Below are 138,133 nucleotides of genomic sequence, written 5' to 3'. Positions count from 1 at the left end.
TCTATACTGAATTTTCCTAGATTCGAACTGCTGACCTTTGGGGTGGAAAGCGCTTGCTCTACCACAAAACCATCGGGACACACATGGTATGAGTAAATATAAGTTGTAGAGTATTCATCAAATTGGTATCCGTTCATTTCTTTTCAAAGCCACAGAGTTCACTCTGCTAGGGTAACGGTACCAATATTGGAAGTATTATTGAATCAATGAAAGAAAATATATTTGATAAAATCAATAGTGGTTCTAAATTGATAGTTTTAATGCATTAACTGATAAACAAACTTTGAATTTGCTAGAAATAAAATTGGATTCATTTCGTCTTGCTAATCAATCTAATTTTCTAGGAGGTAAAATGAGCTCCACTATACTGCCGTCGCAAGCATAATCGTCCAATATTGATTTTGCATGGAAGAAAATATGGAACAGTTACGCTTGCGGCGGCAGTATATAGGTAGGAAAGCCAATTTGTTGGGGAAATTATTGTTTTCAATTAGTATTCATAATGGCATAACTACAACGTGTCGCTTCAAGTAAAGCAAACGTTAAGAAATGCAATGATGAACAATATTATTAAGAACCCATTGTCTTCACTGAAGGCATGATCGCCCTATAAGTATTTATTTGGGTAACCTCTAACGAAGAGAAAACTGTTCAATAATTAATAACGTTTCTCTTTACTAAACGTAATCAGGCCCATTTTTTCTATTATTTTGCTATCATGCGCTCGCATACCCTATATACGAGTGAACTTCTCACGTGGCAGCTATTTTTGTGGCGTTCAATCAGCGTATGGGAGCGCAGCTGGTGTACGTGAGGACGCTATGCAAGCACATTTCGGCGGGAGCGAACGGCACTGCATTCGCTTCAGTCGCTTGCCGTCGGATGAATATCGCAGAAGGAAGCATCACCAACACACTTTGGCCCTGACGGAAGCGAGTAAACAAAATGGGGGCCGGGTGATGCTTTTTTATTTCACCCGGTAAGGGATATAAGGCGTCAATTTTAAAATAATTGTTAAAACGTTAAAACACATTTTAGCCGAAAATAGTTAGATTTTTCGGGTTCGAAATTTAATTTACTTTTAGATTGGCAACATGAAAGTCTAATTATTTCGATTAAAAACATGTGTAAATATGTAGCCTAACATATAGGTGAAGATTTCGGCCATCTGTTGCTGGTGTTGGACTGCGTGGGAGTGCTCTCGGCTCTCAGATTTGACAAATCGATGTTTTAATCTTTAACGCAGAGAAGTCGTTTTAAAAATTTGGTATTGAGTTATAGAAAATAAAAATTGTTTATAAATATGTTTTCGAAAACAAAAGCGGACCGAACGAGCGTCGAACATAGACTCTCTGAGTGAGAGGCTAGAACGATACCCCTCAGCTATCTTTACTTCTTGGATGAGTGGTGATCGAAGTATAACAGGTTATACGCAATTTGCACTGATCATCGGCTGCTTGTGCATTCGTGCGGCAACGCACCGGATGCTGTGTTTAGGTTCCGTGGCATATTTAAATCATCTGCCGTTGAAAAACATATACGATTGAGTCTACGTCATGTCATGTGCTTTTGTGTCAATTCATTCAGATATGTCACCTAATATTCATAGTGTTTTGATGTGCAGGGAAGCAACATCAATTTCAACGTTTAATTTGAAACCTCTGTAATGCATTCTTCCTGGCTTTACAGCAAATAATCTTTATTGGCACAGTATATGTAGAACATGGCTATTCTAACAATTAGTTAGTAAATAAACCAATTTATTTTAGTAAATGGTTTTGATTTTCTACAAACATTAACTTGCTATATTCGTACCTTTTCGCTTGCATATCTTCTGTGTGGTTTTGATAGTTAATTATTTCATGCTATACATAAGTCCTAAATCTTGGACTTCGCAAGACCAATTAATTGGAACCCCATTCATAGTGATTAACATATATGTTTGAAGTTTTCAAATATCACTCGGATTATGTGGGAGATGCTGAGTTTCGGAAGGATTCGGAGAAAATGTTCCATTCTTGCAAGTCAACGGAAAATGTATCCAAACTTTTCTACAATCCAAGCATGTTTTGGATCATGTAGTAATCTCAGTTCGATCATTTAGTTTGTCGATGACTCATCCCGGAGGTTAAATTTCAAAACGTGTTTTATGGTGGACTTCTGGTGCGACAATTTTTCGACAGCTCTGCCCTACAGTTTGTTGTTTAAATTTAACTAATAATCGATTTAAAGCACTAGTTTGTAATAACTTATACTGAATGATAACAAAAAAAATTTTTTTTTATTAGTTATTATTAGTCAGTATAAGTTACTGCAACTAGCGCTTTCATTTTGTTATTATTGCAAAAGAAACAACAATAAGGCAGTGTTGTATAAATCTTCGCACAAGAAATGGTGGGTGATGTTTGAAATTCAACCTTTGGAATGAGTTATTGACAAACTACTAAATGTATAGGTTTGATAATTAATAAATTTATTAAGTATAATATTAGGTATGCAATCAGTATGATATAAAGTATTACACATTATTGGCCCAAGTATGCTGATTTAGGTAACACCAGCTCTGTCACGACTCACGAGTAATCTATCAGATTGTGTACATGGATAGTTTACCTGTATGGAGTGAACTGATAAATAATTTTGGATCTTTTGGATTTTGGATACAAAAGCAAATTAAAATTAATTAGGTTAAAAGACTATTATTCTTCCATTTACTTCCACTATTAATAGTGGAAGTAAATGGAAGAATAATAGTCTTTTAACCTTGTAGCATTTCCCCTAAGACGCTCTAAAATAATTAATCATAAAATTAATTAGTTCTAATTCAACCTTCGTACCATCACTATGAAATGCTCTCCATATGAAAAAAAAGCAACCATAGTAGAATTATCTTCAGATTTTATAAGGTCGGATCTAATTCGTTAATTTTAGTTGAAAAGTGGTTGAATGGTCAATGACAAAAACGAAGCTGCTATCAGCAAAAAATGAATTCTTACCAATATGAAGAATCATACTATTCAAAACAATAATTTTAAAAAGGCTAGCTTATTGATTGGGTGACAGAAGCCTAAGCTGGATTCTGACTTCAAACTGAGAAGCACTCGAATGTTTTCCAACTGGAAACATTTTTTGTTCTATATCCCTGGATTTTTTTGTTATACTAAAATTAATGCTAATACTAAAATAAAACGTCACTGCATTCGCTTCAGTCGCTTGCCATCGGATGAATATTGCAGAAGGAAGCATCACCAACACGCCCCATTGGCCCATCACCCCGGCAAGGGTGAAGGGCGTCAATTTTAAAATGATTGTTAAAATGTTAAAACACATTTTAGCCGAATATAGTTAGATTTTTCGGCTTTGAAATTTATTTTTCTTTTAGATTGGCAACATGAAAGTCTAATTATTTCGATTAAAAGACATGTGTAGAGTAGCCTAACATATATATGTTATACTTCGGCTACCTGTTGGTGGTGTTGGATTGCGTGGGAGTGCTCTCGCCTCTCAGATTTGACGAATCGATGTTTTAATCTTTGTTTACAGAGAAGTCGTTTTAAAAATGTGGTATTGAGTTATGGAAAATAAGAATTGTTTATAAAAATATGTTTTTGAAAAAAAAATGAAACCGAATGAGCGTCGAACACAGATTCTCTGAGTGAGAGGCTAGAACGTTACCCCTCAGCTACCGTTACTTCTTGGATGAGTGGTGATCGAAGAATAACAGGTTATATGCAATTTGCACTTATCATCGGCTGCTTGTGCATTAGTGCGGCAACGCACCTGGTGCTGTGTTTTTAGGTTCCGTGGCATATTTAAATCATCTGACGTTGAAAAACATATACGATTGAGTTTACGTCATGTGCTTTTGTGTCAATTCATTCAAATATGTCACCTAATATTCATAATGTTTTGGTGTGCAGGGAAGCAACTTCAGAATCAATTTCAACATTTATTTTGAATCCTCTTTAATGCATTCTTCCTGGCGTTTCAGCAAATGATTCATATTGGCACAGTATATGTAAAACATGGCTGGTCTAACAATTAGTTTGTAAATACAACAATTTATTTTAGTAAATGGTTTTGATTTTCTATAACTACTTACTATATTCGTACCTTTTCGCTTGCATACCTTCGGTGTGGTTTTTGATAGTTAATTAATTCATGCTATACATAAGTCCTAAATCTTGGACTTCACTAGACCAATTGGAACCCCATATTCGTAGTGACAACACATCTGTTTGAAGATTTCAAATAGCACTCGGATTATGTGGGAGAAGCTGAGATTCGGTAGGATTTGAAGAAAAAATTTCTTTTTGGCAAGTCAATGGAAAATGTATCCAAACTTTTCTACAATCCAAGCATGTTTTGGATCATGTAGTAATTTAAGTTCGATCATTTAGTTTGTCGATTACGTGTTACGTGTTTAAACGTGTTTTATGGTGGACTTCTGGTGCGAATATTTTTCGACATTTATCCTCTGGAATGAGTTATTGGCAAACTACTAAATTATCCATAACAAATTACTCTAAGGCAATTAACGATTTTTGATTTCCTGATAGAATAATATCAGGTATGCAATCAGTATAATATAAAGTATTACACATTATTGGCCCAAGTATGCTGATTTCGGTAACACCAACTCTGTCACGAATAATCTATCAGATTTTGTACAGTGATAGTTTACCTGTACAGAGTGATCTGATAAATAATTTTAGATCAGTTCATTATAATATATACAAAAACAAATTAATATGAATCAATTTTAATTCGGTTAATTCATTATTCGGTTAATCACTCCGAAATGCTCTCCATATGAAGAAAAGCGACTATAGTAGAATTCCCTTCAAATTTTATTAAGTCGGATCAAATTCGTTAATCTTAGTTAAAAGTGGTTGAATGTGAATGACAAAAACGGAACTGCTATCAGCAAAAAATGAATTCTTATCTATATGAAGAATCATACTATTCAAAACAATAATTTTGAAAAGGCTAACTTACTGATGGGTGCCAGAAGCCTAAGCTGGATTCTGACTTCAAAACAAGAAACACTCGAAAGTTTGTCAAATGACCAACATTATGGACCATATATCCAAAACTATGGATCATATTACCGAAGTTTTGGATCATAATCACGATAAAAATTGCGCAAAATTGTATTTTTATGGATCAAAATGTAGTTTTCTATGGATCATTTTCCAAATGGATGATGGGAAAATAGCAGGAATGATATTGTTTTTCTTGATCATGTTAAAAGGTACATACTTATTTTCCAATTATTTGGTTTATTTTTTTAGCTTAGTTATGCTTAGTTATGGATCTTAAATTTAATCTTTTATGGAACATTCAGATGTTATTTATGGATCGTTTTTCATTTTTTATGGATCGTTTTTGAGCATTTAACGGTACAAAGTAAGGCTGCCATAAACAAATGTGAAAAATATGTTGTTTGAACGAGCGAGAAAGGCATCATCACCGCTAGGTGGATTAATCAGGGTTTTTTTTCGTAATTCTCACTTTTTTTTTGCTTAGGTAATGTGAATGTTCAACCTTTTTTTTTTTTTTTGGGCAAGCAATTATTGTCGTCGTTTTGCCTTTCAAAAGCCAAAAAATACCCAATTTTTTCAGGTTACGTCTTCTACACCTTAGGTTGATCTGCTTTTTCAAGTTTGGAAGTAAAAATTAAAGATTGCCTTTTTTTAATCTTGGCCTTACGCAAGCTAATAAGATTCCTCAGACTTGGCCCTATCGCAAGTGGGAAATTTACTATTTCTTTTTTCAAGCTTGACCTCAGGCAAGCTAATAAAGTGCCTCAGACTTGGCCTTATCGCAAGTGGGAAATATGCACTCCAAATGGTTAGTATAGGAGCCATTTAATTTTTTTTCGAAATAAAGCCTGTCCACGTTAAATTTCGGACACCCATATTTCAACGCGATTTTCAAACTTTTTTACAAACTACGGAGACAATCCATTTACATGTCAGCTAAATCTTTCCGGTCTATGTGCTGCTTTCAGCATATTTTCGCTCACTCCAAATTGATGGAATGGTGACAAATCGATTGTACATAATCGAACTGTCCGAAATCTAACGTGGACAGGCTTTACTTACCATTCTGCTGCGCCAATGTGGTCTTTCCGCCCATCCATTTTCAGCTGGTTGGTTTTCTTAAAATTCGCAGAACTGTATGTTTCAGAACCTTCTGGCTGACATAGTGCTGCTGTCGAAACCAGGGAAACCGTCGGGGAATCCAGTATCGTATAGGTCCATATGCCTGCTGGATACACTGGGGAAGCTTCTGGAAAGGATTATCCTTAATCGGCTGACGCTGTTCACGGAGGGCAAGACCGTCTTATCGGAAAATCAGTTCGGATTCCGAAAAGGCAGATCGACAGTGAATGCAATCAAGATGGTCATAGACGTTTCAGAGAGAGTAGCCAAGAAGAAGAGGCACGGTAATCGATTCTGCGCTGTAGTAACGATTGACGCCAAAAGCGGTTTTAACAGTGCCAGCTGGGAGGCCATCGCCGCAGCGTTGCACGGTATGTGGGTCCCTGACTATTTGTGTAGAATCCTCAAGAGTTACTTCCAGAATCGAATTCTGGTTTACGAAACGAATTCGGGGCAGAAGTCGATTAGGGTTACGGCGGGTGTTCCGCAAGGTTCCATATAGGCCCAACTCTGTGGAACATTATGTACAACGGAGTTCTAAAACTGATGTTGCCCAAAGGCGGGAAGATCTTCGGATCGCGTCGTCCTTAAGATAACCGGAGAGTCGTTGGAAGAAGTAGAAATGCTGATGGCGGAAACGACCGACGCAGTTGAAAACTAAATGAATGGAATTAAGCTGCAGCTTGCTCACCCAAAAAAAAATATGCCGGTTAGCAACTGCCGAAGGATCCAGCAGATGCAGATTACCGTAGGAGGGCACAACATACCATCCATGCGGGCTTTGAGGCATCTAGGAGTGATAATCGACGACTGGTTGAATTTCAAAACCCATATCGACTATTCCTGCAAAAGGCGGCTAAAATGGTCAGTGTGTTTGCAAGGATCATGCCGAACGTTTTCTGACGTCTTCAGAAGACGTCTTCTGACAGCAGTATCATCCTCGATACTGAGGTACGGAGTTCCAGCCTGGGGAGCCGCGTTCAAGACGAAACGTAACAACGTAAACGTTGAACAGCGTATTTCACCTGATGGCCGTTCGAGTCGCGAGTCCGTACCGAACCATTTCGTCGGAGGCATTTTGCGTTATCGCAGGGATGATGCCAATCTGCATAACCCTAGCAGAGGATATCGAGTGTCACCAACGGAGAGATACCAGAAATGTGAGGAAAACGGTGAGACTGGACTCTATCCAGCTTTTTACGCTAGCCATAAATTAACAAGGGGTGAATCGGATTTGTCGTTTGCTGTGTACAAAATTAAAAACAAATCTTAGTAGCCATGAACTAGACTCTACTCACAGAACTGTCATATTTTTTCACTTCGGATAAACACCCCGTAAATATATTGTAATATAGTTTTCTCCTCAGGTTTTCAGTATTGATGAGATTTATTTTGAATAATATACCAACTAATGTTCTTGTTCATTTTCTAGGATATTGCAAATGCAACGCAGATCAAATAACATGATGAAAAATAATTTTAAATAAAAAAAAGGTGCATCCAAACTATTTTACTAAACCGAAGAAAAATCTTTTTATGTTGACTGCTTGCCATGTCCTTAAAGCTTATAGTTCAAAATAATCGAACGAAAAGATGCATTTTTTTACTGATACTTAGACGCTATTTATCTATTAATAATACATCCGCTGGGTGGCTGTTTATAACATGAAAATAGGTCGTAGTTGGGCTTGTTCTAGTTGTGTAAAGTCATGAGGTTGCCCCAATGAGGTAAGGATATTTACATGCTCCCGTTTGGACTTCTTAGTTGATTCCTGTGATAATGAGCGGATCTTCACTGTGCTAGTGAAATAATCCCAAGTAAATATCAACAGTAAACCATGCTTCGCTTTTTACCATCTAAAAAGTGAGCTCCCACCTTGGCTCCCACCCTCTGCAGCTATATAAAACAACCAAGAGCACTGAATTCTGAGTTTCATTTTGGGAATATGGAAATGCTTTAGATGATTTTTATTTAATTACTGTATCAAAATGTAAGTTACTTGTTACGCTGATTTTGTTTAGAGGAATATCATATTTATGCTTAAAGACGATAAAGAATAACGATTCTCTATACAGCGGGAACTTGGGAACACTATTGTTTTCGATTTGATCGGATTCGGAAAGATATATTTGTATGATATTGAATATGATTATAGACACATTGTTTATATCACCATCATCCTTGCGAGCTTGGGAACTAGAACTGAGACTCGGGTCATCGGAACATAAGGAGAAATGATAACACGGTATCCCTTTTTAATCTTAAATGATTCTAAGCAGGTTTTATAAATGAATTAAAAGAAAATATATCGAATAATAAAGCTGCTTTAAATCTCGGAATCAAACTGACGGAAAGGTGATGAAGAATGACTCCCAGATGTCTTGAATAAGAAATCGAATACCTAAATATTACTCACGATGCCATCGCTTACATTTTTACTTGATATCTAAAAAGAAAAATTAGTTGAAAAGTTATATGTAAGAATAACAAACTACACGAGAATTAAACCACGTTTCAGGAGCAAGTTTGTAATTCTAGAAAAAAAAATAAGACAGTGTAATGTTTTCAAAATGTTCAACTAATCATAGATTGCTAAGATTCATTCTCAGAACTCACTATAAAAACATTTGTACACATCATGTGTCAAGAGGGGTGATTCAAAGCATTATGGCACCGTGGCGTAAAAAGCTGGATGGTGAAGTGGCAGCAGGAGTGGGACAATGCGGATAATGGAAGGTAGACTCACCGGCACATCCCCAATGTGCCGACGTGGGTGAATAGCCGCCACTATTGGCATCGGTGTGGCCATGCGTCATCGCCATTCTGCCCGGCGTGTATCAACATAGAGGAGACACCAGAGCACGTGGTATTCGATTGCCCACGGTTTGCGGAAGTACGTAGAGGAATGCCTGCTCTACGGGCGGACAACATCACAGAGTGAATGCGTAGCGAAGAAGACACGTGGAATGCGGTAAGCTGAGTCGTGACGCAAATACTGTCAGAACTACAGAGTAGATGGAGAAGGGACCAGCAAATGAGCGTCAGTTCGGAGGAAAATCCAGCGCAGTGAGCAGTGTTTGGCCTCGGGTCGTCGGTACGCCAGCGAACTGGAAGTCTTCTGCCAACCGGAATCATCGGACCGATTTCGGAGTTTAGTAGTAAGCCAAGTAGTAGTCTTCTTCTTCTTCTTCTTCATTATTGGCATTACATCCCCCACTGGGATATTGCCGCCTCGCAGCTTAGTATTCATTAAGCACTTCCACAATTATTAACTGCGAGGTTTCTAAGCCAGGTTACCATTTTTGCATTCGTATATCATGAGGCTAACTCGATGGCACTTTTACACCCAGGAAAGTCGAGACAATTTCCAACCCGAAAAACTGTCTAGACCGGCACCGGGAATCGAGGTCAGCCACCCTCAGCATGGTCTTGCTTTGTAGCCGCACATCTTACCGCACGGCAAAATATTAGAAAAAATGTTGGTCAATCGCTTCATTAGTTTTTTTGACCGTTATAATTTGATTTATTGTCAGCAATACGGATTTCGAAGCGGTAGCAGTACAACTATTGCCATCACAGAGCTCGTTGACAACTTATTGGATGAAACGGATTCGAAGAGGTATGTTGGAGTCTTATTCTTAGATCTGAAGAAAGCCTTTGATACTCTAAATCATAACATTTTACTACAAAAACTAGAATATTATGGAATCAGATTAATCGCAAACAATATTATTCGAAGTTACTTGGAGCATAGAAAACAGTTTGTCTCTTATAAAGAGAAGAGAAGTTCTTTGAGGCCTATTCACACTGGCGTGCCCCAAGGGAGTAATATTGGGCCTCTTCTTTTCCTTATGTACATCAACGATATAAACAAAATAGGACTCACTGGAACTCCAAAATTATTTGCTGACGATACTGCCATATTCTACCCATATACTGATGTTCTATTTTGCTCATATACATTCACATTTGAATTATTTGATTATAGTGTGGGGAAGAGCATGTAAATCAAAACTGAAGAAACTTCAAACCTTACAGAACCGTTGCATAAAAAATATTTTTAACTTGCCTTTACTATGTCCAACATCACAGATATACTCAGATTTTCCACATAAATTATTGCCATTACAAGGAATGTGTGAAGAACAAACATTACTTATGATTCATAATATTTTACATAATCCCAGAATGATCCATAATTTAACTATAAATTTAACGCCACGTTTGCATAATACAAGACAAATTAATCATCTATCTAGATCTCGCGTCTAGCTTTGGTCAGAAACGGTTCACTTTTGTCGGCCCAGCAAAATAAATTTACTTAGAAGTCTACAAATAATATCTAATCGTTTAGAATATAAATCCAACATAAAATCTTTTTTGAGAAGTCAAATAACACAATTATTAATTTGATTTATGTCATAATTCTTTTATGTTATCTGTTTCATGTGTATGTAACCGCCATAGAGAAATTAAATTAAATTTAAAAAAAATAGTCACTTTTTTCTAATCCTTATATACGTTTGCTTATTATGTCTACACTTCGTGCTTCTTTAAAAGGATGCTCAATTCACTAGAAGTACCTAATTTGTATTTATAGTATTTCATCTCAAATTTTTTTTCCATTGAATTTTTAAATTATTCTCAGCCAATTTTCAAGTTTTTCTTTTTTATTTTTCGTGTTGCTGTGGCTGAGAATTGAGTGTCCACTACCAGAATGGTCATTTCGAGCATTTCGGTGTAGGGGAGAGAGGAGGGTCACTCAAAAAACAAAAAAAAAAGGAGGGCCGACCAAGTAGTAGCAGTGGAAATTTAAAAATATACTGCCATAGAGCCCTGAGGAAGATCCCATTCTCTGATCGAAACGTCGGCGATGAAGAAAAATTGTCAACTCTATTACTCGTGACTGAAAGCCAATCCAAAAATTTAATGACATGATTAAAACAGGCCTCATTTTCTATGAGAGATGTCAAGCGATGTTTACATATCTGCCCCTTCCAATATCTAGAAACGCGAAGGATAAATGACATGCTACGAAAATCGAAACAGGCCTGTAGACCATTGGTTACGTATGTAGATCTGAAGGCCTTCAATGCAGAAATTTCTTGGATAATCGCGATCCTTTTCCAAACATAAGCATATTATTTTATATGTACCACAATTGGCACATAGCATATTCAAAACAGGTTTGTAAATCATTGGATAACCACGAACATCTTTCATACGCATATTTTATTAAATGCACCACAATAGGTACATTACATATTCAAAACAGGCCTGTTGATCATTAGTTACGCGTGTAGATCTGAAGGCCTTCACTTCAGAGATTTCTTGGATAACCGCGATCATCTTCCATAAACATATTCTATTGTATGAACCACAATGGACACTGGACACATAACATATTTTAAAATAGGCAAAATATCTTTGATTATGCGTGTAGATCTGAACCAAGTCTCCCGAGGGAGCAAAATACATTAACTTTTCCCGTATAATATTAATAATTTAGGTGTTTGTACATTTACTTGATGCACCCGGTAAATTTTGTTTCAAAATTTGGGTGTGCTCTACCCGTTAAAAATTTTACAAATGTTTTATTTTTATTTTATCGCACCTATCAGTTTGAATTAATGTCTGTCTTTTGAAATTCAGAACTATCCCCCTCTGGCAGTCACCACTTTCCCTCCCAAGGTGAGCCGGCTTCCCATTAGCGCCTCGCAACATTCCCGGCGCAACAACAACAATCTGACCGACTGTTAACGGTCCATTTACTTGACGAATGAACTATCATTACCAGCTGGTCGGCCGGCGCGGCGTCGAATGTGTATCTAAACACATACTGACTGACTGGCTTCTACATGAATGAACCCACCCACTAACGCTAGATTCCGCGCGCGCGTTTCGTAGTGACCGGTCTGGTGCACTGCTTGCTTGTGATGTTGTTCAACAGATGAAAAGTCGTTCCATTCGAATCAGTCGTATAGCAATCGTGGCTTTGATCGGTCAAATCTCGGTGCGGTGCCGGTTTTCAATGGTTTGATTTTTACCTAAACGAAAAGTGGAAGTTTTCCGTAAAGCTGTTTTATTTTGCAGAACAGCTGGCTATAAAAGCCAGAAAGGTGTCCACAGTGATTGTGTTTGAAAATATTCATAAAACGGTTTGGTGCACAATCCCGTGGGAATATACAAGCTCCAAAGATAAATAAGCTCCAGGCAAATAATGAGATGAAATCCGTAAGTCATAGGCAAATGTCTAGTAAAGATAAGTTCTTGACACATATATTTATCATCAGAGATACGGCCAGATAGAGGCAGATGAGTTTGTAAATACATATCAGTTGAAGCACGTTTGAGAACTCAAACGGGTGACAGACAGACGGTGAGTTTCCTTGCGCAAACATGCGACTACTGTGTTCACCGATTTCAAATGTGTCAAATCAGAACAAGAAGAAAGTTTTCCACCGGAATCCTCGAAAACACGTGTGGGACATCCACTTGGAAGACAGACCTAAAGTCTATTAAAAACCGGTTTTTCATCAGTGCAGTTTCATCCACGTCGTTGAATCAACGCCGGCGGCTCAAGTGGCGTGCACGTTTGCGTAATCATCAAAATCGGCTCAACCGGCTCCATTTATCCATACGTTTGTTTTGTTTGCCTCATTCGCGACGTTCAACAAACTTTAAATTTAACTTCACCGGACATGACAACGTGTTAACTGGTTGATTCAGCAAAATGATCTTTCTGTCTGCAACGAGTCCCTTTTTTATGGAGTGGAATCTCATCGTGTTCCAGCCAACAGAAGAAAAGTAATTTGAATTGTTGGCGAATTGCTTGATTCAAGAGTGCACTTTATTACAGGAACAAAGATCTTGTTGAAATTAAATTAGTGAATCAATTTTTGTGACACTCTGGCCCTTTCCCTGCAAGCATATCTGCCCCATGTAGATTGAAACTCGAGCAAATATGTAGGGAACAATAAATTAGGGTCTAATGTCAGCCTTTTGCTTATTTAATTTTTCTGTGCAGTACTTAAAAGCTATCTTTGTTCTTTTAAGTTGGCTTAAGTTGGCCGGAGCGAAATCCGAAGACAGCAGCTCTTCGTGGGTGCATATCCGACATTCTGGCTACTTGTCCTGGCAATAGCCATCATTATGTACCCTCAAAAAATGGTACCCTCCGAAGTACGCATTCATCCTTTGCGAGAAATGTCTAGATCTCGTTAGCGTAGAGTTTTACCGATCCTATGAACTTTTTGCAGTTTTGTACGACAACGAACACTATTCGATCGGAAAGGCAAACAGTTCAAAGTAAGCACGATAACCTACCAGAACACGTCTCTGAACTTCTTGTGACATGTAATTCTTCTTCGACGTGTTTAGGGTCAATTCGATCTACTAAGGCATCTGTAGTCTAATATATGTGGGATTATCCAGCGAACACCCAGCAGGTAGCGAAGTGGACAGGCCAACACCGGAAGCGGACGGAACTAACCCGAGGAACTCGCGATAACGTGCAAATAAAAAATACACAGCTCTATGGGCGTAGCCAGAGGGGGGCAGGGGGGAGCCGTCGCCCCCCCCCCCCTAAATGGTGGAAAGATTGAACGGGTACTGAAATGAATTCGCTTAAACATGTGCACTTTACGATCCAATCATATTCAGAAAAAGGTTTTTGAAATTCAAAAGATTCCCAAAAAACTTATAAGGGTATCCAGGATCCATACTATAACAAATTTCAAAACAACTCGAAACATTCCGGCTCACGAATTCTCCTAGAAATCCTTCTAGAAGCTCCCCTGGGAACTTCTAAATTACACAAGAAGCTTCTTCACTAATAATCCTCCGATTTCGCTCCATAATTTCATCTGCTAATCTATAAGAAACTGCTCCGGGCATTCCTCCAGGAACTCTTCCTAAAATTCCTCCGGGATAACTTCCAGGACTTTTTCCGGGAATACCTCTATGAATTCAATAGCGAAATCCTCTAGAATAACATTTTGGAATTCTTTTCGCAATTATTTCAGAATATCCTTCAAGAATTCCTCTAGAAATTTCTTTAGAAATTTCTCCAAGAATTCGTCCAAGTATTTCCCCGGAAATTCTTCTCTTCCTTTAGGAATTTCTCCGGGATTTTTTCCGCGAAATTGTCCTAGAATTCTTTCCGGACTTCACTCGGAATTTACTCCAGAATTTCATTCGGAAATTAATGTTAGAGTTCCTCCAGGATATCTTCCAAGAGTTCTTCCAGGAATTTCTTCAGAACAAACAAAGAACAGCAATTCATCTGGGAATACTTTCTGGATTTCATCTGGTAATTTCTGCATTAATTTCTCCTGGTATTTTTTCGGGAGTTCCTTCTGATATTTCTCCAGAAATTCCTTCATGAATTTCTCCAATAATTATTTCAATACTACCTGTGAGAATTCCTCTGGAAGTGCTTGTGGGAGTTTCTCTGGGAGCTCCCCCAGGATTTTTTCCTAAAGTTCCTCTAGTAATCTCTCCAGGAACTTCACAGGGGATTCTTTGAGGATATTTGGCAGGAATTTCAAGGGAAATGGGATTTCGGAAGTTCCTCTAGAAATTCAACTCCGGGTATTCCATCGGCTGTTCCTCTGAAAATTTCTCCGGGAGTTCCACTACTAGTTCCTCCGGAAATTCATTCAGACTTTCTTTCAGGAGTTCATTAAGGCTTTCTTTGGGAATTTATCTACAAATTTCTTCAGAAGTTCCTCGGAAAATTTCTCTGGGAGCTCCTCCGGGAGGTCCTTTAAGAATTCTTCCAGGAGTTTGTCCTGGAATTCATCCAGAAGTTCTTACGAGAGTTCCTCCAGGATTTCCTCCGGAAATTCTTCCTGTAGTTCTGCAATAAATTCATCTAGAAGTTCCTCTGGCAGTTCTTCCGAAAATTCCTCTGAAATTCCTCTCCGGGAATTCCTACAGAAATTCCTCTGGAAGTTCCTCCGGAAATTACTCCGGGAGTTCCTTCTCAAAGGAACTGCCGGTGAAACTCCCGGAGAAATGCTCATAAAAACTTCTGGTGGATCTCTCGGAGGAATTCACGTAGGAACTGCCGGAGGAGCTCCCGTAAGAACTCCCGGAGGAATTTCAGGAGAAACTCCTAGAAGAATTCCTAGAGAACCTCCCGGAGGAGCTCCCAGAAAAACTATCGGAAGAACTTCGGGAGGAATTTCCAGTTAATTTCCTGAAAAAAAAACCCAGATTAATCCACCTAGCGGTGATGGTGCCTTTCCCGCTCGTTCAAAAGGTTTGGGAAAATCTAAAATAACACTAATATGTGGATTGGTCTCATTTTTCATATTTGTTTATATGCATAAAAAAAAATTCTCGCCAAACGCAATTTGTTGCAAACAAATCGGATGAGCATAAGAGCAAAAAATGGCATTTTATTTTGTAGTTTTAAAATTAGTATTTTTGCCATAACTTTTGACACAATTGTACGATCCGGCCAAGTTTCTATAGGAAACAATGGGACAAGATTCTGCGTAGAATGCAATCTGTCGCGATCGATATGAGAAGCACACATATTGCACATCTATCACAGTAACTTATATATGACCGGATTCAGTAACAATATGGTTACTGCAACCAGATTTGTTGAACTTGTGTTGCTTGGGGAATAGATGAAGTCTAAGTGCTAAAAAGTGAGCTAGACTTTTTTGAACTCTTTTTCACAATAAATAGTAATTTTACCATAACTTCTAAGTCCGATATGGCCAATTTTCAATAGGAAACAACGGGACAGGATTCTGCGTCGAATGCAGCTTGTTGTGAGCAAATCGGTTGAAGATAAGTGCCCGAAAAATGAGTGACATTTTTTACGCGATTTTTTCGTATGAATTTGTATTTTGGCCATAACTTCCCAAGTAGCACACGCAACATCTTCCAAAAAGCATATTGTTTCTATTCGGTTTCATTAAAGACATTGGAAAAACATCAAAGCACGAAAAAGTTGCATTAAGAATCTATTTGTTTGTTTAAATTAAGTTGCAGGTAAGTTGAGTGTTTCTTCGTGTTTAATTTAGCATCGTTCAGCGTTTTGACAACTCACAATTTTTTCCGGTGATGGTGCAATCAAGTAACAGAAAACCCGAGTACAAAACTTCATAATCGTATGTTTTTTATGATGAGTCAACATGCAGTCCCTTCGAAGTGTTGAATGGTGCTGTGGTAGAGTGAAGGACTATCAATCACATAATCCATAAATCGAATCCAGTTTTTATATTTTATTTTATTTTTATCCGCTGTAGTATTCTGCAACATTATTGCAATTTTACTGCAATCGAAGGATGTTTACGTAAGCTCCACCTCTTGCGCTTTTTATATTGCAAGAGAGCTATGTTTGATGGCACATACGCAAAGATTGTTTCTTTCCAAATAGTTGCAACACAGTGGAATGTTCAGTAGTGAAACAAGTTGTGCTGCTTGGGTTTCGATCCCATAGTCCGAACTGGCCAACTTCAAATAGGAAACAATGGTACAGGATTCAACGTCGAAAGCAACTTGTTGCGAGCAAATCGGTTGAAGATAAAAGCCTGAAAAAAAATGAGTTACATTTTTACGCGATTTTTTCGTATGAATTTGTATTTTCATTCCACGTCAAGCAACCGTGCGAGACGGTTGATAAGTCCGCGTGCGCTCATTCTTTTCGGGTTTTCCCAAAGTGGTTTTTACCGAAAATTATATTGGAAGAGGTGCTTTGGACTTCCTTTAAGTGGCCTTCAGCAAGGTTTTTTTTTCTCGGAGCTCAAGGAAAGTGACGCATCCAGAATATCGACGTTATTTTGGTGGCATCGTCACCCAACAAGCTTCATCGCCCCACGCCGGCATTACAACGAGACCCGATCGTCAAATACCATCGCCAACGATCGGGTTCATCCAACACATACGACCGCCCCTCGTGACTCGTACCATCCAGCTGCAGTGAGAGGTCGTTCAGCGTGATTGGCTTCGATCATACCACGGGTGAGTGGTCGCCCGTCCCGTGTGTGCGGCAACCGGTAGCAGCCGCAACGTAGAAGTGTGAAAGCTAGGTACATACTCACGTCTCTGCTTATCGTTTCCCCCCTTTTTTCAGTCTGGTTGATTAGTTAGAATAGTTCGTTTTTTTTTCTCCATTTTCCATCATTATATCATTATTTTGTGTTTGTGTTTTTTGTCCCTGTAGTAAGTGCTAAACTTCAAATTGTGCGCGTTTCGCTGCTGCGGACCACTTCGTGTCCGCAATGCGCGAAGGCGAGGATGGCGGGGGTACATCGAACTCCATGTCTCATGAAGTTTTGTTGCATTCTGGTGTACCGATGCAACAGAGAATGGACACTAGCAACATTGCCTCTCATACGACCCCCCGCCCCAAGGCCTACCCTCCCGACTCTAGTGGGCCGCATGTTGTTTTCTTTCGACCCAAATATAAGTTGAATATAAGTCAGATCAGCAAAGATCTGGAGAAGCGATTCTCGTCTGTCACAACCATTGAAATGGTTGGGTCTAGTAAGCTGCGCGTCACGGTCAGTGACCGCAAACAGGCCAACGAGATTGCCACCTGTGAGCTTTTCACTTTCGAATATAAGGTCTATTTGCCGTCAGCAGAATGCGAGATCGCGGGGGTGGTGACGGCAGGGAGTGGGACATGCGACGATCTGAAACAAGGTTTGGGTCGTTTCAAGAACGTTTCTTTGCCTCCTGTTGCAATACTGGAGTGCAAGCAAATGCATTCCGTGTCGCAGGAGGGAGAGAAGCGAGTTTATTCTCCGTCTGAGTCTTTCTGCGTCACCTTCTCCGGGTCCGCGCTGCCTGACTACGTAGTGATTGGAAAACTTCGTCTACCTGTGCGGCTGTATGTACCGAAGGTGATGAATTGTGTTAATTGCAAGCAGCTGGGCCACACCGCCCAGTACTGCTGCAATAAACCTCGCTGTGCATCATGCGGAGAGAAGCATGTGGATGGCGCGTGCAAGACGGCACCAAAATGTGTCTATTGCAATGAAAGCCCTCCACATGCTCTCGAAGTTTGTCCGAAGTACATACAGTGGCGAATTCACCAGAAACGGTCTCTTCAACAGCGTTCTCGACGAAGCTACGCCGATATGTTGAGGAAGACCGTTTCACCGGTAGTTTCAGACACCATCTACTCCACTCTTCCTTTGGAAATTGGAAATGGAGTTCCCTTTGTTTTCAAAGGCTCAACGAGGAAACGAGTAAAACAGAGCCAGCGACCCTCGAAAAAGCCTAGGAAGCAGCCTGAAAGTGAGCCCCTATCCAACATGGTCAAATCCAAAGTAGGTGGAAATGCTCAAAAACGTTCAACTTTTGTGGTTTCACATCAGGATGAACGAGACTTTCCACCGCTTCCGGGGACATCTAAAACCCCAGATGCCCCATTTTTTGCGATTTCTCAGCCAGAAAGAGAGCATAGAGAGCGAGCAGAAGAACCTCTGAGCGCTCCAATGTTCACACTTTCTGGCATCGTGGAGCTCATCCTCAACTTCTTCGATGCTTCCGACCCCGTGAAGAACATGGTCAAAACTGTTCTTCCTATTCTGACTCCTCTCCTGAAGCAGCTGGCTTCAAAAATGCCCCTCCTCGAGTCATTCGTATCCTTCGATGACTAATTTCGTCGATAAGGCTCATATGATTTCGATTCTACAGTGGAACTGTCGAAGTATTCTTCCAAAATTAGATATTTTCAAATTTTTAGTTAACAAATTACAATGCGATGTTTTTGCTTTATGTGAAACATGGCTAACATCAGATGTAAACCTTCATTTTCCAGATTTTAACATCATTCGCCGCGATCGGGCAAATGCATATGGAGGGGGAGGGGATCAAAAAACAGCACTCCTTCTATAGGGTCGATTTTGCTCCGATGTCAGGCACCGAAGCTGTCGCATGTCAGGTGACTATTCGAGGAAAAGACCTCAGTATCGCCTCGATATATCTTCCTCCAAACACTGCGATATCTCGTAGAGATCTCTCGCACATCTGCTCGGTTATGCCCGAGCCACGGTTGCTCTTGGGAGATTTTAACTCCCACGGAACAGGCTGGGGGGAACTGTACGACGACAACCGTTCATCAATGATATACGACCTCTGCGACGACTTCAACATGTCAATTTTGAATACAGGAGAAGTTACACGAGTGGCTCCTCCAGCAAAAGATAGCCGTCTAGATCTTTCCATTTGTTCGAGCTCATTATCGTTGGACTGTACTTGGAAGGTGGTCCAAGATCCCCATGGTAGTGATCATTTGCCGATCGAAGTTTTAATTTCCAATGGGCGTAATCAATCCGCTTCTATCGACCTCTCATATGACCTCACGAGGCACATCGATTGGGTGAAATATGGGGAGGCCATCATCAATGGCATACAGTCGATAGAAACACTTCCACCGCGGGAAGAGTACCAGTTTCTATCTCAGTTGGTTATTGACAGCGCTCTCCATGCACAACGCCGGCCGGTGCCAGGAGCTTCGGTTCGTAGGAAACCACATAGTCCGTGGTGGGACACCGCGTGCACACAGTTCTATCGCGAGAAATCCAACGCGTTTAAGGAATTTCGGAAACACGGATCGATCGTTCTTCACAAACGGTACATCGCGCTCGAAGTCCAGTTCAAGAAGCTGGTCAAGGTGAAGAAACGCGAGTATTGGCGCACTTTCGTTGAAGGGTTGTCGCGCGAGACTTCAATGAAATCTCTTTGGACCGTCGGAAGGAGAATGCGAAACGCGTCGTCCGTTAACGAAGATCGTGAAAGCTCGTCGCGGTGGATACTCGACTTTGCAAAGAAAGTTTGTCCGGATTCGGTACCAGTGGAGCAAGTATCACGTGATACTTTTGCTGACAGGGATGATATGGATCACCCCTTTTTGATGATTGAATTCTCGCTCGCTCTCCTTTCATGCAACAATTCTGCTCCGGGGATGGATGGAATCAGGTTCAATTTGCTCAAAAACCTCCCAGACGCCGCGAAGAAGCGCCTATTGAATTTGTTCAATCAGTTACTGGAGTGCAACATTGTTCCGGATGATTGGAGAGAAGTGAGGGTGATAGCCATCCAGAAGCCCGGAAAACCCGCGTCGGATTATAATTCGTATCGCCCTATCGCGATGCTATCATGCCTTCGGAAGGTGTTGGAGAAGATGATCCTCTTCCGGCTGGACAAATGGGTTGAATCTAATGGTTTGTTGTCAGATACACAATTTGGTTTTTGTAGGGAAAGGGGACGAATGACTGTCTTGCGTTGCCTTCTTCAGAAATCCAGTTAACTTTCGCTAAAAAGAGCAAATGGGCTCAGTATTTTTGGACATTAAGGGGCTTTTGATTCAGTTTGCGTCGATGTCTTATCCGACAAGCTTCACGCCTGTGGACTTTCTCCAATTATAAACAACTATATGTACAATTTGTTGTCAGAGAAGCGTATGAGTTTTTCTCATGGTGACTTGGCAACTTCACGAATTAGCTACATGGGTATCCCCAGGGCTCATGTTTGAGCCCCTTCTTTAATTTTACGTCAGAGACATTGATGAATGTCTCATGCCAAATTGCTCGCTGAGACAGCTTGCAGATGATTGTGTTGTATCCGTTTCTGGGGCCAACAGCGGTTGATCTGCAAGGACCATTGCAAGATACTTTGGACAATTTGTCTACTTGGGCTTTAAAGCTGGGTATCGAATTCTCCCCGGAGAAAACTGAGATGGTTGTCTTTTCAAAAAAACATAAGCCGGCTAAGTTCTCGCTTCAACTGATGGGTAAGATAATCACTCATAGCATGTCTTCTAAATACCTCGGGGTCTGGTTCGACTCGAAATGCACCTTCAGGAAGCACATTGTGTATCTGACACAAAATGCCAGAAAAGAATCAACTTCATGCGAACAATAACCGGAACATGGTGGGGAGCGCACCCCGAAGATCTCATCACGTTGTATCGAACAACAATTCTGTCGGTTCTCGAATATGGTAGCTTCTGCTTCCAGTCCGCGGCGAAAACACACATGCTGAAGCTCCAACGAATTCAGTACCGCTGTCTCCGTATCGCATTGGGTTGTAAGAATTCGACTCATACGATGAGTCTGGAAGTACTTGCGGGAGTTCTTCCTCTGACAGATCGTTTCACGGAATTATCGCTCCGGTTCCTCCTCCGTTGTGAGGTTCTCAATCCATTGGTCATTAACAACTTCGAGAAGCTGCTTGAACAAAACCCTCAATCTCGTTTCATGAGTATTTACCACTGGTATATGACGCTGGAGGTATGCCCATCTTCGGTTGACACCAATCGTGCTAACTCCTTAGACTCCTACAGTTCCTCTGTATCATTTGATCTGTCCATGAAGCAGGAGGTTCATGGAATACCAGACTCTCTTCGTGCGGAGGTATTACCTCAATTATTTGTAAGCAAATACGGGCACGCCAGCCAGGAGAGAAGCTTCTACACAGATGGGTCAAAAACGGATGACTCCACTGGTTTCGGTGTTTTTAATGTTTTTCATAGCTCCTACTTTAAGCTCAAAGAGCCTTGCTCTGTGTATACTGCTGAACTAGCAGCTATACACTATTCACTTGAGCAAATCGCGTCCCTACCCCCTGACCACTTTTTCATCTTCACCGACAGTGTAAGTTCAGTCTAACCGGTTAAGCACTCCGCGTATTTTCTGAACGGGATTCGGAAAGCTTTGAGTGCTTTATCAAAACGGTCTTACACAATCACCATGGCTTGGGTCGCTTCTCATTGCTCAATTTCGGGAAATGAGAAAGCGGACTAATTGGCTAAGGTGGGCGCTATGGAAGGTGATATACGATCGACAAATCACCTTCGATGAATTTTCAAATTAGCGCGTTAGGAAACCTTGAACAGCTGTCTACAGAAATGAACAAATGGGGAGTTGGGTAGATGGCTGCATTCAATTCGCCCGCAGATGTCGAAGCGTCCATGGAAGCGTTCATGGTTGAATATGGGACGAAACCTCATTCGAACCATGTGTCGTCTAATGTCCAATCACTACACTTTAAACGCACATCTTTTCCGAGGGGGACTCACAGAAGGCAATCTCTGTGTTTGCGGCGCAGATTATCAGGACATTGACCATGTCGTGTGGGCATGCGAGGAGCATCGTGGCCCCAGATCTACGCTAAATGAACATCTCCGGGTCTGAGGAAAACATTGAAAACCTATTAGGGAAGTGCTGGAGGGTCTTGACCTCGAGTACATGTCCCTTGTCCACCAACTTTTGAAAGTAGCAGATGTTAGGCGGTAACCATTGTCCCCTTGTCGTACTCCATCACGAATGTCTTCTTCTTGTTGCTCATCAATGTCTGTCGTTATTCCCTCTCGTATTTCTTCCTCGTGTTGTCTCCCAAGAAAATATTTGTTTGTTCCGTTACAGATGAAACATCGTTAAGCATCTAAACCATGTAATTATTAGAATCGTAATTAGTAAATACCTTAAATCCTTTTCCTTTCCCTTTGTATTATTGTATTCCCTAACCTCGACCAAACCGCGAGTTTTTCGGTTCCCCAAAACTAACATTAGTTATAAGAATCAAGATTAAAATTGTACTAGAAACATGATTTTGGCTCCGTAGCGCTTTACGGCAAATGAGCCTTTCAAATAAACAAAAGATTAAAAAAAAAAAAAAATTTGTATTTTGACCATAACTTTTGATCCAATAGTCCGATCTGGCCAATTTCAAATAGGAAATAATGGGACAGGATTCTACGTCGAATGCAACTTGTTACGAGCAAATCGGTTAAGGATAAGTGCCCGAAAAATGAGTGACATTTTTTACGCGATTTTTTCGTATGAATTTGTATTTTGACCATAACTTTCGATCCCATAGTCCGATCTGGCCAATTTCAAATAGGAAACAATGGGACAGGATTCTACGTCGAATGCAACTTGTTGCAAGCAAATCGGTTGAAGATAAGTGCCCGAAAAATGAGTGACATTTTTTACGCGATTTTTTCGTATGAATTTGTATTTTGGCCATAACTTCCGATCCCATAGTCCGATCTGGCCAATTTCAAATAGGAAACAATGGGACAGGATTCTACGTGGAATGCAATTTGTTGCGAGCAAATCGGTTGAGGATAAGTGCCCGAAAAATGAGTGACATTTTTTACGTGATTTTTTCGTATGAATTTGTATTTTGGCCATAACTTCCGATCCCATAGTCCGATCTGGCCAATTTCAAATAGGAAACAATGGGACAGAATTCTGCGTCGAATGCAACTTATTGCGAGCAAATCGGTTAAGGATAAGTTCCCGAAAAATGAGTGACATTTTTTGAGTAGTTTTGCGCGCACACACACACACACACACACACACACACACACACACACACACACACACACACACACACAGGGGGCAGCAGGGACTTTGTCCAAGGGCTTGACGACCCCTCCCCATGGCCACTGCGAGTTAGGGGGCCTGTCTAGAACGTGGTGGGGTTTGACAGTGGGCTCTGTTGAACCTCTATAAAAAGCTGCATGTGTCTGCAAGCAGGCCCTATCACAGCGACCGTGCGCCGCTCAAAGCACACAAGCCCAACAGGTGTGCCAACCGGCACATCAGGATTCATGCCAGTAAGATCCTGATTATGGTATACTGGTCACGGCAAACGACATTGGACGATTCTCGGTTTTGGATAGGATTAGGCGTATATGGGCTGACAGTCGAGCTATTCTGTTTCCTGAGTAAAAAGAGTGACATCTTTTGAAATGGCAAGCAGGCTAATGGTTCGTCTGCCTCCGTCCCGGTAAACAACCTGGCAGGCCTCCGGTAACGCTCAACACTTGTCACCTATACCGGTGGGTAGTAGGTTCAGATGCACCATTCCTGATTTACGCCGATCCGGCTCTGAACACGGTGTTATAAGGCACCGAGTCAACCCTTGCATGGACCTCACTGTTACAAAGGCACCCATGGGATAACAAGAGGCGTCTATCTACGACAGGAAGGGATAGCGGCGCGGAGAAGGACCCTTTTACATGGAAACAAATTCTACAATCAACGAAGGAGCAGGCGGTGCGAATGTTTTCGCAAAGAGTGGGAGGCTGCAGCGATCTCCAGTGATGGCGCAGGCAGCAGTAGCAAGTACCAGCAGTATGGCCAAGGCTGCTGAGAACCAGGCAGGCCAACAGGAGCTAGGATCCGGAAATAGGGTGTCCACCCCAAAATCGGAAAGTAGTGCTATTCAGGAGGATCTACAATTTGGGAGGTCCAACCTGATGGAGGTGCTCTATGACTTCGTGAAGGACAAGCACAATGTTCACACGAAGATCAAGCTTCTAGTGACGAGCATCAAGTCCGCCGTTAAATCTGCTGAGCACGAACAGAACGCGCTCAAAAGAAGAGCGGAAGCAGCTGAAAAAGCACTGAAAGATGCAGCGGAGCATACAACAGTCGAGGCACTGCAAACACCAATGAGCTCCCGAAATACTCGCACGGAGAAGCGAAGCAGGGACTCTTCAGGAGAGCAGGAAATCCCGAAGAAGCAGCGGAACGTGCAAGATAGTGCTAGCGTACTGAAGGAAGGCGTCAAGAACGGTGATTGGCAAACCGTGGAAAGTCAGCGAGAGAAGAGAAAGAAGCAGAAGGAGTACGTGGAAAAGAAGAAGGAGCAGAAGAAGAAAGAAAAACATCGCTCTTCTCGTGAGCGGGTCAAGGGGGACGCCTTGATAGTCGAAGTGAGCGACAAGACGACATACGCAGCGATATTACGGAAGGTGAGAGAAGACCCGGGGGGAATTGCTGTTCGAGCTGAAGAAGGATCCCACGGTCAAGAGCTCGGCCTTCCGGGAGCTCATTGCCAATTCCTTAGGTAGTGAAGGAAACGTAAGGGCTTTAACGCAGGAGGCCGTGGTCGAATGCAGAGACCTGGACGAGATCACCACGATAGACGAACTGAGGGATGCACTGATCTCACAATGCATGCTGGGCGAAGTTCAGATGACCATTCGGTTGAGGAAAGCGTACGGTGGTACACAAATAGCAGCGATACGACTACCGGTAGATGCCGCCAACAAAATGGTGGAGGTGGCCAAGGTGAAGGTCGGATGGTCTATGTGTCCGTTGAGACTCACCCTCGAATCACCAAACAGATGGAGCGATGCTTCAAATGTATGGCATTTGGACACCAGGCGCGAAACTGCAGTGGCCCAGACAGATCCGGTCTTTGTAGGAAATGTGGTGGAGAAGGACACGTTGCTAGGGACTGCACGAAGCAACCAAGATGCCTGCTCTGCAAACCGGAGGATGGAAACGACCACATGACGGGTGGCTTTCAATGCCCTGCCTACAAGAAGGCGATGGCGGGCCGAGATTAATGGAGATCATCCAGTTGAATCTCAACCATTGCGACACCGCACAGCAGCTGTTGTGGCAGTCGACAACAGAAGCAATGTGCGACGTGGCAATTATTGCTGAGCCGTACCGGATTCCTTCTGACAACGGCAACTGGGTGGCGGATGCTACGGGGATTGCGGCTATCCAAGTGATGGGCAGATTTCCTATCCAAGAGGTGGTAGACAGTTCAAGCGAGGGTTTCGTAATCGCCAAAATTAACGGGATCTTTGTGTGTAGCTGTTACGCACCCCCAAGGTGGACTTTGGAGCAGTATAACCGGATGCTGGACTCACTCACGGAGAAGCTGATCGGCCGAAATTCAGTGATCATCGGAGGCGATTTCAATGCTTGGGCAGTGGATTGGGGAAGCAGACTGACTAACGCCAGAGGTTACAGTTTGCTGGAGGCGCTGGCTAAGCTGGAAGTAAGATTGTGCAACGAAGGTACCGTTAGTACATTCCGCAGAGATGGCAGGGAGTCCATCATCGATGCCACGTTCTGCAGTCCGTCGATGGCGAGGAACATGAACTGGAGAGTTTGTGAAGAATATACCCATAGCGATCACCAGGCGATCCGATATAGTGTTGGAACGCGAACGCCGACGGTACGACGGGAGACAAGGTCTAGTTGGCGAAGATGGAAGACGAAGGACTTCGATAAGGATCTTTTATCGAAGCACTTCGAGTGAACAGCGACGCTACAAACCTTGACGCAGACCAACTGACGGAAACGCTAGCGAGGGCTTGCGATGCGACGATGCCGAGGAAATTGGAGCCAACGAATAGCCGACGGCCAAGTTACTGGTGGAACGAAAATCTTGCTAACCTTCGCGCTGCCTGTCTCAGAGCTAGGAGACACGTTCAGAGGGCACGGTCTGAAATGGTCAGAGAGGAGCGAAAGATAGTTTTCCGTGAAGCTAGAGCGGCATTCAAACGGGCGATCCAAATCAGCAAGTCTAACTGCTTCAAGGAGTTGTGCCAGGAAGCTGACGCTGATCCTTGGGGTAACGCTTATCGAGTTGTGACAAAGAAGTTCGGGGGCCAGCGACGCCAGCCGAAATGTGTCCAGACAAGCTGAAGATCATCGTGGACGGTCTTTTCCCGCAGCATGGTTCTACGACGTGGCCGCGTACGCCGTACGAAGATGAAGACCGAGTAACCGCTGCAGGTATGCAAGTCACCAATGACGAGCTATTATCAGTGGCGAAAGGTTTGAAGTTGAAAAAGCTCCGGGTCCGGATGGAATTCCAAATGTGGCTCTAAAATCCGCGATTTTGGCGTTCCCGGATCTGTTCAGGATGGTGCTGCAGAAGTGTTTAGTAGACGGTAATTTTCCGGACACGTGGAAGATCCAGAAACTGGTGCTGCTGCCGAAACCAGGAAAACCGCCGGGGAATCCAGCATCGTATAGGCCCATATGTCTGCTGGATACACTGGGGAAGCTTCTGGAAAGGGTTATCCTTAATAGGATCGAGACTGGCTTATCGGAAAAACAGTTCGGATTCCGCAAAGGCAGATCGACTGTGGATGCAATCAGGACAGTCATTGAAGATGCAGAGAGGGCGTCCAAGAAGAAGAGGAGCGGCAATCGGTTCTGCGCGGTAGTGACGATTGACGTCAAAAACGCGTTCAATAGTGCCAGCTGGGAGGCCATCGCCGCAGCGCTGCATGGAATGCGAATCCCCGACTTCCTGTGTAAGATCCTTAGGAGCTACTTCCTGAACCGGATTCTGGTTTACGACACGAACTCGGGGCAGAAGTCGATCAGGGTTACGGCGGGCGTTCCACAAGGGTCCATACTAGGCCCGACGTTATGGAATGTGATGTACAACGGGGTGCTGATGCTGAAGTTGCCCAAAGGTGTAAAGATTTACGGATTCGCGGATGATGTCGTCCTAACGATAACCGGTGAGTCACTGGAGGAGGTGGAAATGCTGGTGGCGGAAGCGACCGACGCAGTAGAAACCTGGATGAATGGAGTCAAGCTGCAGCTGGCTCATCACAAAACGGAAGTGATTCTGGTCAGCAACTGCAAAGTAATCCAGCGGATGCAGATTACCATTGGAGGGCACGACATCCCGTCGGTGCGGACTCTGAGATATCTAGGTGTGATGATTGATGACCGGTTGAACTTCAACACCCACGTGGACTATTCCTGTGAAAAGGCGGCTCAAATGATCAGTGCGTTAGCAAGGATCATGCCGAACGTCGGCGGTCCAAAAGGCAGCAGTAGGCGTCTTCTTGCGTCAGTATCATCCTCGATACTAAGGTACGGAGTTCCAGCCTGGGGAGCTGCGCTCAAGACGAAACGTAACCGGAGGAAGCTGAATAGCGTGTTTCGTCTAATGGCCATTCGAGTCGCGAGTGCGTACCGAACTATTTCGTCGGAGGCAGTTTGCGTTATCGCAGGGATGATTCCAGTCTGCATAACCCTAGCAGAGGACATCGAGTGCTACCAACGGAGGGATACCAGAAATGTGAGGAAGGCGGTGAGACTGGACTCTATGGTGAAGTGGCAGCAGGAGTGGGACAATGCGGATAATGGAAGGTGGACCCATCGGCTCATCCCCAATGTGTCGACGTGGGTGAACAGGGAGCATGGTGAGGTGAACTTTTACCTCACACAGTTCCTGTCCGGACACGGTTGTTTCCGCCAATATTTGCACCGGTGTGGCCATGCGTCATCGCCATTCTGCCCGGCGTGTATCGACGTAGAGGAGACTCCAGAGCACGTGATATTCGACTGCCCGAGGTTTGCGGATGCACGTAGGAGAATGCCTGCCATAAGGGCGGACAACATCGCAGAGCGAATGTGTCGCGACGAAGGTACGTGGCATGCGGTAACCAGAGTCGTGACACAAATAATGTCAGAGCTGCAGCGTCGATGGAGAAGGGACCAGCAAGTAAGCGTCGGTTTGGAGCAAAATCCAGCACAGTGAGCAGTGTTGGGTCTCGAGTCGTCGGGGCGCCAGCGAACCGGAAGTCTTCTGTCAACCGGAATCGTCGGACCGACCTCGGCACTCGAACCGTCAACCTGCTGAAGAAGAAAGAAGAAGAAAGTGCTTCGGGTATGTAGGGCACCGCCAGTGCGGACGTTATCCACCACCGGAACTGTCGGACCACCTCTGCAACCCGAAGACGAAGTCGGCGCAATGCGCGAAAGCGTCCCCTGCGATAGCCGCCGGTAGTCGGGGCACCATCAGTGCGGAAGTTTCCTTCACCGGAACTGGTGGACCACCCTCGACGCCGGGGAAGTCAGGAGGATTCGAGTGAGGAAGTTTGCGGCACAACCGCCGAGGGATCGAGACGTAGCAGTGGATCTCAGCAAGCCAGTCGGCGAACTAGCCTAAGCTAGGGGCCGGAATTTTAGAAGAAGTGCATGAGCACAGCCCCCCGAAGTAGTCACAGCATCCAGTGGTCCCGGGGGATCGAGGCAAGGAGGAAAAGGGACCCGGTTTATCCGGGAGGCACATTTTTAGCAGGTCGGGAGGAGCCCATCCCTGTTCGCCTTCGAGCATAGTGTGGATGCTCGAGGTGTCTGTCGCGCAGATTTTTGATGGCCTTTAACCCTTGTAAAAAAAAAAAAAACACACACACACACACACACACAGACATCACCTCAATTCGTCGAACTGAGTCGATTGGTATATAACACTATGGGTCTCCGGGCCTTCTATAAAAAGTTTGTTTTTGGAGCGATCATATAGCCTTTACCGTATACTTAGTATACGAGAAAGGCAAAACCTGAATGATCTCCTGGAAGAGCTACTGGTGGAACACCCGGAGGAATTTCTAAAGAAACTCCCGGGAGAATTTTTAAATGAACGTGCGGAGGAACTGCCAGTGAATCTACCAGAAGACTTCTTGGAAAAAATCTTGGAGAATTCATCTTATAGACAAAACTCATCTAGCTGAAACCCTTGCAGGGGTATGTAGCAGGACCATCATCATCATCAGAGGACCTCCCGGAGAATGCCTTGAAGAGCTCCCAGAGAAATTCTCGGAGGAGCTTCTTGAGGAATTTCTGTATAATTCCCGAAGGAAATTCTGGAAAAATTCCCGGAAGAATTTTCAGAGAGCCCCCGTAGGAACTGCCGATAGAACTACCGGAATAATTCTCGGAGGAAATCCTGGAGGAACTCTTGGAGGATCTGCCGGTTGAACTCCTGGAAGAATTCCCGGAGGAATTTTCGAAGAAACTCCTGCAGGATGTCCAGTGGAAATCTTGAAGTTTCCACCGATTTCCATTGTTGATTTTAGTTTCGGTATAATTTCTGTATAAATTTTCGGTAGAATTCCTGAAGAAATTCTTTGAAATTTTCACAAGAAATTATTCGAAACTTTCACGGAAAAACAGGGAATCAATATTCGAGCAACGCCTAACAATATACCCTTTGTCATCAACCGAGTTTGTTACTGACAAACGCACCTCGCAACAAGCCTTTATCAGAACCCGAACACAATATGACAAGAATTGTTTGCCTTGCATGCTCTGATATTTCCGGGAATACGATGCTATTTTAGTAATCAGAGTAAGATTCTCGAATATTTCTATAAAAGCAGACACTACGATAGCAGAAATCCGAAATTTGCTGTAGACATAGTGCAAAATAACGGGATGAAAAGTTAGCAACAAAATTGTCTTCTTTCTTGTTGTTGACAAAATTTTTCGGATCTTTGTCATTATTATCTCCGACAAAAACAAAGCTTTGTCGTTGGTTCTCTTTTGTCGCTTGTTTCGTATGCGCATCTACGAAAAATTGATTCCCTGCGGAAAAAAATATGGAATTTACACAGGAAGTTCAAAGATTTTTCGCGAAATTCTCAGGATTGTTTATTGGCAATTCTGAGGAATTTCCACGGAATATTCTTAGAAATTCCACGATGCATTTTTTCAGATTTTTTATGAGAAACAGCACGAAAGAATTATCTGAAGAATTCCGTTACGTTTTAGTACAAAACGCTGACTTCAACGCTGACGCGCAACGCGCTGTTGAGATTCAGCCTTTACTGTTGGTTGTGGATTTGGTTTCAAAGTGTTTGGAGCTTAGAAGAAAAACGTACCAAGCACTAATATTCATGTGTTTTTATAAAACTACGATTCAGAAGACCTTAAAAATTTCCCCCCCCCCCCCCCCTAATCGAAATCCTGGCTACGCCCATGCACAGCTCTCGTACCGACTATAACGTGTTTATTGCACGGACTGTTACCCTGGAATGAAAATTATGTGCACTCTTTTCTCAAATGCAGAACTGGTTATAGCGCAAGGACGCCGGGTAAAAATATTGCCCCCTCTTATACACTGCTAACTCTCCTCCTCAATATTTTCCTCTGTTTCCGGCCCAACCCTCAACTTCCGTCAACTCCATAGGTTCCGCAAATTTCCTCTGCTTCACGGGTCCCAACGGCTTCGTGAGAATGTTGGCCGTCATGTTCTTCTAAGGGCAGAATTGTACTGCCGCTAACCGCAAGTCGAGCACATCAGTATATGGAGGACGAACTCTATACAGCTTCTGTTATCTTCAAACAATACAGTGGGACCGCACTGCTCTGCTCCTATCTCGTCCATCACCAAGTAAGAACAGGTAGCCCATATTAGACTTGCTTTCCGCAGTGTCTCCGCTCCAGTCAGCATCACAGTATCCACTCAAGCGCAGCGTTTTGCCACGTACTGCACACATCCGCAGCTTGCCATTGCTGGTCTTCACGAAATACTTCACCACATGCTTCAATTCGCTCCAATCTACCTATGTTGGCTGGCTGACCCTCCTGCACAATATCGACACACTTGCTGCTACGCCAGGGTGTGTATTGACCGCAACGTAAAGAAGTGCGCCGGCGAGACTGTGATATCGCTCATTGTCTGACAACTCCTTGCTTCCCTCACGGTTTCTGTAATAATCAATAATGGCGTGTTCGAGGCCAAATCCCGACGCCACCTTCTTGATGTAATTCTGCTGATCCAGACAGTAGAACCCGCCTTTGTCCTTCGAAATCTGGGTGCCCAGAAAATGGACAAAAATGAATCCCCCGCAAAAAGGTGAATAAGTGAGCTGTTCTATTTTTCTATAATAGCCCTGCACGCTAACTTTCACCTACTACCTACTACTACCTACACCTACTCACCAAATTTGGATTGCTCTCTCTTTCTATCCCACGGAAATTATACTCAATTTCCGTCAAAAGCAGGTCAACTCAAAACTATGAGTAATCCTGCTTTTGACAGAAATTGAATTTTTCCGTGGGAAGAAAAGAGATGGCAATATAGTTTTACTTAGTCACTGAGTAGGTGAAAGTTAGAGTGTGAGCTACAAGGCGAGCTTTGAATCGCGAAACATTGCCGGAACTGTCTTCCTTTTTCTTACAAATCCACTTACACCCAATGGGAACACGGCCGGCTGGCAGCTGAATCAGCGACCAAGTTTCATTCCGCTTCAGTGCTTCGTATTCCTCAGTCATTACGGCCTTCCACAAATCCTGCTCGGAACTGTTTACTGCTTCTTCGTAGGTATTCGATTCTCCTTCAACTGCTAAGGCTACACCCACTTTGTAATCATCAAGACGCTTCGGCGGCACTCCACGCTTACTTCGCTTCCGCACCGGTGGTTTTCCGCCGACTGCACCTTCCTCCTCCGGATCGTCAAACTCCGAACCCGACTCCTCCTGAAATGTATCCCCAGCTTCCTGTGCATCTAGTTCTCTTGGATCTCCGACCGTTGTTGACTCTTCACCGCTGTCAACATCGAGCTCTACAAACTGTTCGCTACAGCCGGAGACTGGATCACGCTGGTCCAGCGAACCATTTCCCAGCTCGATGAAATGCCGGCTAATCGTGATATCATCATTTTCTGGGTTCAGGAAACGAAACGTCTTCCTATCATCGCAATAGCCAACAAACAACAACTTTCTAACCTTACAGACAAGCTTGCTTTGCTTAACGTCGGAGACTCCGGACTTCCGAATACCCGCAGATTATTCAACGAAGGCTTTCGGCCGAACCACTTTTCAATAGGCATTGACTCGACCGAACGCGACGGTAATCGGTTCTGGAAGTACCCCGCGGTCATAATCGCTTCACCCCAATACTTCTTGGGAAGGCCTGTGTCCTACAACATGCACGTTGCCATCTCCTGAAGCGATCGGTTCTTACGCCATTTTGTTGTGGGGAATACACGGTCGTAAATTCAGCCTGAATGCCCTCTCGTTCATAAAACTCCTTCAGCTCCTCATTGGCGTATTCGCCCCCACCTTCTGAACGTATTGCACCGGGCGCACGACCAAATTGCGTTTTCACGTGCGCCACATAACGCTTTACAACCAGCTGTGTCCGATTTTTGTCTCAGCAGGCAGACCACAGTGCAACGCCTGTAGTCGTCAATGAGGGTCATCAAGTACCTCATCGGACCACAAACGTCCCTATGAACCACGTCCAGTACGCGAGCTGGACGATTCTGTACTTGCTTTGGAAAAGAAGTTCTAGATAATTTACCTGCTAGGCAATGCTCGTATACATGCCTGATCCCGCAATCGTGCATGCTGAAACTCTTCTCCTATGCAGGCAGTCCGCCAGATGCCGAGCCTCCTTACTCAGCCGCGCGTCCTCAGCCGTTTTCAGGATGAACAAATTTCCACAGAGTTCTCCCGTTGCAACCACTTTTCCTTCATTATTCACGATACTGCACCGCGACGATTCAAAGCTAACACTTAACCCCTTCTGGGTTAGCTTTCGCAATGATAGCAATCCACCTTCTAAGGCCGGAATGAAAAGCACCTCTTTGAAAAGAATTGAATATTGCATACAGAAATGACCTATCATGTTTGCATTGCTTGCACTTGCGACATACCTCGGAGTCTGCTTTCTGTGATTATATATTTTGCACGCATCTTACCGCACGGCTTAAGATTTCCCCATGAGGCCCTATGATGATTTTGATCTATACAATCCACAATAACACTATTCCTATTGTGTTTCACTTACGCAAAATAAAAACACGTGAATGGCGATCATCCCACCAAGCAGAGTTTTTATCAACCCTATTCACAATAGCACCATACTTCTTGAGGGCGTCCCACCAACGCAGCTGAAAAATCACGATAATTCTGATCCATCCGGTCCACAATAAAATCAATCTAATGTTTCATTTTTTTTATTCTTTATTAAGGTGTTTTTTTAAACAATACTTCTCTTAGTATTCATTAAGCAATTCCACAGTTATTAACCCTTATAAGGTATACGTCTGACGGTAGGGGTAAAAACTAACTGAAAAATTGAATATCTCTGGCGTTTCTGAGCCGATTTGTATAATTTTTTCTCAGAAGAACCGGATAGGTTTCTAGATTATGACAAGTGACTTAAAATTAGGATTGGCCACTTGGTCCCGGAGTTATTCCGGATTGTAGTGGGGTAGTTTTTTTTCCTGGTGGGTATCGCCGACTGAAACTTTAGTCTATGCTGTTAAAATGTCCTAATACTGTGATTGGTTAACTCTGGAATGTATATTGGACATGTTCTGCCCGTGATGGAACTTTTTCTAACCATTCTAGGGATTATTCGCCCTTCCGGAACCGGCTATAAGGGATCTATATCCCGTGATGGCCAATTTGGAAAGTAAATTCCAAATATGACTTGCGACACATCATATGTCATAATTTTGCGATCAGGAGCTCGGAAGTGACCTCCAGGAATTGATATGGCAAAACCTGGCCACATTGGCATGATCCTAGGGCACCCGGAATCCGGTCCCGATGGACCACTTTTGCGAAAATTCCAAATATGGCTTGCGACACATCATATGTCATAATTTTGCGATCAGGAGCTCGAGAGTGACCTCCTGTAATTGATATGGCCTGACCTGACCACATTGACATGGTCCTAGGGCACCCGGAATCCGGTCCCGGTGGACCACTTTTGCAAAAATTCCAAATAAGGCTTGCGACACATCATATGAAATAATTTTGCGATCAGGAGCTCAACAGTGACCTCCGGGAATTGATATGGTCTAACCCGGCCACATTGTCATGGTCCTAGGGCATCCGGAATCCGGTCCCGGTGGACCATTTTTGCAAAAATTCCAAATATGGCTTGCGACACATCATATGTCATAATTTTGCGATCAGGAACTCGAAAATGACCTCCAGGAATTGATATGGCCAAACCTGGCCACATTGACATGGTCCTAGGGCACCCGCAATCCGGTCCCGGTGGACCACTTTTGCGAAAATTCCAAATATGACTTGCGACACATCATATGTCATAATTTTGCGATCAGGAGCTCGAAAATGACCTCCAAGAATTGATATGGCCAAACCTGGCCACATTGACATGGTCCTAGGGCACCCGGAATCCAGTACCGGTGGACCACTTTTACGAAAATTCCAAATATGGCTTGCGACACATCATATGTCATAATTTTGCGATCAGGAGCTCGAAAATGGCCTCCAGGAATTGATATGGCCTAACCTGGCCACATTGACATGGTCCTAGGGCACCCGGAATCCGGTCCCGGTGGACCACTTTTGCGAAAATTCCAAATAAGGCTTGCGACACATCATATGTCATAATTTTGCGTTCAGGAGCTCGAAAATGACCTCCAGGAATTGTTATGGCCAAACCTGGCCACATTTATATGATCCTAGGGCACCCAGGATCCGGTCCCGGTGGACCACTTTTACGAAAATTCCAAATATGGCTTGCGACACATCATATGTCATAATTTTGCGTTCAGGAGCTCGAAAATGACTTCCAGGAATTCTTATGGCCAAACCTGGCCACATTTACATGGTCCTAGGGCACCCGGAATCTGGTCCTGGTAGACCACTTTTGCGAAAATTGCAAATAAGGCTTGCGACACATCATACGTCATAATTTTGCGTTCAGGAGCTCGAAAATGACCTCCAGGAATTGTTATGGCCAAACCTGGCCACATTTACATGATCCTAGGGCACCCGGAATCTGGTCCCGGTGGACCACTTTTGCGAAAATTTCAAATATGGCTTGCGACACATCATATGTCACAATTTTGCGATCAGGAGCTCAAAAATGACCTCCAGGAATTGATATGGCAAAACCTGGCCACATCGACATGGTCCTAGGGCACCCGGAATCCGGTCCCGGTGGACCAATTTTGCAAAACTTCCAAATATGGCTTGCGACACATCATATGTTATAATTTTGCAATCAGGAGCTCGAGAGTGACCTCCTGTAATTGATATGGCCAAACCTGGCCACATTGGCATGGTTCTAGGGCACCCGGAATCCGGTCCCGTTGGACCACTTTTGCAAAAATTCCAAATATGGCTTGCGACACATCATATGTCATAATTTTGCGATCAGGAGCTCGAGAGTGACCTCCAGAAATTGTTATGGCCAAACCTGGCCACATTGACATGGTCCTAGCGCACCCGGAATCCGGTTCCGGTGGACCACTTTTGCGAAAATTCCAAATATGGCTTGCGACACATCATATGTCATAATATTGCGATCAGGAGAGTGACATCCAGGAATTGATATGGCCAAACCTGGCCACATTGTCATGGTCCTAGGGCATCCGAAATCCGGTCCCGGTGGACCAATTTTGCGAAAGTTCCAAATATGACTTGCGACACATCCGATGTCATAATTTTGCGATCAGGAGCTCGAAAGTGAACTCTGGGAAATGATATGGCCTAACATGGTCACATTGGCATGATCCTAGGGCATCCGGAATCCGGTCCCGGTGGACAATTTTGCGAATATTCCAAATATGGCATGCGACACATCATATATCAAAATTTTGCGATCAGGAGCTCGAAAGTGACCTCCAGGAATTGATATGATCTAAGAGGAAAACCAATTCATCATTTTCGGTCCGGTCTAGGGAAATTTTGGGTTGAAACCCATTGCAATGTGGTTTGGAGAGTCATATCAATGATCGAAAGTCATATTTGTATTTTTTGCAAATGTCATTCTAATTTCAAGATGTTCTTTTATAATTCGCAAGTCATATTTGGAATTTTCGCAAAAGTGGTAAACCGGGACCGGAGTCTGAATGCTCTAGGACCATGTTAATGTGGCCAGGTTAGACCACATCACTTTCTGGAAATCACTTTCAAGATCCTGATCACAAAATTATAACATAGGATCTGTCGCAAGCCATATTTGGAATTTTCGCAAAAGTGGTCCACCGGGACCAGATTCCGGATGCCCTAGGACCATGACAATGTGGCCAGGTTAGACCATATCAATTCCCGGAGGTCACTGTTGAGCTCCTGATCGCAAAATTATTTCATATGATGTGTCACAAGCCATATTTGGAATTTTCGCAAAAGTGGTCCACCGGGACCGGATTCCGGGTGCCCTAGAACCATGTCAATGTGGCCAGGTTTGGCCATATCAATTCCTGGAGGTCATTTTCGAGCTCCTGATCGCAAAATTATGACATGTGATGTGTCGCAAGCCATATTTGGAATTTTCGCAAAAGTGGTCTACCGGGACCAGATTCCGAATGCCCTAGAACCATGACAATGTGGCCAGGTTAGACCATATCAATTCTTGGGTTTGGAGTTCTTGATCGCAAAATTATTTCATATGATACGTCGCAAGCCATATTTGGAATTTTTGCAAAAGTGGTCCACCGGGACCGGATTCCGGATGCCCTAGGGCCATGACAATGTGGCCAGCTTAGACCATATCAATTCCCGGAGGTCACTGTTGAGCTCCTGATCGCAAAATTATTTCATATGATGTGTCGCAAGCCATATTTGGAATTTTTGCAAAAATGGTCCACCGGGACCGGATTCCGGGTGCCCTAGGACCATGTCAATGTGGCCAGGTTTGGCCATATCAATTCCTGGAGGTCATTTTCGAGTTCCTGATCGCTAAATTATGACATACGATGTGTCGCAAGCCATATTTGGAATTTTTGCAAAAATGGTCCACCGGGCCCGGATTCCGGGTGCCCTAGGACCATGTCAATGTGGACAGGTCAGGCCATATCAATTCCTGGAGGTCACTTCCGAACTCCTGATCGCAAAATGATGACATATGATGTGTCGCAAGTCATATTTGGAATTATTGCAAAAATGGTCCACCGGGACCGGATTCCGGGTGCCCTAGGACCATGTCAATGTGGCCAGGTTTGGCCATATCAATTCCTGGAGGTCATTTTCGAGTTCCTGATCGCAAAATTATTTCATATGATGTGTCGCAAGTCATATTTGGAATGTTCGCAAAAGTGGTCCACCGGGACCGCATTCCGGGTGCCCTAGGACCATGCCAATGTGGCCAGGTTTTGCCATATCAATTCCTGGAGGTCACTTCCGAGCTCCTGATCGCAAAATTATGATACATGATGTGTCGCAAGTCATATTTGAAATTTACTTCCTTCTAAATTGGCCATCGGGATATAGATCCCTTATAGCCGGTTCCGGAAGGGCGAATAATCCCTAGAATGGTTAGAAAAAGTTCCATCACGGGCAGATCATGTCCAATATACATTCCAGAGTTAACCAATCACAGTATTAGGACATTTTAACAGCATAGACTAAAGTTTCAGTCGGCGATACCCACCAGGAAAAAAAACTACCCCACTACAATCCGGAATAACTCCGGGACCAAGTGGCCAATCCTAATTTTAAGTCACTTGTCATAATCTAGAAACCTATCCGGTTCTTCTGAGAAAAAATTATACAAATCGGTTCAGAAACGCCAGAGATATTCAATTTTTCAGTTAATTTTTACCCCTACCGTCAGACGTATACCTTATAAGGGTTAACTACTAGGTTTCTAAGCCAACTTACCAGTTTTTCAGTCGTATATCATGAGGCTAACACGATGTTACTTTTATGCCCAGGGAAGTCGTGAAAATTTTCAAACCAAAAATTTCCTAGATCGGACCGGGCATCGAACCCAGCCACCCTCAGCATGGTCTTGCTTTGTAGACGCGCGTCTTACCGCGCATCTTATCGCACGGCTAAGGAGGGCGTCTCATCTACCAGAATTGTGTTCCATCCTATCCACAATAACACTAATCTTCTTGCGGACGTCCCACCAAAGCAGAAGATACTTATGAATGCGGGCATATCACGACGCGGAATTGGAATTTATCTGATCCACAATAAAGTCATTATTCTTGTGAGTGTCCCACCAACATAGAGAATGAATCTCTGGAATTCGGGTGTCCTAACACATAGAACTATTATTCATCCGATAATTGTGATCCATTCGATCCCCAATAATACGGGTGCGTCACCAATGCAGAGGAGTAAGTATTAAATGTGAGCATCTCACCAGGCTTAATTGTGACCAATCCGTTCCTCAATTACACCATTCATCTTGCGAGTGTACTACCAACGTGCGGGTGTCCCAACTGTTAGAATTGTGATCCATCCGATCCATAATTACTCCATTTTCTTGCGGGCGTCCCACCAAAAAACGACAGACCTATGAATGTAGGCGTCCCACCACTCAGAATTGTGATCGATTCGATCCTCAATAACATTGTTCTTCTTACGGACATCACACCATCGTAGAAGAAGGAACACTTGAACGCGGGCGTTTTACCACGCAGAATTGTGATCCATCATATCCTCAAAAATACCAAGCTTATTGCTGGCATCCCACCGACGTGGAGAAAATAACTTTTGAATTCGTGTAATTTATTTGATTCATTCCATTCACAATAACTCAATTCTTATTGCGGGCGATCCATCAAAGTAGTAGAACATACTCTGGTATTTGGGCGTCCCACTACGCAGAATTGTGATACATCTTATCTACAATAATACCATTATTCCTAAAATATTCTTCTCGCGGGCGTTCCACCAACTTAGAGGAAGAAGCACTTTAATGCGGCCGCCAAGCCACGTTTTGTTGAAAACCAAACCTGTTCGCGTTCCAACAAAACAACCAAACTTACTTAAATCAATCAATTGTGATAGAAAGATGGGAAAATATAAACGGCACCAACCTTCAAAGTATTTCAAAAGCCAAACATACGGATAGCCCAAAAATAGAATCCTCCTCATTCACACAGATGTAAAGGATCGTTCACAAATAACGTAACGCTGAATTGAGCGATTTTGAGCCCACACTCCCTCGTAATATTTTTGTAAAGAAGGTTAAGTTTTCTATTAATCGTTTCGCGTGACTTGACCACCTCCCTCTCCCTACAGCGTTACGTAATTTGTTAACAACCCCCAATGTAACCATTATTTTTCTAACCGTTGCGAAAATGTTTGGCTGTTTCGATTTGTTCCAAAACCTTCCGAGATACGACGGTTTCAGCTTTTTTTAAATACTTCACACATTACACACTTTTACACAACATATTGGGTTATTTCACGAGATATGTTAGGACACACTGTTCCGGCAGGAGCACCAAATGTGCAGTTCAACATCACATATAGAAATCACCCATCATGCTTACTTTGCCTGCATTCGCGACGCGTCATGTGACTGAGAAACATAGCTATATTTAGGCTTGCTTATGTTACAGGCCTGTCCATGCGCTTATTCCCTATTATATGCACTGTATTTTTTTTCTTCCTAAGCAATGGAGGGGGAATCTGCTCAACAGACATCTTGGGTTGTCCAGGAAGTGCGGGGTTAGGGACCACATCCAACAGCAAACGAGGGACGCAGGACTACATCCCCGACCCGCTAAACCGTTTCCATTGCCGCCAAGCCCATAGTCCCTTCGGTACAACCAGAAAGTAATGCTTCAAAGGGGGGCCAGTGCACGACGCACCCTCGAGGTTAGCTGCGTGTCCTTGCAGCATCGAACATCGTGACTCGCTTTTTTAGAAGAACACCATGGTATCGTGCCAGCGCATTGCCGGCTTTCCAGGTGGCCTTACCACGCCCTATGTCCTCGGAAGGTGGGAAGGGTAGACTTCGCGCCTGCTTCCCTCTGCACGACTGGTATCAAGAATGATGCTGCGGTGAGCGTCTCCACTTCACACTGTAGCCGCAGTGCCGTGACGAGCTCTTCGACTTCGGTGATCTCGACCAGGTCTTAAACCCTTAGATTCACCTCCGTCGTGAGTGCCCTCACCTTGACCGTCTCGCCTAGGACTTCCTCCACCAACTTCTTGTAAGCGGCGCCCTTTTGTGAGACGCCCCGCTTCAGCTCAGGATTGATGACTAGGGCATCGCTCCTGGAGCGATTGGCGCCTACCCTAGACTTCTTGCTACCCTCGTTCGCCTGGGCCTTCTTTTCGGCCCTTGACGTCTTCGGTTTCCTCTTGTTCTTGACCTGGGTCCAGGAGGCGTCATCCCCCTCTATTTCCCTGGTCTGGGGCGGCTGAGAGTTCTCAGCCAGCCGTAACCCCTTACCACCGTCTTTCCTGGGTGGACGGACCTTTCCATGTCCTTCCTCCGCTGGTTTGGGAGGCACCTGGCCGGGGTTCAGCTTCCCAGCCCCACTACCCTTGTTCGGGGTAGTAACCCTCCGCGTTTTGAAGCGGCCCCCCGGGGAGCTCATCCCCTGGAGACTGTCTCCCCCGTTTTTGTGTCTGCTCCGTTGGAGCAGTGACCCCCGACGTGCCCGCGAATACTTGAGCCTCAGTCTGGGTAGACTTTGGCACCACCGTCTTCGCTGGCACGCCCTCGGTCGATTCGACCTTGCCCGAGTCCGCGAATCCTTGGGCCTCAGTCTGGGTAGACCTCGACTCCACGGATTTCACGGGTTTACACTTGGCCGTCCCGACCGCCCTCTCCAGCTTGGCGTCCAACATCGACTTTCGAAGTTTCAGCAAGCTCCTCTTGAGGTCCTTACTGATATTATGCTTCGATGACGCAAAGTCGATGATGGCGTCCAGCTGTTCCGTCGCCACCTCGAAGGCCGAAAGCCCATCGCGTTTGCGGTTCATCGCCTCCACAAGCCATGGGCCGTCTATAACCTCTACCGGCGTAGCCTGGGAGACGGTTTGAACCACGCTAGCGCTGCGCACCGAGCTGCCGACTATTGCTTCTGGCCTCCTAGGCGGAGACCTGAACAACCCATCTCTTGCGAAGGGGTTGTCGCCTACACTACTACCACTAATTGAAGAATTGACTTGTTTTTCCATTTTGGTCCCACGAGTTGCTCGGGAAAAGAGGTCCACCACGCCAAATCCCAGCATGACGCGGTAAGGGACAATTACTGTGGAGGGTGCCATGTACCCCACAGGCTCCGTTAAAGGCCTAGCTCATTATTTCCCCCCCCCCCCCCCCTGGCCATGCATACCCTCGGCACGGGTCGCTTAACGCCTTGGGATTAGGGATTAGAGACGATGGTCTCTTTGGTCGCACCCACTCACTCTAGCTGATGTCAGAAGGACAACAGTGCCCAGGCTGCACTACCAGCTAAGTACAAAACCCTTAGCTGGCGGTCGATTGTCATCGGAAGACCCGTGGAAGCGTGAGATTGGAACTTGTGAGGACCAGAGCTGTGTAGGTCGCTCCTTCCCAGATGTCAACTCACCATTTCGCAGCCCATATGCACTGTATTCGCAGGACATCAATGGTATTCCAAACTATTGTCGAGTTCAGATCTTGAAGCTCTGGGTCTTACTGGGTGTCAGCCATACTTTTGAAGTTGGATAACTCGATATCTAATGCTAAGGACTGTTTGAAGTGACGCAGATGTTCTGGAAAAACTGTAAGGCGTATACAATGGGGTGTGGTGATGTTCGATGGAGCTATTCCAACTCGAAAGATTGCGCGATTTATAGCACATCTGCTTTCTGGGTATTTAAAATATAAAAATCGATTTAAGAACAGTTTCTGCGAAAAGTGAAATATGTCTATAATGGTTCAATGATGTTCTATGAAACTACTTCGATTCATAGAAATGATGCGAAAATCGCACATTATTAGTATACCGTAGAATATCTGAACGAATACAACAATTTGGTGTGTCATAGTTGTTCTTGAAGGACTGTGGTAGGTCAGTAATGGTGTCTCGATATTCAATGGAGCTGTTCCAATTCATAAGAACGGTAGGGACATCGCACATCTTCTTTCGCTTTTTACCAGGCAATATTGGCTTGATAGACGAATTGGGTTGAAGTCCAGAACTTTTTGGAGAGACTAGAATATCTGATTTAGTCATATTTGATTCGTAAACTATACGCAAGGGCTCTATGAATCCACATAGACCTAATAGGTTGATATCAATGATATGGAAATGCTAATATCATCTTCCAAACTTAGACGTACATGTTCATGATAGAATTAGAGGCGAAAGTATAGAATTGATAGTTCCGTTAGGATACGGCAGGCATGAAGAATGTTTTTTATAGAAGTCGATTTGAAAGCGAGCGGAGGGCAATATTTGTGATGTGCACACGACCTTCCTTCTACCAAGCTCCCGTATGAAGAGGGAGGGAAGAATATCAGTGTGGAAGCTGATATATCTCCACTGGCAAAAGGAAGGTGGTTTGACTTGCTCATATGCCATCGCGTGCGGAAGGATTTTCTATCTAAGAGTACTGTTTCCAAATTTCTAATATGACATCAGCATCTAGTCGAATAGGATTTTTATTGCACAGTTCTGTTTTCTCATTGCGTCCGTCTCGTCGCAACCAACTTGGCTGCCTCGGAGAGAACAAAGCAGAGAAAGGCACTGCTGCTGTTGATATCGTTTTTATTCCAGGCGTAGTTGGCTTGGTAGACTAATTGGTCTGAAGTCCAGAACAATTTGAAGAATATCTGATTTAGACATATTTCATTCGTAACCCTGACCTGATAGGTTGATACCGTTTTTGTACCAGGCGTAGTTGGCTTGGTACACCAAATGGTCTAAACTCTCGAACAATTTGGAGACCCTAAAATATCTGAGTTTAACATATTTGGTTCGTAAGCTACTCGCAATGGCTCTATCAAGGGGTAACCAACTCTAAACTTTCCGTGATATCCAAAAAATACTAACAAATACTGGCGAAAAACTACGCCGTTTCTATGGTGAAATAACACCAGAGCCCTGATTGCGAAAGCCGAACAAATGAATCGTTTGCTTAAGAAGCAACATAAGTCCTTCTATTCATTTTTCGATAAAAACTGTTTCAAACAAATTAATACCGAAACTTTCGATTTCTTCGATGCAGATCAATAGCTATAGACAAAAATAAAGCCCAGGGACACTTGCAGTTCAGAAGCTGCAACAAATGCCCTGAAATTGCAATTGGTCTGAACTGCATAATAATTTGGAGAATCTTGAACATATGGTTTGCACAGATTTAATTTGTAAATCATATGCAAGGCTATTATGAATCATCATGTACATGATAGGTTGATATCGTTTTTATACTAGGCGTAGTTGGCTTGGAAGATCAATTGTGCTGAACTCCAGAACGTTTTGGAGAACCTAGAATATCTGATATTGACATCAGAACGTCAAATATCTGATTTTGGTATATTTGATTCGTAAATCATACGCAAGACCTCCTGGATAGCATGGATTTGATAGGATGCTAACAATTTTGTACCGGGTGTATTTGATTTAGTAGCCCAAAACTCCAGAACGATTTGAAAAACCCAGACTATTTGTTTTAGACATATTTGATTCGTAAATCATACGCAAGAGCTTTATGAGCCCACATGTACACGATAGGTTGATTCCGTTTTTGTACCAGGCGTAGTGGCCCTCCTTAGCCGTGCGGTAAGACGCGCGGCTACAAAGCAAGACCATGCTGAGGGTGGCTGGGTTCGATTCCCGGTGCCGGTCTAGGCAATTTCCGGATTGGAAATTGTCTCGACTTCCCTGGGAATAAAAGTATCATTGTGCTAGCCTCATGATATACGAATGCAAAAATGGTAACCTGGCTTAGAAACCTCGCAGTTAATAACTGTGGAAATGCTTAATGAACACTAAGCTGCGAGGCGGCTCTGTCCCAGTGTTGGGATGGAATACCAATAAGAAGAAGAAGTTGCGTGGAAACCTCCTTACTAAGGACTGTTCAGTTTATAAAGAGGACACTTTGTATTGTCGATGTTTGATTGGCGATGAGATTGATGGTTTGCGATATTCATAAAAATCTCAATTTATTGGATTTTCAACAGCTCCAACCGTTTATTTTCCGTTTTCGGGCTGCGACAGGCTCTACTGTTTCTGGATATAGACAAATCATTGACAGTGTTTTCTTTCCGATCTTCTTGATGATTTTGTTAACACGTCAATTTACATTTATTTTACAATCTGTCAATTTTGCTTATAAGAAATTCTGTTGGGAAACTTGAGAAGCTTCAACAATAAACGCCATTTTGTTCGATTTAAACTGTTGGTGAACAGATCTTTTCAGAAATTACAGTTGATAGACAGTGTATTATAATACACACGATAAAGCAAACTCCATCAAAATTGACCAAACTGCCTGTTTAGTGTTTAATATTGTCATGTGAAAGTGTCCTCTCAATAAACTGTACAGGCCTTACAGGCCCTACTTTCAAGAGGCCCAGATTTCTACTTTCAGATGCCCGGAAGCCTCCTTTCAAAAGACTCGGGAGCCTCCTTTCAAGAGGCCCGGAAGCCTCCTTTCAAAAAGCTGGGAAGCTTCCTTTCAAGAGGCCCGGAAGCCTTGTTTCATGAGGCTCGGAAGCCTCATTTCAAGAGGCCCGGAAGCCTCATTTCAAGAGGCCCGGAAGCCTCCTTTCAAGAGACCCGAAAGCCTTCTTTCAAAAAGCTGGGAAGCTTCCTTTCAAGAGGCCCGGAAGACTCGTTTCAAGAGGCTCGGAAGCCTCATTTCAAGAGGCCCGGAATCCTCCTTTCAAGAGGCCCGGAAGCCTCCTTTCAAGATGCCCGGAAATCCTTTTCAATAAGCTGGGAAGCCTCCTTTCAAGAGGCCCGGAAGCCCCGTTTCAAGAGGCCCGGAAGCCTCATTTCAAGAGGCCCGGAAGCCTCATTTCAAGAGCCCCGGAAGGCTCATTTCAAGAGGCCCGGAAGCCTCCTTTCAAGACTCGGAAGCCTCCTTTCAAGAGGCCCGGAAGCCTTCTTCCAAAAAGCGGGGAAGCCTCGTTTCAAGATGCCCGGAAGCCTCGTTTCAAGAGGCCCGGAAGCCTCCTTTCAAGACGTCCGGAAGCCTCCTTTTAAGATGCCTGGAAGCCTCCTTTTGAAAATCTGGGAAACCTCCTTTCAAGAGACCATGAAGCCTTCTTTCAAAACACCCGGAAGCCTCCTTTCAAGAGGCCCGGAAGCTTCCTTTCAAGAGGCCCGGGAGCCTCCTTTTAAGATGCCTGGAAGCCTCCTTTTGAAAATCTGGGAAACCTCCTTTCAAGAGACCATGAAGCCTTCTTTCAAAACACCCGGAAGCCTCCTTTCAAGAGGCCCGGAAGCTTCCTTTCAAGAGGCCCGGAAGCCTCCTTCCAAGAGGCCCGGAAGCCTTCTTTCAAAAGACCAGGAAGCATCCTTTCAATAGGCCCGGAAGCCTCCTTTCAAGACGGCCGGAAACCTTTTTCAAGAGGATCGGAAACCTTCTTTCAAAAAGCTGGGAAGCCTTCTTTCATGAGGTCCGGAAGCCTCCTTTCCAGAGGCCCGGAAGGAAAGTTCAAGTGGTTCGGAAGCAATTATTCAAGAGGCCAAGAAACTTCCTTTCAAGAGGCCCGGAAGCCTCCTTTCAAGAGGCCCGGAAGCCTCCTTTTAAGAGTCCTGGAAGCCTCCTTTTAAAAATCTGGGAAACCTCCTTTCAAGAGGCCAGGAAGCCTTCTTTCAAAAGGCCCGAAAGCCTCCTTTCAAGAGGCCCGGAATCCTCCTTTCAAGAGGCCAGGAAGCCTCCTTTCAAGAGGCTCGGAAGCCTCCTTTTAAGAGTCCTGGAAGCCTCCTTTTAAAAATCTGGGAAACCTCCTTTCAAGAGGCCAGGAAGCCTTCTTTCAAAAGGCCCCGAAGCCTCCTTTTAAGAGTCCTGGAAGCCTCCTTTTAAAAATCTGGGAAACCTCCTTTCAAGAGGCCAGGAAGCCTTCTTTCAAAAGGCTCGAAAGCCTCCTTTCAAGAGGCCCGGAATCCTCCTTTCAAGAGGCCCGGAAGCCTCCTTTCAAGAGGCCCGGAAGCCTCCTTTCAAGAGCCCCGGAAGCCTCCTTTCAAGAAGCCCGGAAGCCTCATTTCAAGAGGCCCGGAAGCCTCCTTTTAAGAGTCCTGGAAACCTCCTTTCCAAAGGCCAGGAAACCTTCTTTCAAAAGGCCCGAAAGCCTCCTTTCAAGATGCCCGGAATCCAACTTTTAAGAGGCCCGGAAGCCTCCTTTCAAGAGGCCCGGAAGCCTCATTTTAAGAGTCCTGGAAGCCTTCTTTTAAAAATATGGGAAACCTCCTTTCAAGAGGCCAGGAAGCCTTCTTTCAAAAGGCCCCGAAGCCTCCTTTCAAGAGGCCGGGAAGCCTCCTTTCAAAAGGCCCGAAAGCCTCCTTTCAAGAGGCTCGGAATCCTCCTTTCAAGAGGCCCGAAAGCCTCCTTTCAAGATGCCCGAAAGCGTCCTTTCAAGATGCCCAGAAGCCTCATTTCAAGAGGCCTGGAAGCCTCCTTTCAAGAGTCCCGGAAGCCTCTTTTCAAGAGGCCCAGAAGCCTCCTTTATTTCAACCGCTGCAACATCGAAACGTTGCTTCTTCCAAGCCTCATTTATGTGCTTACGGGTTGAAATGTTTTAAATTTGCGATGTTTGTCTCCAAATTATTCGAAATACATGCGAAATGCAATGGTTGTTACGTCAACTATGAGCTCATGGGCAGTATATCCCGTCAGTTCCATTTATCATACATCTTATGAAATACACTTATTTTCATTTACAGCAAAATCTAATAGGGGGTGGAATGGAAAATTGCAAAGACGTACCTATCAAGAAAAAGATTGAGAACCGTGAATCCTTGTGAAGAAATTAATTTGGTTGAAATCAGTCAAGGAGTTAAGAGGATAAAGTTGATCGATAACTAAACGATACTCCTCCCCTCAAACCTCTCCCCCTTTTCCATTGACTCTCCAATCCTATGATCATCTTTTTGACACAGAGAATATGAGTTCCAAATTTGGTTGAACTTAATCAAGAGGATCAGAAGTTAAACTGAATTGTTCGTTTTCCAAAGAATACCCCTCCCCCACACCACTCCTTTTTCAAAGGTAATATCAGGTAATATCTATTCTTTAGAACACCCAGATAAAAACTCAGCGATAGATTCGATATCTAGAACATCATTTTTCCTACAATCATACCTGTTCATTATTTTGTAAGTAGAAGTAAACAATGTTTTCCAGTTAACTTTGATTCAGAGGAAAACCATCCGGAAAGTCTTTATAGCCAAGAATAAAAAAAAAGTTAACATTGCGAGCAAAGAGACAATTCAATGGGCTCAATCGTGAAGTGAGAAATGTAAAGAAAAGTCGTTTGTCCATATAATGTTGGCAAAAGTTTTTATGTTAACAAATCTCATTTAAAAGCTCTACTCTGCCTGTTTCCAACACTTCATACAATTATTCACATAAAATGAAAACAAAACTACCATTGAAATGTCGTAATTAATCACTTAATTTGTCGACAGCCACAAAAATGACCGTCATTGCAGAACCACAACAAACATCCGCCGGCGGTTTGGCCGTCGTTCAAAAGAACGTACCCAACGCTGCCGCCGCGACAGGTCAATTCAACCAAGCGTTCGAGCTTAACGACGTCGAAGGCGCCAAAAATGGTTCAACACCTGATGGCAAAGCGCGCAGCGGGTACCACCCTGACGACGACGGCGGCGGTGGCGGAGGCCATGGCATCGAATCCGACCATCCGACCAACTATTTGGAAACCATCATGCACATCTTTAAGGGCAACGTCGGTCCCGGGCTGTACGCCATGGGGCAGGCATTCTACAACGGTGGCATTCTCGTGTCACCCATACTGACCGTCCTGCTCGGCATCACGTGCATTCACAGTCAACATCTGTTGGTGGGTATTCCCGGCGCTTCTTTGAGGCGTAACCAGCTAACTGTTCAATCATAATCCGTCAGTATTCAAATGGTAGCATTGTTTCAATTCTAGCTGATTGCGTCGAAGAAAATTAAATCTAAATTACCCGCGTCGAACAAATATCCCGATTTTGCGGAAACGGTTGAGCTCTGTTTCGAACATGGACCGATACGATTTCAACGCTGGAGCCGAGCGATGCACCTAGCCGTAAATATCTTCATTTGCGTCACCCAGCTGGGTTTTTGTACTGTGTACTTCGGATTCATAAGTAACAATCTGAAACAAGTGGGACTCCCGAACAATCCAATTTGCCTATACACCTGATAATCTTGATCATTTCAGATCTACGACTACTACGGAATCCATCTGGACGTCCGATTACATATGGTGATAATCCTGGTGCCGATCTTGCTCCCGTCTCTGATCCGCAACTTCAAATACCTGGCCTGGTGTATGACCCTTGCCAATGCGTGCATGATCCTCGGAATTTGCATCACAGCCTACTACGCCGTGCAGGATCTCCCTGCGATCAGCGAACGGAACTACTTCTCCAGTTGGCACCAATTGCCGCTCTACTTTGGTACCGCAATCTTCGCGTTCGAAGGAATTGCATTAGTCCTACCGTTGCAGAACGCCATGAAGAAACCCGAAGACTTCGGACGGCCTCTGGGGGTGCTCAATGTAGGAATGGCCGTCGTCACGTTCATTTTCACCGGATTGGGCTTTGTTGGATACCTTCAGTGGGGTGACGACGTCCAGAGCAGTCTGACACTGAACATCCCACACGATGAAATACTGGCACAGAGCGTCAAAGTTATGGTTTCCTTAGGAGTCCTACTCGGGTACTCCCTGCAGTTTTTCATCGCAATTCAAATTATGCTACCGACCGTGCTGAAAACTGTCTCCTTTGGTAGAAACCATCCGGTGCTAATTGATTTGGCTTTCAGAACTGTCATGGTTTTGATAACCTGTAAGTTACGTCAGGACTTGTTTACAAATTACGGAACACAGCAGAGGACATACACAATTTAATTATTTTATGCGAATAGTGTTCCACAGAAGGCTAAGAATGCTGAAATTTCCAAAGCTTACGTTACGTAATTTGTTAACAAAAACCCACAATAATTCATCATTTAATTTAGTTTTTCGAATCTTTCAGTTGCTATAGCGGAATGTATTCTCAATGTTGGAGCGTTAATCTCACTAATTGGGGCGTTGTGTTCAACATCTCTGGCCCTAGTGTTTCCACCTGTATTGGAGTTAATTTTAGGACTTGCCGATAACGAGTGCGCTGATACAACAACGACAGGAGAGACCAAATCCAGCAATAGTATAGGCGTTTTTGTGTGGGTTAAGAATATTCTGATATTAGTGCTGGCATTGTTCATATTTGTTACGGGGACTATCGAAAGTTTAAATGCTATTCGACACCTTCAGTAGATTTGTGATAATCATATTGTCCTGTATTTTCGTTGATCATGAGAGAAAGCCATATTCTGTGTAATTTTCATGGGACGATTCATTAGCGTGGGGATTTGCTGCACTGACGGAAAAATTGTGTTATTTGCTGGGCCGTAGGAACTGATTGATTTATTTTAAATTACCTATACGAATTAGGGGAAACTGGGATAATATGCACCCCGGAGCAAAACTACCCTTTGGCCACCTTTGGCGTTTTGAGTACATTTTCATACAGTATTGCAGAGTAGAGTAGAGTGGGGCAAGAGTGCGCGTGGGGTAAGAGTACGTTTTCGATTTTTTGAAGTAATAACAAAAGATAAACTAGCAGCACTGCATCAGTTTGACAGATATTCTGGCCAACGATTATCACGTGTAATTGTAAACGATTTGAATAAACAACAAGAGAGATATGGAGTTAGATAACTTTATGGTCATTTTGCTAAAAATAATTGGGTTTCCGCAACTAGTATTTCATGACCATATATACGTTCAGTCAGGTGAACATTATACCATTTCGATAACCTATTGTATAGAGTACTTTATGGTACAGAACACCAATTACTGAAGCGAAATAATGAAATTGGTTTAGGACTCTAGGACTTAGGAGAGTGTAAGATAGGGGAAGGGGTGATGAAATAGCCAAATTTTACGTTACGTGATTGATGGACTTTCTTTAAAGAAAATGCCTTTGTATACGCCACGTGAAACCTGATATATATTTTTACCTCTGTAGTTTTTTGTATATATAAAAAACAATAATTTTTCGTATGAAATTGCACATTTTTAGAACCCCCTCCCACTTTAAGAGTTACGTAATTTTTAAACATTGCCTAATATATGCTCATTAAACATCAATTAAATGTTATTGAAATAGCCGACCTATGAGAGGGATAAGGGTTCTTTCTTAATTTAGCACGTCAGAACGCTACGATGTCCAGAAGTCAAGAGAGCGACTAGCTCGTTTTATTCATTATAGAAACCATCGATTACATAAGAATGTTTTACTTTACACAGTTGGCTATTCGTCGATTTTCGACAGTTTCTACACTGGATCAAAATAACTTGCAATTCAGAACGGATATTACACTCCTCAACGCTTAAGTTTATAATCTAAAATCTATTCAATATTTCAATTGAAAAAGTATATTGAGTTCACTTACACTTCGAAATTATAGAATAAAACCCGACTTCATCAAATTAGACAAAGGCCTGATCGAAAGCAATAAATTGCAATTAATACCTATTTGTAATAAACAAAATCTTCACGCACTTTGAGCTTCTTCTTTCTGCATGATCTTCTTGGCGCAACCTGATCGACATCAGGTGCTTGTACTTCATTCGATGACGTAGACATTAAAACATTCGGATGGACTTCACTCCTAGAAGGACAAGGTTGATCGATCCAGCGGTCGTTTACATCGGGCGGTTCGTCAGAAGATTCGTCCTCCTCCATATCCCGGACCGTTCTCTTCGTTCCTCTCATCACGCTTCCAGTATCAGCCATCCGAAGCTGAATGTTTCGTCTTGGTTCGGACTTATGGACTAGCCTTATCTGCCCCCTGTGGGCCGAGACAAGATTTGCTCCGATTGCTATCTGAAAAATATTGAGAGAGATTCTTTTAATAAAAACTCCCTCAATCCATTTTTCAATATTATTAGAGTTGTAGTTCTTATAGTAAACCTTGTCTCCTCTTGCTAACTTATCCCTTGGGTCTTTTTTATCATTAACATTTTTTAAAATTGATCTATTGACTTCCTCATCTATTTTATCATGTCGTTTAACGTTTACATTAGGATTAACCAAGTCAATTAAGGTTTTAGGTCTGTACCTAAATACCTTATCAGAGGGGTGTTTAGAGTCAGCTGTTAAACAACTGTTGCGGTAATTGAATAAAAAATAGTTCAGTTTATCTTGAAAATCTAATAATTTCATGTCTGGATCAATCAAAAAAAATTTCAAAATCTCCTTTGCCACTCTTACCAGCCTTTCCGCCTGTCCGTTGCTTTGAGGGTGGTACGGAGGGCTTTTCAAAACCTCAATTCCTTGTCTTTCCAGAAATGTTACGAATTGCTTCGAATTAAAGGGTGGACCATTATCAGTTACTACAGTGTCGGGGAGTCCAAATCTTGCAAAGAAACTTATGAACCTTTTGATAACCTTTTGATAACCTTTGAAGCGTCCGTACCAAACCTCATCCAGTCAATTTCCAACCACTTAGAGTGGCTATCAACAATTAACAACAATATTTGTTTTTCAAAAAAGAAAAAATCGGCATGCACCCGCCCAAAAGGCCTATCTGACGGAGGCCATTTGAAAGTCAATGCTTTTCCAGGAACTACAGCCATTCTTTGACATACATTGCATTGCCTTGCATAACTTTCAATATCGGCATTTATGCCAAACCAATATATATGTCGACGAGCTTGTTGCTTCATTTTAATGATCCCCACATGATTGACATGAAGCAGCTTCAATATTTTCCTTTGTAGTTGTAACGTTCCGTTCCGTTCCGCTAAGCAAACGGCTTAAGCGCCACCTTCCAAATAGAAAGGACCGTTAACTCGTGTCCGAATTACCCGACATGAAACACCCTCTCAGGGCAGGTTATTATAATTTAATTAGAACCGATGTCGCACTCAGTTACCCAAACGTCTCAGACAATTAAACCGAACTAAATTCAAATACAAAAAAAAATAATGAAATAAAGAAAAATAATGCTCGAAAAATTAACCAATGGGAAATGCTTAGTTACTAAATAGAACCCAAACCAATCTTAAAATTAATATATATATTTCGTGACGAAAGAAAAATAATGGAGTAGCCTAACTAAAATAGAAGTAAGTTTTATTTTAATTCAATTTTCATTCGAAGTTAAATCTAGAAATAGCTCAAATTTATCGAGTTCAAATCGATTGCCTTAAAAAAAATGATTGAAAAAATACAAATTAAGGCAGACCTAAATTCCCTAGGTGACGTCACGTTTTGATTTATTACGTTCTAATACACTTTTCGGATCCACAGTGATCAACAAATTTTCTGGACCGGTCTAACCTTCTTGGCGGCGACAATCCCTCGACGGATGCGCGGAGCGATCCGAATGGCCAATCGTGCCTTGCGTTGCTGACTTGCTGGCGGGCTATTTGAGCGTCGCTGCCCTGACGATCTCCTGTGGGCTGGCGTCACCACGTGACTCGCGCGTTGGCGTCGTACAAGGGTATATGCGTCCCTTGGCAGTGGAGTGATGAGCTTTTAATGGCTTTGCTCACGCCTCACGACTTATTGGCTAGCGATCCGTCACGTTCGTGCACGCCTAGTTAAAAGTAGCGACGCTGCCTCACGCCTCTCAGCCTCGGGGTCACTCTCAGGTGAACCTGCCGTTGGAGCGATCTTCTGATCAGCCCCAGATTTCGCGCCCACGTTGGTTGGGCTGATTTGGCCTATTCAACGCGGATAATATTTTTATCGGATCACTCATTATTTCATTAGGCTTACCTGAATTTGTCTGTAATGTAGTTTATTCACAAATTAGGCACTTTTTCAATAACTTCAATTTAACTCAACAAATTTTAAACCTATTCATATAAAACAATTTTATAAAATTTTTTACAAAAATGTTTAATTATTTCCCGAACTTACTTCGAGTTTAGTTTGATAATTTACACAGCTTAGAAAAGCTTAAGATTTTTTTTAATATCACTCTGATCGTAATGATCTATTCACGACCAAGCACTCCACTTTTGTGAGAACACAATCGCGACCGAGATTGGGTTGAACCTATTTTTCACGACGCAATTTCCACCTAAAATGTACGACGTCGTACAAACCCGTTTTTTGGTTGGCTAATTTAATGAGAATCTCAAATCCACGACGCAATTAATATTAGACAAGTAAGAGTAGCTCGGGTTAATTCTCTACGACGCAATAAATTTGAATTTATGAAATATTTCATTAGTATTTTCATCTTACGTAGATGGCGCATCGTAGGTTTCTGTCTTCGCTAGACTTTCAAATATTGACAGCCTTTTAAGATTTTCATAGCGAATTGCACTATATACTACTACATGAACACTAATCGGGCAGAACAACATAAATAGGGTTCTAAATAACGTTACATAGTGATTGGGGAATAATAACGCGGTCTTGCAAAAGTAAGCACCCATTTACCTCTTCTATTCCTTGGTGTTGAGAATAAATATCTCTAAAACATTTATCTACTCGTTCCGGCCAACCACGCTTAAGGAAGGAACAAATTTGCTGGAGAAAAGCGTCATTTTTTGTTTCTAAGGCTATTAATTTATGATCCAACGGAAGTTCTTCAGAGAAGTTTAAACTGTTCACAGCATGGTTCTCCAGTCGCTTAGGAACCTCTTCTGTTAAAGGGAACCTGGAACAAAAATCTGCGTTCCCCATACGTTCCGAAGGTCGATAAAAAATGTCATAATCATAAATGGATAATTCCATTATATACCGTTGGAGTCTTGTAACGAAGATTGAGTTTCTTCCAGGTTTACCAAGTATTCCTAAAAGAGGCTTATGATCTGTATATATTACAAACTTCTGACCATAGAGAACTTATGAAACTTTTTCACTGTTGATACTACTGCCAAAGCCTCTAAATGGAGAATCGGGTAACTTCTCTGTGCGTGGTTTAAGGAAAAGGAGGTAAAACATATAGGTCTCTCAACACCATTGATGACATGGGAAATCACACCTCCTAATCCATATGAAGAAGCGTCAGTACAAACAATAATTGGTGTCTTAGGGTCATAAAAGGTTAAAATTCTTGTATTAAGTAGCTGGTTCTTACATTCATGAAAAGCTTTGTCACATTTATCGTTCCATTCATATTTAACTTCCTTTTTGAGAAGGTTATATAAGGGACACAATGTCGATGATAAATTAGGCAAAAACTTATTATAATAACTAATTAGTCCTAAAAAAGCCTATAATTTATTTGCATTTTCAGGTACTTTAGCTTGTTGTATAGTAGACACTTTATCAGGGTTTGGTAAAAGACCATTCTCTGATATAATGTGTCCCAAGAATGGAAGACTGTTGACGAAAAATTTGCATTTCTTGTAGTTAACTTTGATGTTTGCCTTTGATAACCTATCAAGAACCAAAATCAACTTATTTTTACAATCTTTGAAGTCTTTACCAGCAACTAACACGTCGTCAAGATAGCATGAAACATTCTCAAGACCGTCCAAAATTGTGTCCATTACTTGCTGAAATATTGCGGCGCTCGATGATGCACCCTGTGGCAGCCGATTATATGAAAAAAGCCCTTTTAACGTGTTAATAACGACGAATTTTCTAGATTTATCAGATAACTTTAATTGAGTATACGCAGTTGCCAAATCCAGTGAGCAGAAAACCCTACAACCGGCTATAGAAGCAAATACATCATGCAGTAGGTAAGGGATAAACATTAGGAATGATTACTCTATTTATCGACACCTTACAATCTATGACTAAACGAATGTCCCCATCTTTTTTTATCACCACCACCACCGGCGAGGCCCAAAGACTTGTTTTAATAGGGGTGATTACTCCATCCCGTTCCAATTGTTCTATATGTTCAATCACTTTTTCCCTCATCCGGTATGGAACATCGTACGCCTTTCTAAAAATAGGTGAATCCTCCCTAAGCACTAAATCAGCTTCATAATCATTGATCGGATGTGAAAAATCTTTGTCAAATACACTGCTGTAATTGGTTTTTATATCATTCATAACCATTTTCTCGTCAATAGCGCTTGGTATATTATTGACCATCAAAGGGCTTGAGAAACAAGCTCGCCAGTTTTCAAAAAATACATCCATCCAATCTCTTCCAATAAGAGGCACAAAATGATGATCATTGTTCAATATAATGAGTTCCAGTTGAACCTGTCTATTATTGAAACAAACACTCACTGAAAGAATGCCGAGAATCTCAAGAGTAGAGCCATTAACAACAATCAGTTTTCTTTTACTCTTTTTCAATGAATTCTTACTCAAAAATTTCAAATAATCTGACTTACAGGCAACAGAAACAGCTGAACCACTATCCACTTCCATTTTAAACATGTTACCATCAATTACAACATCAAGAAGACAAGGTTCACTAATCCTATTTACCGCTTTTATCATCAAACATGGATAGTCACCTGAGCTGTCACTGTCACTGCTGTAGTCAACCCGCAATCTCTTGAAATACTCATGCATATTATCTTTCTTCGGCACCTCTTCTACAAACTTTATCGAGCCTCTTTGATTGTTTTTGTATTTATAACAATGCTTTTGGATGTGGCCACGCATGTTACAAAAATGACATACGAAATTAGCGTATCGTCCTTTACTGGACGATCTTTGTCCTGAGCTAGGTCCGGAGCGCGACCTACTCCTATCGTAACGGTTGTCGTCTTGTCCTCTAAATTCACTGTATCTATTTCTTGTTCTTCCACGATAATCTCTGTTCTGCGTACCATAATTAGTGCCTTTTCTGCCTAGACGATGTCTTACAGAATTAACATTTGGTTCTTCATTGATGGCATCTGCCTGATTCACTGCAATTTCACTACTTTTAATTAATCTCTCAGCAGTTTTAAGGGTTAATTCATCCTCACTTAGTAACCGTTTCTGAAGTTTACGATCAGACAAACCAAACAACAACTGATCTCGAATTGCTGTATCCCTGAATTGCCCAAAATCGCATGATTCCGCCAATAATCTTACTGCCAAAATGAAGTTCTCATTGGACTCAGCCGGCCCCTGCTTGCGGCACCTAAACTTATATCGTGACACTAACTCATTGTCAACTTTGTCGAATCTTTCTTTTAGTTTTTTTGTAATTTCTGAATAAGTTAATGTTTTTAAATCGGTAGATGGATATAGCAATTTGAGCTCAGTACATTCAAAGTTAATTGCCTATATGCCGGGTATTAAGCCACCCGGAGTGGAAATTAATTACTATGTCTGAAACTTGATTATGCATATGTACAACATGTGATAGATTTAGTTCGGAAAAGGTATTGGAGGGTAACCGCCCCTTCGGTGGGGTTTGATCCCACGACCCCAGTTCGCATGACAGGTGCTTTTCCTACTAAGCTACGAAGGACCTCCGTCGTCCACCGCAGCTTAGCGGGTACTGATGAAACCAAATTCCCAGCACCAGGTACCAGCCGATCTCTCGCAATACATTTTCAGAACTAACTCTCTCAAATGTATTTTTGTACACAATGTCAACCAAGTAGGATGAGTATTTAATATTGTCCGGCTCCTACACACTTGCTTCATCAGCAACGGCGCTCAATGAAGTAGGGTTGTGTGAGGTTGTGCCAGTTTGGTCGTCAGATCCCAACACGACCACACAAAATACATTTGAGAGAGTTAGTTCTGAAAATGTATTGCGAGAGATCGGCTGGTACCTGGTGCTGGGAATTTGGTTTCATCAGTACCCGCTAAGCTGCGGTGGACGACGGAGGTCCTTCGTAGCTTAGTAGGGAAAGCACCTGTCATGCGAACTGGGGTCGTGGGATCAAACCCCACCGAAGGGGCGGTTACCCTCCAATACCTTTTCCGAACTAAATCTATCACATGTTGTACATATGCATAATCAAGTTTCAGACATAGTAATTTGAGCTCTTCAAAGGTTGGCATTCCAGCAAATGTCATAAACAAATCTTTCTTACGATCTTCCGAAATATTGTTACTCGAAAAAAAATATTCAATGTGCTCGATATAGTTTGAAAATGAGGTACCGGGTATGTAAGGGTCTATTGTTCCATATAACGCCATTTTGCCTGCGCAACACACAAATGGATTCAAACTTAACAAAGCGCAGTGTGTAAAAGGATAAATAAAACAATGAGAAATTTCACGTACCTTTAACGTTTGTTGCTGATGAATCCACGTCGTTTCTTTACACCACAGCAGCCGTAACCAGTATCACTCCAGAATCCTTTAGAATAGATGCAGCTTCACCTATCCGGGGAAATCAATACCGGGGAAGAACTTTGATTCAGCAACAATAATCCGCAACAGCAATCAGCCGGGAACAACACCAACAACAGCAACGAACAGCTTTATTCAAAAGCACAATGGCCGACGCACCGCCAACAGCGCAACCGCGTGCCAAACTTATTCCAGCGTCGCAAAAGACCGGCTCCTAACAGAACAAAGAACAAAAGAAGTATAAATTACAATGTTCTTTCAAGGTCAAATTCGTTCTTCTAAACAATAACCACAATTATACACTATAATCACTCTCTGCTGAAAATTTCACAGCTTAAATTTTTACTCCAGGCATGAACCTACCTACTAAAACGTTCACAGCAATAAACCGGTAATTGCCTGCGCTTCTAATGGAAACGGCAAACGAAATTTTATCACTTCACGCGCGCACTTTTAACTTCTCGTCGCCAATGAAATAGCCGACCTATGAGAGGGATAAGGGTTCTTTCTTAATTTAGCACGTCAGAACGCTACGATGTCCAGAAGTCAAGAGAGCGACTAGCTCGTTTTATTCATTATAGAAACCATCGATTACATAAGAATGTTTTACTTTACACAGTTGGCTATTCGTCGATTCGTCGACAGTTTCTACACTGGATCAAAATAACTTGCAATTCAGAACGGATATTACAGTTATTAACTCTTATTTTTGTTAATATATACTTAAAGCACATGATTGGATAAATGCGTACTCTTACCCCACCCGATGCGCACTTTTACCCCACCGGTGGGGTAAGAGTGCGTTTTTCACTTGACTTGGAATAAGGGTTCTACTAAAACGAATCTCAATAATTTCAATATTTTTTCCACTGGGTAACATAAAGGAAGAGTATATGAATCATCGACACTGATTTGATATGCAGAAGCTTGCTTCATAAGGGCCACATGATCGATTGAAAACTAAGTGCGTACTCTTGCCCACTCTACTCTACAGTTTTTCCAGAGTATTTAACAAAATAACTTTTTTTCAGTGGGTGATATGATATAAAATTGCTTCCATCTACAAAAATGTAACGTTTTTCGAAAATGTTTCACTGGTCAAAACGCCTCAGTGTAGGCAGGACAATATGCCCATACCAACTGGACACAAGCGCGGCGAGCCTGCATCAGTTGCTTCCAAATGATATGAAAACTATTGAAATGTAATTCAAACCTGCTTAAATGAACTTATGTTGTTTTTTTGTAATGTCTAGCACAGAAAGATTTGTAACCTTTTTATTATGGGATAGATAAAATTATAATGAAGGGTTATAGAACGTCTTTGGTTAAGGTGGGGCGTTTTGCCCAGGCATTCATTTTTTCACGAATTTTCAAAAAATCTATACTACGTGCTCTCAGTAATATTTTTATACGACTACTTACAGGCAATGCATTTGCGACTTTTTGGACTATCAAATAACACATAAATTACGTTTCAAAGTAAAAAGTTATCATAGGTATTGCCTTAGGGAGGCATATTCTACCGTCTTACCCTTTATGAAAGATCTGAGTCAAATTCCTGACAAAGATGAACTCCTTGTTATGCACAAAATCATTTTTATGGATCCCTCGATTGTTTTTCAGTTCTTGACTCCCCAAAACAAGAATTACCATTTTTATACAATGTTGTATGTGTACAACTCATATGTGAATATGTACATTATGTGGAAGATATTGATTTGAAAAATGTATTGGAGGTAACTACTTTCCCTTCGATTGGACTCGAACCCACGACTTTGATTGAATAGAATTACAATGCCATAACTTCAACAATTCTCAACCGATTTTATATGTCAGCATACGCTTTGAAAGAGGAAGATTGTGGCTGGCCACAATTTACATTGATAAAAAATAGAAACGGCCATATTGAATTCGGTTGCCTTTTTGTATTTATAATTAAAAACTATTTTTCGCAGAGTTTGCAACCTCCGCTTTTGAAAGTCAATATATCGTTGGAAAGCTTAGTCTATATTATATTTGTGTCATATACGATTTTATAGGGGGCCCTCCTTAGCCTAGCGGTAAGATGCGCAGCTATAAAGCAGGACCATGCTGAGGGTGGCTGTCTGGAAATTGTCTCGACTTCCCTGGGCATAAAAGTATCATCGTGTTAGCCTCATGATATACGAATGCAAAACTAGTAACTTGGCTTAGAAACCTTGCGGTTAATAACTGTGGAAGTGCTTAATGAACACTTAGCAGCGAGGCGGCAATGTCCCTGTGGGGGATGTAATGCCAATAAGAAGAAGAAGAGAAACCTCAGGTCCTATTCAATTGTTTCGTTTTGCAATATCACAAGTTCTAGTTAATGTAAATAACAACTTTCACCATACTCATGCTCATAGTCACTCTCTCTAAATCTATAGAAACTAACTGTGTTCAAAAAGTCAAGTAATTCGGATGGATTGCACTGCCTATGATCGCAAATCAGTCTCATCTTTACTGGATTTCCTATTCATATGGTACAAAAATGCGATCTTGTGCAGTGTAGCTGAATAATAAAGGTTGAAAAGGAGAATAGGGATGATATCTTCTCCATATTATTTGTGCAAGTCTTAGAATGTTTCAAATAAGATGTTTCAATATTACTACTGGCTAGCTTATAGAACTTGCTAAGGTTACCGTATATAAATTGCATAGGTCGAGTCGAGTCACTGAAGACGACCTTACTGTTAAGGTCGAAATAGGTATCTGTCAAGGTACAATTAAGTGGTGGAATTAAATGGGATTGTACAAACCCGTCTTATGACAAGTGATTAATACTATGTTTTTATAGCTTGTGTCTGGAATCATTCTCAGGATACCCTGTTGTAGAAAATTAGATCTTCAAGGTATGCTTGATCTGACGCAAGGTCAATTCTCTCCACACTTTTGAAAATGGCTTTACTGCTTCCATTTTGTTTCAGTACTATTCATTGTGAATTTTGAACACTGTGAGATTGGCCCGGACAGGTCTAGTATCCTTTTGGCTTATTTATTTTGGCTAAATTGGACTTATTTGAATGATGAAGCATTTGCATGGACTCTTAGTACCTATATGGACACGTTGGGTCGCTGCCGGTTTGATATCAGGTGTAGTTGACATGGTAGACAAATTGAACTCAACTCCCGGATAATTTGGAGAACCTAGAACATCTGCGTTGTACTTATTTGAATGATGAAGCGTTCGCATGGTCTCTTATGACTTATATGGACACGCTGATTTGTCGCCGGTTTGATATCAGGCGCAATTGACAAGATACACCAATTGAACTCAACTCCCGGATAATTTGGAGAACCTAGAACATCTGCGTTGTATTTATTTGAATAATGAAGCATTCGCATGGGCTCTTAGGACTTATATGGACACGCTGGTTTGTCGTCGGTTTGATATTAGGCGCAGTTGACCTGGTAGACCAATTGAACTCAGCTCCCGGACATTTTGGAGAATCTAGAAAATCTGCGTTGTACTTATTTGAATGATGAAGCATTTGCATGGGCTCATAGGACTTATATGGATACGCTGGGTCGCTGTCGGTTTGATATCAGGCGTAGTTGACATGGTAGACAAATTGAACTTATTTGAATGATGCAGCGTTCGCATGGGCTCTTAGGACTTATATGGACTCGCTGGGTTACTGTCGGTTTGATATCAGGCGTAGTTGACATGGTAGACAAATTGAACTCAATTCCCGGATAATTTGAAGAACCTAGAACATCTGCGTTGTACTTATTTGAATAATGAAGCATTCGCATGGACTCGATATGGACTCGCTGGGTCGCAGTCGGTTTGATATCAGGCGTAGTTGCCATGGTAGACCAATTGAACTCAACTCCCGGATAATTTGGAGAACCTAGAACATCTGAGTTGGACATATTTTAATGGTGAAACATTTGCACGGGCTCTAGGGACTTATATGGACTTGTTGGATCAGTATAAGTTCACGCTTCAGGCACATAAAATTTTAATTTATTCAGAGCAACTTCACCACAATCTGCCAGATGTATTGGAGGCCTTAAAATTTTGTTTGTTACATTTTTTGCACAAATCTCATACAATTGAACAGACTATTGAATCTCCAAATATGACCAGTTTCATATATCACTGCCTAAAATTACGGTTTTGGGCCACCTAGTTTTCTCAACCATAAAAACAAACAGTGGGTAATGTCTGTGACATAACCGCTAAGTGGACGTAGGACTTGACTTGACCATGCCTTTAAGATACATAATATGTCCTAATTTCTCACATCAACTATTTTGGATAAATAATCGGTATTGCATACCATTCCTTGGCAAAATCTTCTCATCGAACCGACACAGAAATCAAATCTACCTCGAACAAGAATCATCAAAAACAATTCAGGAAGTATCTGTCCGGTCACGGAATATTAGCCTCGACAGTGGCAACCTTCCCACTGAAGGACTGCCTGAAATAAGCCACAAGTTGGCCCAGCAGGGGATGTAGGGCCTCCTAATCCGTGCGATAGCGACTGAAGGAGAACATTATTTTAGACTCTTAGAGCCTTGAAAAAGGCTGTTTGCTTCGGCTAAGTCCAAAAAGTAAGAAAACGATCTTTTCAAATAACCGCGAATTTCTAGTGGTGGTATAAAAAAGACTGAATGCTCTGCGAGCGAATGCACTTTTCTTTTATACCTTATTTTGTATCTTCTCTGCTTCCCAATTGGTGGGCCAATCAGCCAGTGTCTTGTATCCCGGTTCTTTGTCAGCCAAAGCGTCATCATCATCAACGCGTTCGAGAAGGGCTTCTTCTTTTTAACGCTTGTTGCTCGCTGCTGGCGTCTATTTCCTAACGGGACTTTTCGCTTGATACAGGCCAATAAGCCGGGCAAGCGAGCTTAGAATTGCAGTTCAGGTGAGAAGTACGTGTTCTTTTCTGAGACAACATTGTTAGTATTAGATGGAAGGAAACACCCGGACATGGGATTTCGGGTGATAAGATTTAGAATTGGTAACATAGGACGATCATTCAGTCACGTTCGCTTTGTGTGCGGTCAGTATCAAACAATGTTTATCTAGATATTTCTTGATCAATGCCAAAAAATCCAACATTTGATGAAAAATCGTTTGATAGTTTATTAATGTTTGAGCTGTTATCGGTGTTTTTTTAATCCAAATATCCAAATATTATGTGAGAGATTTGGACATCTTATGTTGATAAGAAAATTATTTTGAGCTTTTTAGTGGAATGTTTTCACCTGTCATAAGACGAGTTTAAACAATCCCATTGAATTCCACCACTTAATTGTATCCTGACAGATACGTATTTCGACCTCAACAGTAAGGCCGTCTTCAGTGTCTTGTACTTGACTCGACTTAAGTCGAGTAAGTCGAGTCAAGTACAAGACACTGAAGACGGCCTTACTGTTGAGGTCGAAATACGTATCTGTCAGGATACAATTAAGTGGTGGAATTCAATGGGATTGTTTAAACTCGTCTTATGACACATCTTATGTTTTTTTTAGGCATGGTCAAGCGAAGTCCTTCGTCCACTTCGCGGTTAAATCAGAAAAAATATACACTGTTAGTTTTGACGCTATTTATGAAAATAACGCATAAAATTTTATCACTAGAATATTGGATTTGGCACCCAATTTGGTACAATTTCTATCCCGAAGGGTATAGAGATGAGTGACGTTTAACGCTCGCACACTGATGTGCAATTCGGCATGTGTAAATACATGTTTGTTTTCCTTCTGCTCATAACCTCAAAGTTGATCGAGTCATCACAATGGTTGCGAAGGAGTAAAAAAATATATGGAAATATACTCATTTTTACCCAAACTTCGCTGAGTAGCACCATCTAGGAGTGTTTGTTTTCCTTTTATCGCCACTCACACATTTGGACGTGAGAATCACAATTGAAAGCTTTGATATTGATCTCTATTATTGGCTCTCTGAAGAACCGTTTGTTTTTTTGGACATACATGCTGCATTATGTGGCTTTTCTTCAGCCTGTCTCGGCTCATCACCGATGCCGGCCAGTCTCGGCTCGACTCTGCTGCTGCTGCCGGTATCTGCTCAGCATTGCTGCTTTGTCGGGTCTGTAGGGTGGACTGCTGCTGTACTGGCTAGGTTTCAGCTGATGATGGTGGCTTCGATGGTGTAGAGCCGAAAACGCGGTCGGTGCAGACTTCATTCCCTGCTAAAGGGTGTGAGTGCTGTTCAATCGATGATGCGGTTGCTTCGCTTGTCCCAGTCAGAATGAAAGGAAAAAATTGCGTTGCGCTATTTTATGGCTTCTCGGCAGACCCAGCGGCTGCTCATTCGCTGGTGTCTGCACCAATGAGAACGCGGTAATGGAATGATGCAAGAATTATGCGGTACCCATATTTATAGGTTCCCTTGATCTCAATGTTTTTCATTGAAAACAGTTTCATGCCTATTGAAACAAGTTTTTCGGGTCTTATCAAGCATGGACATGAAAGGCATACTTGAAATCTGTCGATTGAGTGGCTTACCGCAGAAATTCGTCCATTGTGACGAACGCTGTTAACGTTTAAAATCTTTCAACACAGCGTAACGCGGTCGATTTGAATATTTTGGAATGACACCCGGTATAGTAAAGAGAGACGTAAGTCCTATGTCAAAAGGGGAAGGGTCCGGAGGGGACGGTTTGCATGTGCTTAAAAGTACAACTATTCCCCTTGATTTTAGTGGAAATTCCAAGTAAAATCCTCTAAAAACCTCAGAGATATATGGTTTTCAAAATTAAAAGTTCGTCCTGGGCATTTACGGGTTAAAAACATAATTCTATGTAACAATTTGCAACTCACTGATTAGTTATTAACTTCATATAAAAGTAATTTTGATCACTTTTTCTACAATAACAAGTGTTACTGGTAAAAACATTTCTAATCTTATTCATCAAGCTCCACGCGCGAGTAAACTCGTTTGCAATTTTAAAGGAGCTTGAGTTTTTCATGAAAAAGCGTTTCACTCATTTACCGAAAAATCAGGCGAAAATTCAAAAAATCGTAAGGTGCATCATTAGGATGATTCAAATCATGCAAGATTTTGCTATGATTCAAATTCTATATGAGTTTTAATGTCAAGAGTTTCTCTTGACACTGACTGAAAGTCACTTTTTCTGCAAACGAAAGTCACTATTTGTCCTCTTTTTTCGTCAACGTTGTTCACTAAAGTCATTAGTTTGTACAGCATTTGCTACCAGCCCTGTATACAAAGGGCTGTAGGACAAAATATCAAAAGGACGTCGAATAGACACATTTTAAAAATCTTCAATGAAATCTACCTGATCAAGACAAAATGTTGAATAAGATGTTGAAAATATGCTTCTGAACAAAAATCTAGAATCTAAAGTTTCGAAAGCCTCAATTTGAGATACGTGAAGGCCTTTTTTTAACCACAGTAGCTTCATTGCAAGAGGCTTGGAAGCCTCCTTCTAAGTGTCTCGGAAGCCTACTTCCATGCAGCTCAAAACTTCCAAGAGGCTCCGAAATCTCCTTTCACAATGCCTTTCAAGAGGCTCGGAAACCTCCTTTCAAGTGGCTCGGAAACCTCCTTTCAAGAGGTTCAGAAACCTCCTTTTAAGAGGATCGAAAGCCTCCTTTCAAGAGGCACAGAAGCCTCCTTCCAGAGGCTCGAAACTCTCCTTACAATAGGCTCAGAAGCTTCATTTCAAGAGCCTCGGAAGCCTCCATCCAAGGGGCTCGGAAGCTTCCTTTCAAGAGGAACGCTTTAGTTTTTTTTTTCTAATAATGTGTTTTTTTAGGAACGCTTTAGACGGAAACGGATACAGCAGACCCGCCTTTTTCTGGAGCAGAAACGCCTCTTGGAAGGAGCGGAGTGCGAGGAGATGGAACAGCTGTGCCGTTCTCAAGAAACACGCAAGTTCTATTAGAAGCTCAACGCATCCCGCAAAGGCTTCCTGCCGCGAGCAGAGATGTGCAGGGATAAGGATGGAAGCATCTTGACGGACGGCATCTTGGGGGCAGCAGAGACTATGTCCAAGGGCTTGACGATCCCTCCCAGGCTATCTGCGATTTGTGGTGCCTACCTAGGATGTGGTGGGGTTTACCGTGGGCCCTGTGGAACTTCTATAAAAAGCTGCATGTATCCGCAAGTAGGCTCCGCCAAAGCGACCGTGTGCTGCTCAAAGCGCACAAGCCCAAGTCCTGGTGTTAGGTGGGACACTAAACAGCTCTGACACGACGACCCTCGAACGAAACAGGGGGTTTGCGCAGGCCCAATAAGCCGCCTTTAATAACATCCATTACACTCGATACAATCGGCAACGACCTAGGCGACGAATAAAGGATCACGATTGGAAGCTTGGAACATGGAACTGCAAGTCGCTAGGCTTCGCAGGTTACGACAGAATAATCTACGATGAATTACATCCCCGTCGTACATCGACGTCGTAGCGCTGCAGGAAATCTGCTGGACAGGACAGAAAGTGTGGAAAAGCGGGCATCGAGCGGCTACCTTTTACCAAAGCTGTGGAACCATCAACGAACTGGGAACCGGCTTCATAGTGCTGGGAAAGATGCGCCAACGAGTGATTGGGTGGCAGCCAATCAACGCAAGGATGTGCAAGCTGAGGACAAAAGGCCGATTCTTCAACTATAGCATCATCAACGTGCACAGCCCACACGAAGGGAGACCCGACGACGAGAAAGAAGCGTTCTATGCACAGCTGGAGCAGACATAGGATGGGCACTAGGCACGGTGTCCCCGGATCAGAGAAACGACAGGTATGACGGCGAATGTGAGCAGTTGATTGAGGAGAAGAATGCAGCATGGGCGAGATTGCTGCAACATCTCACGAGGGCGAACGAGACACGATATAAACGGGTGTGGAACAGACAAAACTCTATTTTCGAAGGAAAAAGCGCCAGCAGGAAGATCGAGACCGTGAGGAGACGGAGCAACTGTACCGCGCTAATAACGTACGAAAGTTTTATGAGAAGTGAAATCGTTCACTATCGTGCCACAGCCACATGTGTAAGGACATAAACGGGAACCTTGTTACGAACGATCGTGAGGTGATCCTAAGGTGGCGGCAGCACTACGGAGAGCACCTGAATGGCGATGTGGCAGACAACGGTGGCAGTATGGTAATGAACCTAGGAGCACGCGCGCAGGACATGTGACTACCGGCTCCGAATCTCCAGGAAATGCAGGAGGAGATCGGCTGGCTGAAAAACTACACAGCCCCTGGAGTTGATAAACTACTAGGAGCGCTGTTTAAACACGGTGGTGAGGCACTGGCTAGGTTTGGGAGGATGAGGTTCTGTCGCAGGAGTGGATAGAAGGTGTCACGTGTCCCATCTACAAAAAGGGCGATAAGCTTGATTGTAGCAACTACCGCACAATCACATTGCTGAACGCCTCTCCCAAATTTTATGCCGCTGACTAACACCAACTGCAAGACAGTTCGTGGGGCAGTACCAGGCGGGACTTATGGGTGAACGCTCTACCACAGTGGTTTCGCCGTACACCAGGTATTTCAGAAATGCTGCGAATACAACGTGCCCACACATCATCTATTTATCGACTTCAAAGCCGCATATGATACAATCGATCGGGACCAGCTATGCCAGCTAATGCACGAAAACGGATTTCCGTATAAACTGATACGGTTGATCAAGGCGACGATGGATCTGGTGAAGTGCGTAGTTCGAGTTTCAGGGGCATTCTCGAGTCCCTTCGAAACGCGCAGCGGGTTAAGGCAAGGTGATGGTCTTTCGTGTCTGCTATTCAACATCGCTTTGGAGGGAGTAATACGAAGGGCAGGGATTGACACGAGTGGTACGATTTTCACAAAGAAGCACTACGAGGAACATTTAAATGACGCTGAGAGTACAGGCAGTGAAAGTCAAGGTAGCGGAGGAAATGACTACGTCAGTTCAGCGGACGATGGAAGCCAACCAGCCCCCACCTTGAGGGAAGTTATGGATGCCATCCAACAGCTAAAGACCAATAATGCAGCTGGTAAGGATAGTATCGGAGCTGAGCTCATCAAGATGGGCCCGGAAAAGCTGGCCACTTGCCTACACAAACTGATAGTCAGAATCTGGGAAACTGAACAGCTACCGGAGGAGTGGAAGAAAGGGGTTATATGCCCCATCTACAAGTAAGGCGACAAGCTGGATTGTGAGAACTTTCGAGCGATCACCATCCTTAATGCCGCCTTCAAAGTGACATCCCAGATCATCTTCCGTCGCCTGCCACCATTAGTGAATGAGTTCGTGGGAAGTTATCAAGCCGGCTTCGTTGACGGCCGCTCTACAACGGACCAGATGTTTACTGTGCGTAACTTACTGTACTGTAGTAATTATTGAAACTATTCTGTTATTTCTTTCGGTAAATTTCAAACACAAGTTTCTAATATTCGAGTCATATTTTAATGCACAGCGCGTCATTTCATATTCAACAAAATAAATTATCACTATTACCCGTAATTACAACTAATTAACAGGAAATTTCCTACGTCATCAACTCCTGGATGATTTTCGTAAGGCTTTCGTAGCTTCCGGTAAAAAATCCCAATAGCGCCAGGATCAGGATGAACAGATTTTTCAGAATCATAAACGGATTAGGCTTACAATCCGGCTCACTGTACGCTACAATCATTTCAATGATCGGTGGAAACACCAAAGCCAAAGCCGTCGAGCAAAGAGCCCCTATCAACGAGATGAACAGGCTCAAACTTGGTACGCACTCGGCGATGATAACTACGGGAATGGAGATCATAAGCACTTCAACGGGATTATTTTTTAACGATTGTCTACTTACAAGTGACTAGAACGAGCATAATTCGAAAACAGATTTCCGCGAAGGTTTTGTGTTTGGTTATGTTGAAGTGACACTGCACTGGAGGCCACATAATAATGATGGCTACGAAAAACTGAAGAGCGTATCCTAACAAGACACCAGTTGCGATCATGATCTTCACACTCTCAGCCAAGCTGGAAAAACATTACCATTCAGTAACTATCAGCCTCAATTGAGTTACCTCAAAACTTACACCTCGCCCTCTGGCAGATTGAGCGTCAAGCTTCCTTCCACATCTTCGCCCCACTTCAGATACCCAACGAATCCGAAGCAGGTAAACAGCGACACGATGAACACCATTCCGATGTTCAACACTCCGCAAGCTTTGCGGAAATCGTGCGGCTTCTTCATTTCGTTCTGCAGAGGCAGCACCAAGGCGATCCCTTCGAAAGCGAACACTGCCGTGCCGAAGAACAGCGGCAGTTGTTTCACCGGGGCGACGAATCGTCGCTCCGAAATCGATGGCAAATCTTGCAAGGCGTAGTAAAAGGTTATTCCGATGCCGAGCGACATGAACACGTTGGCCAGCATCGAACAGTACGTGAGGAATTTCAGTTTTGTAATGATCGATGTCATGATTATTGGGATCAGCAGGAGGGCCATGTGGTAATGGACATCCAATTCTAGATCGTAACGGTCGAAGATCTGTGAAGAAATAATTATTAACTTATGAAGCATTCCCACACTTTGTTGCGCAAACGACGAACCTGTTTGAAGTTCGAACTGATAAACACAAAATAAATACAACAAAATCCTAGCTGCGTCACGCAGATGAAAATATTCACTGCCAACTTCATTGGTTCGGCTAACCTCCGAAACCGGGGTGGTCCTCTCTCAAAGCACAAGCCTACCGTTTCGGCGAAATCCGGCGGCCGTCCCTTGTCCTGTTGGTCCATGTGAACTTTCTTGGCGCAGTTCAGTAGCACGTGCTGGCAGTGCACGCACACGAACCCAATAAATACGGTGAGGACGCTTGCGAGCAGAAGACCGCCATTTTTGAAGGCATCACCCATAGCATAGCATCCGGTGCCAATGTTTCCTTTCAGCATGTGTGTCATGGTTTCCAGGTAATTTGTTTTGTGGTGCGCTTGGACACCGTGCGCCGTTATCACGTCGTCCGTGTAGTCATGACCCGGCTTTTCCCGCACGTGATGGTGGTGCAAGTGGTAGTGATGGTCGTGTCCGTGATGTTGTCCATGATGGTGAACATCGTCCTTTCCGTTGGGTGGTTTCTTGACCTGCGTATCTTCAAGAGCGAATCCATTGTTGATGGTCCCTTCGGAGAGGTAGCCATTTGTGGATGTGCCGTTGTGTCGTCTTTCTTCCAACGGGATAGAAATCGTCATCTGCAAAATCGGAAGTAATTTATTAAGCCAAATCAAATAATCAGTTAGACTACGCCCGTCAAGTTATTCCGAAGGCACAAAACGAGTGAACGGGGAATCACGAAGCGAGTGCAATTTCACCTTCCCTCAATTAATATCATTCTATACCGTATTTCGTACGTTGTATTTCCAGTTCGTTTAATTACCGGCAGTCGACATGGCAGGTAGTTGCTGCTTTATAATCGGACATTATAATTCAAAGTGGCACGTGCTATATTATGAGCAACGTGAGAATCGGTACCGGTAGTAAACGCGCCGCACTGGTAGCTGATGATTTCATTCTTACCCAGTCTAGCAGCATTCTTAAGGTCAGAAAACATTCGCTGCATAACTGGTTGCATCCGATTTATTCTTTGAATTTGACCTAATTAGTGTCAGTAGAGTAAACCCCAGAGTTTAAGTGGCGCAATGTACTAACAAGTATTCAGGTTTGTAGTCGTGTTAGGGTCATAATACAGGGATGAATAACTGGTAACTTGGATTGAAACCACGTAGTTAATGCGGAAGTACTACTAAACTGTGAGCCGGCACATTTGAGAGCGAACCGTCATTAATAGATAGAAAGGGGTAGTTTATACAGAAATTAAGATAGGGGAACAGACGGCTTTGGCAGGTTTTGTTCTATTATTGGCAGGGGGGTTTTTGTCGACCTAATTTTATGAAATTTGGCCACAATATTCTTTGATATGCAAAGAATGTTTGGGCCAAATTTGAGCATAATCAGTCATAAAAAACCCCCCTGCCAATAATAGAACAAAACCTGCCAAAGCCGTCATTACCCTATCACTAGTATCAAAGATTAACCGATTTTTGTCGATTGGAGTCGATTTTTTTCTCACTCCGGATAATCGAATCCTCCGGATAATCGAATCTTCCGGAAAATCTAATCCTCCGGATAAACTAATCACCAGAAAAAAATCAAATCTGCAATTACATAACGAAAAACTTATTACGCTTCCACACCAACAGCGACACAATCACATTCGCCAAGCGATAGAATCGCTTCGCGATTGTCACGTCACGTGTACTACTTGGGGGAACCTTACCCCAGTAAATGCAACCAGTTGAAAGCAAATCGGATAGGGATAAGTGCATACAAATGGGTTAGATTTTGTGCACATAAACAATCGGACATCACCTAAATTCGCCGACCATATACGGTCGGTATATAATACTATGGATCTCCGAGCCATCTAAAATATGTTTGTTGTTGGAGCGAACATATAGTCTTTCGGTCCACTTCGTGTCCGAGAAAGACAAAAAGAGGGGCTTGAGAAACGTGGAAATTCATAAGAACTTCCGCGTAGTTTCAAAAATATGTCCGGTGGAAACTCAAAAGAAACGTCCATTGAAATGTCTTGAAAATGTAGATAAATTACCAGTGGAAATACATAAAAAATCAGACAATCTTCTGAATAGGAAATATGAAGAATAATCCCTGGAAATTTTGAGGATTTTCCAATGGAAATTCGGAAAACATTTCAAATTTATTCAGATAAACTTTTCCTGAATGTTAAAACTTTGAAGATTTCCTCTGATAGCTGCGGAAGGATTCACCGTGGTCACAACCAACAGTTTGGTTTTGCTGATGTTGTTAACTTAACCTAAACTCTGCTTACCTAAATGGAACGTTCATAAATTACATAAGTGTGACCATCCAGATAATTGATATAAAAAGTGTGTCTGGCGGGATTTTTGCGTACGAAATTAAAGGATTATACCTTGATGGGACATTCCGCGAGAAAAATTCCTTTAGAAAATCTTCAATTGTAACACAGATAGAAAAAAAAATCATTGAAATTTACGATGAAAATCATGCACATAAATGGAAAGCCATTACCAGCGTAATTCCACATATGTATACAATATTCGACGTGATATCAATACGTCAATATTGCATGCAAGTTGCAAGCAAGCTTGTTATGGAACGTACACACGGTCAAGCAGTTTGACAAACATTGACTCCACCTCTCGTTTATTCAAACATCCATCAAGTTTCACCAACAGCGGCACGAACAATCAATTTATTCGACCAACAATATCACACACGAACGACCGAAGTGCCAACTTGAGCACCAACCGTCAACAAATATATGGGGGTTTGTGCAACTCCACTACAAATGCTCAAACATGTTCAGCAAACCTTGACTCCGCCCCCGACAACTCAAACCAAAATCAAACCGTTTTATTTTTTCCAACCGAGCCGCCAACTTTCAAATGGTTGTTCAAACAACTTCACACTCGTTCAAACAAAGCAGCAACCAAAGCGTTTTCTTAAGGACGGAGTCAAGGTTCGTCAAACTGCTTGACTGGTGTGTACGCTGCATAACGATTAGTCGGCGTGTTGCTTTCCAGTTCGAGACAGCAGCGCAGACAGACAGCAGTCCGGACGCGCATTTTTTCCAAGTGATTTTTGCTAGTTCGTTTCTTGTTTTCGCCTCGTTGCGTTGGCGTTATTTTCTCCCGGACCCGTCATGGGAGACTCGGTTGCCAATTCGGTCGCGTGAAAGGTGTCTAAGCGCACTGCTCTTGGAGGCGCGGGTAATCCCCCCAAGCAGCTTTTACAGAGCAAAGTGTTCTCGCCGTTGCCACTTGATGATGCCGGCAATCCGCCGAAATAGAGGAAGAAGCAGCAATCAGTACTACAGTACTACACTCATGACCACCCCGGCACGAAGCCGCTCAAGGCTTTGCTGCGTGGACTCCACGACATGAAGGAAGAAGATCTAATTGCGGAACTCGAGAGCTGCGGCCTGGAGCCAGTGACCGTACACAAGATCGCTCGTCGCGACAAGACGAGGAGATATCCGAGGAGATATCGTGACCAACTTAACTTGGTCCACCTGGAGCGTGGCTCCACCACGTGACTACATCCCCGACCCGCTAAACCGTTTCCATTGCCGCCAAGCCCATAGTCCCTTCGGTACAACCAGAAAGTAATGCTTCAAAGGGGGGCCAGTGCACAACGCACCCTCGAGGTTAGCTGCGTGTCCTTGCAGCACCGAACATCGTGACTCGCTTTTTTTAGAAGAATACCATGGTATCGTGCCAGCGCATTGCCGGCTTTCCAGGTGCCCTTACCACGCCCTATGTCCTCGGAAGGTGGGAAGGGTCGACTTCGCGCCTGCTTCCCTCTGCACGACTGGTATCCAGAATGATGATGCCGCGTGCACCCCAAATTGACCTCTCTGCGACAGGGTCTATTCACCAACACACAGAGGGACTTGCCGACGCGGTTCCTACGCCTGCTCCAGCCTTGACGAGGACCCCTTTCCGTCCTTGTTCGATAAAAGGATCGAGTTCGACCACAGAGCATGACCACCGGTATGACCCATGAAGCCGACTCCGATCCCCGCCTCTTATTTACGCCTGAACTAGCCATCCTTGAGTCCACGCGCCACCTTCTGTGTAGCTCCGAGACGACCACCACGTGAAAGGACCTAAAACTGGTCGGCGTTATATATTACACCGTCGTTGACTGGGAGCGATACCGCCAGTGCACCGCGACGTCGCGCAGTGTACCAACTGCTTCAACTTCGGGCACGGCACCAGAAACTGCCGTATGAAGCCGCGCTGCAACAAATGTGGTGAACCCCATCCAACCGAAGAGTGCGACAAGATGGAAGTGGCTGATCCCAACTGCTCCAACTGCGGCGACAAACATCGGGCTACAAACAAGAACTGTCCAAAGCGGGCGGCGTTTTTGGAAATCCGGAAGAAGGTCTCCACCAGGACCCTGCCGAAAAAGAACCGTGTTTCTGCTCTCAACGAGGTGAACTTCCCGGCCATCCCGGCTCCCCGACGAGCGATACCAATACTTCAACCTTTGCAATCTGACAAACGGCTGGCGGACGCTGCAGCATCGATTCCAGCTCCAACACCACACGCTCCATCCACCAGCGAATGGCCCCCACTTCCTCGCCCTGGATTCGGTCGTCAGGACAATGAGCCCCTTTCGGCCGAGGGCGACCCACCGCTCTCAAAATAATTGAGCTGGCTGGTTTCCTCGACGAGAGAGAGATCGATGTGGCCTCGATCACGGAAACGCACCTGAAGCCCGAGGTGGTATCAGAACGTCGGCTCCAGGGGCACGTTCACCTGAAGCCCGAGGTGAGTGTATATTCCAGACTTCCGTGTTGTAAGACTCGATCGGTCCAACTCCAGGGGAGGGAGTGTGGCTATCGCACTGAGGAACAACGTCAATTATCGTCTGCTGCCAAGTCTTCAACTCAAGATCATTGGGGTAGATGTCACCACTTCCATTGGAGTAATAAACCTCAATGTGGTCTACTGCCCAACTCAAGCCAAGGAGATCGATGGTACATCGGCTGCCTTTCGGAGGGACATTGTCAAGCCTACGCAGCGGGAAGGTCAGTACATTATTGCTGATGACCTGAACGCGAAGCATCAAGCCTGGGGCAACAGTCGCGGCAATCGAATCGGTGCCATCTGGAGCAACGACATGGAGGAAGGTCACTTCACGATCCTGAGCCCGGATTCCCCCACCCGGATGAGTCGGTCCTGAGTCCACGCAACGTTAGATCTGTAAATATCCAACATGGACGATCACATCTCACAACCGATCGTGTACCAGGCGCGAAGCACGGATCACTATCCGATGCTGTCTGAAATCGGTTCGTCGATCAACCGTCACCAAGGAACTACCATCGAGTGAACTGGCAGCGGTTCCAGCAGTGCGTTGACACCTACCAACGTACTGGGCTGCCTGCACTCAAAACCCGTTGCAAGACGGAGACTGACAAAAGTAATCCAGGCCAGGATGGTGGACCTCAAAAATAGAGATTTTTCCAATAAGATCCAGGCTCTCCCAGAGAGTCTCGTTTCGACCGTCTTCCAGTGCGGTTGGTTTTTGCGCTCTACTTTTGTGCGGTGATTCGCCTAAAAGTAGAACAATAGAACCAGTGCAGTCACCTCGGTCGAAACAAATGTGTAGTGTACAAAAAAGTGCTGCAGATCCGGAAGACGTGCGCATGTTTGTGCTTGCAAGGGCTGATCGATTGTTATCAAGGGCAATGCCCTTGCTAATATTGCGATCAAGGCTATGAAAATTCTCAAACATGTTCAGCGTCAGATTTATTGAGGAGAGGTAAGGTTTTGATGATCCGTAAATTTAACACGCACGCACTCACACAAACGCACACACACATTCACATTATACACACATACATATACACAAATACATACATATACTGATGGACATGAGTGTTCGTCATGTTTTCATAGTAGCTCTATTAAAACATGACGAATACTTTTGTCTATCGATGTAGACATATAAACACACATACACACTCATATACACACATACACGCTCATATACATCATACAAAAAACACCTACACGATTTTTATCATATATTAGGTATCTATATTATTGGAAGCGTTTGGTACGGGAGGTCCACGCTTTCTTCCTTTCCCCTCGATTCCAAGCTATTGAGTGGCTTTAGGTATTTCTGAAGTCGCTCAATATCTAGGAGTCATCTCTGCGGTACATGCTGCGTAGTTGGCCTGGCCATATGAAAAGAAAAATGACGGAATTCAGAAACCGTCATTTTCCAGGATGCTTTCAAGTATTGGCTACGCATGTATGAGATTAGATTAGATTAGATAAGATCCAGGCTCTCCCAGACTGTGCTAAGTCGTTCTGGAAGTTGACCAAAATTCTAGACAGCAATGGCTCTAAGGATCGCTTGACAACTCCTGCGGAAAAGGTCGCCGAAATTAGTCGTCACTTTGTCAGCTCGCACAATCTTAGACAGAACTTCATCAGTCCACACGAAGCAGCCGTTAACGAGTATGCTAACAACATCCATCTTATTCCCAACGACTTTTCGGAGGAGTTGGAGATCTCAGCTGGCGAATTGACGGTCTATATCAAATCATCGAAAAACATGAAGGCCCCAGGCTGCGACAACATCCTGAATCTCGAACTCAAACATATTCTGCTCCATTCTTCGAGCACCTTTCGCTGATCTTTAATCAGTGTCTCCGTCTCAGCTACTTCCCATCGTTCTGGAAGTCAGCCAAAGTCATCACCATCCGGAAACCTGGGAAGGACCCTTCCTATCCGAGAAGTTATCGTACTATCAGCCTTCTGTCAGCGTTATTTGAATAGCTGTTTACTTGAGTGAGCCGGTTACTTGAGTCTGCCGAACACCACAATATCTTGCTCGAGGAACTGTTTGATTTTCAACGCGGACGATCAGCCGTTCACCAACTAACCCGAGTTACCAACGTCCTCAGACGGAACAAGATGCCTCAAAAACATCCGCCGTGGCCTTACTCGATGTCAAGAAGGCGTTCGACAACGTATGGCATGATGGCCTGGTGTACAAACTACAACGCTACAATCTTCCCAGCTACCTGGAGAAAATCATCAACAATTACCTGTCGGCACGGACATTCCGTGTCTCTATCAGCGGAGCGAGCTCCAACGCACACGACATTTTCACATGCGTCTCCCAGGGCAGTATCCTCGGGCCCCTGCTTTTCAATCTGTTCACCTTCGACATGCTAGAACCTCCAGAAGGCGGCATTCTGTCTCTGTTTGCAGATGACACCTTCATCGTCTACCATGGTAGAGTGATCAGAGCGCTAGTGGCAAACTTCAACGAGGCCTGGATGCCCTAACAGAGTACCTCACCAGCTGGAAGATCTGTATCAACGCGGTGAAAACCCAGGTCATCATTTTTCCACACTCTAAATCCCCTGAACTTATTCCGCCTGGGGAATGTAAAATCATCCACAATGGCACGACTGTGGAATGGATCAATGAGGCCGACTACTTTGGCTTGACCCTCGATAGAAAGCTTATTTTTTCGGCAGGTTGACAAGACAGTGACAAAGTGTAACGTCTTGTTGAAGCTACTGTACCCTTTGATCATCCGTCGATCGTCATTGTCCCTGAAAAATAGGCTTGCTGTCTACAAGCAAATCAGCCTCCCTGTGATCGATTACGGCATGCCGGTCTGGAAAAGCTGCCCACAAACTTATCAACTGAAACTCCAACGAATTCAAAATAAGTTGCTGAGGATGATCCTCAACACTCCTCCCAGGACACGAACTTCTGTGGTCCAACGTCTGGCTGGCATCAAAACACTACACGAACGCTTTGGTGAGGGTAAAGATCGGTTTAGGGTCCGTTGCTTGAACTCGGATCAGGAAGCCATTACGGCGCTTATACCCAATTAGAATATCAAATTGTAATGTAAATATGTAAATAGGTTATCGAATTATTAGTGTTTTAACTTAAGTTAGAAGTCAAACCAACGCCTTTTCGGCTGATTTGTAGTAGACCCGATTCTTTTTTTACTCGGGGGATGCGTTCCGTGTAAAAAAAGTTTTCAGTTCAAAATTTGAAAGTCCGTGTAAAAAAAGTTTTCAGTTCAAAATTTGAAAGTCCGTGTAAAAAAAGTTGTATGTGCCTTGGGCTGAAAGTCTCGATAATAAAGACAACAAAAAAAGTTGTATGTTTTCTCGACGAATCATGCAAAATAAAATGGAGCAACTTTGCCTAATTTTTTTATGGGATTTTTTCAACACGGACAACATCTGACAAAAAGAGGAAGAGTCATGGCTTGCTGATCACCAATTGACACGCTGAGGTGTTAATGTATAATCACACGCTGAAAGTAACTTACTCAAACCCGACATTCCCCTTCTTCTCTCATAAAAAATACAAAAAAAAGCTTCTAGCATAGGACGCAATAATTTTCTTCTAAGTTGTATGTGCAAGACGAAGATGAAGATTGACCATGTTGCATTTGAGAAACCGATTTAACTTGTCTTAACAACGAAACAAATCGAAATAAACTTGTCTTAACATCGTGTTTTTTTTAAACGCAGAAAATAGATTGTAGCGTTTTAATGTTTAGTACCTAGTGTTATAATATTGATCTCTTTTGGAACATACAGTGTTGGGAAGTCGATACTAGGAAAAGCAAACACCTTCAAATCAGCTTAGTCTAAGCGCAGCTTCAAGCTGACCAATCTATGCCACAATTCACCTTACATCTAATTTGCTTCTTGCACCTTGGACTAATTCCCTAGTACCTTTATTCGGACCTCATTTGGTTCACTGCGACAACAAGACTATAAATCTACGAACAAACGATTTTTTTTAGTAATTTTTTACTTACAGGAGAAGCTAGTGACAGTGATGAGTTTAGCAACTCAGCTTAATTCTCCTAGAGCCGGCTGGGTTATGTTCATATAGAGTAATTCTCGCTGAAACCGGGCCACTATTTGCACGAGGTTCTTAAAAATGCCTAAATTTATATTCTTTCGAAAGCTTTCGGCGAGTATATTAAGGATCCGAGTTAAATTCTTCAGAAAGTTATACACGAAATCATTTTAATGGACCCCTCGATTTTTGTCAATTCTTGACTCGCCAAAACTGTCATAACTCCAACATTTCTCAACCGATCATAGAGATCACCATATCGTTAAAAAGAGGATGAGTGTATCCTCAATTTGCAATAATAAAAAATTTAAGCAGCCATATTGAATTTGGCCGCCATCTTGGATTTCTTTTTAAAAACTAATTTTCTTGTGTGGTCGGGTCGGGTCTGACGACTAAACTGGCACAACCTCACACAACCCTACTTCATTGAGCGCCGTTGCTGATGAAGCAAGTGTGTAGGAGCCGGACAATACTAAATACTCATCCTACTTGGTTGACATGTGTACAAAAATACATTTGAGAGACTTAGTTCTGAAAATGTATTGCGAGAGATCGGCTGGTACCTGGTGCTGGGAATTTGGTTTCATCAGTACCCGCTAAGCTGCGATGGACGACGGAGGTCCTTCGTAGCTTAGTAGGGAAAGCACCTGTCATGCGAACTGGGGTCGTGGGATCAAACCCCACCGAAGGGGCGGTTACCCTCCAATACCTTTTCCGAACTAAATCTATCACATGTTGTACATATGCATAATCAAGTTTCAGGCATAGTACACAATCATTTTCCAGCAGTCTTCCAAACGCGCTTTGTGATTTTCCAAACCACAATCAAATTTTCCAGCGGTCTTCCAGTCACGCTTTGTTTCTCCAAACCATTATCCATTTCCAGCTATCTTTCAGACACGCTTTTTGATTTTCCAAACCAAAACGGTTTTAGCGGTCTTCCCGGCGCGCTTTGTGATTTTCCAAACCACAATTCGTTTTCTAGCGGTCGTCTCGAAGCGCTTTGTGATTTTCCAAGCCACAAGCCGTTTTCTAGCGGTCGTCCAGACATGGTTTGTGATTTTCAAACAAAAAATTCGTTTTCCAGCGTTCTTTCAGATACGCTTTGTGATTTTCCCAAACTATTAATCAATTTTCCAGCAGACTTCCAGACCCGCTCTGTGATTTTCCAAACCACAATCCGTTTTTGAACGGTTTTTTTCCAACGCGCTTTGTGACTTTCCAAACCACATTTCGTTTTCTAGCAGTGATCTCGACGCGCTTTGTGATTTTCCAAACCACAAGCCGTTTTCCAGCGGTCGTTTCGACACACTTTGTGGTTTTCAAACGGCCTCCAGCGGTCGTCCCGACGCGCTTTGTGATTTTCCAAACCACAATCCGTTTTCCAACGGTCGTCCCGAAGCGCTTTATGATTTTCCAAACCACAATCCGTTTTCCAGCGATTGTCACGACGCGCTTTGTGATTTTCCAAACCACAATCCGTTTTCCAGCGGTCTTCCCGACGCGCTTTGTGATTTTCCAAACACAATCCGTTTCCCAGCGGTCTTTCAGACGCGCTTTGTGATTTTCCAAACCACAATCCGTTCTCCCGCGTTCTTTCAGACGCGCTTTGTGTTTTTCCAAACCACAATCTGTTTTCCAGTTAAGTCGTCCCGACGCGCTTTGTGTTTTTCCAAACCACAATCCGTTTTCCAGTGGTCTTCCAGACGCGCTTTGAGATTTACCAAGGCGATTGTCACGACGCGCTTTGTGATTTTCAAGCCACAATCCATTTTCAGCGGTCGTCGTGACGCGCTTTGTGATTTTCCAAACCACAATCCATTTTCCAGCTGTCGTCCTGATGCGCTTTGTGATTTTCCAAACCACAATCCGTTTTCCAATAATCGCACTGAAGCGCTTTGTGATTTTCCAAACCACAATCCGTTTTCCAGCTATCGTCCCGTTCTCCAGCGGTGGTCCCGACGCGCTTTGTGATTTTCCAAACCACAATCCTTTTTTCAGCGGTCGTCCCGACGCGCTTTATGATTTTCCATATCACCTTTGAGGTGACCAACTTGCCTTGTGTTTTTTTTTAAACCATCCAATATTTTACTGATTAGCACATTAACCGCTTGAATGTGACTTTCCAAACCACATTTCGTTTTCTAGCAGTGATCTCGACGCGCTTTGTGATTTTCCAAACCACAAGCCGTTTTCCAGCGGTCGTTTCGACACACTTTGTGGTTTTCAAACGGCCTCCAGCGGTCGTCCCGACGCGCTTTATGATTTTCCATATCACCTTTGAGGTGACCAACTTGCCTTGTGTTTTTTTTAAACCATCCAATATTTTACTGATTAGCACATTAACCGCTTGAATGTGACTTTCCAAACCACAAACCAAACCAAACTTTCCTTTGTGATTTTCCAAACCACAATCCGTTTTCCAACGGTCGTCCCGAAGCGCTTTATAATTTTCCAAACCACAATCCGTTTTCCAGCGATTGTCACGACGCGCTTTGTGATTTTCCAAACCACAATCCGTTTTCCAGCGGTCTTCCCGACGCGCTTTGTGATTTTCCAAACACAATCCGTTTCCCAGCGGTCTTTCAGACGCGCTTTGTGATTTTCCAAACCACAATCCGTTCTCCCGCGTTCTTTCAGACGCGCTTTGTGTTTTTCCAAACCACAATCTGTTTTCCAGTTAAGTCGTCCCGACGCGCTTTGTGTTTTTCCAAACCACAATCCGTTTTCCAGTGGTCTTCCAGACGCGCTTTGAGATTTACCAAGGCGATTGTCACGACGCGCTTTGTGATTTTCCAAGCCACAATCCATTTTTCAGCGGTCGTCGTGACGCGCTTTGTGATTTTCCAAACCACAATCCATTTTCCAGCTGTCGTCCCGATGCGCTTTGTGATTTTCCAAACCACAATCCGTTTTCCAATAATCGCACCGAAGCGCTTTGTGATTTTCCAAACCACAATCCGTTTTCCAGCTATCGTCCCGTTTTCCAGCGGTGGTCCCGACGCGCTTTGTGATTTTCCAAACCACAATCCTTTTTTCAGCGGTCGTCCCGACGCGCTTTATGATTTTCCATATCACCTTTGAGGTGACCAACTTGCCTTGTGTTTTTTTTTAAACCATCCAATATTTTACTGATTAGCACATTAACCGCATGAATGCAACTCACCTATTGAAATCAGCGTTAGGATCCAAAAACTAACCTGACAGGATCGCCAAAATGTGTGGCCCCAAATGACCGGAACGAAATGCGATGACAGCAGCTCTCCGTCGGTGCGGGTGCACGCCGCGGAGGTCTGACAAGAAGAGGTCGAGTCATGGCTTGCTGATCACCAATTGATACGCTGAGATGTTAATAATTAATCACACGCTAAAAGTAACTTACTCAAACCCCACAGGTACTTACAACCTTGGAGGACCTGGGATGTGGGTCTTATCCAGAGATTACCTATATGTGCCTATATAAGCTCCCATCTTTAAGGAAACAGATGAGGGCAGTGGTACTTACGCTATCAGGTATCCCATGAGTATCAATCGGAGACTGGTATTTGTGGCATCGGCATATGTAATGTTGCACAGTATTGTGAACCCCGCAAATTTCTCGAATTATCCGGAAGGGCTTCCGCCAAAGAGCCGCGAGTGTCCCGTTCAAAGCCGAGAGACGATTTGCTGATCCTTTAGGTTGCTTAGGTCCATCCAGGCCGATATAGTGCCCTTGATTTTCCGCAGATGTCCAGTTGAGTACATTTCCTGCTATTGCCTTATCATTGTATCAACTTTTTCGAGTTGAGCATGACTATGAAGCTTACACAATTCTTGACATTCAGAAATTAGTTATAAATTCTATCCAGCATTACTGAACGCATCAGTAGTATTTAACAAACCAGATTAATCTCCGAATCATGTCGGGAGCTCTCCTGATTGCTGTCTAAAGGACAAGGTTCGGTATCTCGTCTGGATCCGGCGCGGCGATTGGCCCTTCTTCAGCTTTTTAGCCAGTTTGGTAAACTCTGTATCCATTATCATCAGCACTACTTTTACTGTCTTATACGAAGAAGGTGGCCAATCAGTTGACTAGAATATCCTTGATACCTTACACCTCCACCTTAGGAATTCGAGTACTTTAGAGTAAAATCAGCAGTGATTCAAATCGTTCGGGGCTGTCAGGTTGAATATGAATCTGAATCATTATTTTTTCCAGCAGGTGTTCTAGATTTATTTTTATTGCGCGGGCTTGGTAGTCATATGGCTACTGCTTCTGCCTCATACGCAGGAGGTCGTGGGTTAAATCCCAGGTCCGTTCCATTCTCCTACTTTGTATCTTTCTCTTTATTTCTCATGTTCTAACAATCGCTAGAACTGGAAATGGACTTCCATACCGTTTCCATTACTATTCCTATACCTTCAACTTGAGTATTCTAACAGTAATCTGCTAGAATCGGAAATGAACTATATAGCTCGTTTCCTACATCCAATTAGAAATTCCATCAGTTACCTTCTCCTATCTATCACATTGGCAACTCGTTAACCAAGACGGACCTCTGCCTCTCCAACCTAACCCATAAATTCCAACAAATTCCGCATGAACTCGTGGCAAGTGCAGAGGTATATTCGGCTTGCAGTGGGCGAGTGATTGCATCATCATTTCCTCCCGCTTCCCTACATTGACTTGCATTCTGACGTGGCAGGCGCCAGTATGACCTAACAAATGAGATCACCAGTACTTGCACATTGAAGATGTGTGCTAGTCCCAAGCAAACATCTGTTGGTTCCCTGTGCAAGAACAGCTGATCTGGTCATAATGGAGTAGCAACTACGAGCAGTCAATCAAGCTCAAGCAAGCTCAAGCTCAGGTGTTCTAGATTTATTTTTATACCAGTCAAATGTCAAAAAAAACTGGTTCTGGCTACGTTCTATTTTCTGCAGATTTGAATCACGAGATTCAAATATTTTTCAATTGTTTTGGTATATGAATGCGTCATTTTATCTACGAATCAATCCACTTTGCAATTACGGCGCCTTTCTTGACAGCAACATAATGATTTCATTTAATTGAAAATTTGAAAATCATGAATGGAACACTGCTGGGGAAACCAGCAAGTTTGTTCTATTTTGCTCCAAATTCAAACTAGAATAGTGGTCGAAAATTTAGAATGAAACTGAATTACTACTGATTTCACTCTAAAAGAGCCTACATAGGTTTCCAAAGCAGGAAAGACATCTGTTTTGTTCAAGCAATTCGAAAAATGCACGAAAATCGATCGGTTTGTATTCAAATGGAATTGAACCAAATAACTTGTTAAAAATATAATCACCTCCTCACTTCAATATCGTTCATCGGTCGTATTTATCCGTTTACCTTACTGCTGATATGTTACAAAAAATATTCCACAGAAAATATGACAAGCAATCCTCGTTTTGCAACACAAGTAAACATAAATTTGCATTATTATCACCTCGGTGCTGTTTGTTATTAATGACTTCACTTTTGGTGAATCCAATATGGCCTTAACTTTTACTTGAAATATAGCAAAGCTTATATGTACTTGCATCTAGGTATATTTGTTGCTTTACAAGTTTATTAATAATTAGCATTTATTTCATTGTCGGCTCTCTGTCTTCAGTGAGCTACATGCACAGTTGTTTGACGAGCACAACAGTTCTCTACAACATAGATAGCAGTCTTTACTGACTTTCAGAGGTCATATTCAGGTTTGTATTTTTTGAGGTGTCAACATGATGAATCAATGTACTTTCGAGAATGCTTTGATACTTTCACGTTTTAAGCTGTGTGTATTCTATTAAACGTTTTATACGTTACAAATTTTTCTTTTTTTGCTGCTGCTTGTTGAACAATTATTATATTCCATGTTAAATGGATGTTGTGGAGCAGAATACCATATCGAACGCATAACGATCGAACGATTCAGCTTCCTCATTGTTTGACGAAATGTCGCCACAACCCACCGCGCCGCTGATATTTTCGAACGTAAAACGAATGCCATAGAACAACTCCGCATGAGACCATGAACTACCTAGCGATCACAAACCACAGCCGGCCAACTAACAGATAGTTCGGAGCTAACGATTTTGCACGCTCGTTGCTAATCGCTCGCCCAATTTGATGATAACATCATATTCACACCTTTGAAGGTGAGCATATTTGCTTTTGATTTGATGTGAATGGAATAGCAATGGTTAGTATAAACACGTATCATATTCCACTGCATCATTACAATTTGTAGCTGGGTCCTTCATTCAGAGATGTTGGAAGGCTGTAAATAGGTGTTGACCAAAACAAAAATTATGTAGAATTAGCTTACAAGCCACTAGGAGAAAAATTTGAAAGCGAAATTTGTATTAGCCGTGCCAAAATGACATAAACTAAATCCTTTTTAAACTCACAATCAAAATATTGCTGTAATGTTTCGTTTATTATATTATATTACGGTCGACAAAAGTATTTAATCGTCGCCCCCTCCCCCCTAAATGGCGGAAAGATTGAACGGGTACTGAAATGAATTCGCTTAAACATGTGCACTTTACGATCCAATCATATTCAGAAATAGGTTTTTGAAATTCAAAAGATTCCCAAAAAACTTAAAAGGGTATCCAGGATCCATACGGTTGGGCCCTCCTTAGCCGTGCGGTAAGACGCGCGGCTACAAAGCAAGACCATGCTGAGGGAGGCTGGGTTCGATCCCCAGTGCCGGTCTAGGCAATTTTCGTATTGGAAATTGTCTCGACTTCCCTGGGCATAAAAGTATCATCGTGTTAGCCTCATGATATACGAATGCAAAAATGGTAACTTGGCTTAGAAACCTCGCAGTTAATAACTGTGGAAGTGCTTAATGAACACTAAGCTGCGAGGCGGCTCTGTCCCAGTGTGGGGATGTAATGCCAATAAGAAGAAGAAGAAGGATCCATACTATATGAAATTTCAAAACAACTCGAAAAATTTCGGGCTCAAGAATTCTCCTAGAAATCCTTCTAGAAGCTCCCCTGGGAACTTCTAAATTCCTCCGAAAAGTTATCCACAAATTCCTCTGAAAATCGTTTGAAAATCCTTCTCCTGTAATTGTAATTTCTCCTTATCTAGAAACCCCCAACTAATTTTTTTTTTAGGAAATTCATGTGGAAGTTTCTTGAAGATTTCTTATCTTCCCTTCAAGTTTTACTTCTAGACATTTCTTCGGCTATTCTTCCAGGAAAATCTGCGACATTTCCTTCAGGAATGCATTCTAGAGTTCCTCCAAGAATACATACGGAATTTCCTCCCAAAATTCCACTAGAAGTTTCTTCAGTATCTTCATCTGCTAATCTATAAGTAACTGCTCCGGGCATTCCTCCAGGAACTCTTCCTTAAATTCCTCCGGGATAACTTCCAGGACTTTTTCCGGGAATACCTCTATAAATTCAATAGCGAAGTCCTCTAGAAATACATTCTGGAATTCTTTCCGCAATTATTTCAGAATATCCTTCAATAATTCCTCTAGAAATTTCTCCAAGAATTCGTCCAAGTATTTCCCCGGAAATTTTTCTCTTACTTCAGGAATTTCTCCGGGATTTTTTCCGCGAAATTGTCCTAGAATTCTTTCCGGACTTCACTCGGAATTTACTCCAGAATTTCATTCGGAAATTAATGTTAGAGTTCCTCCAGGATATCTTCCTAGAGTTCTTCTACAGAACAAACAATGAAAAGCAATTCATCTGGGAATACTTTCTGGATTTCATCTGGTAATTTCTGCATTAATTCCTCCTGGTATTTTTTCGGGAATTCCTTCTGATATTTCTCCAGAAATTCCTTCATGAACTTCTCCAATAATTATTTCAGTTCTACCTTGTGAGAATTCCTCTGGAAGTGCTTGTGGGAGTTCCTCCGGGAGCTTCCCCAGGAGTTTTTCCAAAAGTTCCTCTGGTAATCTCTCCAGGAACTTCACAGGAGATTCTTTGAGGATATTTGGCAGGAATTTCAAGGGAAATGGGATTTCGGAAGTTTCTCTAGAAATTCAACTCCGGGTATTCCATCGGCTGTTCCTCTGAAATTTTTTTCTGGAGTTCCACTAGTAGTTCCTTCGGAAATTCATTCAGACTTTCTTTCAGGAGTTCATTAAGGCTTTCGTTGGGAATTTATCTACAAATTCCTTCAGAAGTTCCTCGGAAAATTTACCTGGGGGCTCCTCCGGGAGGTCCTTTAAGAATTCTTCCAGGAGTTTGTCCTGGAATTCATCCAGAAGCTCTTACGAGAGTTCATCCAGGATTTCCTCCGGAAATTCTTCCTGTAGTTCTTCAATAAATTCATCTAGTTCCTCTGGCAGTTCTTCCGAAAATTCTTCGGATACTTTCTCCGGGAATTCCTACAGAAATTCCTCTGGGAGTTCCTCCGGAAAGGAACTGCCGGTGAAACTCCCGGAGGAATTCTCGTAGGAACTGCCGGAGAAGCTCTCGTAAGAACTCCCGGAGGAATTTCAGGAAAAACTCCTAGAAGAATTCCTAGAAAACCTCCCGGAGGAACTCCCAGAAAAACTATCGGAAGAACTTCGGGAGGAATTTCCAGCTAGTTTTCTGAAGAAAGCCTAAATGATTTCCTGAAAAAAGCCTGAATGATCTCCTGGAAGAGCTACTGGTGGAACACCCGGAGGAATTTCTAAAGAAACTCCCGGGAGAATTTTTAAATGAACCTCCGGAGGAACTGCCAGTGAATCTACCAGAAGACTTCTCGGAAAAAATCTTGGAGAATTCATCTTATAGACAAATCTCATCTAGCTGAAACCTTTGTAGGGGTATGTAGCAGGACCATCATCATCATCAGAGGACCTCCCGGAGAATTCCTTGAAGAGCTCCCAGAGAAATTCTCGGAGGAGCTTCTGGAGGAATTTCTGTATAATTCCCGGAGGAAATTCTAGAGAAATTCCCGGAAGAATTTTCAGAGAGCCCCCGTAGGAACTGCAGATAGAACTACCGGAATAATTCTCGGAGGAAATCCTGGAGGAATTCTTGGAGGATCTGCCAGTTGAACTCCTGGAAGAATTCCCGAAGGAATTTTCGAAGAAACTCCTGCAGGAAACTCCTGCAGATGTGGAAACTTCAAGATTTCCACCGGAATTCTTTCTGGATTTCTTTGGGAATTAATCTAGGAACTCCTCCAAAAATTCCATTGTTGATTTTATTTTCGGTATAATTTCTGTAGAAATTTTCGGTGGCATTCCTGGAGAAATTCTTTGAAATTTTCTCAAGAAATTATTCGAAACTTTCACGGAAAAAAATATGGATTTTACACAGGAAGTTCGAATATTTTTCGCGAAATTCTCAGGAATGTTTATTGGCAATTCTGCGGAATTTGCACGGAATATTCTTAGAAGTTCCACGGTGCAATTTTTCAGATTTTTTTATGATAAACAGCACGAAAGAATTATCTGAAGAATTCCCTGCAGAACTTATAAAAGAATTCGTGGAGGATTTCTTGGAGTAAATAATGGTGAAATTTTCGGTCAATTCCCGGCGAAACTGATGGTAGAATTCCTAAAGACATTGCCGAAAAAATTGCTGGAGGCATTCCTGAAGAATCCGGGCGTGAATGCGTCACGTTTATTGGCATTACGTTTTAGTACAAAACGCTGACGCGCAACGCGCTGTTGAGATTCAGCCCGAGATTCAGCCTTTACTGTTGGTTGTGGATTTGGTTTCAAAGTGTTTGGAGCTTAGAAGGAAAAAGTACCAATATTCATGTGTTTTTATAAAACTACGATTCAGAAGACCTAAAAAATGTGGCCCCCCCTAATCGAAATCCTGGCTGCGCCCATGTTATTGACCGACCCAACTGACCAACTGAAACGCTGGTTCAAGCACTTCGAACAACTTTTTCAAGTGTCAGCCAGGCCACCACCACCACCTCGGCATGGTCTGTCTAGGATCCGACGTATAACACGCGTCAATACCGAAGCTGCTAGAGATTCAAACAGCCATCCAAAGCATGAAACCGAAAAGAAGTTGCTTCAGCAAATATTTCTGGAATTTCTTAAAGAAATTGTTCCAATATTTTATTCTTTACTAGTTGACCGGGCAGACGTTGACCTGCATAGTAGGCGAAGACACGCGGTGAACTGCCCATGCGAAATTTTCATACGAATCTTAATTCTAGTTTTTCACGATTTATTCAACCTAACTCATGAATTTCGCATGAGGAAATATCATATAAACCCGTCGGAAACGATAACGAACATATATGCTGAAGGAATGAAGGAAATCCATCCAGCCATTTTCGAGTTATGCGGATACGAACACAGACCATTTCATTTTTATTATATAGAAGATGATATCTCTCCGGAAACTGTAGGAAAAAAATCTTACAATTCTTACTTTATTCTCAAATTCCTTCGTTTTCTTTAATACCTTCGGATATTTCTCAAGAAATTTAATTAGAATTTTCTTGAGACCATCTGATATCCATTTAAGCTATTTTTCAAAAATCACTTCTAAAACTCATTCAGAAATTATTTTAGGAATCATTTGGAAATTACTTTGGGTGTTCTTCGTAAATTTCATCTGTAAATACCATTACAATTTCCTTTAGACAGTCTTCCGAAAATTCCTTCAGTATTTCCTATTACAATCTTTCTTAATTCTCAGAAAAAATCTTCTAACAAAATTCTGTGATAGTTCCTGCAGGAATTATGCAAGAAATTTCATATGGTTTTAGTAAAAGAATTTCCGAAGGATTTCCTGGAGGATGTTTCTAAGGAGTTTCAAATAATTTCGGGAGGGGTTCTCAAAAGAATTTCTGAAGGATTTTCAACATATCTCGAAGGATTTTTCCGAACAAATTCCTAAAGGAATTCAACGGAAATTCTTTTTAAAAAATCCGAAGGTATATCTTAAACAATTTCTATAGGTATTCCTGAGAAATATCGAAGGAACACATCGCGATTGAGATATATCGAGATAGGGAGGTTATCTCCGTAATTGAAGGGACCAAGAAAACCATCGACATAGGGAGAGATATCGAGATATAGAACATTGAGATGTGGAAAGTTGACTGTATTTTCGAAAAACAATCTGAGGGATTTCTAATTTTAAAAGGAATGTCTTAAGGAATTTTTGGATTTTTTTTTTCGAAGTCATTTCTACAGGATTTTCTGAAGTAATCCTTAAAGTGAATACCGAAAATATATTTGAAGGAATGTCCAAAGAAATTCTTGGATAAATTTAATAATGTCGGAAATGCCTTCAAGAGTTCCTTTACAAATTGCGTTGTGAATTCGTTCGGAAACTCCTAAGGAAATTTCTGAGATCTTGTCTTAGATTTGTGGAAAGGATTTTTGCTAGAACTTCCGGAGGAATTACTGAAGAAATTTCCAATGGTTTCCGAAGGAATACCTGAAATAATTTTAGCATCGAAGATTTTGAAAAAACATTCCGAAGAATTTCTAGAGACCTTTTCAACGAATTAGTAGATTGCATTGCATTCTATAGATAGACGATAAAATGCAATAAAAATTTCGTAATATTCGAAACTGCCTGACATTTTTTTAAATTTATTTATCGCCTGACTTATTAACACCTCCAATTATAGTTCTTAATACTGACGCCAGATTATAAATAACCAATTACGCAAAAACGCGGGTGCCTCACCATTACCAGAGCTCTGGCGCCGGCAGCGCACACAGCTGAATCTCAAGCAACGAGCTCCATAGTCGCTGTTACCAGAAGCCGATAGCAACAGAAATTCGGGATCGGAAGTGGGACAGGTTCCACCACACCTTACGTAGGGGCGGAAACGAAATCTGTAAACAAGCATTAGACTGGGACCCAGTGGAACATCGCAGCAGAAGCCGACCCAGAGGATCAGGGCGGCGAAGCCTCAATAAAGAAACAAAAGAATTCGACCGAAATCTAACATTGCAACAGATTAAAGCGATAGCTGGACATCGCTCAGGGCGGAGATATTTCAAGTCGGCCCTTTGCACCACAGTGTACCAGACCTATAACATTCAAGAACTGTAACATAGATCTTGGTACGGGTGAAAGCATGAAAAGTGTCAAAGCATTCCAACTGATTCTTACCGCAATCCCCAAGCACAATCTAATCCGGTAAATAACTGTAACCCTCGGACGCCTCTGATTGGACCACAATAGAGTCAAGCCACCATACGGAATCTCAAGTCATGCCTTCAGTGGCCTGTCATCCTGGTTCCGCCGGGAGTTGCTCCGGTCAGATGGGGGACTACCGCTTCTTCTGTCACGGCACAGAATCCTTTCTACGCAGTCTTCGCATCAATGATGCGATCTGAGTAGATTATATGCTCTGTAACCATCTCAAAGAAGAAAATTTAATGTCCTGTTCTGTCACCATCTCGAAGAACAACCTTTTCCCTTTTTGGGTCTTTTTCTAGGAACTTTTCTTTATGGAACTTTGAAAAGTGAAGTGATTTCCGATGAAAATAACAAAGCAAATAAATGTTCATATTTTAGAATTTAAAATGCGATTCTTCCCATTCTGTTCAATCATGTTTTGATGAACAGAAAAGCAATCATTTGTGTTCGCTCTTTTCTTTGTAAATAAACGATGGGAGCCGGAATAAAATTAATCGAGAAACACAAAAAACTTTGCAACTTCTCTCCCTCTTCCAACGAGTTAATTTTTAAAACATGTCTATGCATCTATTTTTATCAAGATTGAAATCTCAAGCATGCAGAGTAAATTGCTCGATCCGGCGTTACCGATGCAGATACGTGTGATATTTTAAAAATTCGGTGATCTTCATTAACTTCGAATTTATATAGCTTCTCTTAAAAACTCGATAGTCCCACCGAACAGTTCAAAGTAACAGGTGTGAATTGCACTGTAAACAAACGAGCGCATATCATTTAATGTGCCTTATGCTACTTATGTGAGCATCATAATACTCATAATAAAACTCTTCTTTGCAGTCTATTTAATCACTTAAAGACCTGTAAAGCAGCAATTGCCAATAAAATCCAATCAATACCACTACGCTTAACGCTCACTCATTTTAAAACTCAATCGGGCACCCATTATATCATTACTTTCGATTATAATCTACCTTTCCACAAAGTGAAGAAAAAAATCGTTGAGAACTTTCGCGCGCTTCAGCTCCGTTGGGTTCGCTTTGTTAGGGAAATTTTCACGCCATCCGATCGCGTTCACCTCCGGTATAGAACTGCGCGCGAAAATAGATAACTCGCTGTTATTGACCAGCCCAGCTCGCGCGATCGTCTCCGACTTTGTAGATTTGTGGTACCGGTCATCAGTGTCCCCAACAATTATTGCAAACCGCGACAATCGCACTCGAGAGAAGTTTCCGTATACCTGCTACAGCACCTCCTCTCGAGCGTTAAGCTGAGGTGTACGACATTCTCGCATGTTTCAACTCGGACGCTACCGTTGACAATTTGAGAAGGATGGGAAAAGTTTTCCGTGATACGGTCGATGTGTTTGTTGGGTTGGGGGTGGGCTGATGCTGATGCCTCAAGTGGTTGTTGAACAGTGGAATACCGCACTAAACATCTTGTAGAGTTCAGATCCAACAAAGGTAGGAGGCAGTGTTATCATGCGGGAGCGTGGGAAGCATGAAGGCGATTAGCCGATAGTTGGAGATAAGTAGTCTCAGATGCAACTGAACTGAGGAATGCGCTGCTCACCTAGATAACACACAATTGAATACTACTTAAAAGGCTTTCTAGTGACGTATTTTAACATGGTCGAGGGTAAAGTTGTTGAGAAAGTACTTGTAATCATTCAAGGCGTCCTTTCTGGTCACCGACCGCGACCTCATAGTTATCATTAACGTACACCGTGTCCAATGCAAATTCCTACTTCGACTATTTCCCTCCCTACGGATATATGATCTAAATGCGATGGGTGGGCTAACGCCATTAACACTGAGATGGAAACCAAAAACATATCCTGTCGTGGTGGACATGTTGACTATTTTTGTTTAGTGTCGCCTCACATATAATCTGGCATAGACACACTGATTTCACGCATGTGATCCAACGGACATCGTGTCCCGGAGCCTTGGATGGTAAATAGTGCACAGCAGTACATAGGTCGTGATCGTCCAGACCGCATTGTGCTATTGTACTGTGCGGTTGTCTGTTCTCTTTGCTGAAGGAAGTTTGTAATACTACCCGAAGCCATTTTAATTTCTACAGTGCTTCTCAGCGCTATTTGTACCTACCGATCCCGTTTCGATCTTTGCTTGGACCTGTGCCTTTGGAAATAACCTCGTAGAATGTTAGGTTCCACGCTCAGCAATAAGCATTAACAAAAATAAGAGGAAGGGAGAACCCAAGCAACCAAAAATTCACATTTTACTTAAATTTGTTCCTAACCGAACCAATAAGTTCACTCTTGATTAGGGTGACCATATGGTATCCTAAAGGAGGACATGTCCTCCTTTTTCATTAAAAACTAGATGTCCTCCTTTTGCACTAAAATATCCTCCTTTTTGGAAATTTTGAAAAAAAAACAGTTACATGAAAAACTATTACTGAAGAAATTTTAGTTTAACAAACAATAATATAACAGAAGTCCATTCTGTAACAAAACAATGCACACGTTTGCGTGTCTGGTTTTAATTCTGAAATATTTTCCTTTAAGTTTTGGAATAAAAGTAATCTTCTTCTTCTTCTTTTTATTGGCATTACATCCCCACACTGGGACAGAGCCGCCTCGCAGCTTAGTGTTCATTAAGCACTTCCACAGTTATTAACTGCGAGGTTTCTAAGCCAGGTTACCATTTTTGCATTCGTATATCATGAGGTTAACACGATGATACTTTTATGCCCAGGGAAGTCGAGATAATTTCCAATCCGAAAATTGCCTAGACCGGCACCGGGAATCGAACCCAGCCACCCTCAGCATGGTCTTGCTTTGTAGCCGCGCGTCTTACCGCACGACTAAGGAGGGCCGCAAAATAAAAGTAATGTAAATATAGAAAACGAAATGCGTGAGTTACAGTAATACACTGCCTCTGTCCCTCTCTGTCCCATCTCTGCTGGAATTCCTATTCATATGGGACAGTTATGCGATTACAGGCAGTACATGTGTCAAAAATTTCAGAAGCATCGGAATTGTGAGAAATGGATTTGAAAAAAGAATGCAAATGCTTCTCAAAATTGTCTACAAATAAACACCTATCTAATTGTCTTTTAAACGCATCGTACGGTATACTTCTTTAATATGTGAGGCAAAGAACAGTCGCCTTGCCATGCCTACAATGGAATAGAAATAGGGTATCTGTTCCATTATTAATAACATGCTCCTATATCAATAACATTCGCAAAACAGGCAATTTAGGCTCAATTTGTGTCGTGTTTTGTTGTTATCCGGCGTGCTCACTGCTGAAAAACCAATTCTTTGTTTTTGAATGGTATTGATTTGGGTACATGGTATGAATTCCAGGAGCGGTTCCCCTACCTAAAACTAATCTGAATAGTTTTGAGTTTCTTTAGTCTAAATCTAAATAGTTTAGAATTTGTTCAATTGAGAACTTTGTGGTCATACAGTTAACGGTATCATTCTAATTCACATGTCTTAAATTTATGATTCTGAATGGCATTAAAAAAAAAATGCTGGACAACTAAGCATCTTGTATTCGGTCCTTATAGAACCTAATGTTCGGTCAGTTATCTATTTTTACAACAAAGTATTCAGAATTAAACAATGATTTTTGTTGGAATTCTGTGGAATATCGTTGAAAACGCCAGCATAATAAATAATAAATAAAACTTTTCGTTTCGTCACTGAAATCACTTGTCTTCAGCGACTGCTTCCGCGGTAGAGCATTTACACATTTTATTCACTCATACATCATTACTGTCAAAATGTGCATTTGACAATCAAATTTTTAGCTAAAAGTTCTATTTTTGACACCGGTGCACTCACACAACCAATCGACATCAGTTGTCAAAAAATCAGGAGTACCAACTTGACGACTATCTCCTTGTCGCCGAGTCTGGCGCTGAGTGTTCGGCGCGGAAACCCAAAGGTGGGAATAAAATTTTGGGGCTTATGCGCAATATTTACATTTGTTTACTAATTTCTCCAAAAGACTTTAGTGTGCAAAAATCTAACAAATATGTGTTTTTTGTGTCCTCCTAAAAGATATTTTAGTTTTTTTAGTTAGTGCCCAATAGTGGACCTCCAACCAATAGTGGACCCTCCAGCCATTTTTGCATTATTACAGCACAATGTAAACATTTTGCTAGGAAATTCAATCGGGAGAACCTACCTTACAGATTACATGCATTGGAAATGCTATGGAAAGTAAAAATAGATGATTTTTTACAATTCTATAAAAAATAAACACGAGTGTGTCCATTATAGGAATATTTTGGGGGGTCCATAATAGGGAAGAAGAACGTCTCGAAACGGAACATAAAAATCAAATGAAGTGTCGACTATAGGGAAGCAATTTCCTATTATGGACCCCAGGGGTCTACTATAGGGCGAATTCAGTCAGACTTTAAAATGTTAATTTCAACGAATAACGTCGAGTATTTGCGTGTTTCATGTATGTATCGTGAAGAGGAGATGCAGAGCTTTATATTAGATATCACGCAGAATTAATATTTTGAAAATTTCCACTCTTTATGCCAGGAAGAGTAAAATTTCCCTATTAGGGGGTCCACTATTGGGCATTTTACCCTAGATAAAGATTGTCGCTTCGGTTCCCTTTGTTCTGCTGTCCGGAACATGTTGGGTACCAAGCTGTCAAATCGTATGGATTTTCCTTCTTTGACATTTAGCTCCCCTATCCTCGCCAGCAAAAGATGTTCCGGACAGCGACAATCTTTATATAGTAACTAAAATATCTTTTGTTCTCTTTTTTCAACTAAATGTCCTCCTTTTTCGCTCAATTCTGGTGAAATGTCCTCCTTTGGTAAAATTTCATATGGTCACCCTACTCTTGATTCACTTCGAGTTCCTAACACCTTAACAGAACTTCAAAGTTCACTTTTGCGCTCCAGCCATACAAAAAATTACTTAAAATGCAAGCTGATTAAGCCAATACATCCCATCTTATCCGTACTTTGAATTCTCCACTTCCTTCAAAGAGTCAACAAGGTTTCAAGACTGTGTGGCTCCAAATGGCTGGAGCGAAATGCGATCACAGCAGCTCTCCGTCGGTGCGTGTGCACGCCACGGAGATCTAACAAGAAGAGGCCAAGTCATGGCTTGCTGCTTACCGCTGAGGCGGTAATATATAATCACACGCTGATGGTAACTTACTCAAACCCCACAAAGACCGTCCTGCCAAAGCGCAAAAAAGTAGAAGGAAGCTGCAGATATCAGATATTCCTTCTAACTCTAACATTGGAAATACCGTGAAGAATCAAATTTCGGACATACTCAAACTTCGGACGCTTCAATTCGTATGGGAAATTTTCTGAAATATTTCATCGAAATGTTTCGTCAAGGTGGGTAGGAAGGACTAATAGTTTTAGCTTGTTTTAGCAAAGTTACATTCTAATAAGACATGTTAAAACAATGCAATGAAATAATTAAAAGACAGTCTGTGCTGTGCAGTGATAATTGTTTTCAATTATTCTTCCCGGCACTGTATAATCAGGTGTCCGAAGTTTGAATCTTTGTGTCCGAAATATGAATCTAACCCCGCCGGTGTCCGAGGATTGAATCAAACAGAAGTCGGACATTTTCATAATTTGCAAATAATTTTCGCAATATTTTGCACATATTAAATACGTAGTTTAAAGATGAATACTTTACTTTATGATTGCAATGGTGGTTTAAACAGTGTGATTAATAATGTGAGTAAACAGGATGATTATATATCAGATAGTGCTTAAGCGTCCGAAGTTTGAGTTTGCACGGTAATTCCTCTCCCATCGAACTGAGTTATCAGTTCTATTTGATTCAGACCGCATCGTGCTTTCTCCCAACAGCTGATACAACTCGTGGTTCATTTGCCTCCTCCACGTACCGTCCGCCATCTGCATCCACCATAGATGGTACGCAGCACTTTCCTTTCGAAAACTCCCAGTGCGCGTTGGTCCTCCACGAGCATCGTCCAGGTCTCGTGTCCGTAGAGAACTACCGGTCTAATAAGTGTTTTGTAGATAGACAGTTTGGTACCGTGGCGATCTGAGCGGAGTCCAAAGTACGTACGACTTCCTGCCATGATGCGTCTCCGAATTTCTCTCCTGATGATCTCCTGATAATATCAATTTCGTCGGCGAAACCAAATTACTGGACGTATTTCGTGAAAATCGTACCACTCGTGTCAATCCCTGCCTTTCGTATTACTCCCTCCAGAGCGATGTTGAATAGCAGACATGAAAGACCATCACCTTGCCGTAACACTCTGCGCGTTTCGAAGGGACTCGAGAATGCCCCTGAAACTCGAACTACGCACATCACTCGATCCATCGTCGCTTTGACCAACCGTATCAGTTTATCCGGAAATCCATTTTCGTGCATTAGCTGCCATAGCTGGTCCCGATCGATTGTATCATATGCGGCTTTGAAGTCGATAAATAGATGATGTGTGGGCACGTTGTATTCGCAGCATTTCTGCAATTCCTGACGTACGGCGAACACCGGATCTGTGGTAGAGCGTTCACCCATAAATCCCGCCTGGTACCCACGAACTCTCTTGCAATTGGTGTTAGTCGACGACATAAAATTTGGGAGAGTACCTTGTGGGCGGCATTCAGCAATGTGATTGCGTGGTAGTTGCTACAATCCAGCTTATCGCCTTTTTTGTAGATGGGACACATGACACCTTCCATCCACTCCTGCGGCAGAACCTTATCCTCCCAAACCTTGGTAATTAGCCAGTGCAGCGCTCTGGCCAGTGCCTCACCACCGTGTTTAAACAGCTATCCTGGTAGTTGGTCAACGCCAGGGGCTTTGCTGTTTTTCAGCCGGGCGATCTCCTCCTGGATTTCCTGGAGATTCAGAGGCGGAAGTCGCATGTCCTGCGCGCGTGCTGCTAGGCTCATTACCATACCGCCACCGTTGTCTGCCACATCGCCATTGAGGTGCTCTTCATAGTGCTGCCACCATCTTTGGATCACCTCACACTCGTTTGTAAGAAGGTTCCCGTTTATGTCCTTGCACATATCGGGCTGTGGCACGTGGCCCTTACGTGAACGGTTAAACATCTCATAGAACTTTCGTGCGTTATTAGAGCGGTACAGTTGCTCCGTATCTTCACGGTCTCGATCTTCCAGCTCTGTCGTAATCTGGAAAAGTGACGTAACCGCCATTTCACAACATGCATGTTGTCCATTTTTCTGTTAAAGAGCTCGATGAGTAGTACTCGTTAACACCATTTTTGGAAAATGGCGTATACGTCACTTTTTCAGATGACGCCAGTGCTGGTGCTTTATCCTCCGAAAAATCGAGTTTTGTCTGTTCTACGCCCGTTTGTATCGTGCCTCGTTCGCCCTCGTGTGGTGTTGCAGCAATCTCATCCATTATTCCCCTCAACTAACCTTTACTGTACCGACCTACATATTTTTTCAGTAACTTTTTTTCCTTCAATCTACTCTAACTTGGTCAAATATCCACCGATTTTCATAATTCTGGTATTGTTGGATCCAGAAATTCATATAATTTTCGTTCCTGGAATCTGGAGACGGTTCGTAGCATGGTTCCGGAGATATTCCGGATTCCGTTGGAGTAATAGATTATTTTGTGTAACTGTCTGTGACGTCCTCGCGCCCCAAACTAGCTCACCTCTAATTCTCAGGGTCGACGCTTTAACCAGCTCGAAGGGACACACTTAAACACAACGAAGTGGACAGAGGAAGACCTTTATGGACCAACGGACAGTCATGCACTCTTTTGATCAATTGAGAAAAGCTTGAAGTACATTTTTGTTTTTTTTATTTGAAGTTCATGTTAATTTTAGTTTGTTTTTGTTCCCATATGCTAGGGTTAGTTTTGGTTAATTGTATAGTCGCGGCCGATCGGTAGGTTGGAGCACATAGTGGCATGCAGAACTTACGCCACGGGACGGAAGTACGGTAAGTACTGGAATAATCTCGACCGGTTGCTGGGGTCAAGGTCTATTCGCGTGGGGCCACCAACAGGGTCGGCCTGGGTACTGGTCGGTTTCTTGACACGGCGAATCTCGGGTTCGACCTGAGCTGGTATGACCCAAGGGAGCAGGCCGCCGTGACCAGACTGGTTCTATTAAGGTTGGGCTTGGCTGCGAAGTTCTCGAGGGTAATCAGGAGCGCTGTCGACTTTCTGGCGGGGTATGCCACTCCACGCGATATTTTCCAGAATTGGAACTCCGTCGGTTGGACGCGTTGACGAACGAGAACGATGGACCGTGGAAAGGACACACGGTGCAGCTCACTTGCTGGCGTGTCCTAGCGGAAATCCGGGGAAGCAGGTCTGCCACCCCACGCAGTATTGGCTCGGATTTGGTCTGAATAGGTTGGACTGGGTCCTCCTTAGCCGTACGGTAAGACGCGCGGCTACAAAGCAAGACCATGCTGAGGGTGGCTGGGTTCGATTCCCGGTGCCGGTCTAGCCAATTTTCGGATTGGAAATTGTCTCGACTTCCTTGGGCATAAAAGTATCATCGTGCTAGCCTCATGAATACGAATGCAAAAATGGTAACCTGGCTTAGAAACCTCGCAGTTAATAACTGTGGAAGTGCTTAATGAACACTAAGCTGCAAGGCGGCTCTGTCTCAGTGTGGGGATGTAATGCCAATAAGAAGATAAGAAGAAGAAGGTTGGACTGGGTGACGGACGAGCATGAGGGACCGCGGAAAGGACACACGGTGGGGCTCGCTTTGCTTGAATGTGCAGCACTGGAATAAAATTCCGCGTGGTGGGGAGTACATATACGGACCTCGTGGACCGGCGGATTCGGCAGAGCTGAGGCCTGATCCGACTGGTTCTGTCGGCCGCAGTTGCACGTGCTTAACGGATTTTTTTTCGAGCTAGCGGTTCAGCGGGGTTGGGTACACCAAAACCCTGGCACTATCTAGAACGGCCGAGCGAACCGGAGTTATTCACCAGATCCTAATTAAACAGTTCTACTTTACGTTACTTTTTCAAAAAAAAAGAGCAAAAGGGCGCTCACGTTCCAAAAAGGAGGAAGTTCGCGGATATACAACCGTTTTGCTTCACGTTCTTTCTTTTCGTTTTCTCCTCCTCGTTCTTCGCCCCGGATGTAGCCATGACATGTCGAAAATTTCGCCCTCGCTAGAGCCCGGAGCCAATGTTGTTCTTTTAGTATGTTAGTTTTCTTACATTTCTGAAGGGTTCTACATGCGAAGATTCACAAATGAGTTTAAATATTGTCAGATTTTCTGGATATGATAAACTGCGCGGCGTTTATAATGTTCCGAAATGGGAACTTGCACAAAACTTCACGCGGCGAATGACTGTCGAAAGATACGGCCGCGCCAAAAGATACACCACAATGCCATTCACCCATGAAAAAAATCAAGTAAACGGGGTGCAGAAAGCGCGGCGGTACCTTTCCTGAAGGGTACACCGCGTGCAATTTTGAGAAAATCAGGCAATATTAGTCCGTAGAAGTGGATGGCTGTTAAATTGGTCTATTGTTATCGTGGACGGTAACATTTGACATGGAAAAAAATCCTTTTCTCAGCAATTTAATGATTTTAGAATATAAATTCATCGACAGATGTTATAATACGTAAAACAGAATGACCTTTTAGATTCCCTATGATTATTAGGCCACTTTGGAAGTACCTGGTGCCTGGTACCCTGGGGGAAGTGGCCACTTACCTACCCAATCGAAACAAGGTCTTGTGACATCTCAAACTTCTCGATTTTGCAATGCCAGTGCATTCCTCGTCATTTCAGCCATTGTATTTCTTTTTTTTCTTCCTAAGCAATGGAGGGGAATCTGCTCAACAGACATCCTGGGTTGACCAGGAAGTGCGGGGTTAGGGATCACCGAGAGAGGCAGGACTACATTCCCGACCCGCTAAACCGTTTCCATTGCCGCCAAGCCCATAGTCCCTTCGGTACAACCAGAAAGTAATGCTTCAAAGGGGGGCCAGTGCACAACGCACCCTCGAGGTTAGCTGCGTGTCCTTGCAGCACCGAACATCGTAACTCGCTTTTCTAGAAGAACACCATGGTATCGTGCCAGCACGTTGCCGGCTGTCCAGGTGGCCTTACCACGCCCTATGTCCTCGGAAGGTGGGAAGGGTCGACTTCGCCCCTGCTTCCCTCTGCACGACTGGTATCAAAAATGATGATGCCGCGTGCACCCCAAATTGACCTTTCTGCGATAGGGCCTATTCGCCAGCACACAGAGGGACTTGCCGACGCGGTGTCTACGCCTGCCCCAGCCTTGACGAGGACCCCTTTCCGTCCGCAGGCTCGGAACCCGCCCGGTTGACCGACGCCGCGAAAGCGACGGTACCATGTTGTTCTTCGCGCGGCCACTTGTTCGATGAAAGGATCGAGTTCGACCACAGAGCATGACCACCGGTATGACCCATGAAGCCTCTTATTTGCGCCTGAACTAGCCATCCTTGAGTCCACGCGCCACCTTCTGTGTAGCTCCGAGACGATTTGGGCGATAGCCGATAAAACGGCGTTCCAGCCAACTTCATCTTCACACATCCTCCGAACTAGGTTGTCCGGGGTAGTGTCCAGACCACATGTGGCAAGCATGTGGTCACGCATTGCGCGAAAACGTGAGCACACGAACAACACGTGTTCCGCCGTTTCCTCTAAACCTGCGCACACCAAACACTCGGGCGAGGCCGAGCAAGCCAGCTGCGTTACCTGCACTTCGATTTTGCAGCACGCTTAAACGCTGGGCACATCGAACCCCCCATGGGGTGCTTGCTGTTCACAGCTTTGCTGGAACAAATCAAACAATTGGGAGGGTTCGTGCAGCATTGTGCCTTATGTCCCTCCAATCCGCAGCGTCGGCAGAGATTGCTTCTGTCAGGGCCTTTGCAGTCCCATTGCTTGTGCCCCGGTTCCAGGCACTTGAAGCAAACTTCGGGTTGCTCGTATATGCGCACAGGGCATACCGACCATCCCACCTTGACGCTCCCTAACTTGACTACCTTGGAGGCGTCCGCTGCAGATAGCCGAACCAATGCTACCTGCGTTTCCGTAGCCGAACGGCTGCGGTGGTCGTCTCCACTTCACACTGTCGCCGCAGTGCCGTGACGAGCTCTTCGACTTCAGTGATCTCCAGGTCTTTAACCCTTAGATTCACCTCCGTCGTGAGTGCCCTCACCTTGACCGTCTCGCCTAGGACCTCCTCCGCCAACTTCTTGTAGGCGGCGCCCTTTTGCGAGACGCCCCGCTTCAGCTCGAGTATCATCTCGCCCATCCGGATACGTCTTATTCGACGTACGTCGGCGCCGAGTTCACCGAGCTTGACGTCACTCCTCATCGCCTTCAAAACATCCGAGTACTTAGCCTCGTCCGCCGTGATGACTAGGGCATCGCCCCTGGAGCGATTGGCGCCTACCCTAGACTTCTTGCTACCCTCATTCGCCTGGGCCTTCTTTTCGGCCCTTGACGTCTTCGGTTTCCTCTTGTTCTTGACCAGGGTCCAGGAGGCGTCACCCCCCTCTATTTCCCTGGTCTGGTGCGGCTGAGAACTTTCAGCCTGCCGTAACCCCTTATCACCGTCTTTCCTGAGTGGATGGACCTTTCCAGGTCCTTCCTCCCCCGGTTTTGAAGGTACCTGACCGGGGTTCAGCTTCCCAGCCCCACTACCCTTGTTCGGGGTAGTAACCCTACGCGTTTTGGAGCGGCCCCAGGGAGCTCATCCCTGAGACTGTCTCCCCTGTTTTTGTGTCTGCTCCGTTGGAGCAGTCACCCCGACGTACCTGCAAATACTTGAGCCTCAGTCTGGGTAGACTTTGGCACCACCGTCTTCGCTGGCACGCCTTCGGTCGATTCGACCTTGCCTGAGTCCGCGAATCCTGGGCCTCAGTCTGGGTAGACCTCGACTCCACCGATTTCACGGGTTTACACTTGGCCGTCCTGACCGCCCTCTCCAGCTTGGCGTCCAGCATCGACTTTCGAAGTTTCTGCAAGCTCCTCTTGAGGTCCTTGCTGATATTATGCTTCGATGACGCAAAGTCGATGATGGCGTCCAGCTGTTCCGTCGCCACCTCGAAGGCCGAAAGCCCATCGCGTTTGCGGTTCATCGCCTCCACAAGCCATGGGCCGTCAATAATCCCTACCGGCGTTTTTATAGCCGAGATGAAGGTTGAGTGACCCACGCTGGCGCTGCGCACTGAGCCGCCGACTATTGCCTCTGGCCTCCTAGGCGGAGACCTGAACAACCCACCTCTTGCGAAGGGGTTGTCGCCTACACTACTACCACTAATTGAAGAATTGACTTGGTTTTCAATTTTGGTCCCACGAGTTGCTCGGGAAAAGAGGTCCACCACGCCAGAGCCCAGCATGACGCGGTAAGGGACAATTACTGTGGAGGGTGCCCAGGTACCCCACAGGCTCCGTTAAAGGACTAGCTTATTATTTCACCCCCCTGGCCATGCATCCCCTCGGCACGGATCGCTTGACGCCTTGGGATTAGGGGTTAGGGACGATGGTCCCGGTCTAACTCGCAGTGGCCATGGGGAGGGGTCGTCAAGCCCTTGGACAAAGTTCCTGCTGCCCCCAGGCATTATATTTCTGTCTTTGTTCATCTGGCCATGTCCCCTGACCAGGTACCCTCGGGGAAGTAGCCACTTATCGATCCAAATCAAACAAAGTCATGCGATGTATCAAACTTCATAATTTTTGAATACCAGTTCATTGCTGGCAATTTCGTATAATTCATGTCTGTGTCCATCTGGCCATGTCCCCGAATCAGGTGACCCGGGGGAAGTGGCCACTCATCGATCCGAATCAAACAACGCCATGCGACGTATCAATCTTCATGATTTTACAATAACAATTCCTTGCTGGCAATTTCCAGCCCTGGGTTCGCCGTAGAGTTGAGCGAGCTCGTGATTCATCCTTCGCCGCCACACACCATCCTCTTGCACACCGCCAAAGATGGTCCTAAGCACCATACTCTCAAATAGTCCAAATTGCAAGTTCTCTCCGAGCGTGGTTCAAGTTTCATGTCCGTATGAGCGTTCTGTACATGATACATTTGGTGCGGGCGTGAATCTTTTTTTACCGCAGTTTCTTCTGGTGCCCCGTAGTAGGCCTTCGTATTTCACGATTGACATTATTATCAGCCGTTACCAAGGTAGACGAATTCATTGACCACCTCGAAAATATCTCCTTCTATCGTAATACGTAATACTGCATCCCAGTCAACAATCCAACTTTTGTTGCTTCACGTTTCAGTCGGGTGTACAGTTCTGCCACCTTTGTAAATGTTTGTCCGACAATGTCAACAATTACAAGTATAACCTTAATTATAATATGATATGACATACACTTAACTCTTTCTAAAACGTAATGATGTAAATTAGCATAATCAACAATTTAAATATCCAATCTTGAATTTATTTCTTATGAAATATAATTCCATTTGATAGGGGAACAGACGGCTTTGGCAGGTTTTGTTCTATTATTGGCAGGGGGGTTTTTGTCGACCGAATCTTATGAAATTTGACCACAATATTCTTTGATATGCAAAGAATGTTTAGGCCAAATTTGAGCAAAATCCAAGGCAAAATCAGTCATAAAAAAACCCCCTGCCAATAATAGAACAAAACCTGCCAAAGCCGTCATTCCCCCTACCTACCAATGAATTGGAAAGAGTTAGTGCAATTCAACAATCACTGGTATGATTTGCCAAACGCTACATGTACAGTAAATTATTACATTTTACATTTACATATGATTTTATCTTATCCGTATAGTATGTGCTAATAGATTTCAGTACTTACGTTGGATAAACGTACAACTCTTGGTACACTGAGATGAAATCTCCATTAAATTGTATGTGCGAGAATCATATAAAAAGGAATCGAAATGCGTTATCACGAATTCATGTGCAGCATTTGAAATTTATTTATCAACAACAATATTTAATATGCAAATATATGAATTTCAAGTTTAATTTATTTACATACCATTAGACCTGCAAGTGAATTTTATGTGCAAGGGTCGATAGTTGATAATTATCAACACCTGCACATAAAACTCAATAGCTAACTAATAGACATTTTTGTGATGGAATGTTGGTCACTCGATCATTTGGTCGCTCGATTTTTTCTCTTATGGCGGCAAAGTGTAAGCTAATTGTATTTTACGCATAGAATATTTACTAATAATAAGTTTTTATTTCCATTTTAGTTAAAATGCTTGCCTTGGACTTGTGTGCACCATGGATTGAAACTTTTAACAGCAGCCAGTTCCGCTTCGCGCATTACGCTTCGCGCTTTCCGCTTCCATATTTTACCGATGAAAAAGATAGCTGCCATTTTCAATACTTCGAGAGAAAGGACTTCAGGTATACGCCTTCAAGCCGGAATGAAACGACTTCGAGACCTTCCCCCAGTATGCGACCGCTTGATTTTTCTGGCCGATGAGGTGATGGAATATGTTTGTTCAGAAAGTGCCAATAGAAATTCTGCAGGAAATTTGTCACCAGATGCTGAATCTGGACTAGGAACCAAAAGCCGAATCACCACCAGTATTTTACGGCCTCTGAACAAATCATCGCTACTGATAAAATGCGTCATCATTTCATCGATATTGGAAAAAAAAAAGATCGCCGGATATAGAAAATCCCCCACCGAGAACATCGGTTCTTCAACCATCTGTTGAAAAAGAAACAAAATGCGAAATCAGAACACATCACCATGGATCATTCAGGTTGAAGGTTACGGCATCGTTCCCATCTATGTTTTACATCAAGGGTCACCACCAACGTAATCGCCACCCAATTATACTCTACGATACCCTATCCTTCAGAGTCGATTCCCGGAAGGAAGCGTTGATTGTAATCATCATCGATATTATTTTAGCATAAAATAAAAAAAGTAATTCAAAATGCCTTGTATTTTTGTATTTTTTTTATAACCAAAAAGAAACTAAACTGAATGCATTTGGTTTATAACGCAAACCACATGAATAACATTTGCAGTTGCATTTAGAGTATATTGGAAAAAACAAATAAATTATATTAGATGTGCATTCATTTTATGTGTGCGTTGCACATAAAATTAAAGAGCCACCAACTTCTCAAGTTTTATGTGCATGAATCATAAAACTTATTTGCAAAGCTTGATTGCAAAAATATATGTGCGTTGCACATATAATTTAGATGGTAATTAAGCTCAGTGTACAACTCGTGCGCTGAAAAAATCATCTTTTTGCAACTATGTACATATACTGCCCATGATCGCATATTTGTAACATTTGCATTTTGGTTGATTTTGTAAATCGTTTATCAATCCTCCCCACTAACCCAATCATTTCCAGCTTACCACATATGTACTATTTAGTATTTAATATTAAATTTTATCGATTAGCAAATCGTAGTGTGCCCAATGCTACGCAACCCAAACAACAGCCCTCGGTTGTGTCGTTTTGGCGTTCAGCGTCAGACAGAGTAGCGAGCGGACAGATTTTGTTTTCATTCAAGTTTTCTTCCATACATTCATTCATTTGAAGCTACGTTCTCGCGTAATATTTTCGGAATCTAGGAGTAAACGACGATTACGGTATTGAAGTGATAGAGTATCGAAAATATTCATCTTGTTCAAGCTATTTATTTGTTGCTCCATTACCGCCGATAAAATTAAGTGACAAATCATAACGTCCACCGGTTGATTGTGAAAAATGTTATTGGTTGCGTTTTCCAATAAGTTTTCTTCATCACTTTAGTGCAATTAAACGTGCCCAAAATATTCGCGTTTACGTTTTAGTCGTTTTTTTTCTATTTTCTGCCGGTTGACAACAACCGAATAAAAAGGTTATTAAAGGGTATGCGAGTTTTGAATGCCTCAAATCTAACACTAGAGAATCTTGTATCAAATAGTCTTCAGTAAAATTTGTCATTGAATCAAGAATTCCTATAAGAATATCTTAAATTTGCACAAATAAAAATCTATTGGAATCTACACCTTTTGGGTTTTAATGCATGTTAAAGTTTTTCCTAAAAAAAAACGTGGAAACTACTAAGAGGGCCAAATTTCTGCATAACGCTTAGTAAACTTATAGACTTTAAGTACTATAGGTACTTTTCGCGTTTCGTGAATTCAAATATCGCATGCCCTTACGCCCCACTCCTGTGAACTGATTGTCGTGTCGCCGTGACTCCGCGAGTTACATGTGCTGTATTGTTTTTGCGTCGAATCCAAATACCACCTATCGGGCTGCTTATAGTTCTGTTCCCGCACAAAAGTAAACACAGATTCCGTTTGTTTACTATCGTCTGCGTTTATTATCAGTGATATTAAAAGTACCGCCGTGCGACGAAAGAACAAGCATCAGGAGGCCTTCGAGGAGATAAACGTATCAAGAGTGATGTAAGTAGAGCTTCGAACATTGCAATAAGCCAGAATCAATGGTGTATAGTTCGAACGAATGTTTGAGCTGTTAATAGTTCGGATGTGTAGTTAAGGTGTAAACTGGCGATGCCAAAAAACTGCGTGCTAGTATCAAGTGTGTACTTTGTGGTTTTCGCATAGTTCGCATCAGTGGAAATTTCCATCAAGTGGATGTATTTTGCACATGTGCCACTGCATCCACTGACAAAACAGGTTGTGTAAGGGCCAGGGAGAAACGCGTTATGATTTTATATATGATTAAACAAGTGCTGAACTTTTAAATCGTGTAAAAAATAATTTTATCAAAATTTATTTGTTCTGCAAGATGTGCGACCAATTTCTCGCTTGTGATTTGATCTATTAGGATTAAGGCAGGGCTGTTTACTTCAAAAGTTTGAATAAATTTTCGTAGTTGATGGATCTGTAGAAAGTACCTATCAATAATTGATATCAATCCTAACACCAAACAGGCTTTCTTGTTATCAAATAATATACCAATGAGGCTCAATGTATAATTTTATTATTATCTATATATATATAAAACAAAATTGGCATTTGTACGACCGCGCATCACACAGGAATAGACATCCCAATTTTTGCTAATTTATATTCGTTTTCTTCTTTTTACGAGGAAAAACGTTATGATGAAATTGGAATGCTTTGAAAATCAAAACTCAATCTTTTCGATGAAATAGTTTTTCGTACATTTGCATGGAATTTTGAAATTTTGATCATCTATACACTGAAACTAAGTTTATAGTGAATTTAACTATGATCGTGTAGTAAAAATAACAATTCTCGATGTTGTCAAACTAACAACATAGTTTTCAATAACAATATTAAACAATGTAAAAAAATGAGAGATCATTCTGAAGAACCGATTTGTTTTCTAGATAAATTGTGGACGCAAAAAATTGTATCAGAAAATTTACCAATTTTTGGCGAGACAAAGTTCGCCGGGTCAGCTAGTTTTAGATAAAAGATTCAAAATAAACGAATGTAACTTATGAAAGCATTGTAAGTTACGATAGGAATTTTACTTGGCCAAAAGAAAATCATCCGAGCTTGCGTACCTACATACCACATTAAACCTGAGTAAATCTTTGAAAGATCCTCACAAAAAAACAGGGGCCCTAAGCTCACTACCGTTGTTCCCCAATTTGTATGATTTCAAGGTGGAATCAAAAATTCTCAAAATCTACCTAAAAGCAGTAAATCACTTTAAAGCACACTTACATTTTTAACCGAATGTAATGCAAAAAACCTAATTTTACATGAAGTTTGTAAAATTCAGTTGGCTTGATACTTTCTAATGTGAATCGATAATATATGCCATCAGACAGACATGATATCAGGAATCTCTGCGCCTCTTTAATCAGTTTTTTTTTGCCTTTCTCGTACACCAATATAATCGAGTTAAAATACTCAATCTAAACTATGCGAATTGGAAAATCTAAATTTGATCAAAGTGGTGAATTAAAGCTTATTTTGAATGCTATCAACAGTCCTGCTGTAATCCCACGCGAAACATCTGTGCCTTATAACGTTAATCCGCAGATCGACTTTCGAACTTACGAACGATTACCATAGGTACAATTATAGCTGTTGTATGCTCAGAATCAATCATACATACATGCGAAGGAAAAGTTGTGCGCCCTAAATATGTATGTTTGATGCAAACCGCTAAGTTGGGTTCGATTGAATCTTTAAGTAAATGTCCTGCGATCTATACGCAAGTGAATCTGACGTGTGAATTATGAATCTGAATGTACCGACAGTTTGACAACCAAATCGATTCTATCCGCACCAGAGACGTTGTTTATAGATAGAGACCTGCAAACAGTGAAGCCGAAAGTACCAAACGAACCGTCAAACGCGGTACCAAACGAGCAAAGTAAACAAACATTACCAATCGGTACTAAATGCAAGATAGGTATTGTAACCAACATTATAGAAATTATATAAAAGTTTGAAAACTTCAGTATATGAAGATGTTTTCAGAGTTCTCTTAGCAAATTTATATATGGTATTTAATCATATTTATTGTTGAATATAAAGAAATGGTGCTAAAGAAGAGAAAATATGTAGCTGGAGCAAACGAAATAACTGCTCACACTGAGAGTCACTTAAAGTTCTCACAAATTTTTATGTTGCCTATCGCACAGAATTTTTTTGTCTGCTGGCCGTGAAGCCAGAATTGCTTTCATTCTCTCCGCGTGTCTCTATATAATACCATCGTCTCTGATCCGCACCACCCAGATTTTTTTAATAATTTTATTCGTTGGGCAACGCTGTACTCTTGCGCATGAAGGTGGTGGTACTGAATTCGTCCGATTATGCTGTCGGTTCGACAGAGGACAGACCAGGGGGGGAGTAAGCCTGTCATCCACGAACAAATCAAGCCTACCTAAAGCTATCAGTACACTGTTTGTCATAATGACAAATATTTGTCAAGTCAGCCTGATATCCATGTCGATTTCTGGTCAGTCTGATAGATATCCGGATAAACTTGACAAATATTTGTCATCATGACAAACAGTGTACTGAGGGCTTAAGATGTATTATCCGGGCCTCGCCGCTTGGGAAAGGCTGCCTCACACCTCGGGAAAATTTTCCAGCGGATTTTGAGCCCCGTGTATTTTAAATGGGGCCGGGATTTTGATTTTCCGTGTCCAAATTCCGAAAACATCGCATATGCAAAAATGCATGGGGAAAAAATCCGCGAACCAAATTCCCGAGGTGTGAGGCTACCTGAAAGGCGGGCCACTCTGGGCCACCCCGCTTGGCAAGTGTAACATTTTTCGAACTGGAATCTTGTAGGATATTGGTTAACCTACACTACTGCTGACTAACGAAAAAAATGTGGGATTGTTTATTTACATTTGCTTCATACTACATGCAGAGGAGGCGCAATGCACCGCATATTACACGGTTAGAAAAAAGTACCTAATATTAGGTACTTTTCACTCAAATCAGGGGTTCAGTGTGGGAACCCAAAATTAAGTAATTTTTTCTCGGATTTACGCAAAATTCACTTAATATTAAGTAAAATATACTTAATTTTAAATAGAAACTTACCTAAAGTTACGTAAATTTCACTCAACTTTTGTAAACATGAGATTACCCAACGTTGGGTTCCCACACTTTAATGCCCTTGTTGAGTGGTTTTGCTCTTCATTTTATGACAACAAAAGGAAGAGGGAGGGAGATGCAAGAGAAAAAAAGTACCTAAAATTAGGTACTTTTTTCTAACCGTGTACCCCCCTGGGACGACTGCATCGATCTGCTCCGCATCATCACCCCTCGATAGCGAAAAGTCAGTGCAGTGGTTTTCTGCTCGCGTGCTTGTTTTTCTTTCCTTCTCGTCGTCGGCTGGTGTTGTTCGGACTGTGCTCATAGTGGTGTGCTTATATTTTTCACAAAAATTACCGGAAGGATTATATTTTCCCCAGCGGCTTAGTGTTTTCCTGCATTGTTACAATCCGGTGAGTACCATAAGGTAGATTTTCTCTTGTAATTAGGCCATTTGAAGCCGAATTTTGCAGTGATATTACGTTGCCAGGGCACGGAAAGGGCGACCATGATCGATTACGGATTGTAAACAAAAGCAAACATCACATTCCTTTCGTAGTCGTTGTCGTCGTCGTCGCTGCGGGTTTGATCGGTTCGGATGTTTCAGTCGCTCTGCTTGCCGAGCAATGCACTATGGGCCACTAATCGTAATTCGACAACAAAAGTTGCGCTTGAGGACGGATTATTTTTCCTATAAATTCTTTCTAACTTATACTGATTGAAATTTTTTATTTATCATAGAGTTCTCACATTGTAAATATTAGTCTTCAGGCAACGTATGTATGTACTATCCGTACTACCTAGGTATTAGTTAAAATGTTATAGACAAAACATCGCATTAGAAGTCCACCATACAAAACATAATTTTTAAAATGTATCGTTTGAAATGAGCTATTGGCATCGTATCTTGAATTTACATTAATAACTGGGAATATATAATATGAACTTTTCCTTACTCGATATTCAGTAAAATATGTGGTTTCTAACTAAATACATACAGCTAAAATTTTGCTACTCTAATCAGAAAAGGCTGTTTAATAACTCAGTTCGAACCTACTGGAACGACATGCCCAGTCTCAATAGATTAGCAATCAGCCCCCTCACGCTCACCGGCCATACCCGATTCCCACTAATTCGGCGGAAGGCCCTTCCGGACCGGTGGCATCAGTGAAGTACAAAACTCAGTGGAACGTGTGATCTGCCGGTGTCCAAAGTTTGTCATTTCTCGATCCAGTTACGGAATACCAATAAACATACGAGATGCTTTGGCTGACGACACCGCTAGCCTGTCTACCCTCATCTGCTTCCTCAAAGATGGAGGACTGTACCAACAGATCTAGATCCAGCTTGGTCTTTCCGGGCACTGCAACTCGGATGTAAATCCCACCCACGAATTTATTGCGAAAATCTTCCGCTCCTAAAGAGCGGAGCAGAATGGATACGTTTGCGTGCGTTTTGACACTTTTCCCATGGCAAAACTGTCAAAACGCACGCAAACGTATCCATTCTGCTCAGCTCTTAATTGTTTTTGCCCTAAAAAGTTTCCCTTTTCGGTCTGTTTTATGGATCGATGTTATGCGCTAAGTGTGGGTTTCTTATCCAGCTCCGGAAAACAGCGCGACTCAACCATTGGATTACTGGACATTAACAGCCACACTTGGCCACCCGGCTAAAGTTTATCGATGGAGATTCTCACCGCGGAAGACAACTTCCCCCCTAACGTGATTGATGTCCTTTGTCCTGTTATTTTTATCAACCAACCAAGTTTTAACGTTTGTTAAAGTGTGTAGTTATAATTTTCTTAACTAATTATTATGTATTTAATTTTTGCGGAAGATCCCTAAGTTGGACCTGAGGGTCGCTGCTTCCAGACCCTCCCTTGCCAGTTGCTCCTTTAGCGCTGGCAATATCATGACAAGTTAAGAACTGAAGACATTTCAAAATTCGCAGAAAAGAGGAAAAAAATATTCCTAACGATTCGTGAATAAAATTGGTCACGCCTTAAACATGTGTTCCATTCCAGGTAACCCAGGAATTGCCTATTGGAGTATAGGTCTTAAGGTCTATACGCGTAACGTAAAGATCTATTGACTCTTTTTAAAAATGAAACATGGTCTAAGTGATCAGTTGTAGCAATTAGGATTTATGATCATTTCCTGCTGAATTAAGGCCTTATTGATTTTTTTTATCTTTGGATGAGGGAAAAAGCCAGTTCGAGTTGACATTGTTGGCCATGCTCAAATACTCAATATCCATCTTCTCTTAAATGAATTTAATGTAGCATTCTTCAACAACTATTACTCTCATTCGCTCATTGATATGTCCTGAGCACCCTTAAGAGTGCATAGGGCCAACGTAAAAGATCTCCATCCTGGGCGGCTGCTCGCTTTAGCCTTGACCTGGGCCCAGATCAGATTCTTGTGTCTTTGTTGAGTCTTTATTGAGTTGAGTCTTTCTTTATGTCTTTGTTGAGGCTATGTCGCCACGAACCACAGGGTCTGCCTCTGCTGCGATATCCTGCCGGATTCCATTCCATTGCATCTCATGCTTCGGATAGCTGCTTCAATCTACCGCAATGATGGAGCTTCAGAATGGACAATTTTTTTTTCGAAAAAGAAATTTCTAAAAATGTTGTCTCTGGGGGGGTTTATCCCCAAAACCACCCCCGTGGCTACGCCACTGTGTGGAGTTTCACATCGTTTTTGGTAGTTTTTGTGGTTGTTATTTTTGGATAAAAGTACGTTAATTCTCAACGAAGGTATTGTAACCGTATGCCATATAAAGTATATTATGAACATGTGTTTGTTCCCGATACACAAATCATTAGGAAGATAAATTTACGAATTGGAAACAATTTTATTGTGCTAAGAATATTCCACACGGGACTATCCATGGTCAACTGTGATAAAAAGAAGAACAAATGTCAAAACAAGGAAAAGAAGCAGTGACTGCCAGTCTCGTTTCAGGTCATGACAATAATTCTAGTTTTCAATAGTTGAACGTTATTTATCAATAATTTCAAATTACCCAGCAAATAGTCGATTTATAGGAAAATCTATCGTAGAACGTTAGCGCTCAAAATCTTATGTAGCGTACACACGCTCAAACACTTTGTACCAACAATGACTCCGCCCCCAAGAAAATGTTTCGGTTGCTGCTTTGTTTGACCGTGTGTGAAGTTGTTCGAACAACCATTTGACAGTTGGTGGCTCGGTTGAAAAAAAACCAAAGCGGTTTGATTTTGGTTTCAACTGTCGGAGTCGGAGTCAAGGTTCGCCGAACATGTTTGTAGTGAAGTCGCACAAACCCCCATGAACTAAGAAGTGGAAAAAGAAGACGTTCGTGGTTTAGCCCATATACATATTTTTTGATGGTTGGTGGAGCTTCGGTCGTTCGTGTATGATATTGTTGGTCGAATAAATTGAGTGTTCGTGCCGCTGTTTATAGAACATGATGGATGTTTGACTAAACACGAGGTGGAGTCAATGTTGGTCAAACTGCTTGACCGTGTGTACGCTGCATTACTCCCCATACACACGGTCAATCATGTTCGTCAAACATTGGCTCCGACCCTAGGAAAACTGACAAGTTGACCGTGTGTGAAGTCGTTTGACAAGCAAGCACATGTGAATATTGGACAAATCAAGCATCCGAAAGATATTCAATTTTCAAAAAAAAGAGCTCACCGCGGTGGAGGTTGGTACTCGGATTCTGATCGCTTTCCGCAAACGTGACCTTCAAGTGGTCTTGTTGTGTAGCCTATCTAAAGAGTAGGAGGTTGAGGGTTCGAGTCCCTCCAAGACACGTGGATTCTTTTTCGCAAATTTCATATCAATTTGTCCATTTCGAAACATGTGCTGTGCTGTGCATATGCACAGCCAAGATATTTAACTACCCATGTGGTTAACGCGGTTTGTCAACGGCTCTACACATGATCATACATAGCGTCAACTTATCTAATTAATTGGGGGCGGAGCCAATGTTCGTCAAACATGCTTGACCGTGTTTTGTATGCGAACTCATCCTGAATCGTGGATCAAGCGCTAGACAAACCTCACCTGACTCATGGCCCAGAGAATCGACCCATGATTCGACTCGCGATTGCATCATTGCGTGATTTTTGCGTGTTCTTCTTCGTTAAATTCATCGGAATAACTTTCTTTGCTTAAAACAATGAATATCAAATCCATACGGAAACATAAAATACGCTTCGATTGGGTATTGACACTTTTTGCAGCGAAATCATTTTTTGGCGAATGAGCGAAACGATGCGATTCTACGTGAAAAACTCATGCGCGATGCTCTCCATGCAAAATCGCAAGCGAGTCAGCTCGCGCATGAGGCTTCGGTGAGTGAGATTTGAGCATGATTGTACCAACACTGGCTACGATCGAAATTCCCACAATCGAATAAAATATCAAACCTAATAGTAATGACTGGCCCACTGTAGCGGTGGCGTGTTTTTGTTTTGTAGTAAAGTGCCAGACTGCGCTGCTCACTGCTGCTTCGCTATACTGCTGCGTTCCAATCCCTAACCTGTTTTCTTGGTGTTCTTTGGCTTGTGCAATTTTTCACGGATTCAAGCCATCAGCATATCATCGAGCTATAATAAACAGTGAGTGTTGGGTGTGTGCGGAAAAAAACGTGGTTCTCGCGAAGGAAAAGTTTTATCGATTGTGGTCCAATTTTCAGAAGGTAAAGTTTTTCGTTCGGTTTTCTAACCTGAAAATAGTGCTGGAAAAAATGTGAGCTTTGATTGCCTCGGGGTAGGTATCGGACAGTACCAGCTGTCAAAGTGACCTCTGCGGAAGTGAAAAATGTAAACAAAAGCATCAGTGTTGGAAATTTTTCGAAGCAGTGTTTATTAAATTTTATTGATTTATCATTACATACGATCGCAATGGATTTCGAATGAAGTGTATTACGTGCGTAAAATTAGAATTTATTTTGGGCCACAAAAGTTGGCAGCATACAAACTATTTTTGGATCAGGTGTAGAGAAAAAATATTAAGTACAGAGAATAAATAAAAGAAATAAACTTCCTATGACTTGAAACAAAACAAGTTGAGCAAAACAAAAGTAAAAGTTCATCAAAATTCTTGCGTCATTGAATAGGAGCTCTTATTTCCATTTGCAACCAGAACAACGGCGATGTGTTTGTTTAATAACATCTTCTTTCCTATTTGTATAGTTTGACCAGGGCTGGTAGCAAGGTACTTGTTAGTATGCTTAACATGCACCTCTAAGAAAGTCATTTTCTATAGTTTATCAGATAGTCGGAAATCATATGTACTAGAATCCCACCGATGAAAGCAGTAGTCTCCAATCAAAGCACGGTGAAAAGCTTTATATGTTGTGATTCAATTTTCTAACGGTTGCAGTCCACATAGTAAAACTCTCAGCTTCCAACACCTTTCTCATTGGTTTGCGATATTTTTCTCGCCCTGGCAATAAAAAAAACGGTGAGGTCGTTACCAGTCCTGCGTATTGTTCAGGTTCCCTACCCTCGAGCAACAGTGCAGTTGTGTATAATAGTAGGTATAACTCGTTATCAGGTCACAGTAGATGCTGCCAGAGCAGTTCGTTTCATTCTTCATTTCATGTGATATGATGTGAGTACTATAAATTTTGCGCTTGCTTGCTTGGCCGGTCGGTTGCACGGAGCCAATCATTTCACTAACAGCGAACGTAAAACTCGACCCTCGTTCGTGAGCGTAGTGTTATTTGTGTGCTTTCGAGTACTCTAGACGGCAGAACATAATCATATATACATAGCTATCGACTGCAGCGCTACACATCCCGCAATAGGCATCTGACCGGCTTGTACTCATTATCTCGGTCAGACGCAAACAGTCCTGGAAAATTATTTTCGGCAACAACAATATTGATTCTATTTTTATCAATGTTGAACGATACCTGTTCCGTGCCTCTGCCAGTCGCATATCCATAGTTTGTAATCCGATATTTTGTTAGGCGTAGTGAGCTTATTGTTTGTGAATAGAATTTTGTTTTACCATCGCATTAAGTTTCGAGTAAGTTGAACATAAATTATATTGTTGCAAAATCATAATTGTTATAAAGCTCTCGCAAAAATCACGGTTTTTGAATTTTCTTAAATTTAATTTTTGGATAAATTTGTCAAATTTGACGTAAACATGTCAATGTTCATGCAGGCATTTGCAAAACAAGCAGTCCAGATTTAAACACATTTTGTATAACTTTTCAATTATCGTATGAAATTTGGTTTAGGTAAACACTTCGACAGTCCGTTGAATTATAAAATTGATCCTACCTACTTACCTATGATGGTCGTGCTTATAAATCTCTTTATTTTTTTAGCATAGCATAGTTACGGTGTACTTCGTAGATTGGACTCTAGTGATACTCATGTTTTTCTTCTGAAATCTCCATTCAGATTACTGTCAGAAAACAAGGTGGGTGTGATCCTTGATTTCAATCTAGGAGAAAATCATAAAACCATGAGGATTACTACTCCTGGGCTTGCCCATCTTCACCGTAACTCGGATATTGGGAAGGTATTCGTTAGCTAAAATAGGATGAGGATTTGCCTTTAGTTGACAATAAGCCCGGGGGGGCTTAGCCCTCCCTAGAAAAAAAAATTAGCCCCCTTAGGATTTGGAAAGTTAGTTAGCAGTGATATCAATTTTAAACATAGAGCATAATGAATTACTGAAAAAGTTTGAAGACAAGAGTTATCTCCCATATTCACCTTATCATATAAAATGAGTGGAAGACAAATGAGCTTGTTTCTCATTTCTTAGAAAGATTTCTGTGGCAGTGAAATTGCACTTGGCGTTGATTATGAAAATCTAATTGAATTGAAAGCATCAAAGTAAGCTTGATGAACAACGACGGAGAGACACCAAAGTATCAATCAAAGCAATCGTGGTACTTCACCATCAGTCAAAAACATATGGCAACCATCTCGGACAGGAGGGACAGTTTATCAGCAGACTTCCGCTTGCCTAGCAGCATGATAATCTCCACAATTCCCATCAGCATACGAGAAGGATTCTCATCAGAATCCGAGAGAAATTTCCATCAGAATCCGAGAAGAATTCTCATTTGAATCTCTAAGGAATTTCTTTCAGAATCATCGAAGTATTCCAACCGGAATCCAGAAGAATTCATACTGGATTCTTTTCGGTATATTTGCGTTGAGGGGCCTTTCACAAATGACGTAACGCTGTAGATAGAGTGTTACGATCCATACAAAAAAATCAAATCTTTCTAACAAAAAGTGTTACGAGGGGAGGGTGAGGGTCAAAAATCACCAAATTTAACGTTACGTAATTTTAGAAAGAATCCTTGGGAATCTGTGGAGGATACCCTTCATAATCCATGGATTTGCTTCAGAATCACTCATTGATTTGCTTTGAAATCCTTCGACGAATTGTTTCGGAATCATTCAACGGTTTGCTTCAAAATCCTTTGATGATTTGCTTCAAAATCCCTCGAAGATTTGCTTCGGAATTTCTCAACGATTTGCTTCAAAATCCTTCGATGATTTGCTTCAGAATCGCTAGAAGATTTGCTTTGGAATCCCTCAACGATTTGTTTCAACATCCCTGGAGGATTCTTTACGGAATCCCTGGAGGGTTAATTCGGAGTCCCTCGACAATTTGCTTCCGGATCCCGGACATTGCCTATGAAATGCCTGGAACATTCACTTTGGAATTCCTAAAGGATTTCCGATGGATTTTCTGGAACATTCCCGTCGGAATTCTTGCAATATTTCCGTCAGAATTCCTGGAGAATTCCATTCGGAATCTCTAGCAGATTCTTATTGAAATCCCTGAAACATTTCCGTCGGATTATCTGGAACAGTCCCGTCCGAATACCTTGATCCCTCCCGTCGGAATCCCTGCAACATTTCCATCAGAATTCCTGGACGATGGAAGATAGTTAGAAGATTTTCATTGAAATCCCTGGAACATCCCTGTCGGAATTCCTGGTGGATTGCCTTCAGAATCCCTGGAGGTTTCCTTTCGGTATGCTTGGAGGATTTCCATCGGAATCACTACAGGATTGCATTTTTTGTTTTATTTGAGATAGATAGAATATTTATGAAATATGCAAAAATATCCACTGCCTATCGGTGGAAACCTGACGGCGATCCGTCACATATTGTCCTTTGAGTATGCGGGAAAAGGCGAGCGCTACTACACTTAGACGCAATAGCCAAACGCTATCAATTTGTAGCAATCATCGGCTGGTAAACAAACACACTTCGATACTGTGGGCTACAACAGAAAGCACGTGCTTGAGAAAAGAGAATATTGATGAGTGTGATTGATCTGCAATTGACTGGTGGTTGGACTTGAATAACTCAATGAGGTGGTAAAATGTTCGAGAATTTTTGAAAAGAAGCTTAAAACAGAGAAAACAGATGAAGGGGCTATAGACCACAAACCCCCACCCCCCTATGCATCAGGGATAGTTACGCCAATGTCTTAAAATTCTTTATTTTATTTCTTAGAAATTTTGCTTCAGCTTTTATGTAGAAAATTGTAGATTTATAATTACGATTATGGGTACAACGGGCTTGGTGCATATTAATAAAGTTAAAAAATGTACTAGGTGGTCATATGGCTGCCACTTCTGTCTCATACGCAGGAGGTCGTCCCAGGCCCGTTACATTCCTCCTCTGTTCACATATTTCTTATGTTCTAGCAATCTCTTAAACTGGAAATGTCCTCTTATACCGTTTTCATCTTCTATCCTATAGCTAAAACTTGATTAGTTCTAGCAGGTAACTGTTAGTAAGTTCGAAATGAACGAAAAGAAAAGCTTGTTTCGGCATCCAATTAGAATATGCCCATTGGCAACCCGTTAATCAAGATGAACCTCTTCCATAGAACCTAACCCCCAGATTCCAATGAAATTCCGCATGAATCCGTGGCGAGTGCGGAGGTGTTCTCGGCTTGCATTATCAATTCCTTCCCGTCACCGATAGACTGCGCGGACGTGACCAGCGTCGTTATCGACCATTTGAAATACTAGAGCTCTCGGACTGTGCACAATGAGGTTAGAGAGCAAATCCTATGCTTCCATCCATTGGTTTCCTGTGCAATTGCGATTGTTCTGGTCAATCACGGAGAAGCAACTACGAAATGCTCGGTCATCATGCTCATGCTCATAATTACGATTAGGTGTACGACACCTTATCTACCTTGCGCTGCACAGAAGGTCGGCGATAAAACCGGATCAATCCCAGTTATATTCGCATACCCAACCAGCGGATGGCGGATTTTATTACAGTTCTGTATTAGAACCTTACAGAAACTGTATACAATTTTGGTATATATACAATTTCGGAAGATTTTAATACAACCATTGTAAAGAAATCTTACAGTTTTGTATTATTTTAATACAGTATCTGTATAAAAGAAATAAGAAATAGGACGTGAGAAGTGAGAAGAGAAAAGTAAAAAATAAATAATGAAAAATAAAAAGTGAAAAGTGAGGAGTGAGAAATTAGGCGTTAGAAATGGTAAGTGAGAAATGAGAAGTATGAAGTGGTAAGTGAGGAGTGAAAATAGGTAAGTAAGAAATGCACAACGAGAAATAAGAAGTAAGAAGTGAAGAGTGAGAAGTGATATGTAATAATGAGCCGTGTGAAGTGACATGTGAGAGGGAGAAATTAGGTTGAGAAGTGAAAAGCTAGAAATGAAAAGAAGTGAAGAGTGAGAAATGAAAAATTAAAAGTGAGAAGTAAAAGTGTGAGAAGTGGGAAATGAGAAGAGTGTTTGAGAAGTGAGAAGAAACAAGTGAGTACTAAAAAGCGAGAAATAAAAAGCAAGAAGTGAAGAGTAAGAAGTGAGACATGAGAAGTGGGAAGTAAGAGAGAGAGAGAAAAATAATAAGTGAAAAGTGAAGAATGAAAGTGTGAAAAGTGAGAAATAAGAAGAGTGATGTGAGAAGTGAGACGCTAAAAGTTATGAGTGAGGAGAAAGAAGTGAGTAGGGAAAAGCGAGAAATAAAAAGCAAGAAGTGACGAATGAGAAGTAAAAGAGAGAGAGAGAGAAGTGAAAAGTGAGCAGTGAAGACTGACAAGTGAGAAGTGATAAGTTAAAAAGTGAGACGTAAGAAGTAAGAGAGAGAAGTTAGGTTGAGAAGTAAGAAGTGAAAAGCGAGAAATGAAAAGTTAGAAGTAGAGAGTAGAGCTGTGCGCCACCGCGCCACGCCGATTTTTATGCGCCGCCGCTATCACTTTTAACCGACTCGCCGCTACAATTTTTTGACCGCGCCGCCGGTGAGTTTTGGGCGCGCCGTTGAAATAATTTAAAGTCACTCCTTACGGAATCCAAGTTTCAAAGTGCTCGCGTTTTCGGGGGCACACCACTCGATACGGAAGCAACGCACAACTATCATTTTTATTATTTCACGCATGCTGTGACGCAGCAAAGCTTAATCAACAAAAATGACAGTTGAGCGCCGCCTGATTCCGTCAGGAGTGTCCTTAAGTGCCATAGCCTGGGGGTAGTTTTGGGAGTTCATCCTCCTCTCCCAATTTGTTAGAAGAATAATTCCGTTCAAACCCTTATACATTTGAAAAATTTCGGCTGCGCCTTTGAAAGAACATGTACACTTAAACCTCTTTTTATGTCAATCTGTTGTTAGGATGCAAAGTGAATTTCTGTTATGATTTATCGTTTTTAATTTAATTGATCTTTGAATTCCGTCCAATATTAGACTTTTATGTACAGCTCAGGCCACTCCGGCCTTCGTCTGGTAATAAATAAATAATCTTTTCAATATGATACATAGCAATCCAAAGACCCAAATGAAATTAATTAGGCCGATACAAATATTTAATATCTATTTTGTCTCCCCCCCCCCTCGGATTTTTTTGCCAAAAAATAATGTTTTGAGGGGGCAACAAAATAAAATTTGGATAATTTTGAGGATTTTCAAAACATTTTCTAACAAATCTGAGGAGTTTTTAATTTTTTTTAGTTTTAATATTTATTTTTTATTATCCTCCCCCCTTGACATTTCGGAGACCAGTAGGACAAAAAGTTTAATAAATATTTGTAACGGTCTAAATTAATTATGTTATTGCCAGGTTCGTTTCAGGTCTTCCAATAATTTCTTGGAGTTAAGGCTTTCAGATCTCTACGAGTAAACTAATATTTTACGGTCTATACAGACCCGAAGCGTGGACTCTCAGCGCCCTTTGCGAAACCGTTATTGGGTGCCCTTTACATGCATGTTCGAATAAAATAGCAGGATATGAGCTAGGATATTGTTAAAATAAAAAAAAATTTGCGTGGTGGATTGAATTAAAAAGTTCAGAATTGCTAAAAACCTCTTCTAAAAATGTCAACGAATTGCTTAAAGAGCTTGAGCTTGATTGACTGTCCGTAGTTACTACTCCATTATGACCAGTTCAGCTTCCAGTTCAGTTCCTCATTATCCAACTCCGTGGTATTTATGAGGGTGTCGTTAAGTCGGTGGCCTCTCGTTAAGTAAGTACCACATCAACACTTCCTTCCTCTCCCTAGTTACGGTGAAGATGGGCGTGGCCAGGAGTAGTAATCCTCATGCTTTTGTTATTTTTGTTTAAGACTGGAATCAAGGACCACTCCCCTTCTTGATGTCTGATAGCATTCTAGATATGGATCTCAAAAGTAAAACATGAGTATCACTAGTGTTCAATCTTAGAATTACACCGTAACAATGCTAATGCTAAATGGAAACGGTATGGAGGAAGTTCATTCCCAGTTCTAGCGATTGCAAAGTAGGAGAATGGAACGAATGACCTTCGGAATCGCAGGTCGGTGGTTTGAAAGAACTATTGGACTTGGTAGGGTGCTTTCGACTGGATAATATGTATCGGAAGTTGTTAAAATTTATTGGCCTAACCAAGTCAACCAATGCCACCAAACTACCGATAAACCCACTCTAGGAATTGATATATCTTGATCAGAATAGGTCCGGAATTGGTTTTTGGTTGGTTCTTGATACGACTTGGTCCAATCGCTATTCCTACCTTCTACCAATTCTCTCCAAAGTTGAATTTCATTTAAAGTCAAGTAGATTTACTCGGAAGTTGACTTTCTATGTCTGAAGAATCAAGACGTTGTTTTTTTTACTTGCCTCACGTTTCGGCCGATGGGTTGTGTTTTCAAGGTTCGTATAGTCTATTGTCTATCGTAAATAATTGTATTTAAAAATCTTTGTTTGCCAAAAAAATCGTTTTGGTATTACCGCAATATTAGTTTACTCTAAGAATCATTATGGTCGAAACTTAGGTGGTAAAATTCAAGTTCAAGACAGCAGCCAACCAATCACGAACGCGAAGCTTGTCGGAGTCTTCGGAGTCAGTGGATAGTACTACCGAACTGTCAAAAAAGTTCATTCGACAAGAACTGAATTCATTCCTGCCGTAATACTGCAGAATCTAATTGAAGTCCTCATCTAGGACTTCTTCTCCCAGAAACTTGTTCCATTCTTCTTTTCATTTGTATTTCATGTTCCTTCATATTTTTCACTTTCTTTTTCATCAGGTAAATGATAAAAAAAAGTCAGTGAAGAAGCTCCCTGAGCCGACGTTCTGACACCTGTATCAGTTATTGGCGGAAAAGAACCTTTCGGAAATTAGTCAAACGATTGATTACGGATGTAGTCCTCGATGGAATCGTCTGTTAAAAGCTGGAATCTTAAACACTTTGAACCGGTAAATTTGAGAATATACTAAGGTTGATTTACGGCTTATACGGCTTGATTTTAGCTTAATGAGACCCTCAGCATTAATGATATAATGAGTTAACCTCACCAAAAAAAAAATACCAAAAAATCCAAGAAAATTTAAGTGGTAATCGCGTAAAAAACCCTTGATGAGATTTGTCATCATTTCCCATAGAGCAATTCTGGATTTCGTCGCCCCTAAGATTAAAATCAAGGACCACACCCACCTTGATTTCTGATAGCAATCTGGATAGGGGTTTCAAAAAAAAAATATGAGAAATATGAGTATCACTAGTTTCCAATCTACGATATACACCGTAACTATGCTATGCTATGCTTATGAAATTCTGGGAACTCCACCATCAGCTATCTTTTTCTAGAAGCTCTGAGGATTCAAGACTCCTCCAAGAATTTGGGAGGTCCCACACTAAGAATTTCGAGGAATTGCTCCGTTAAAAATTCTCTCTCTCTCTCTCTCTCTCTCTCTCTCTCTCTCTCTCTCTCTCTCTCTCTCTCTCTCTCTCTCTCTCTCTCTCTCTCTCTCTCTCTCTCTCTCTCTCTCTCTCTCTCTCTCTCTCTCTCTCTCTCTCTCTCTCTCTCTCTCTCTCTCTCTCTCTCTCTCTCTCTCTCTCTCTCTCTCTCTCTCTCTCTCTCTCTCTCTCCTCTCTCTCTCTCTCTCTCTCTCTCTCTCTCTCTCTCTCTCTCTCTCTCTCTCTCTCTCTCTCTCTCTCTCTCTCTCTCTCTCTCTCTCTCTCTCTCTCTCTCTCTCTCTCTCTCTCTCTCTCTCTCTCTCTCTCTCTCTCTCCTCTCTCTCTCCCCTCTCTCTCTCTCTCTCTCTCTCTCTCTCTCTCTCTCTCTCTCTCTCTCTCTCTCTCTCTCTCTCTCTCTCTCTCTCTCTCTCTCTCTCTCTCTCTCTCTCTCTCTCTCTCTCTCTCTCTCTCTCTCTCTCTCTCTCTCTCTCTCTCTCTCTCTCTCTCTCTCTCTCTCTCTCTCTCTCTCTCTCTCTCTCTCTCTCTCTCTCTCTCTCTCTCTCTCTCTCTCTCTCTCTCTCTCTGCTCTTCCTGCTAAGTGTTTACTACTTAGCGGGTACTGATGAAACCAAATTCCCAGCACCAGGCACGTAGCCAAACTCTCACAACCCATTTTCAGAACTAACTCTCTCATATGTATTTTTGTACAATGCCAACTAAGTAGAGTTTCTGGCGAAAAATGACGTTCAAGTTTTCACTCCCGTGTTTTTTTTCTCAGTTCGGGGACAATCGGCGGTTTTTCATAGTTTCGGCTGGTGCCTTGTTAAAAATACATTCATGTTTTAGTGACAAGTAGTGCAATAGAAGCTAACAATAGTGAAATTTCATATCGCGGAATACAAAAGGAAGTATTTTTCCATATTCTAGTAAATCCATATATGAATGGTGGGAGAAGGTGGAGATGTTCGATATTTGGTGTGTTTTGTTGCATTTTCAGTGTTCTCACAATCAATTTGTATTTAGTAGTATTCTGGTAGATTCGGTAGATTTTATTCAATAAAATAAAACCTCACAATCGTAAGTCTCTTGCGACGTATTCCTGACATATAATTTAGCTAAATTTCTAATCTAAAACACGTAGCATAAGCGGAAAATCGCAAAAATACGTCAGCTGCTTGATAGTAATTTGATTTTCTCACAATCAATTTGTATTTAGAGGCCTGGTAGCGGGTCACTTTTTAGTGACTTTGTCACTTTTTTCGGGTAGGCCACTAAAAAGTCTCTTTTTTCGAGCTCAAGTCACTAAAGTCACTTTTTCTCGTAAAAAGTCACTATTTTCAACTATTTCGATCAAAATTAAAAGTTGGGGTTCTAAATCCAAGTTTTGTGAGGTACTCCAACTAGCATGGGAAAGAAATTTCAAATATTGTACCGCTTTGTGTACTTATTGATAAACTTGTTTTACAATAAACAGAAAAAATGTATGATGTATGAAAAAATAACTCCTACAGCTTGTTAGCCCGAAAGTTGCTCTTAACTTCTTCGTGCTTTCACACGGCGGTTAGCGACGTCAATCGTCTAGACGCATGGGCTATGGAGCGAGTGTTCGATTCCCACCTCGTAAGGAGGAAACTTTTCGTGATCGTAAAATTCTCCACCGGTCCACTGGGTGTTATCCTGTCCCTGTCCGTTGTCTAGGTGTTAAGAGTTCAGTATGTACGACCACTGTTTGAAGACGGTGCTCCTATCTTTAAAAAACTTGGCCAGCCTTTTAACTCGATTATATCAATAATAATTTAATGGACGGATTCTATGTCACTATTTATGAATGTTTATACTGTGGGGTGAGCAGAATGTGATCGAGAATCCAAACATATTCGAGTGCCTAACTGCAGACCTTTCTGATTTCCTAACATTTGTGAAAAATGTTTTTTCAAACAATAATCTCCATAATCAATTAAACTCTTCAGATAAAATCTTTTCAATGAATCACCTACTTTGAGCGTGCTTACAGCGGCACACTTGGAGTTAACTCTCTTAACAATCAGTATGGTGAAAGGCATCTAAAGTTGATTTTCTCGAAATTAAATAGGGGAACGGTTCGGCATTTCATCTCATAGCTCCCATTTCCATCACATCAAAAACAAAGCAATGAAAAGGAGTTTGATTTGTTTGATATTTTTGTGATTTTTTCAGCAGTGAGCACGCATGTGAGCAAAAAGAAGCGACAAGATTGGTGTTGTATTTCTCTGTTTTGCGATGAGATGAATATATGTTCAGTGAGATGGAAAACGGAACACTTCCCCTACCTTAATCGAAAAAGTATTTTGTAAGTGTAGTAGCGGATACCTGCGCATATACGATAGCGCCATGATGCTGACAGCGGCGGGTAGAAAACCAGTCACTGCCAATAATTCATTCTACATGAACTTCCTGGTGTTTCAAATGAAACAAATGGTGAGCGAGGAACTGCTGAAATGATCAAACTATCAGTACTTGAGGATTACGCAAAATACATTCTGATGATAGTTTGTACATTTAAAATTGCATAAGCTTTGAAATTTTCATTGAAAATGTGAAATTTTGAAATATTTTTAAATTTTAAATTTATACAATGGTTCGACATTCCTAAGAAACTTGTTTTTAAAGAATTTTGAAAGCCTAAACAAATTATTTAGGTTTAAAAATGATTCTTTGGCCTCCGGCACGAATTTGTGCTATGGTTAATTGTGAAATCATGCAATCCCGATGCAAAATTTAACGTATTTAAGACTCTCATTTAAAAAATATTGTTCACTAAAATTCTTAGATAAAGTATAAGAAACCCCTGATTTATTTAAGAGGAGCTTCAAAAGTTTATCTCTGTATCTGACATCGAGCCTTTAAACTAAAAAAAAAAAATATTTGAATTTGTTACTACACCCAACCAACAATTCTGTATAAGAACCTACCAAAACCTGTATAAGAGCTAGTATATGCAAAAATGCTAGATTCTTAAACAAATATTGTATGAGACCTTAACATTTTGCAAGCTTTTCTTACAATATTTGTTTGTGAGCTTACATTTTTTGTATAAGAGTCTATTAATTTCGCATATTCCCAGTTTTTATATAGGTTTTGGTAAGTTCCATACAGAATTGTTATAAACAGTCTTATTTTCTGAACAGCAATATTTTTTTCAATTTTTAAATGTTTTTTAAACCAGCAGTTAGATCTTTTTTAGATTTATAAGCTTTGTGAGTCGAAATAATTCGATACTTAGCAATTATTTACATTCAGCCGCATTTCCACATACAGAGGTTGTTGGAAAAACATGTTTCCCCACAGCAGTGTAGAACATGCTGGAAAATTGTTGTTTAAATTAAAAAATAGTTCTGTCTAACAACTTTTTACTCACTGCCTATAGTTATTAACTTCATAAACAAGTAATTTTTGAACACTTTTTCTACATCAACAAGTGGTACTGGTTAAATTATTCTATATCTTATTCATAAAGTTTTCACGCGCGAGTAAACTCGTTTGCAATTTTAAAAGAGCTTGAGTTTGTCATGCAAAATTGCTTCGTTACACTCATTTATCGAAAAATCAATCAAGGCGAAAATACAAAAAAATCTAAGGATAATTCTTGGATAATTCGAATCATGCAAGATTTTGCCTTGATTTAAATCGTACATTGAGACCTTGAGTTTCTCTTGTCACGAACTGAAAGTCACTATTTGGTCACTTTTTTTGCGAATGAAGGTCACTATTTGGTCTCTTTTTTCGCCAACTTTGGTTACTAAAGTCACTATTTTGAGCAGCATTGATCGCTACCAGCCCTGTATTTAGTAGTATTCTGGTAGATTCGGTAGATTTTATTCAATAAAATAAAACCTCACAATCGTAAGTCTCTTGCGACGTATTCCTGACATATAATTTAGCTAAATTTCTAATCTAAAACACGTAGCATAAGCGGAAAATCGCAAAAATACGTCAGCTGCTTGATAGTAATTTGATTTTTTTTTTCATTCTACCTTCTTCGTTGCGATAGTAATATTATTCACGTGTGTGATGACCCGGATGGTTTTGATTACTGATCAGAAAATTATGGACAAGTAATCTTGGTAATTTCATGCACATCTTAAGAACAAACAGAAAATACAATAGATATAAGTACATACTCTTCCGACAGCCGGCTAGCAAGAGATTAACTTAGAAACATAAACATTTTGGGATTCATACATATGTCTACTATGGAGTAATTTTACATAAATTGCAACCATAGATAGTTCAATTTAGATTTTTTCAGGACCGTGATAAGACGAGTTTGATGCTATTCCGTTTGGTTCCACCGCGTTGTAGTCTTCACGGATGCGTGTTTCAGATTCAGCTGTGGGGAGTTGGGGACTACCTCGGTATCTCTTGCTTGACTCGAAGTCGAGACAAGTGCAAAACGCTGAGGACGACTTTGCCTGTGCGGTATTTGTATCTGTGGAAATTGCAGCGCGGTGGAGTTGAATGGAGTGGTACTGGACTCGTCTTATGACAGGTGAAGCCATTCTACTAAAAGAGCTTATCTTAGTCATTGCTACACATTTAGCGATTAGAAACTTTCTATTGCTTTTGTTTGGTTTTTGTTCAAGCGCACGTCTACTTTTATGTTAACGGCAATAAATGTTGGTTTTGTACAATTAACTACTAATGCATTAATGGAATCCATGAAGGATATAAATGTCAAATAACTAAATAAAAACTCATAATCCATACACAACAACATATAAACATGTAAAATAAACATAAAAAACGTAAATTGTCAAAATATGTCTGGCTGTGCATTCTTGTATTTAACCTCAAGTTGAAATTCAATAATGGTTGCTGATTGATATTGGCTTTCCGATAATTATAAATGTGGCTAAACAACCGTGATTTACTCCTTAATTTAAATTTTATGCCCGCTCTTTTTCTACTTTTCTCGCGTAGAAGAAATTATATTGCGGGTGCTCGACTCAAAACTCAAATACACAATCGCTCACTTTGAGCGATTGATTGTTTATCCTCGCGAAGGATGAACAATTAAACAAGGTAAGGAAATGCTAATATTCAAAATATCTGAAATAATTAGTAGAATAGAAGTTGCATAGGTCACATCCTTTCCATGGTGCATCCCGATCTATGTTTCTGATTACCCTACCCAACTAACTTCCTTTCCCGTGGTAATTGTGGAGATGCAGAGGTATTCTCGGTCTCTAGTAGCAACAGTTACCGCACACTGCTTTCCCTTCCTCTCCCAACTGACTGTAAGGACTTGGCCGGCGCCGTTATTGATCAACATGTGCGAGCTGCTGAAACGTGCACTTCGAGAATAGATGGTAAACCCCAACCTCTATTCACTTGGATCGAAGTGCAATTTGCACCAGCTCTGATCAATCACGGAGTAGCAACCATTGATATGTACAGTCAGTCTAAGCTAAGCTAAGCTAAGGCCAACTAAGTAGAGTTTCAATGTACCGTATGGTTATGAAGAAAAGTCGATTTTTAAAAAGTTCATCTCACCCTATATCAATCGGGTTTACCCTACATATACATACTCTCTGATACGAATGCACTCCTGGTGGTGTAAAGTGCTTCTAATAAACTAACAAACAAATAAATGCCCTACGCATATTATCAATCTCAATTGTGGAGCTGTTTTGAGTTCATTGAAACTTAATAGATGAACTGCCTGCATATTCACTGAAAGAAGCTTTGAGAGAATCTTAGTATTGTGGGTATGAGATTCTGGGAAATGGGTTTCAAGAAAATACTCTATTAATAATTTTGAATTTAATTATTCTAATGCGATATCCCACTAATGTTCTTTTCTCTACTTTTTATCTCTAGATTTTGATCCAGAGCTGCCTCCATCGGTTGTCGTCTGAATCATCGTTCAATTGTACATACACCCGAGTTCAACCGTTTCGCTAATGCTCGGCCTCAGTAGCACCTAGCGACTACTCTACAATGACCGACAACAACAATTTTCACCACATCCCGCAGCACGTGATCAAACATGAGACGATCCAGTCGTCGTCCTCATTGCCGCCACAGCAATCCCAGATCCAGGTCTACCTTCACCATCAGGCGGCCCACAGCCAATTGCATGGCCCTCCCAAGGGCACGTTAAAAATGGTCGAAACCCTTCCGGTGGATCATTCGGTGCCCACCGCCGGGTTAGACTACAGCACGCATCACCACCACCCGCAGCAAATCATCGAGTATGATCCGGTCAGCGATCCGAACCAACCGGTGAATGTGGTCATTGAACACCAGCAGGTGGAAACTCAACCGACCATGGAGCAACAGGAGCAGAGCGTAATAGAAGCGCTCTGTCAGCAAGCTCACCAGAACCGACTGCACCAGGAACAGCAGCAAAACGCCAAGGGCAAAAGGATGCGGATGGATAATTCAAACCATGAGAATGGATCTGGCTATCCGAGCGAGGACGAAGATCACGAAGATCCTCGAAGGAAGATCGTGGTCCACCAGGGCCCTGGTGGGGAATCGATCGAAGAGCAGGAGCAAAGTATTATCGAAGCGCTCTATCAGCAACAGCAGCAGAACCAGCTCCGCAAACAACTCATCATACATCAGCACGTTAGTCAACAGCTGCCATTCCAGCTGAAACGTTCGCCAAGTCCGCCGTCGCGGTCGCTTTCTCCCTCCCAATCTCCAACCGTTTCGGGTACGACCGATTCGCTAAGTTCTCGCATCACACCCGCATCTCAGCCCCCGCCGCCGATCTCGTTGGCCAACATCAATCAGAGTAACTTTATCGCTCGGTTGATCAGCAAGGACAACATTCTGCTTATCTCGGAGGATTTGATCGAAATCGGGCGGAACTCGTCGCGGGCGCAGGTGGATTTCCACGTCGGACGGAACAGCTTCGTGTCGCGGAAGCACCTGCTGCTGCACCACGATCACACCGATGGCGAGTTTTATTTATCCTGCTTGAGTAAAAATGGGGTGTTTGTGGATAACATTTTCCACCGGAAAGGTGCCGAGCCGTATTTGCTGCCAAGAGTGTAAGTTGGAATCATTAGCCGAAGCTAATTTCTTAAATTTTTTGAACGACAAACTTCCATATGATACGCGGAGGTTTTACAACATTGTATGGAGCGGCAGTAGAGAATTCGGTTCAATCAAAGTTAATTGCCTATTTCCGGGGATTAAACCACCCGACTTGGACGTTAATTTACAATGTTTTGAAAACTCATATGTTAATACCGTGCAAACTCAAACTTCGGGCGCTTAAGCACTTTCTGATATACAATCATCCTGTTAACTCGCATTTTGAATCACACCATTTAAATCACCATTGCAATCACTGAGTACATTATTCATCTTTAAACTACGTATTTAATACGTGCAGAATATTGCAAAGAATGTTTGCAATTTATGAAAATGTCCGGCTTCTGTTTGATTCAAACCTCGGACACCGGCGGGGTTGGATTCATATTTCGGACACAAAGATTCAAACTTCGGACACCTGATTACACAGTACCGGGAAGAATTATTGAAAACAATTCTAACTGCACAGCTCAGACTGTCTTTTAAACACTTCGTCGCATTGTTTTAGCATGTCTTAAAATGTAACTATACTAAAACAAGCAAAAACTATTAGTCCTTCCGTTCCAGCTTTACGAAACATTTCAATGAAATATTTCAGAAAATTTCCCATACGAATTCAAGCGTCCGAAGTTTGAGTGTGTCCGAATTTTGATTATCCACGGTATGTACGTTATGTGGAAGATATTCAGGGTTGTTACGACTACGCGGATTTCGCGATTTTCGCGGATTTCGCGGTTTTCGCGGATTTGGCGCGGATTTACATAACGATTTTAGGGTTTCGCGCGGATTTGGCGCGGATTTAGTTTTAGGTGGAAATTTAATAAATAAAATGCTAAATCTAAGGAAGTTTATTTGAAAATTAGTTTGATGCCTATCTATGGCGATGGGCTTTATTTTCTTTTACAATGTTGTTGAAAAAAAATTTACGTTTCAAGGTTATTTAACATTATTTTTCGGATATGTACAAGTCCTTATTTAATGGCATGTATTATACTCTCAAGCATTATTAAAACAAATGTTGTGAGGAGAGATACGCCACTTGTTGTCATTTTAATCCATTCTGAAACACGACGCACACAAACCATGTTGTCTATTGAAGGACATGAACACCCATTTTCATCTTGTCAATTTCTTTGTAATTCCAAAATGTTTGTCAGTTTCTAATTGGTTGTTTCTTTTACGATGAACCACTCAGCATGATATATTATATCATTCTTCAAAAGTAGTCAAGAATTCTTTCATAATATTGGAACATTTTATATTTCCTTTATAACATTCATCTAGAACGAATAAGGGTTTATACAACAATTGAAAACATAAAAATGTTCTGTAATTTAATGCAGATGCCTCATTTTAATAAGTTCTTCCGCAGAAAGTCGATCAAAAATTAGAAAATGATTCTCAAAAGTTATTTCTGGCGGGTTTTGCCTTTCTCGTACAACAAAGTTGTACCGAAAGGCTATCATTTCACTCCAAATTCGAACTTTTGATAGAAGTCCCAGAGACCCATAGTGCTATATACCATTCGACTCAGCTCGATGAGCTGAACAAATGTCTGTCTGTCCGTGTGTGCGTGTGTGTGTGTGTATGTGTGTGCGTGTGTGTGTGCACAAAATGCCATAAAAACATTAGCCAAATTTTCACATAGAAACTCTTAACCGATTTTCTTGCAACAAGTTGCATCCGACAGAGACTAAAACGCTGTTGATCACTATTGAATTTCATAATAATTGCAAATTGCAAAAATAGATAATATTAAAATAATGATGAGACATAGTCACATAGAACAATAATGTGTTATGAAAATGCCTTGCATCTATGAATATTTATGAAGTTTATCCGTGGCTTGCTCCCATTAAGAGTTTCATCGTACTATAAAGATGCTCGTGTTGCACGCATTTAGGCGTAAGTATGCTCTTCGTTCAGTTTCATAGTACCATGAAATTGTCCGAAAGTCAAAATTCGAACATAGGAAATTCGAGAAACTTTTGGCAGCGCCATCTGTCGTTTACTAGTGTAAATTTTCTATCATAACATTAGACGGTGTAACTGTTTTGCCTTTCTTGTACATCATCGAGGTGTAAGCGTAAAGGCTACATTTATTACCTTTTTACGCGAGAAAGGCGCCATCACCGCTAGGTTGATTAATCTGGGTTTTTTATGATGTTTTCGGTTAACTCCGATTTTACAGGATTACCAACAGAAAACAAAGAAAATTCCTAAAGAATTTTCCACAAGGACCCTATGGTGATCCTTGTATAAATTCCTTGCAAATAAATTTCCACAGCGTAAAAAGGATTTCTGCAGCATTAAAAACCCGAAAAATTATAAATACATTTTTGGAGGAATTTCCTGGAGCGGTGACCTCAGGAATGAAAATCGAAAAGAATGCCGCCTTGAATTTACAAAAGAGTTATAGCGATGATCACAGAAATTTCTTTAATAATTTTTCAATAATAGAACCGGGAGTTTTTCCGCAGGAAGTCACCAATCAATTTTAGCAAGAATTTTTGAAGCGATTTCCGCAGGAATTCATGAAGGATTTCTGCAAGTAAGCTCTGAAGATTTTCCGCAGGTTATTTGAGGAGAGTTTACTTGAAGTCATGATAAAATTCTTAAATGAATTACAAAATAATTTCCCAGGGAATTTTTGTAAGAATACTCGGAGGAATTCCCACAGGTAATTTGGAGCGACTTCTGTACATCAGCAGATTCAATGGCAGTTGGATTTCAGCAAACATTTCTATGAAAATTTCCGGAGGATGACCCGCAGAAATTTCTGGGATGAATCTGCGCACGAAAGATAAATTCCAGTAAGAATGGTCAAACAAATTTCTGCATGAACTTTAAAAAAAGCTTGTTACAAGAATTGAAGGAGAAATGACGGATTAATTTCTGTTGGAGTTTACGCATATTATTCTGCCGTATTTCCAAAGAAATATCTTCTGAAATTTCTAAAAATATTTCTCTGGAATCTTTGAAGGAATTTACGCTTGATTCTAACTAAAAAAATAAACGGAGCTTGAGCAACTATTTTAGATTTTGTATTATTTGTTTCTTGATATGAATTCAAATATTTGTTTTACAGAAATTTTGTTTAAAAAACTTAGCTTCATTGTCTAATTTCTTAATATCTACGCAAGTTTGTCTTGTCAATAACTACTACAAAGCTGCATAATTAATTACTTCAAAAGAAATTGCGGTTTTGACAGATTTTTTAAATATTTGCCACGTTTATCTTTAATCAATTATGATCAAATCTGGCCAACATTCATTTGTATATCAACGTACCTTGTGCTGAATTTTTTAAAGTTCTATTAACAAAAAAACCCTGACAATAACGGAACAAAACATGCCAAAGCCATAATCTAATCCAAATAGCGGTGCTTATGCAAATAATTTTGACTGTTTAGTTCTTGTTCCCTTAGATTCAGTACTTCTAGTGGTGAATAAGGACATTTAGTAGGGTTGTAATACTTATTGCGGTTTTATTAGTCCTATTAGCATTTCGATACAAACATATGTTGCAGTTTAAAATCATATTTGAAATCAGTAATATTGTAAGAAAAGATCTTGAAGAGAAGACGTTTAATAAATTGTTATACAAAAATTGACATTTAACGTGTATTTGCTTAGAATTTAGATCTGGATCGCGCGGATTTGGCGCGGAATGGATTTCACGTCGCGCGGAAATGGCGCGGATTTGATTTTAGTCGGCGCGGATTTGGCGCGGAAAATATTTTAGGATCTCCGTAACAACCCTGGATATTGATTTGGAAAATGTATTGGAGGTAACCACTTTCCCTTCGATGGGACTCGAACCCATGACCCTACAGTACGCTAGACTGGTGCTTTGACCAACTAAGCTACGAAGGACCTCCGTCGGCCTTCGCAACCTAGAGGCTACTGAACGAGTAGAGAATTGTTTATAAACTAAGGCCGGAATTGTCTGAGTACGGAGTCGTAAGTAGGCTACGGGGGGTCTGCAAATCTTTAAACTGATCGCTGCGCACCCTCGCCTTTTTGTTTCAGTCGGATGGTTTAAAAAAAACTATTTTTACCGGATTATTGTTCAACATTCAGGCTGCATGTCTGGCCAACCACAGTCCTTCGATTTTTGTGCCTTAAACAATGGATGGTTTTCCCAACAGTACTTTTCTTTTTAAAAGACTGCAAGTGTGCGATGGTCCTCCACTAGCATTGTTTTCGTGTAGTAAGAGGACTAACACATTTTGTAGAGTTTTTTCAAATGTGTTGGATCATACTATCGTTTGGCAATCCATTTCGAATTTCGATCTCAAAAATTATAAAATAAAGAAGAGTTATTTGAGGTTTAATTTAATTCTTTGAAAATATGGTCATCATATGTTCTGCGCATACTCAGCAAGTTCGTATCAACTGTGAGGTTATAGATTCATTTATCTTCAATGTGGGAGCACACATAAATAACGTAATACTTAGAGGGGGAGGGTGGCTTGCAAAAGTGTGATCGAATCTATAAAAATAAATTCAATTTCAATTTTCATAAGGTCAAAAGCGAAACTCTCAAACATTAAATTTGTACAAACATTTCTCTTTCCAGCTGCAACATACGTTTTCCAAGTACAAATATAAAAATCCAATTCGAAAACTTGTACCACAAAAATAACTCCGATGGATCACGTGACCTGCTGGACACCAGTTGCGGGCCGTACGCTGCCAGCAGCAGTACAATGCAAGTCTCAGGCAATGGTCCATCCAGCCACAACGATATGCATCCTGCCTCTACGTCCACGAGTAGTACAAGCATGTACGCCCCGCTCAAGATCTCCATACCGCCCGAACCGCCCAGCTCTTCGTCGATGGAGCACATGGATCTGAGTGGGCGCATCCGGGACAATGGCAAGAGTCCGTACCCATCGCCGACGGGCACGATCAGTGCCGCCAATAGTTGTCCTACCAGTCCCCGCCAAGGTTATCACGATTTCTCCGTATATACATCCGGCCATATTGGATCGGTGGGCGGAATACTCAGTCACGATATTAGTGGTTCAAGTGGCCACTTAGCGTCAAGCAGTAGCGGGAGCGCAGTCGGCAGCCACAGCTTTAACGACTTCCAGCCGCCGGCCACATCGCAGTCGCTTGAGAACGAAAAACCTCCTTACAGTTACGCCCAACTGATTGTGCAATCGATTTCGGCCTCCCCCGAGAAGCAGCTGACGCTGTCCGGAATCTACTCTTTTATCTCAAAGAACTATCCGTACTACCGAAACGGAGCGAACAAGGGCTGGCAAAACTCCATACGGCACAATCTGAGCTTGAACCGGTAAGTGATCAATATCCTTGTTTTTTTTTCACAAAAATTAATGACCCCTTGTTTCCTTAGTTACTTCATCAAGGTGCCCCGCTTGCAGGACGAACCGGGCAAGGGAAGTTTCTGGCGTATCGATCCCAACAGTGAGCTGAAGCTGGTGGATCAAAGCTACCGCAAGAGGCGCCAGCGGGGAAGCCAGTGTTTCCGGACGCCGTACGGTATGCCGAAGTCGGCTCCGGTATCACCGACCCCGATGGATCCGGAAAGCCGGGAAGGTTCGCCATTGAATGACATGCTGCTCCAGTCGGCGCCGGGTTCGCCGGGACAGGTGGCGGCCAACGCATACGTTCACAGCAGCACTGGCACCAGCGTGGCAGGCCATCCCGGGCAGGAAGGTAAGCGGATAGTTTAGGGCTGGATGAATTGATTCAAAGGGTGCGGTTAACAGTTTCAACGCTTGTAGCACAAGCTTCCATAATTTTTCTTGGATTTTGGACTTTCGCATGTGATAGGTCGAACAACATTCTTGCCGCCGTTGGCGGACCTTGGTGGGTGTTCGAATAATCGAAGGGTTAAGTCAATGTTGGTCGAACATTTTTTAGTTTGCGCACACTGCATATAAATGCCAACTCAACAGATAACGTTTTAGATAACGAGCTATATGATATCCCTTGGCGTAACTAGCCTCAATATCTAGAGCCCTGTTTACGCCAATGGTTAGAGAAGCTTGACGTCAAAGTCCATATACATCTGATTTTCACTGGGATAATGCATTATATGTCGTTTTATATCAAGGTAAAATTGATCAAGTAATAAGCTCGTACATTAAAGCTTATTATGGATTTCGGTATTTCTTATACGTCGGTTTTGTATCGATGTTACAAAAACGTTGCTACAAATTTTTAACGTAGACTGCGAAACGTGGCAGAAAATTTCTAATAGTGCCTATTTCTGCTTCTCTTCTATATTAGGCGTCTGTATTTTCAGTTCCTATCAAAATTAACATTTCCTATATTTCTTTTTCGCCCTATCCAGAACATAGCATCTATTCGATGGTTTAAGTTTGCTTTTTGTTGAGTACTCGTCGTTTCTAGAGATCTAAAATAGCATTTATTTTCATCGTCTCCATCGCCAGGTATGTTTTATCTCTCTTTTTCACATTTTTTCCTATTTTAATCCTATTCATATAATTCCAATTGTTTCATTCTGCACAAAATTGTTTCATTAGGTCTAAACAAAAAGTACATATGCACGTTCAAGATAAACAGTTTACTAAGGATGAACGTGGATAAAGCATATTTCAATGGTTATATTTTTTTCAGATTTTCTTACAAAACAACCCACCAAACGAGCTCATCCGGAATCTATTGGTAAATTTTTCAAACAGCAACAACCACCACAGCTCATTGAATCAACTGTAGCAGCAGCTTCCAAAACATCAGCTGCCCAGGCGGCGGCTGAAGCTGGATCGGGCCTGTAAACGAGCAGACACAATTGCACCTGCAGTGAGACACGTTCCGCCACCCATTTCCGCTTGCAAGCCACACAGCATGGTGAAGAGGGAAACAACTTTTATTGATCATATATGTACACAATTAGTGCTACTACCAATACACATTATATTAAAAATATAGGTAAAATCAAAATACGAACAAAACCGCTATTGTGTTCGTATTTTAATATATAAATGTTGATAAGCATGAACTGGGAATACAACACAACTCAGATGACATGAGATGCAAAGCAAAAAATAGAATGAAAGCATGAAGTTGTTGTTGTAAGCAGCCTAGATTCTAAAAAGTTTATCTAATGCAGAAAATAATTCTTGTTTTGTATCAATTTTTATGTGACTAATAAAATTTATACAAAAAAAGAATAATTTCTGTATTAGAAATTATTCTATTTAGTAGAAGTGCTTGTTGTAAAATGTCGATGTCGTCATAGTCGTTTTTAGCTAAATAAGCCCGAGGCGTTCCCCTTCCGGTTCATTCTCTCTGCGCATTGTGTTTGCATCGGCCCCTATCAGGGAATGACAAAATTAGTTATGCAAAGCTGTCGATTCATTTAAGCATCCTACTATTATTCGTTTGTTAATTTCTTAAAAGTTATTGCAATCAGGCGACTTTCGCCGTGCACAACCTCTTCATTAAGGAATCAAACGAGACAAACGAAATCTACTTCAGGAACTCAATGGAATTGATGGCTTTATATATATTATTGATTGATGTTCAATTTTTGGACCGAAAGTCTCTAACACGTCTCTAGAAACGGGGCGATTACTGAGGAAGAGTCCTATTCAAAAGCCAGCATGAAACCATCAAGTAATAAACGAACAAAACCGGAGAAGCACTAGAAAAAAAAGAACATACAGGAGGTACAAGCAAAACTCACAGACAGCAGACCCACAAATACACAACTCACATAAACAAACATGCCAATTCACTCACACATGCATCGGATCATTTTTGATTGTTATTAAAACTGTTGGGTTCGTGAAAATGTGTTGCAGCAAATAATCTTTTCCGCTAAACAATCCCAAAGCCCTATGGTATCGCCGCACCCCGTACCTGTCCAGAGTTAAGATGTGTAAAACCTGCAAATAACGATAATTACAAGCGATTTTCGGATCTATTCTTTAATTTTCTAATGATTCTATGAATATTATTTATTTTTCATACGAAAGTATCTGCAGTGCATAAAAATCGTTGTCATTCAACTCGGTCCACATCTGCACGTCGGCAACCACGCATTCTACGTATACAGGATGGTTGTC

At 42.1% G+C, this 138,133-nt stretch overlaps 3 protein-coding genes and 1 long non-coding RNA gene across 13 annotated transcripts; 2 read left to right on the top strand and 2 right to left on the bottom strand.

Moving 5' to 3' along the window:
* The first annotated feature begins 12,071 nt into the window (after positions 1–12,071).
* LOC134205735 (proton-coupled amino acid transporter 1-like) lies at positions 12,072–49,873 on the top strand. 3 transcript variants are annotated; one of them, XM_062681300.1, is made up of 6 exons: positions 12,072–12,202; positions 12,262–12,402; positions 48,002–48,396; positions 48,490–48,702; positions 48,760–49,387; positions 49,577–49,873. In XM_062681300.1, the coding sequence occupies exons 3-6, from the start codon at positions 48,010–48,012 to the stop codon at positions 49,855–49,857; spliced, it is 1,509 nt and encodes a 502-aa protein (XP_062537284.1). In that variant the 5' UTR covers positions 12,072–12,202; positions 12,262–12,402; positions 48,002–48,009; the 3' UTR covers positions 49,858–49,873. The 3 variants fall into 3 exon arrangements, with proteins under 3 accessions (XP_062537284.1, XP_062537285.1, XP_062537283.1); XM_062681301.1 differs by adding an exon at positions 12,462–12,547 and having other exon boundaries at positions 12,113–12,402; XM_062681299.1 differs by having other exon boundaries at positions 12,114–12,402.
* A 77-nt stretch (positions 49,874–49,950) lies between these two features.
* LOC134205736 (uncharacterized) lies at positions 49,951–58,503 on the bottom strand. Its single transcript, XR_009978185.1, has 3 exons — positions 58,181–58,503; positions 57,749–58,031; positions 49,951–51,472 (listed from the first exon to the last, which is right to left on the bottom strand). It is a non-coding gene; the product is annotated as an uncharacterized LOC134205736 (long non-coding RNA).
* A 9,701-nt stretch (positions 58,504–68,204) lies between these two features.
* LOC134210555 (proton-coupled amino acid transporter-like protein CG1139) lies at positions 68,205–91,482 on the bottom strand. Of its 3 annotated transcripts, none has more exons than XM_062686612.1 (5): positions 91,303–91,482; positions 69,365–70,003; positions 68,851–69,302; positions 68,619–68,791; positions 68,205–68,557 (listed from the first exon to the last, which is right to left on the bottom strand). In XM_062686612.1, the coding sequence occupies exons 2-5, from the start codon at positions 70,001–70,003 to the stop codon at positions 68,310–68,312; spliced, it is 1,512 nt and encodes a 503-aa protein (XP_062542596.1). In that variant the 5' UTR covers positions 91,303–91,482; the 3' UTR covers positions 68,205–68,309. The 3 variants fall into 3 exon arrangements, with proteins under 3 accessions (XP_062542596.1, XP_062542616.1, XP_062542605.1); XM_062686632.1 differs by lacking the exon at positions 91,303–91,482 and adding an exon at positions 70,151–70,169; XM_062686621.1 differs by lacking the exon at positions 91,303–91,482 and adding an exon at positions 70,057–70,075.
* A 14,292-nt stretch (positions 91,483–105,774) lies between these two features.
* On the top strand, positions 105,775–137,859 carry LOC134205734 (forkhead box protein K2-like). Of its 6 annotated transcripts, XM_062681294.1 has the most exons (6): positions 105,775–105,897; positions 106,562–106,704; positions 128,841–130,021; positions 134,650–135,372; positions 135,433–135,755; positions 136,683–137,859. In XM_062681294.1, exons 3-6 carry the CDS (start codon positions 128,961–128,963, stop codon positions 136,838–136,840), a joined length of 2,265 nt encoding a protein of 754 aa, XP_062537278.1. In that variant the 5' UTR covers positions 105,775–105,897; positions 106,562–106,704; positions 128,841–128,960; the 3' UTR covers positions 136,841–137,859. The 6 variants fall into 6 exon arrangements, with proteins under 6 accessions (XP_062537278.1, XP_062537276.1, XP_062537282.1 ...); XM_062681292.1 differs by lacking the exons at positions 105,775–105,897; positions 106,562–106,704 and adding an exon at positions 110,054–110,210; XM_062681298.1 differs by lacking the exons at positions 105,775–105,897; positions 106,562–106,704; positions 136,683–137,859 and adding exons at positions 110,054–110,210; positions 136,396–136,443.
* Positions 137,860–138,133: the final 274 nt, after the last annotated feature.

This window comes from Armigeres subalbatus, chromosome 1, assembly GCF_024139115.2.
Source record: "Armigeres subalbatus isolate Guangzhou_Male chromosome 1, GZ_Asu_2, whole genome shotgun sequence".
Taxonomy (NCBI): Eukaryota; Metazoa; Arthropoda; class Insecta; order Diptera; family Culicidae; genus Armigeres; species Armigeres subalbatus.
This window is presented reverse-complemented; position numbering and strand designations above follow the sequence as displayed.

Coding starts and splice junctions, on each gene's coding strand:
- LOC134205734 (XM_062681294.1), top strand. CDS start 128,961: ATGACCGACAACAACAATTTTCACCACATCCCGCAGCACGTGATCAAA. Junction 130,022..134,649: donor CCGTATTTGCTGCCAAGAGT/GTAAGTTGGAAT, acceptor TTCTCTTTCCAG/CTGCAACATACGTTTTCCAA. Junction 135,373..135,432: donor CACAATCTGAGCTTGAACCG/GTAAGTGATCAA, acceptor TTGTTTCCTTAG/TTACTTCATCAAGGTGCCCC.
- LOC134205735 (XM_062681300.1), top strand. CDS start 48,010: ATGACCGTCATTGCAGAACCACAACAAACATCCGCCGGCGGTTTGGCC. Junction 48,397..48,489: donor TTCACAGTCAACATCTGTTG/GTGGGTATTCCC, acceptor TTTCAATTCTAG/CTGATTGCGTCGAAGAAAAT. Junction 49,388..49,576: donor TGTCATGGTTTTGATAACCT/GTAAGTTACGTC, acceptor CGAATCTTTCAG/TTGCTATAGCGGAATGTATT.
- LOC134210555 (XM_062686612.1), bottom strand. CDS start 70,003: ATGACGATTTCTATCCCGTTGGAAGAAAGACGACACAACGGCACATCC. Junction 68,792..68,850: donor AATCTGCCAGAGGGCGAGGT/GTAAGTTTTGAG, acceptor ATGTTTTTCCAG/CTTGGCTGAGAGTGTGAAGA. Junction 68,558..68,618: donor TATGCTCGTTCTAGTCACTT/GTAAGTAGACAA, acceptor CCATTCCCGTAG/TTATCATCGCCGAGTGCGTA.